The sequence below is a fragment of the Seriola dumerili genome, unplaced genomic scaffold (assembly GCF_002260705.1).
Source record: "Seriola dumerili isolate Sdu_G_001 unplaced genomic scaffold, Sdu_1.0 BDQW01000169.1, whole genome shotgun sequence".
NCBI lineage: Eukaryota > Metazoa > Chordata > Actinopteri > Carangiformes > Carangidae > Seriola > Seriola dumerili.
This window is the reverse complement of record NW_019174424.1, coordinates 5,437,644-5,552,608: the sequence shown is the minus strand read 5'-3', so window position 1 is coordinate 5,552,608 and position 114,965 is coordinate 5,437,644. Positions and strand designations below refer to the sequence as shown.

The 114,965-nt window shown below is 41.5% G+C and overlaps 13 protein-coding genes across 20 annotated transcripts; 5 read left to right on the top strand and 8 right to left on the bottom strand.

The window, feature by feature from the left end:
• Nucleotides 1–305: 305 nt before the first annotated feature.
• Nucleotides 306–9,878, bottom strand: atp13a1 (ATPase 13A1). 2 transcript variants are annotated; one of them, XM_022752555.1, is made up of 25 exons: nucleotides 9,296–9,878; nucleotides 8,340–8,429; nucleotides 7,611–7,877; nucleotides 7,353–7,508; nucleotides 7,135–7,204; nucleotides 6,937–7,043; nucleotides 6,161–6,290; nucleotides 5,965–6,020; nucleotides 5,691–5,817; nucleotides 5,416–5,553; nucleotides 5,191–5,311; nucleotides 4,888–5,045; nucleotides 4,393–4,568; nucleotides 4,190–4,300; nucleotides 3,964–4,089; nucleotides 3,769–3,877; nucleotides 3,393–3,586; nucleotides 2,718–2,814; nucleotides 2,443–2,627; nucleotides 2,034–2,148; nucleotides 1,732–1,928; nucleotides 1,476–1,618; nucleotides 1,231–1,342; nucleotides 1,000–1,143; nucleotides 306–899 (listed from the first exon to the last, which is right to left on the bottom strand). In XM_022752555.1, exons 1-25 carry the CDS (start codon nucleotides 9,647–9,649, stop codon nucleotides 789–791), a joined length of 3,594 nt encoding a protein of 1,197 aa, XP_022608276.1. In that variant the 5' UTR covers nucleotides 9,650–9,878; the 3' UTR covers nucleotides 306–788. The 2 variants fall into 2 exon arrangements, with proteins under 2 accessions (XP_022608276.1, XP_022608277.1); XM_022752556.1 differs by having other exon boundaries at nucleotides 7,611–7,874.
• Nucleotides 9,879–10,114: 236 nt separating this feature from the next.
• chchd5 (coiled-coil-helix-coiled-coil-helix domain containing 5) lies at nucleotides 10,115–11,462 on the top strand. Its single transcript, XM_022752557.1, has 4 exons — nucleotides 10,115–10,221; nucleotides 10,441–10,581; nucleotides 10,680–10,831; nucleotides 11,118–11,462. Coding segments are annotated over exons 1-4 (324 nt in total). The 5' UTR covers nucleotides 10,115–10,219; the 3' UTR covers nucleotides 11,147–11,462.
• Nucleotides 11,463–11,904: 442 nt separating this feature from the next.
• On the bottom strand, nucleotides 11,905–29,551 carry LOC111227014 (LIM homeobox transcription factor 1-alpha-like). The gene is made up of 9 exons (XM_022752361.1): nucleotides 29,349–29,551; nucleotides 27,080–27,168; nucleotides 26,066–26,255; nucleotides 15,711–15,943; nucleotides 14,825–14,988; nucleotides 14,574–14,651; nucleotides 14,358–14,478; nucleotides 14,099–14,254; nucleotides 11,905–13,565 (listed from the first exon to the last, which is right to left on the bottom strand). Exons 1-9 carry the CDS (start codon nucleotides 29,390–29,392, stop codon nucleotides 13,408–13,410), a joined length of 1,233 nt encoding a protein of 410 aa, XP_022608082.1. The 5' UTR covers nucleotides 29,393–29,551; the 3' UTR covers nucleotides 11,905–13,407.
• Nucleotides 29,552–29,933: 382 nt separating this feature from the next.
• gmip (GEM interacting protein) lies at nucleotides 29,934–43,632 on the bottom strand. Of its 3 annotated transcripts, none has more exons than XM_022752358.1 (21): nucleotides 43,414–43,632; nucleotides 41,829–41,919; nucleotides 41,137–41,233; nucleotides 40,874–40,940; nucleotides 38,460–38,585; nucleotides 37,252–37,316; nucleotides 37,017–37,124; nucleotides 36,781–36,861; nucleotides 36,361–36,522; nucleotides 36,055–36,192; nucleotides 35,266–35,456; nucleotides 35,029–35,120; nucleotides 34,871–34,933; nucleotides 34,660–34,740; nucleotides 34,440–34,579; nucleotides 34,128–34,304; nucleotides 33,897–34,034; nucleotides 33,567–33,766; nucleotides 33,110–33,434; nucleotides 32,476–32,578; nucleotides 29,934–31,521 (listed from the first exon to the last, which is right to left on the bottom strand). In XM_022752358.1, exons 1-21 carry the CDS (start codon nucleotides 43,454–43,456, stop codon nucleotides 30,875–30,877), a joined length of 3,135 nt encoding a protein of 1,044 aa, XP_022608079.1. In that variant the 5' UTR covers nucleotides 43,457–43,632; the 3' UTR covers nucleotides 29,934–30,874. The 3 variants fall into 3 exon arrangements, with proteins under 3 accessions (XP_022608079.1, XP_022608080.1, XP_022608081.1); XM_022752360.1 differs by lacking the exon at nucleotides 29,934–31,521 and adding an exon at nucleotides 31,531–32,235; XM_022752359.1 differs by lacking the exon at nucleotides 43,414–43,632 and having other exon boundaries at nucleotides 38,460–38,580; nucleotides 41,137–41,228; nucleotides 41,829–41,887.
• A 1,031-nt stretch (nucleotides 43,633–44,663) lies between these two features.
• On the bottom strand, nucleotides 44,664–51,730 carry LOC111227055 (procollagen galactosyltransferase 1-like). 2 transcript variants are annotated; one of them, XM_022752434.1, is made up of 13 exons: nucleotides 51,344–51,730; nucleotides 49,017–49,127; nucleotides 48,803–48,920; nucleotides 48,056–48,190; nucleotides 47,725–47,929; nucleotides 47,480–47,599; nucleotides 47,226–47,302; nucleotides 46,989–47,095; nucleotides 46,740–46,872; nucleotides 46,530–46,657; nucleotides 46,228–46,434; nucleotides 45,820–46,122; nucleotides 44,664–44,993 (listed from the first exon to the last, which is right to left on the bottom strand). In XM_022752434.1, the coding sequence occupies exons 1-12, from the start codon at nucleotides 51,571–51,573 to the stop codon at nucleotides 45,855–45,857; spliced, it is 1,839 nt and encodes a 612-aa protein (XP_022608155.1). In that variant the 5' UTR covers nucleotides 51,574–51,730; the 3' UTR covers nucleotides 44,664–44,993; nucleotides 45,820–45,854. The 2 variants fall into 2 exon arrangements, with proteins under 2 accessions (XP_022608155.1, XP_022608154.1); XM_022752433.1 differs by having other exon boundaries at nucleotides 44,666–46,122.
• Nucleotides 51,731–51,858: 128 nt separating this feature from the next.
• On the bottom strand, nucleotides 51,859–54,978 carry pgls (6-phosphogluconolactonase). 2 transcript variants are annotated; one of them, XM_022752444.1, is made up of 6 exons: nucleotides 54,892–54,978; nucleotides 54,225–54,515; nucleotides 54,027–54,134; nucleotides 53,482–53,583; nucleotides 53,076–53,216; nucleotides 51,859–52,750 (listed from the first exon to the last, which is right to left on the bottom strand). In XM_022752444.1, the coding sequence occupies exons 2-6, from the start codon at nucleotides 54,486–54,488 to the stop codon at nucleotides 52,604–52,606; spliced, it is 762 nt and encodes a 253-aa protein (XP_022608165.1). In that variant the 5' UTR covers nucleotides 54,489–54,515; nucleotides 54,892–54,978; the 3' UTR covers nucleotides 51,859–52,603. The 2 variants fall into 2 exon arrangements, with proteins under 2 accessions (XP_022608165.1, XP_022608166.1); XM_022752445.1 differs by having other exon boundaries at nucleotides 54,225–54,499; nucleotides 54,892–54,938.
• A 271-nt stretch (nucleotides 54,979–55,249) lies between these two features.
• Nucleotides 55,250–58,687, top strand: LOC111227063 (zinc finger protein 180-like). The gene is made up of 4 exons (XM_022752441.1): nucleotides 55,250–55,708; nucleotides 55,825–55,903; nucleotides 55,998–56,100; nucleotides 57,803–58,687. The coding sequence occupies exons 1-4, from the start codon at nucleotides 55,410–55,412 to the stop codon at nucleotides 58,492–58,494; spliced, it is 1,173 nt and encodes a 390-aa protein (XP_022608162.1). The 5' UTR covers nucleotides 55,250–55,409; the 3' UTR covers nucleotides 58,495–58,687.
• Nucleotides 58,688–59,507: 820 nt separating this feature from the next.
• LOC111227064 (zinc finger protein 182-like) lies at nucleotides 59,508–63,199 on the top strand. 2 transcript variants are annotated; one of them, XM_022752443.1, is made up of 4 exons: nucleotides 59,508–59,828; nucleotides 60,444–60,580; nucleotides 60,710–60,815; nucleotides 60,903–63,199. In XM_022752443.1, exons 1-4 carry the CDS (start codon nucleotides 59,567–59,569, stop codon nucleotides 61,514–61,516), a joined length of 1,119 nt encoding a protein of 372 aa, XP_022608164.1. In that variant the 5' UTR covers nucleotides 59,508–59,566; the 3' UTR covers nucleotides 61,517–63,199. The 2 variants fall into 2 exon arrangements, with proteins under 2 accessions (XP_022608164.1, XP_022608163.1); XM_022752442.1 differs by having other exon boundaries at nucleotides 60,900–63,199.
• A 2,763-nt stretch (nucleotides 63,200–65,962) lies between these two features.
• On the top strand, nucleotides 65,963–69,357 carry vac14 (Vac14, PIKFYVE complex component). Its single transcript, XM_022752689.1, has one exon. The coding sequence runs from the start codon at nucleotides 66,098–66,100 to the stop codon at nucleotides 68,468–68,470; it is 2,373 nt and encodes a 790-aa protein (XP_022608410.1). The 5' UTR covers nucleotides 65,963–66,097; the 3' UTR covers nucleotides 68,471–69,357.
• A 3,187-nt stretch (nucleotides 69,358–72,544) lies between these two features.
• On the top strand, nucleotides 72,545–75,306 carry LOC111227253 (zinc-binding protein A33-like). The gene is made up of 6 exons (XM_022752687.1): nucleotides 72,545–72,946; nucleotides 73,900–73,995; nucleotides 74,084–74,314; nucleotides 74,427–74,449; nucleotides 74,554–74,672; nucleotides 74,764–75,306. The coding sequence occupies exons 1-6, from the start codon at nucleotides 72,545–72,547 to the stop codon at nucleotides 75,300–75,302; spliced, it is 1,410 nt and encodes a 469-aa protein (XP_022608408.1). The 3' UTR covers nucleotides 75,303–75,306.
• A 174-nt stretch (nucleotides 75,307–75,480) lies between these two features.
• slc27a1 (solute carrier family 27 member 1) lies at nucleotides 75,481–81,445 on the bottom strand. Of its 2 annotated transcripts, XM_022752721.1 has the most exons (14): nucleotides 81,313–81,445; nucleotides 81,056–81,191; nucleotides 80,577–80,744; nucleotides 80,096–80,490; nucleotides 79,255–79,422; nucleotides 78,553–78,622; nucleotides 78,368–78,459; nucleotides 78,169–78,278; nucleotides 77,842–78,051; nucleotides 77,634–77,760; nucleotides 77,387–77,524; nucleotides 76,925–77,089; nucleotides 76,659–76,805; nucleotides 75,481–76,537 (listed from the first exon to the last, which is right to left on the bottom strand). In XM_022752721.1, the coding sequence occupies exons 3-14, from the start codon at nucleotides 80,741–80,743 to the stop codon at nucleotides 76,380–76,382; spliced, it is 1,947 nt and encodes a 648-aa protein (XP_022608442.1). In that variant the 5' UTR covers nucleotide 80,744; nucleotides 81,056–81,191; nucleotides 81,313–81,445; the 3' UTR covers nucleotides 75,481–76,379. The 2 variants fall into 2 exon arrangements, with proteins under 2 accessions (XP_022608442.1, XP_022608441.1); XM_022752720.1 differs by having other exon boundaries at nucleotides 81,056–81,445.
• Nucleotides 81,446–81,844: 399 nt separating this feature from the next.
• LOC111227287 (prostaglandin E2 receptor EP1 subtype-like) lies at nucleotides 81,845–83,045 on the bottom strand. Its single transcript, XM_022752715.1, has 2 exons — nucleotides 82,230–83,045; nucleotides 81,845–82,087 (listed from the first exon to the last, which is right to left on the bottom strand). Exons 1-2 carry the CDS (start codon nucleotides 83,043–83,045, stop codon nucleotides 81,845–81,847), a joined length of 1,059 nt encoding a protein of 352 aa, XP_022608436.1.
• A 3,077-nt stretch (nucleotides 83,046–86,122) lies between these two features.
• Nucleotides 86,123–94,594, bottom strand: LOC111227251 (CD97 antigen-like). The gene is made up of 19 exons (XM_022752685.1): nucleotides 94,285–94,594; nucleotides 92,428–92,508; nucleotides 91,987–92,151; nucleotides 91,738–91,890; nucleotides 91,454–91,594; nucleotides 90,941–91,075; nucleotides 90,745–90,788; nucleotides 90,535–90,639; nucleotides 90,089–90,242; nucleotides 89,735–89,857; nucleotides 89,443–89,633; nucleotides 89,199–89,360; nucleotides 88,845–89,039; nucleotides 88,364–88,581; nucleotides 88,197–88,257; nucleotides 88,009–88,100; nucleotides 87,612–87,780; nucleotides 87,432–87,527; nucleotides 86,123–87,100 (listed from the first exon to the last, which is right to left on the bottom strand). The coding sequence occupies exons 1-19, from the start codon at nucleotides 94,313–94,315 to the stop codon at nucleotides 87,059–87,061; spliced, it is 2,358 nt and encodes a 785-aa protein (XP_022608406.1). The 5' UTR covers nucleotides 94,316–94,594; the 3' UTR covers nucleotides 86,123–87,058.
• Between the last annotated feature and the right edge of the window lie 20,371 nt (nucleotides 94,595–114,965).

Below are 114,965 nucleotides of genomic sequence, written 5' to 3'. Positions count from 1 at the left end.
AAGACCAGTTGGTGAATAAACAAAGTTCACAAGCTTCCAGTCTTTTCTTCGATCATCTGATGCTTAGTGAGACATCATTTTTTGTTCTGGCCAACATCATGTGTCCTGTGAGATAAAAGGTTTCATTGGATGAATGTCTTTCTTTGTACAGTTACAGTGTATTGTTATACTCTCATCACTCCTTACTTACCTATTTCTGGGACCAGAAAAGTTCATGACCAGCTGAACATACTTATCTTTTCCATGCGCAGACACATCAGTACTTGTACTTGACAAAACACTTGACAGACTTCATAATTTGTATCTGTAAGTCTTTATAAGTCCGTTAGAGATGTTTTTCACTTTTTACAAAATCAAGGAGAGGAATCAAAAAAACTCAAAAACACTTTTGCAATTCTCTTAGAGAATGCCCCTTTTGTGTGCCTGTATGTTTCACACTGGCTGGCACACAGTCTCGCACTCCACTCAATACTGCTGTCTTCATGGCCTTTTGTAGCAGCGGCGAGGGACAGATGAAGAGAGAGAGAAAAGGTAGAAAGAAATTAAGAGTCATGAAGGAAATAGAAAGAGAATTGTAACAGAGCTGATGAAAATACAGAAACACGGATGGTTAAGGAGGATCAGAGCAGGACGAAGGAAGGGATACACAGAGTGTACAGTACTGCTTGCCATGTCTGTCTCAGCTGTTTTGTGTATGTCACAACAGCTTTAATTGTCTCCCTCATCCAAATTCTTCTCTCCCTTTACAGTTTGGTTGGTAAGGGCAGCGGTCACTGTTGGCACTGAGTTCAAGAAGGCAGCCTGAGAGTTCCTTTGCCCAGCAGGAACTGCAGGACACGGTCCACCAGCAGAGCAGCAACAAAGTCCACCACCAGAACCTGGGCAATGATCAATTTGAACTGCAAGGAAGTAAAAAGGAAGCAGGTTACCTCATGGGGTATGTCATTATTACAAGTCTATTAAGTCAAAGCAGTACATGGTAAAATAATGTCAGCTCACCTCAGTTGGAATATCTACAAGAGCAAACTGTTCATTGAATTCTGGTGAGGAACCAGTAAGAAGTCCCACAATCGCTAAACCTGACAGAGCGATACTCCAGAGTAGTGGTCGATTCTCGCTGAGTGACTCCATGAAGGGGTGACCCTATCACACACAATAAGAAATGCTGTGAAATTATTATACTATACTGAATGAGAGATAACAAATAGTAATGGCATTAAGAATAAGTACCTTGTAGTTAATGGCAAAGGTGGCCATCTGCATGGCCATGGACATTATGTACACGGTGCTGTTAATTAAACTGGGTTCAAACTCTTTATAAAGATCTACAAACTGATCCACTCTGCAAGAGAGAAAGGACAAGTGCATTTTTATTATAGTGTGTTAATGTAATGTTAAATGTAAATATTTAACGTGTAAAGCAGAATTTGCATTTTCTCTCTCATTCTCTCTCTTTCTGTCTCACTGTGATTTACCTGGGCGGACTTCTGCTTTGTGCCTCTCTGTAAAGGTACACCAGACTACAGAAGTGAACAGCAAACTGCAGCAGCACAGTCAACACCGTATAAAGATTGAAGATGTTTGGTAAGGGCCGCTCTCGAGACAACGTTTTCAGTGGCTATGTTAACAGGAGAGAAAAGAAGATTCTTAATTTTTTTGCTATCAAAACCAGTAGACATTTATCATGTTAGAAGACAAGCAGAGGCTGTATTTTCCTACATAAATTCTCACCTTTGATCTAGAGATGAAGAGGAAGCATCCCGCCAACAGCAGGCCCTGCAGGGTCGCCTGGAAATCACTGAACTTGACCCCCTCGAGGTAGAGTACAGACTGGCTGTAGGCCAGTACCAGGGCATTGAGAGCGAGGATTTTAAACATTTGGAGCGTTGTCACTAGAGTGCAACGGCCTTGCTTTATTACATGGCAGACTGTGGACAAAGACAAAGTGACACGTTTCAGAAATTTTCATGTTTGAATCTTTGCCCACTATGTCAAGAGCTGAAAGTTAAAGAAAAAAAAAACACATTACTCACTGCACTGTATGGAGGAGAGCTTGGAGGTGAAAGGGGCTGCAATGGAGGCATCACCCAACTTCACTACTTGTACCTGATCCTCTTCAAGTTCCCGTAAGACTTGACTGATTCTCTCCTGTTACAGAAGAAACCCTCACGTTTAGACCAGTGCATTTAAACTCTATTAGTCAATAAAAAGCACATTTATTCTCTGTTTTGAGCTATAAATACATGGGTTTTGTCAATGTTGGTACAGTAAGGGGGGGGGGCTAAAATGGGAATACAGGTTAGCATGTTCCATTCAGTGGACCTATGAACATAGATGATTTTTAGTTGGCATACGGAGGAAAAAAAGAGAGGACAAAATTCAAGTTATTGGTAAACTATTCCCTCAGGAATCAGGGAGGAGGTACTTCCTGAAGATACACACCTTTTGTGCTGCAAGCTGCTCTTCTCTATGGGCCATCACCCTCTGCCTGGCTGCCCTGGAGCTCAGTTTGCCTCCTGAACTGACAGGTGGTAAAGGTCTTGGTTCTGCCGTGGAGGCCTCCTTCTCTCTCCCCCGTTTCTTTTTTTCGGGCATGCGCTCAGGGGCATTGGCTAACAGGGCAACACCTGAGGAAAAACAAAACAATCGTCACTGCTTACTGTTGGGGTCATGCATTGGCACAAAAGCTGTAAGCCTCGGTGGTTGATAAATCTTACCTATGTGGGCATGTTTGAGAGCTCCAACATCATTTGTACCATCACCACACATCAGTGTTACGTAACCCAGACCCTTTAGACTGGTGATCACAAATTCCTGAAAAACAACAGACAACCATCTTAATAGATGATCACTTCTAAAACCAAAACATCCTTTCAGCTCGCCCTCAGAGACATTGTTACATAGAGTACCACCAATCCGTCACACTCAAAAAACTGATTCCCTAGATTTCCCAAAAAGCCTCTCAACAACCCCCAGAGAAATATACCTGTCAGACAAAGTGAGCAGTGTCCCCTTGTTAAAATACATGGCTTTTTGCTGCACTGTCTTGTAGACTACTGAGACTACTCTCTGTCTAAACTCTGCTTTGTCTATGATGGATCTCACTGAATTATTGGTGAGCAAAAGCCTTTGCTCTTTGACAAAAACCACAATATCTGGTTATTGATGTTTGAGACAGACAGTAAAAAATGTCCAATAACTTCAGCTTCAACATGATGTCTATGTTCAGGGTTAGGGGTTGTATATGTTCAGCCAGTTATCAATGGCTGGCATTTTCTTTAAGAGTATAAAATATACAGTGAGGTCCAAAAGGCTGAGACCACTTTCTCATTCAAGTGAATGGGAACTACTACTAGTCTGAAGACACATACAGCTGCTGCTTCAGGACCTACCTTCTGTTTTGGACTGACACGGGCAAACACTTGAATGTGAGGTAAGAGGGTGTGGAGTAGCCGAGGGTCACAGCTCAGTCTAGCCAGCCCCTCCCCTGTTACACACAAGTCAAACTGATGCACGAATGAAGAAACAGAGGGAGGGGGCAATGGTACATGCACAGTGCCATCGATGGATTCCCACTGCCATTCACCTGTAAAGGAAAATAGCAATCAGATATATAATTCTGCACTTTGTCTGTGTCCTCGGTCAGAAAAACCTACTGCAAACAGATTACTACAAGAATCTTTGTGTCCCTTAGCTACAACTTTTATTTCTGTTATCTACTGGCTTACTTGAGTACATGTAATTCTGTAAAGTGGTGACTTGTCTTACTCTGATCGGGGAAAGGTTGCAATATAAGTGTGTGTTCTTTCTGGATGAAGTGAAGCTCTCTTGCTACGTGGCATGCCGTCAGAGGGTTGTCGCCTGTGATCATCACCACCTTGAAGCAGAGGCACAGGAATCATCCTTCTTAAAACCATTCTGTTTGAGTATGAGTGCATACTTGTGTGTAGTCAAGTTATTTACATGATGAGATGCTTCCTGGATTTCTCTGATGACAGCCTTGCTGTCACTCTTGAGGGGGCAGGACACAACCATGAACCCAGCAAAATGCAGGTCACACTCCAGAGCATCGCGGCTCATCTCCCGGACCTATTTGACACAAAAATATCCAGCTCAGTTTGAAACTAAATCTATTTTTGACAGGCAAGACTACTCACACAAGATAGTTTTGAGTAAACTTAATAAGAACCTGCTGATGACTGAGGTGTCCAATCTCTTTATAACCCAAGGCCAGCACTCTTGCCCCTTCACGAGACATTTCCCTGTGGACTTCATCATAACTCGCCGGACATTCTGCAAACTACAAACAGAGCCACATTAGAACACCAGTAGGTACTCTTGATTAGGCTAGAAAATAGCAGAGTATATATTAAAGATGGTGTCTGTATGTACCATTCCTCTGAGTGTCTCTGGAGCTCCTTTCACAGTTGAGATGTAGCAGAGTTCAGTGGAGCCCATTTTCTCATAGGAGGCCAGGACCGACATCCTCTTCAGAGCGCTGGCAAAGTGGAAACGCTGGTGAATCTTAAGTCCCTGGGTTTTGATGCCTCGTGGGAACACCTTTTCATCTGGTCAAAGAGACGAGAATTAACAAGGCAAGGAGACACATTTAAGCATTGTGCCATTAAGAGCAAACTTACCCAAATGCATTAAGATCTCCACTTTAAAAAGTGAAGCCTCTAACACATCATTTACTATGCAACATATACAGTAAATGCAAATGCTTCCCTGCGTTCGAAGAACAGCATCATTGTAAGATGAACAGGGTAAATTAGACCAAAAAGAACACAACGGGTGGGGTGCAAGTTTGTAATGCAAATCAGAAACACAAATTTGAGAGGGCCACTGCCCTGCACTGTGCATTCAGTGGAAGTCATATTCCTGTACCTTTAGTGAGAGTCCAGTCAGCAGCGGTTAGCATGGCCTTCTCCAATGGATCTCCGACCAGCTGTCCATCATCCAGAGTGACCAGTGAGTGACAGGTGGCTACCACTCGATGTGTCTCAACTGGGATCTCAGATACAGGCATCACCTCCTTTCCTTCTCTGTCATAAACACACATATCACTCAATACACTCTGCAAATGTTGAAATGTTGTTCACTTAAACCATAGTATAATATGCTTTGTGTTTATGCTTTACAAATTATGATATTCAAAGTAAAACACTGAGAATGGTGGGCAGAGTTTACCTAAGGCCTGCTACTCCTCGTACAACCAGACTGTCACTCGTCAGTGTTCCCGTTTTGTCAAAACAGCAAACCTCCACTTTCCCTGCGAATGGTATCCTGAAGGGCTCTGTACAGAATACATCTAGGCAGGAGGAGAAAAAGAAGACACGAATGAACCACTGCTGTCACAAGCTGCTTTGCCCAGGTCTCTTGATATATGCAGGACAGGAGCACAAACAAACTTACAAAGTTTAGCCAGGGCGATAAGAGACGTGTTAACTGCCAGAGAAAGCTCTATGGGGAGTTCTGGTGGAACCACCGAGGTGAGGATTAGCGTGCACTCCAGAAACAGCTTGTAGCGGTTCCTACTGACATCCTTGGTCCCTGAGGGCATAATACAAAGCACAGTATTTAGATATTACTTATGCCCTCATCTCCCGCTATTAGCTATCACTTTGCCAGGGATAATGTCTGTGTTAAATGAGAATTACATCATAATGAGTTGATTCTGTGCACCTCACCTTCTACCCACACATAAACAGCCGCAGCAATGGCAAACACAAGAAGGAAGAGAATGAAGATGAAAGTCTCCAGGTTGTTTGCCGTCACTCTCTTCACACCAAAGAGGATGGTCCGTAATAGTTTACCCTGGAGGAAGGTTTGTACATGCAATCAGTACGCTTTCAGATCTGACTCAACATGTCTTCCACTCATATGTTGTCAAAACTGGAATCAAAATGCATGGCAAGAAAAAGGGGAGTGTAGTAATATAGTCATACTATGCAACTTCCTCACCTGAGAGGTGTAGAATCCTGTTCTCAATACATAGGCCACACAGCCATTGTCTACAGCTGCACAAAAAGGAAAAGGTTTGAGAACTTGTACCTTGTTTTGATGATAAAGAGCGATAAATTGACTATTGAATACACTGTTTCAACAGCCAGTATTTGTTATTCGTAAAAGATAAAGGAAGGGAGGAGCTGGCACTTACGTTTAAGTCCAGCACTAGCCTTTAAAGGTGGGCTATGTTGGACCACTTTTGTCCCACCAGAGATGATGTGGAGTCGAGAGTCTGTCTGAACGTCCAGGACTCGCTCTGGGTCCAAGTCCTCTACTGGCTCCTGCAAACCCCATGATGTCAGCAGTTATTACATCACCGCACAATAATCTCATGCCATTTAGAATAATTGAGGCTTACACTCCAAAGTCCATACCCTCAGTTCTGTATAGTCAGCGTTTGACCACCAGTGCCTTGGGTGGGGATTGAATTAAAAAAATGAAAAAAAAAAAAAAATACAGCAATATTTCATTTATGTTATTTAACTAATCTATGTGCATTTGTTTCATGTCAGCTCAGTGTGAGAGTCTCTAGTGCGTTTTGCTGTCTTTTACGGTCACATTTCTTTCCTCTTCTCTGTTTCTGTTTCACTATGTGTGTCTTAGCCCCTCCCCTTACACAAGGTGAAACAGAGCACAGGAGAGCAGAGACAAGTTAACAACTTGTTATGATGAATGCAATACAAGCTTTCCAGCAAGTGTTATAAATCCTTTAAAAAACCAAAGCTGGACAGATGTGAACCCCAAAAATCTGAAAGTCAGTCCAAAATATCAGCAATGTGGAGACAGCAGTGAGGATGCAAGTAGCTCTGCAGCCAATGGCAGGGAAGCTAGTCCCAGACACACCACTAGCAGCACATACACCCCAAAGCAGTCAACCTAAGGGAAACACTGATAGTGTTACCATGTATATATCAGTTTGCTTCTAACCTTCATCTGGGGCACAGACTCTCCAGTCAACATGGCCTCATCCACAATGCAACGACCCCTGAGTAGCAGCACGTCACATGGTACCAAGTTGTCCTGTGGTGAACGTCCTGTGCAGGACACAGTGCACATATAAAACACAAACTAACAGCATGAATCTGATGTTTGTGGTGAAAATAAAAATGTTGACAGGACACTTACCTATTGAGACGATGTCACCAGGGACAAGCTCATCACTTGAAATAGGTCTCCACTTCCTGTTGCGATACACCTAGAAGAAAATACATCAAATAAAAGTAGGATGTTCTGTTTTAAAGACATTGAAACTAGTTTTAACTATAAACACACATTTTTGTGACACAAGACAAAATGTAAATTTAACATGAAATATAATAAATTTAAAATTTCATTAAGCCTACCTGGATCATGTAGGGCTTGTTTCCCATGCGGCGGATCTCAGACATATTCCTCATTTGCTGCTGGACCAGTGATGCCTCGAATGCCACTAGCATGAACAGTGTGAAAACGCTGTAGTACCAGTACTCGTCCAGACACCACAGCCCCACACAGAACACCTGGTGGATGTCAGAGGATAGATAACATCACGTGGATAAAGACACCCTAACCCTACAAAATGTACAATAAAATTATAAAGAAATATTTAAACATACACATACCTGGAAAACAAAAAAGGGAGCTGTGGCCCTCTCTTTGAAGAGCTCCAGGAAATCTGGCACCACCATCTCAGCACGATTGGTGCCGTAGCGCTTTTCCGCAGCTCTGAGTTCAGTTTCCTCCTGGTAGCCACGCCAGGACTGAAAGTAGCCCATTGGGTGGCTGATGGGAAATGCTATTGGAAGGAAATATTTCTTCTCCTTGTGGTCAAAGACGTAACGAATCTTTTGAAACTCAAAAGATAGGGTCCCCTCCCCATTCTCATCCTGCTGGTCAGAACAACAAAAAGACATTTTGAATTACAGCATTCAGTCAAGAAAGGCACATTAATATTTTCTTAGGCTGGAAAAAAAATATCTGAAAATCAGTTCATACCCTTTATGCTTTAGGGAAATCACATTGTAACACTTTAATTAATCTAACCTAACCACTTCTACTTAAGCTTTAATGGTATCTGAGAGAGGAGTGCATCAAGATAATGATATTCTCTTTAGAAATGTCCAATCACAAATGACAATAGAAAATAATAACAGTTTAATTGTTTGCTTACTTTGAAGCCATGCCAAACCAATCACTAGACGGGAGTGACACAGTCAATATTGATTTCAAACAACTTGTAAGATCAAGAGATGTGTCAGAACCTAAGCTCGGTAGAAAGAGAATGTGAGTTCCGACACATGTTCCCAATTAAGACAACTTGGAGAATCCTGAGTGGAAATGTGTTAACTGACCTGGTCCCTCTGCAGTGCCACGAGCTCAGCAGAGCCGTTGTTGGGGGTGGGTATGACCTTTGCCAGCGTAGCCTTGTTTGGGTCTGGTTCCTGTGAATACAAATGAACAGGTGACAATTCACACACTGTGGCAGGGCACTGTTATTTTTGGTATAGGTGTGTGCCTCTCCAGCTTTGTCCCTCTCAAATGAGACATGCCCTGACAAATAGGTACTTGATCAATAAGATGTTCAGGCACAAACATTTTTTTAACCATCATCTATCTATATAACAATATTGTAGCAACATTTTTAATATTGTGTCATGACAACAAAATCTTTTTTAAATGGGCAGTGCAACACCAACACTGCTAGTAAGGTTTCTATGAAGTACTCTGAATGCTGTACAGCTTTCCATTACCATGCACAAACTGCAGCTAGACACTGAACAGGTGATTTTCCATACCCAAACAGATAACTTTATATATTAATCAAAAATTGGTCTTTACATTTGCACAATACATTTTTTGTTTCTATATCAACATTCTCTTGCTTGAAGGAAGTATAATGTCAAAGAAAGTCACACAGGTTTTTCAGCCTGCTTGGTAGAAACAACAGATAACAATCTTCCATTGTCTATGAAAGTGTAATGTAAAAATATAAGTGTAAAATAATCAAAGTTATCATGTCAACAGTTCCCAAAGAAAATGAATGAAGATAGAAAAAATGTGGCAGTGGTGACTGAAAGTGCCCTTTAAACAGAGAAATGTCATTGCTGATTCAAATTTGTGGTAAACATATCATCCACGGTTCAAGCCCAGCACCTGCCCTGCTGTAATACCTTTGAGCAGGTCACTGATTCCGCGCCTGCTCCTGAGCTCATGCTGTCCCTGACTTTTGACCTCTATGTAAGCGTAGGGAAAATAGTGGATTCCCTATAAATATCTCAGTATTATTGTTGTCATTAATGACGTTTACCTTGGAACAAGTGAGCCAGCAATGCGCGTGCACGGACCAATAACCAGAGAGTGCTGTGAGGACGTGCGCGATCCCGATAGCTGCCAGCGCTAGGAGGCCTGCCTCCGGATACTCGGAAGCACCGTATACTCCTAACCACACGTACAGCCATCCCGGGTAGAGAACAGCCAGAAACGGGAGAACGGTGCCGTGCAGCAGCCGGGGCCTTCGCCTGTACAGCGTCACCGAGCTCACCAGTTCGTCGCCGGTGCCGCTGTCATGCTGGTTGTGGTTCACAGAGGGGGCCATTTGCAGCTCACCCGGTTCTCGGATCCCGTCCACAGCCATACTCCCCGCTTTCTTGGCGTCGTTCATTGTACCTTTCTCACTCCTCTGGCCCCCTCTATCATCCACCACCACCCCGTCGTGCCGTAACCGGTAAAAAATACAATTGTACACACGGAGCGGTGCTCAGTTCAGCCTTGAGAGCCCGTTTACTGAATCGCTCGTTCTCTTGCCGTGGCTTCCGCATACGTAAACACGCAAAGACACGTAATGGTTGAACCGCAAAAATCAAACATTATTATTTTCCACGCAGTTAAATTGTGTTGTTTAGGTTAAATATCTTGCAACACGTGAATAAAAATATCTTTTTGACAAAATATCGAGTATATTTGTCGTTAAATGCTTCAATTATACGATTTAGTAGCTATCCCTTTAATAAATTTGTCGTCATTATAGGGGAGTAACCATGCGCTGAGATTGACACAAATCCGAACCAATAGCATTAAAGAACCGTTTCACAATCTTGTATTTGATCCAACCAAATAGTAATGGGTATGCGCGGTGCAGTCGCCGCACAGACATGGCACCGCATGCCGAAATACTGCTGCTGTAACCTTGATTGATCAGCCTCTTCGACTGAGACAAACCTTAAAGAGCAACATGTAAGAATCTTTAATATGGCTTACATCATTAATACATTTACCATATCCCACAGTCTAGATAGAGAAGTAGATACAGAGTGTGAATAAAGACATTTGTGACTGTGAATCGGGCTGCAGACTTCACATAACTACTTTATTGTTTATGCTTATTATAGAAAGTTTACCAGGTTAATGGCTCCATCATTACTTACTGAATTACACTCATTTGTCACCTTTCAGGCAGGCTGCTATGGATATCACGGCAAAGTATTGCCATAAAGAAATGGAAGAATATGGGTCATGTGTGGCCTCCAACCCATCAACATGGCAGCAAAAGTGTCATGAACTGAAGATGAAGGTTGCTCAGTGCACATCATCACAGTAAGGCAAAATAGTTGTGTACCCATTCCCGCCCATGTGGCCTCCTTACACCAACATGATCAAAACTTTGTATCTAACCCCTACATTTTCTTTGATAGCCCAGTGATCCAGAAGATCAGACAAGACTGTTCCAAGGAGTTTGTGGAGTTTGAGCGCTGCCTGAGAGAAAACCAGGACAAACCTACCTCCTGCTCACCACATGTGGCCCGCTTTCTGGGCTGTGCAGAGACAGTGGACCTCAGTGGAGTGGGTAAGTCCTTGCTGGAATTGGCCATGCACAACTCCAATGTCACATATGGACAGTTGTGAATTCTCACTTCTCTCTTCAAGAGGCAGGGGTGTATTTTAATGACATTGCATGGTTTGTGCATGCAGGAATATTTCAAATGTGTATTGTTTTCTTGGACATCTTGAGCAGTTGGCTCCAAAATCACACATTTTTGGTTATCATATCAGCAGTATGTGACTGATACACCATGTTTTGGTGGTATTACTTTAATAGTTCACATACCAATAAAGTCAATTTCTTTTTTCAGCTACAAATCCAGTACCTCAGCCATCGTAGCAGTCAGACACCTTCCATCACCTTCAGATTGCACCTGTCCCCACAGCAACGCAGATGTGCTAGTTTCTCGTGTCCCAGCCATGGTACTGTATGTACAGTGACTGCTAGGACATCTTTTTTCCTTTGTGACATAATGTGTGTATCCCGTCAATCCCCTACAATAAGATGTAGGGGATTGCTACAGCACTGTGAGTTAGATGGGTGGTGAGTCCTTTTACTTTTCTTGTAAATGTTATATACTTACCTATAAGTGAGGATGCTTGGTTTGTATGGGTTTTTGCTGAACCATTTCATTAAAATTGATATCAGACTTGTATTACTCATCCGGTGTGATCATCCTCTGTTGTTTTCTGATGCTTGTGTCTGTCCTTCCCACCGTCTCCTTCTCCAGGTCTGAGTCAGAGTCAAATATTAAACTGGAATGTATCACTCCCACACAAACCCTTCTGACTACTCAATGACTGAGAAATAGGGAGTCTGGGAAGAAAAGAGAGGGAGGAGGCTGTCGACCTCTAATCAGTGGGACTACTGAGAGAGACAGAGGGAGGATGTTGAGTTAGGAGCCCTGTGACCACTAAGCAGAACAGACCTTTTCTGGGTCAATTATTAAAGCGCTGAAGGGGGTAGTGGAGGGAGAAAGCATTCATTCTTTTCAAGTATAATATTGGTTCATACTAGAGGAGCAAGTAATCAGTCTATCTTCATTCGTTGTATTTAGGACAAAAAAGGCAAGCGCACTCCAAAGATGAAACCGCAGATTGTATTGAAGATACGGCAACATTACATTCAAAGCACATCACCTGGCAGTCACTGAACAAAAAAAGTGAGATAGGATCTCGCCTAATACCGCACAAATAAGTTACATTCACAAAAATATCACTGTAAAAATACCATGAGTCAGTGATCAGTGTCAAACATAATGTCATGAAAGAATGTCACAAGTTGTAGCCGATCACAGGCACCTAAATGAAACGGGTATCACCCTAATCCTATTTTATTCTGCACCACATTGTGAGTCGACTCCTGATGATTTCAGGAAAAACTTGCTATCCAACTTCAGTTTGCAGGCTTTTTCTTTAGACCTACTTTGTGACACATAGATATCATGCTACAGTTTAAATATTTGCTGATTATCACAGAAGAATGTACAAAATATCTACCTAACAACATCTAATTTGAGATGTTTGAGAAAGAAATAATTACAGAAAGTGACTACAACAAGTAACTGTAACACAGTCATACTCACATTTACATTTGGAGTACATCATCATGTACCCAGTGTCCTAAGTTTTGGGCATTATAGATCTATTGGTTGTCTTTTACTGCACTGCTTTGTAGTGATTACATGATAAAAGAAAAAGGAAAGCCAAAGCAATAATAACTTACACAACCCTGTTTCCGCATAAGGCTCTTCGAATGACCCTGTTGTCTAAATGCTAAAAACAATGTAATTTTTTTGGTCCATATTATACCTGTCATGCATTATCAAAAACTAAATGTAGTTTGAAATGATAATTTTACATTGAAAGTTTCTTCCTCTTTACAATCTACGTTCTTGAAATCAGTGGGCAACTTAAACTGTAATCCTATTCAGCACAATATCCTGAGTTATGGCTCAGGTTACATAAACATACACACTAACCTGAGAGCAAAATTGTACTCCAATCCATATACAATATTGTATACGCTGCAGTCTTTCACGCACAATAATTAATCACTAGTCCCTCCAAAAAAAAAGAAAAAAGTTATGTAATATACTAATTTAATTTAGACCCTCAGCTGCTCATAAGACCTGCAAAGACTCCTACATACATGTAACTTGATTGATGAATTCACTTTCAACAACCAATTTTCATCTGTAATTCATGATATACATATTAATATGTTTGATAAGTGTCTTGTTAGTCAGTTTTTTGTTGGAAAGTGCCATGAAATGTGTTTCGTTGAGCTTCACATAAATACAACAAGGGAAATTGAGGTCCTTTAACATATTTTGGACATTTACAGTGTCTGTATTTCCAGCATATGATTCTTATCTAGGAAAAATGGTGGGAACATTATTCTCATCTGCTGCAAAGTGATATTATGACTATGCCTGACTTGTAATGATCTCGGCCTGTGATAAAAGCTCAGAAGTGTGTTTGGGTGTAGGCTGTTTCATGGAGAGTGGTCCCACAGGCATGTTGATGGACAGACTCCATTAGCTGCATCTCTGAGGTGAAAGGTGGATCAGGAGGGGAAAGGGTGAGAGTTTATAAGGGTCAGGAGGTGAAGTAGGAGTTCTGCATGGAGTAGAGACGGTCGATGGGGTTTCCCACTCGCCCTGCCAGGAGACCGCCGTCCCCTGTTGCTAAGAGGCAGTCACCAAGGTGACCGAGGCTTCCATCGCTGTCCAGGTCGTGGAACACTGTCTCTGAGTCTGCAGTGAAAAACAGTGAGAGTGTGCACAACTGAAGTGGAATTGTCTCTCAAAAGTATCAGAGACAGTACAGAAAAATACGAAAAGAACATGGAATTTTTTTTTTACTCAAAACTCTATTTAAGCCAGTAAAGTCAGTCCTCAGAGTTTTATCTCAGCCTTTTCCTAACATCTGTTCTTTCTAAAGTTCGAAACCAGCAGAAAATGTCTTTCAAACATCCTCCTATCAGCCAATGCAACATAACTCAAGTGCTCCAGTTTTCCCTCGCTATTTCTTACTGCATATTTTCTAAGGAAATAATGAAGAAAATATTGAGCAGTGCAATTAATTGACTATAGTGTGCAAGGCACCTTTAAATTCACTAGTTTGGAAGAAGATTGACATTTACTGTAACTACAGACACTAACTTGCTGAATGGCCCCAAAACTTTGAATTGTTTCAACAATTACGAGGCTGGGGGAGATAATGACAAAATGTTGATTTTGAGGGAATGGGTTCTTTTGAAACTTGCAGCTTTCCCCTCCTGTCTTACCATATGAGTGGAGCTGCTCGTTGTTCAGCTGGGGAGGTGTAAGCCCATGTCGAAACGGCTCTCCACCGTAGATGTTGGGGTCAAGGGCAAGTAGTTGCTGACGTGGCAGAGAGGGATATCCCAGCATCCCATCCATGCCATGAGTACTGGATCCATCTGTGAGAAGATGGAAATCCCTTTAGTCATGCTATTTAATATGTTTTTTGTTGTTTTTACCCCCCATTTCTTCTATTCTTCTTTTTGCTTCATTAAGTATTACCCTCACTGTCGTCATTGCTCTGGCGGCCCCCTCTGCTTTGTCCTCTCCTGGTCCCCCCCAGCTGCTCTTGTTCCTGCTGCTGCTGCTGCTGTTGCTGCTGTCGACGAGCTATTTTTTTCATCTGAGGCACAAAATCACATGCCGTTGTTGTGAATTTTCTATGTGTGTTTATGTATGACATAGAACGTGTCTTCAGGAAATAATGTAAAGTCTCACCTTGGCTCTCTGGTTTTGAAACCACACCTGCACAACTCGTACTGTCAGTCCAGTCTCAGCAGCCAGTGTCTCTCTCACCTGCAGGGGAGATTTTCCACCGTTTTTACGTTTTTAAAATACAAACTTTACTGTGTCTAAACACAGCTTGAGAATAACTACTAAACAGACTTATAAAGACACACAAGAACAATGAGGTAAGAGTGTATTTTTTGGCACACAGTTCCACTGATAACACAAGCTGGTCCACCCACCTTGCGGCAAGGCTTCGCGGACACTTCGAAGGAGGCCTTGAAAGCACGGCGCTGCTGTGTGGTCAAGATGGTGCGTGGTCGCTTTGAACGCTTGTGCTCCTTGCCTTCATCACCACCTTTCCCCCCACCAGAGCCGCCTCCACCGTCCTCATCCTCACTTTTCACTGAGGAAGGTAAGCAGAAACAAAACCTTTTTTTTTTAATCCTTCATTAGATTTAAAAGCAGGGAAATCTGGTAAACAGATGAGAAAGTGTTTAACACTGTAGTGTCTGTGAGCTGTGGTCTCTAGTTCAGTAGGTAGGGAACAACTGAGAAAGTGAAATCCTGTTTGTTGCCAATTTTTTCCAGTGCACTGAGGGTTTAGCTCTATATACTGTAGCCTTGTAAAAACCAGTGGCCACCTTTCAAATTATCTTCAGTGACCAGAACACACTTCACCGACACAAACAGAAGTAACATTGTGAAAATTGAATTAAAAAGGAAAACTTCTTTGAATGTCATACAGTTTTTATAATTTAACAATTATGATGTGCTATTGTGTCAAGCAGTTGTTTTGTACATCACTGACTCTGTATGCCATTGGTTACTGAGTCAGTAACCAACTCAGTGCCTGAGGTCCAGTTCAGTGTATATATACTGTATATCCTACCAACTGTACAAGGGAGCAGCAAGAGACGTAACCTCTTAAAACCTTAATTGCACTTCAGGGGCTGCTCGCTGGTTTACCATGGAGGAATGTGTTTGAGTTCTGCTGAAAAATATGTTGCATGCATGTATGAATATGAAAAAAAGGGAATTTCCCTAAGATGTAAGCCAGGCAGCTTTTGAATTATATTCTATATGGTACAGAGAAAGAAGCATTGTAGCCTAACAATCCTACTTTACCTGATTCTGTTGGTGTGGGACTGATAGCAGCCAACATTTCCCTCTCCTTCTCATAGTCCATGCGGCAGAGCAGCTGGCCTTCTTTCAGCACAAACTCATCACCTCTCTGCAGCCGGCGTTCACACTCACAGCAGCTGAAGCAGCCCAGGTGGTACACCTGGCCTAGCACGCGCATGATCAACTCTGAACGTCCAATCACCTGCAGGCAGGCGCTGCACTTTCTTACAAACAGCCTGGGGGCACACAGAGTGATGTTATATGTGAAGGCTATCTATATAAACTGTAAGGCATTATGGGAGTCAGGGAGCGCAGAAATGGAAAGGTAATTAAAGATGGAGGCACAGACAAGGAGCTCCGAGTCAGATACTGGAGATTAACATAGTCTCTTAATTAAAGGTCGTATAAACATTACCCAATTCACAGAGCAACAAGGTGAACATCTGCTGAGAGGAATTACAGTAGTCGGCATTTTTACATTGTATTTTCTCTTCTCTCTCAAGACAGCAGGTGGCAGTAGTTAGCTGATGATGAGAGAGCTGCCTGTTGAAAGTCTTTCCCATTTAATTCCTTAAATGTTGAGATCTGCTTGGTGAACCTCAGTCTGTCCATATACCACCCACAATCTTAGAGCACTGATTTAACATTATGAATAAAGCTTAAAACAGAGTCTTTGTTAGGTCCATTGCTTTTCCCCATGACCACTTTCCTTCTTTTGTCACTCCATCTCTCCTCCTGTGATATATTATAACCCCTCAATTTCTCTCCTGCTTCACCATCTCTTCACCCTATTTCCATTCACAGGGCCTAAGTCTCTGCCATTAAATTCCTCTCAAATCCCTGCTCTCGCACTTGGTTTCCTCCCCCTCCCTCCCTAGTATTTTCTGCCAGCATTCCCAGTTCTCCCTCATGCCCTCCCAGCCTGCCTCCCCAGTTCACTGAAACTAATAAAGACAGGATTAATTAGATTGTTGTTTAAACAGTGCGATGGCCAGACAGACGCTGTAAACTCATAACCAGGGATTGGGGATAGCATGGGGTTAATCTCTCTCCTCTCACTTATGCACACTAAAACACATATACACACACAAACATGGACGCTCGCACACACATATGAGCACACGCGCAGGCATGCACACAGACATTTGCACACACCCATTCACAGTTTTAGTACACCTAGTCTGACACCGGCAAATTACCCAGATGCACCGTACCATCACCCATCATCATGCTGGTGGTGCAACACACCTGCAATGAGAAAAAAGTATACATACGCTGGAACACAAGAATATCATTTCAACAGGAAGAGTTACCAGGTGGCCAGAGCGTAGGTGTGAAAAGGAGAGAGATGAGTGGATGCCGAACCAGCACAAGAACAAAACACAAACCTGAATAAGAAAGAAGGGAGGATGAGAGGGGAGGGAACAGGGGGAGGAAGGGACAAGGGCAGAAGTGTTGAAGCTCCCTGACTGAGTGATAGGAAGGTGTTGCTGCCCAAATCTGGAGTGTAAAGAAGGAGCCAGGTCTGCACATTAGTGCTCCTAATCTGTGATTCTGTCCCAAACGCAGCTGCTACGGCTAATCTTTCTCAATCCATCTGCCAAACGCTCCCCAAATTCCCCAAATGACAGTGTCACTAACTTAACATCAATGCAAATACAAGTATCCCTATAAGCAGCAATACACAGATCTGTTGTGACGGGACCTTGTGTGTGACTAAATGTCACTCAACCCATTTTCTTATAGAAACATTACACTGAATCTTAGAAAAATGTTTCTGCTGTAAAATATCTACAAGAAGCTACATGTTAATCATAATATCTGGCACCTAACACATGTTCCAACAAAGGAGAATGATCACCACCCTGCTCCGTGCAGCCTCACTCTCCATCCAAACACAGACTTCAACAACTTAAATGCCTCCTTTCACTGTGAACAAAATACAACAGAACAGAATTGTCACAGGATTGCTTGACATAAGACTGATGATATTGCTGGTTAAGTCCCACACTCCCTAATCGGGGTGTACACAGCACGGTAGGAATTTACTCAACATGGCAAATGAAGGCAACTTGGGGCAACTGCCACAGAGGGGGGTCTGTAAGTAGATCAGTCTAATCCCTCTAATAGAAGTATCATTCACACTGGCCCTGACCAGGGTGTAGCTTCCAATAAATCACTATGGACATGATGGTTAAAGAGCAGTCACACGAATTAAGTGAATTTAGCTTCCACACCAAATTTATACAATTTTGTCAAACATGCCCGCTATCTCAGTTTTGCATTCTTGTAACTTTCCCAGTGTATCTGAATACATAATTATTGCTTAATTTCACAACATTTTGCACTATTTTTTATTGGAACATCTATGTGGAGATTTTTTAAAATAGAAGAATAGAACATTGTTTTGAATATCCCCAGCAGACACGTTTTTGCTCGCATCGGGAATCAGCGGGGGAAAAAGGGCCCACAAAGAAAGTATATCTGGCATTACCACTCTGAAAAAACGGAATTTCAATTTGAATTTACACAGCTGAGGTATAGTAAAGACCAGCTGTGTACAAGTCTATCTGAAAAGATATTTTGAAGAGGATTTTGCTTTGGATTTATAGGGATATCCTTTAATTAAGTGATGTAATATTCATGATATACTGTATACAGGATTACAAAGGATATAGATGTAAGTGCAGACAGAAGACTGAATAGAACAGTCAACTTTGAGAGCTTGTGATGTACAGAACTTCAAGAACCTTGGCTGCAGGCAACTTCATGTTCAGTGCCGTGGATTTCGGAGGGGTTAGGGGGCATGACTAATTACAAGCACACTGATTATGAGATCAAATGTGGAGAGGCAGAAAAAGGTGACGTGTTCTAAGTATTGGGTGGCTATAATCAGCTTTTTCTTGCTTGCTTTATTGTAGATCCTAGGCATACAAACAGAATAACAGAATCTTCTTCATCTCCCTAAGCTGTGTCATGTGGCATTGTTTTGCCTGTGAGCTCTGACAAGCATGACATTGTCTGGACCGCAACACAATCATTCCATAAATATGTATTTGTCTCAGAGCGATTACAGTTGTTGTGCTTGCTTTCATAATTGATGAATATTTATACAGGTACGGGTTTGCTCAGACTAATTCCAGGTTTGGAACAGTTGTATGTGAGATGGCTTAAAAAAAACCCAACCTGGACAGATGTCAGTTTCACCCTGGAACTGTGGCTCATCAAAGATCATCATAACCTGTAGTTTAAGAAGCCTGACTCTTAACATGTAATATGCAGAGATATTCATGTACTAGCTTGTGATTCCCACATACATTATATGTTCAGAATGATTGTATTGTCTGTCACATAAATGCACATTCACTGAAAATGAAGGTACATTCAAGGATTCATGTGATAGATGCAAAAAGAACAAATGATATGCAACAATCTAACTTTTAAGTTGTATTCTGTTTAGTATCCATTTCTTAGGTGTGTGTGTGTATGTCTGTGTGTGTGTGTGTCTGTGTGGATGTGTGTGTGCGCACTTTCAGCGGATATTGCTCTGTGAAGCAAAATGGCTCAGAGCCAGGGTTCAGTAATCACATCATCTCCTTTTATTAAATCTCCCTGCACTGCTTCTGTGTTATTAAAATCTCCCAGCATTCCCCACAATACTCGCTACCCCTGCCACCACTCACTCACACTCACACATACACACACACACACACACACACTGAAACACACATGTATATAAATATATATAGTCACACATGCACACACACATAAGTATATATAGAGTCACAGGCGCACATAAACACAAATATGCACAGTTTGTGTAAACACAGATAAGGTGCCTGGGTACAAACATCAATAAAACACTGACAGATGCTGTCATTTGTGCACCGTATTCATCCATGCATCAACAGAGTAACATCATAAACAGTCCTCTTGCTCAATGAATGTCCTCCAAAATTTGCAAAAGCTATATAATAGTTGCTGTCTAATGACCACGAGGGCCTGCAGTGTATGGAATACATCTTTAGAGGCATTTCTGCACAAACACTCTGCCAGTCTCACAGTTATACAGTTACATGTCATGACTCTCACTGTAAAACCGCTCACACTAGTAATAAGACCAGCTCTACATGAGAGCAGCACTGAAGCCTGTAATATTCAAGTCCTAATGTAATGTACCTGTGTAAAGTAACAACTAAAAACCTGCATGACGTGCATGGCCTGCATGATATGTGTCTTTGGGTGTGTGTGATCTACACCTGATGCTACCAAGAATGAATGCTATGTGTGAGGCTATAGATGTGTGTTTGTGTGCGTGAGTGGGTGTGTGTGCATGTGTGTGTGTGTGTGTGTGTGTGTGTATGTGTGTGTGTGTGTTAGTTTAGATAACACAGTTAATCCCCAGGCCACCAGAACGCAATATCCTGTCTGCCCGTTTCTCATTTCCTGTCTGTCTCTGGCGGAGCGGGAAGCAGTGGGGAGGGGGTGGCGGGGGACAGCGGGACCCGTTGCCCCAGAAACAGGAGATACAGCCGGTCGATTTGAGAAAAGTCTACGCCGATCTCCCCATCTCTCCCTCTCTCTGGTGCGACCCCCTATTCTCTCTCTCTTTTTTCCTCTCCCTCTCTGCTTTTATTATCTCAGATTTAATAAAGCTGAGGCGAGCAGCTTGTTCTGCCATGAAACATTTATTAGCTGTCTGTTATAAAATTGTTGTGGGGGAGGAAAGATGATGGGGTCTCATCTCACATTATGCAAAAACAGTGGCAATATCACCCACCCCCCCAGCCCCCCAACCCGCCCCACGCACATACACCCAGACAAAAATCTGCCCATCCCTGCCGCTGTTCCCTTCCTAAAACACCTTGACTTTACCTTCTTTATCCCATTTCGAACCGTTTCTCCATCACTGAGATTTCACCTGATGTTCTTTCATTTAAACTGTTCTTCAACAGCACACCATCAGAGCACAACAACTCCTACAGTCCCACTTTCCTTTCCTCTGGCACACCTCCAACCATCATCTGTTGAGCTGCAGGTTTTGCTAATGTAAGACTCCTGGGTAGGGGAGGAGTGTTTGAAGGTTTCAGAACCACATGTATGTATTATGTGTAGCCTCTCGCTGGGATTTATACATACTGTACAGTTCTGAGCTGTCAGTATAGCCATGAGTCACGCAAAGCCACACTGAAACACAAACTTTCCTTTCACTTGCAGACCCATTATATAGGCAGGGGTGATCACTTATTAAGATAGTTTTGTTCCTTTAGCCCAGCTTTTGAGGTATCAGTTTCTGAGTCTTTTGCCGCCAGCCCATTACAACCGTGATTTTGTTTCTTAAAAGACACATTGCTGTTGATTGTTTTAAATGTAATGTCATTTTCAAATGTAAAGTTTCATTCCTGTGAGCACCACAAAACCTGAGCAAATAAAATCAAAACTATCTGCAAAGTCACAGACCACTAAAAATAAGCTATTGGTTTTTTGTTTGGTTGAACATATCATTTAAAATTGTAATAGTGTGGGTTCTTTATTTATTTGAAGTAATTCATTACAGTGGATGAGATTTATGAGTAAGAGTTAAGGTGCTAGCTGATCGGAGTAAGGGTTTATCATCTCTCTGACATATCATTGCATAATTCTCTCTAATGGTATTTCCCTGCAGCCCAGTGTCAGACCTGTCATCACAGGACAGCCCCAGAATACTGGCTAATTAGCACTGTACCCAATCAGCCACCCCACCTCCTCCCATTCCCATCCTGAGACACAAAGAGGCGCCGAGGGGGGGAGGCGATTAAGAGAAAACAAGGGATAAACGGGGAGATAAACTGTTTGGTGTCATCACTGCTATCAATCTCAACGAGAAGGAAATGAGGTTTGGAATGGAGAAATATTATTACAAAGCAGACAGTGATGAACGAGGCAACGGATAGAGAGACGGAGAGAGATGGTAGGTGGTGTGGGGGTATAGAAGGGGGAAGAGGGGTAGAAGGTGGAGTTTTTATTCTTAGTCTCGGTGTTTTAAAGCAACAAGATGCAGAAGTTCACCCACATAAATGCACTGTAACCTAAGAGGATACTCTGTCAGACAGTTAGTGTTAGACTCACATATAGCTACCCGATCAGCAGAGGGGGATTCCATAGCTGTGGTGGTGGGGTCTCCCTCTCTCTGTCTGCAGTGAAAGGGTTAGTAAGCCTAGATGTCGTCTCAGTGCCCTCCACCCCACAGAGTGAGGTATTAAACCCAAGGTTTAGTGAATATCCACCCTGGTGACCTGTTTTTCAGAGGGTTGAATCTGCCTTTATGGGGTTTACAAGGGAGCTCGCAGGCTCCGCGCAGCCAGGCTACCCTCCATTCTGTCTGGGCTCAGCACTGTTGACCAGGGAACACTGGCCTTATACTCCTCAGTTTGGCAAGGAACCATAATGTCGAGCCAGTGTGTGCAAGACAATGACTGTGTAAAAAGCATAGGATGCTGAGGGTGCATGTGATTTGTGCATATCCATCTGCTAGTCGGCTTTTATTGTCTTAATTAAAATCAGAGTAATGTCATCTTCCTGTAACTTTTATTCAAAATAAATGTGTTTTTAATTTGGAGCAAATGCAGTTAGAAAAAAATGCTTTGCTTTGCTTTGCTTTTGATTGTTTTTCAAACAAAAATCCCAAATTTCTACCACATCTCATATCTTAAGAAAAAAAATCCTACTACTCAGACTTCAGCTTTCTGATGTAATAAATATTTTCCATCCAGATTTCTATTATTGTGCTCATCTTTCCGGTAAAAAGTAATGCATAAAAACATCCTGATGGGAATTAAGAGTGTGGAGGGAAGTCTCAAAATTATTCTGAACATCTGGTCCATAACAGGATGGAGTAGCAGAGAATTTTTTGAGGTTTCAAAACAAAAATAAATCCACAAGAAAAATCCACAAGATGCACTTGAGTTTATTGTGTCTTAATCCCCTCATTTCCATAACAGATTGAGACCATGGGAAATTGAAGGCATACCTCCTGTTTTTTACACTGATTATGAGTGGCAGTAGGGTTAACACTTATTTATTACGCAAAGCTTCAGGGACTGAACTTGAATGTGACTCAGAACTGAACCTACATTGTATTAAGTTCTACATAGTGGTTGAATATTTACGGTTATGTGCTTAAAAAGTGGAAGAATGTTATGTTGAAATCTTACATTGATCAGTTCAGAATACTTTTTGAAGGAAAGTATCCATAGAAAATATTAAACATGCAAATGCTGAATAAACTTTTGCCTCGAAGGCAGTTTAGTCCAGATGAATCAGGGTGGGGGATGGGTCCCATTTCAAATTAGATTTATTTTCTCATTTGAATTCAGAAACATACGTGCATTTATTTTTTCACCTCATCAGAACAGATTAATTATTTAAAAAATCACCGCTATCTGCCCCAAAACACTATTTGCAGTAATATATATTTCACCTTTTTCTTTGAACACTAACTAGCCAACAGAAAGCAAGCACGCGTGAGCAGATGAGCAGGGTAACAGCACTGTACATTGCGGCTCACTGTTTATGCTGAGAAAGATTCAGGGAGGAGAAGTCTCCCTGTCTGTGTGTGCTGGGTGATGTAATTCAAAGCAAAGGATGAATTAAAAAATATTTGGACAAGCCAAAGATACTCCATGAAGGAGACATGGAAAATTGCCCAGTATGAGCTGAAAAGCCTGCAAGATGCTGTCTCACCACATATCTATTTCGTCCACACAATCTTCATCAGTAATTCAATTAATTTAATGCCTGACATGCTAAGAAAGCTCATATTACTGTGTACAGACATCAGGCAGTCGATCTGCCTCTGCCTCTGTGAACCAGCTGGAACTAGAATGGAACAAAGCTTCAAGTAGATGGTTGTTATAAGAAAATAAGCGTCTCCTCAAAATTGTAAAAATTACCCTAAAATTCTTAAGCACGTTCCAAATTCTTGGCCTCACAATGCACACACCTGCTGTAGATGGGAGGGAGGAGTGTGTAGTGTAAGGCGCTGATGGACAGACTGCAAGGGAAAACAAGGAGACATTGTTGCTGATCCACTGAAGGTCACAGGCAGAACTGTGTGCCAAGTCTGGCACCGATTCACACAACAGGGCAACTATCCATATGCAATGTATAGGCGACTAAATCAACACCATAGTGAATGAGGCGCTGACTATTAATTTGGATCTGCAATTACAGTCATTACATGAAGAGAGCAAATACGCTTTTTCATCCCATCACTGAAAATGAACCCAGTGCTTCATTTATGATAAGCTATTGCCTCCACGTTTCCCACTCATTTTTCCAGATAAACGTCACACCCGTTCTTCTCTCTCGCTCTCTCTCTCTCTCTCTCTCTCTCTCTCTCTCTCTCTCTCTCTCGCACTCTCTCGTCCAGATGTCAGGTACAGTGGGAGAGTCTGTGCTGCTGGATGCCGTCTGACACTTTTCAAAACAATGATAACAAGCTGCAGGCTCGTCCTTCAGTCGTCTACCCCTGGAGCTCCCACCACAGGCACACCCTTTGACCACAGCACACACACACACACACACACACACACACACACACACACACACACATGCACACAGACACAGACACACACACACACATGCACACACTATGGCCTCAAAAATGACCATAGAGTAGTCTCATCTAATGAAAAACATTTTCCATTTCACAATACAACCATGTGTTATTGTTTTACATTGCATTGTTAGTATCTGTGTGGTGCATTACTATAAAACATGGAATTGCAGGATTAAGTGCTGTTAATTCAAATGGCACTGTGATCGTTAACATTGATTGGAAATGGTCCTTTAAATTGAAATCCATAATTTCAGTTTTGAGCAGACACTTACTTGCCTATGAACTGACTCTAAATCCCGAACAGCCAACTATAGATTTTTGTCATCAAAAAATTATTACAATTTTTTAGCAGGGTTGTTCCCCTTAACAACTGTCAAAGTCAGCTGTGTTATATGGAACCAGGAACATCCAATTAATAATTTGAAACCTTAATAGTCCCTTAAATCCCCTTAAGCGGCTTCACAGATGTATGAAACACTCTTACACATGCCTGACAACACTATAGGCTTTTCCGAATCAGTGTTACTGAACTTCTTTCATATGTTTTTTTTTGTCAGTAAATAGAATTTAAATGTAAAATTCTACATTTTCCAATAATTGTAGACACGCCTTTCATACTTCAGCCTGACATATTGAAACTCAGGGATCCTGACAACAATTCAAAATAAAACTAAATGTAGATTTGAACAAAGCTTTCATACACACATCGTTTGTAATGACAGACTTGTGGGGTCAAACATGAATTTTTTAATATGAATTTCTTTTGATAGATGTAGCATGGTGAGTATTATTGTGAGTATAATTTTAGTGGTTTTCTTTGATTTTTTTTTTCTCCCCAGATTTATGCTTTTGTTCGTAAGTGAACAAGTTCATAAGTATATTCAGCAGTTTATTACACAGACAGTGCGGCAGACTCTCAATCACTGTCAAAATGTTTGTCAATCCTCTAACTCTAATATAACCCTCGTTATTTCTTTAATTAATTTTTTTCCTTTCACAAAGGTTTACTTGACTAATAAAAGAAAATTTGGTTTTAAGTACAGGCCTAATAAGGGGCTTCATTAGCACACACTGACCACATTAGCATGCAACCTTGTGAATAGTGATCATATCAATATCAATTTCAAATTGCTGTCACTAAAACTTGCAGCTATTGTAACATCATGTGTGACTTTAGCTTCCTCTTGGCTTTCAAACAAGGAGGCTGAGTGACATCACTTCAACTTGTTTCCGATTGGACACAATTGTGGCTTTACAACAGTAACCATTCTCCTCAGTGCTTTCATGAATACTTGTCAGTTTTTGGAAATGTGTGCCACATATTTGAGATACCGGTAGTTTGCTTGAGTATTTCTGTAACTGTGATATTTCAGTTGTTACTTGTTTCTTTGCAAGTTAAGATTTTACTTGCAACATGAGAGAAAGACAGAAAATTGGAACTTGAGGAAAAAATTAATCTCCAAAATAATCAACTATGAAAAACAGCCTTGTTTCAGCTTAATGAAGAGGACATGCATTTTTTGATAACTTTAAAACTTTCTCAACCTGTAGATGAGCATGATGTCTTGTAACTGATGTGAGGCCCGAGCAATTCTGCCTTTATTTCGGCCTAATGTGTGTAAGTGAAGGATTTGAGTAGCTTCTTCCACCGCTGCACCACACTCAAATGTGAACCTTACTTCAGTGTGTGTGTGTGTGTGTGTGTGTGTGTGTGTGTGTGTGTGTGTGTGTGTGTGTGTGTGTGTGTGTTTTCTCTTACTTTTCATAGTCGTGCTTGCAGTACAGCAGGCGGTCCCTGCAGTAACAGGTCCCGGTGAGCGCGCTCAAACACACGGCGCACTTTACGCAGGTCTCGTGCCAGGAGCGCTCGTTCACGCGCAGCAGGAAGCGGTCGGCGATGGGAGACTCGCAGCCTGCGCACACCTCTCCCCCTCCCCTGTACTCTGGACCTAGAAGGAGAAAAGGGAGACAGAGGCAAAGCCGAAGCCACTATATTTAAAATACTGGGGTCATGAGGTCAAAGTCTCCAAAACACCACTACGTATTAAAATGATGACTCGTTTCAAATTTACCTCCATGACCATCTGAGAAACGTATAGGCTACTGCTTCACTGACAGGCTATATGTTTTCACTGTGTCACACAGATTTGTGTGAGTATTGTACATCATTTGGCGCAGAAAAACAGCTGTCCTCTCCAAATTGGAGGAAAAGTGAAAGCATCACTGATAACGCTAAAGCCATCCACATCTACTTATTTTTTTGATCTCAAGATTTTATAGATCCCTACAATACTTCTATTGACTTAAAAAAATCCTTAATTATATATTGATATTATCTTTATTATTGTTCATTATCATATCATTGGACTTGAAACATTGTTCTATACTACCATAGATATACATAGCCTATATAATATATATATATATATATATATATTATATATATATATACATGCATACATACATGTGTGTTGTCTGTGTGTGTTGTGTGTGTGTGTGTTTTCATGGAACTGAAAGTCAACACAGCAGTTTTGACATTTTTTAATGGTGTCAATCTAATAATCCCATAACTGTCTTGCGCAGAGTGAATTCATATGAATAATCAGTAATGTTTTTTTAATCATTCTTGATTAATATGAGGATATTTTATGCTGAAATAGTTCACATAATATTCCTATGGGGATTCATATTCTGTCATGGTGATAAACTTGACTGTTTCATGTGAGTTTATTTCGTCTGGGCCTGATGCAACAAATTGTCAGATAACACTCACCAAAAGGTGTTGAGGATGCAGGCTGCTGCAGACAGGACTGCTGGCTCTCCTCTGTTTTCATCCCTTCTCTCCTTCCCTCAGTGTGATCGCTACACAAAGACAAAAAATGCATAATTTCTCTCTAAAATATCAGATGAACCACTGCAGTAGATAAATCCTTTATATTAAAGTAATAAAGACAAAACATGGAAGATGCACGAACATTAACGTCACTTGGAAAATTTTAACAGTAGTTTTGGGCGACATTTTAAGTTACCATCATTTGTATCCATAGTTTGAATGAACCGAACTGAAGTCGTGCGCGCGCGCACACACACGCACGCACGCACACACACACACACACACACACACACACACACACGCACACACACACACACACACACACACACACACACACACGCTATAACACACAATTTGGATTTAATAGGCTACAAGTTATTTAAGGCAGAAGTATCAAAAATAAAAATTAGCAAATATTAAAAAAACAGGGCATATATCTCTAAAAATCAAAAAATAAAGGGAAAAATACATGTGAGCACCAAAGATTAATCCATTATGTAGGCTTAATTTTTGGTTAATATCAAGTTCCGTTCAGGGCCCTAAATCTAGTCAGCTGATATTTCAAACGTGAATATCAGCCTTTAAATATCACTCGACATATTTAGTAAAGGATAGATAAACACAGTTATTAAAAGACAGTGTAAAATTATGAAAATGCCAACATTTACGGAGGCCTATTGTCTTATAAACAATAATTTATTTTTTCAGTTTTAAAAATAAGAGTATAAATTCAAACACTTTTATGTAGCCTATGAATATTATGAAGCTTTACTATTTTAAAGCTTTCTCCAAAATGCATTCAATAATTTAATTATATTAATTCCAGTTATTCTAAAGCGTGATGTGATGGGAAAAGCATGCAAAGAGGCTGACGGCATTTTATAACCTACAAAAGTCTTTTTAAAAATCGACAAATCCAGAGAAAAATCAGTTTGCTGAGGAAAAATTGATGAAAAATGTCTTTAATTCTCCTACAGTCACTGTAACTATGTAGATTTTTGTAGTGGCTGTATGGTGTTTTTAAGGTCAGCTATTAATATCACAATATTTATAGTTTATATTCAAAATTAATAATACATTTTATTTGGAATTTTTTTAGAATTGTTTTGATGCACCTATTTGTAGCCTAAAGAATCCCTCTGATTTTTAGGCTACAATCACATTTGGAGAGGCCTGCAGGGTGAGCTTGTAAAATCCAGCAAATATAAAATGGGCTATTGAATTTTGGGTGATTGCTGCATTGCCACAGAAAAAATGAAGGAATCAAATAAAACTAATGAATTATGTTAATTCAACTAATCTGATTTGGCATTTTCCCTAATTGCGGGTTGAATACATTACTGACATATTCGTGTGATACACCGACAATTACATGTTGAGACTAACAGCCTGATACTCTGACAATGATTACCGGAATAAAAATGCACAGAAAGATTTAATTAATTTTCCTGTGGGTCCTGGAGCTACAATGAACGGAAAAGTGAATGGGAGACTTTTGGACTCCACTGGAGGTTATATTGTTATATTATGTATAAGGATCAATAGGATCAATACAATCAAAGCTACTGTAAAGACTGACATTCAAAGAAACAGTATGAAGCCTCTCTCGGTTTGAAGGTGATGACAAACCTTCCTGTTCTCGGGGACTAATATTAAAACAATACATATATATATATAGAGAGATTTTTTTAATGAGAGTTTAATTTAAAAGCTGTTAAAAGCCAGAATTCCCTTCGTGCCATCAATAGTAAACCACATGACAAAGTTGAGTTGTTATAGGTTACATCATGCCCGTTTTGGTCCAACAATTGCATGAGATTACTGTACACATAAAACAATTGTAAACTAACATGGCAATGAAATATTATTCACCATGCGCATCAAAGTGCTTCATTCTGAACCACCAACTTGTAAAGTCTAATAAAACTGGTTCTCTTCTGCCTTATCTTGGGCTATTTCTTTGGATTACCGGACCAAAATGAAAGATCATGTAACTTATCAGACAGCAAGGTCACTGTGACTTCATTTTTTCTTTTTTCTTTTTTTTACCTGAGCATGTTTAAAAACACGACAAATAACGATAGACTAAGTGTAAAAAAAAAAGACTGCTGCGGAAACAAGAGACACACATCAACAAGGAGCACGATTATATGGAAATCACAAGTCCGCTTTCACACTGACAACATGTTCTTGAGTTTCGGAGTCCTACCTTGAGGTGAAACACACTCCTCCTGAAATCTCGGTTGGCAACATCAAAACGTGGGCAAAGTTACGGGCCAGTAAATGAACAGACGCGTTTTACAGATGGTTCACCTGTACCTCACAGTCCGGCGCGCATGTTGCCTACGGTAAAAATCCAAATACCATGATGACCCAAACTATTGTCTATTGTCTCTCCTATTTTCTCCGCCAGCCGTGTGTGCGCCCCGACTTGTTTTGTGCGTAAAAAAAAAAAGGCGCAGAGGGAGGAGATGGACAGACAGGGAGGGAGGGAGAGAGAAGGTGCGGAAGATGATGAGGGAAGATGAGCGATGATGCAGCCTATTGATAACTCAGATGGGGATGATCTTTTGCATTTGTGTTCAAGGTTAGATGGAGACTTTAAAGGGCGGTTTTTTTTTTTTTTTTTTTTTCCCAATGGGGAGATGAATCGGCTTCTTCACGGAAAAGAATCTATCATGGCTCTAATATTCTGTTATGTGTTTAAAATGCCTAATGTTGGTGAAATATTATCAAATGAACAAAGGCAAATGAAGATGACAGCAGTCACAGGCAAACAATTCCAGACATCAAAAAATGTTCACTCACTTTATACCATCATTATAGGGAAACAGGTCCGGGCATGAGAGGGCTGATGTAGGAAGGCGGATATGATAGGAAAAGTGACATCTCAAAACACCGTGCTTGTAATTAGAAATAAATGGTTTATTGCCTTTCCACTATTGTGTCTGGTATGTTCTCCCCTCACACTGGGAGAATACCGCCCCCTTGTGTCAAAACAGGAAAGGTGCATGAAACAAAAAAAAATAATCATTCTGTTCATTCTCTGTTATCTGTTGAGATAAATTAACAATGACACAAACTAGATCATATCTTTGTGTATGTACTACAAAGTTGTTGTTTCTCTTATCTGGAGCCTATAAAACATTAAAAAGTGCAAACAGAAAACAAACTCTGGCTTGAATTTGTTTTTTGCAGATTTTCAGTCTTGTTTGTTTGGGACAAAATGTAGAAGAGCTTGATACACACGTGCTAGTTTGCATCTTTTAAGCTATAGTCTCAAACCACCTGCTTGTTACATTCAAATGCACTAGAAATATGAAAAAGTGATAAATACATGAACCTCTTCCGTCCTCGTGGGTATTAGTCACCTGGATGTTCAACAGATCAAAATCTTAAAGAGGATTAGTGGTAAATAAGGTTGTGGCATCCTGGTAAGCAGCAGACCTAACCTTTTCAACTGGGTTTCCTTAAAGAGAGATTCAAATCTGAGTTTAAAACATTTTCGGTAACTGAACCGCCATCTAGGTAACTCTTTGAAGACAGTTAAATTTTATGTTAAAGGCGAGATATTTGTGCGTAAAATATGGGAGTATTTTATTCTTGATAACTGCATGAATGTTGATAGTGGTTGCAGTCATTGCACACAATAATAGTGCACACAATAAAAGTGATATAAAGGATCTCCAGTGTGCGTGTGAATGCATTCCAGTGAACCCGATGAGGATTTCTTTCTCAGACAAAGAGCTGCTCGTCTTTCCCCGAGTGGCTGCGTCTCAGTTTCAGACCGGACAGGATCTTCTGGGCTGGTGCGGTCAGGTTGTGGTCAATAGGAAGTGTCCTCGGTGAGTGACACAGAGCCTGACTCTGTCCAGCACACTGTCTGTTATTGGACATATTTCTGTTCAAATCAGCTTGACACCCAGCTGCCTCCCCCTGAGAGTACTCTTGTGTTGTACTGGATGATGTCACAGTTGCAGGTGATGTAAATGTTGTGTCCAGTCCCAGCATGTACTGCGCAACATCGCGGGGGCTTAGCGGCGCATCCACTTTACTCTCTGCGGCAACGGTGGAGTGGTGGGGCTGGTGGGGCTGGTGGGTGTTCTTACAGCGGACATCTAAGTCTTGGGAAAGTCTCTGTGTCCCAGGCTCTGGAGAGGAGCTGCGGCTGCTGTCGGCACTCCCTGGACGGCTCCTCACCGGGGCTGCAGGCTGTCTGGCTGCACGACCTGGGTTGGGGAGTCGGGTTCCTGGGTTATGATGCCGGTGATACTTCACAGGCTGTCTGGTGAAGCGATAGCGTGGTTGAGTCCCCAGATCAGAGTCTGGTCCTCCCACCGGCTCACCATGATGACCAGTCGATACCCCTCTTATAGCCAGGACTGGGGCAGAAGAGGGACAACAAGGGGGTAATTCATAAAAGAAGTAGAAACACTACTGATTTCAATAAACTTTGCTTTCCCTGCAAATAGTTTTCAGGCCGTTTAAGCAAACACAGAACCTAAACTTAACTATACCAAACAATACCTTGATTGAAAACTTACATTTAACCATTCACACAGAGTTCTTCTGGGAGAGGCAGACTACACTGATTTCAACATTATTAACAGAGGTTTAAAACTAAATCTATTATTCTCCATTTGAAGACGTGAGCATGTGTTTAGTTGTGATTAGAAGCCTTGAAGTTGCATGCTGCTGTAGCCACAAAGAAGAGAACAGCTCAGAACTACAGCAAGATTAAAGCAAGCGAAGAAGAGATGAAACCATAGACCTGTCTGTTGTTGAAATTGAAGACTCAAAAGTAACAGCACGATTTCTGACAACAGTGAAATTAACATATAGTCAACATGTTAGTGAAAAGCAATCAAAATCAAGTGCCTTTAAAACAATCCCTAACAGAAGCTAAACCACCTGACTCACACGGTTTCACAGATGAGTGTAACTAGAAGGCATCAGCGAAAGAAGTGGAAGGAAGTCTTGTTTCTAAAAATAACTAGAGGAAACAAAAAGTAAAGCGAGAGAAGAAATAGGAACTCCAACACACCATTGAGCACTCTGCACCCACAGTATCTGGTGCTCAGGAAGATAACTGTAAACTAGAACAAACCACCAGCCTGTGAGAAATACAGTAAACAACTTAGGAGGTGTATGAGTAAAATTCATTAAAACTCTTCCTCAAGGTTCAGGCCAAAACAACAAACTATAACTCATTATACCATCAACTAAAAATTCTAACAAAAATACCTAAGACATCAACACCAAGGATTAAATTCTGTAATTATTTTGTTCATCTATTCTAGTCAGGAGTTACTGTTCTATCACTACATCCCGCCTACCTGCTCTCTCATTGGCTTCAAGGCTCAGCTGGTCCACTGCCTCATTGGATGAAGACTTGTCAGATATATAACCCTCGCTTGAATCTCTCTTGATTGTTCGACTCTGTTGGAACGACACAGATTGAGTGGTGGATTTCTGCAAGTATTTACAGACCACAGCTAAACCTAAAATAGTGTGCGATAGTGATTCTTATGGGAAAAGGCCATGAACAACTACATGGGATGAGTCTGGCCATTTTATATCACTTACCTTCTTTTAACCACTCCCGAGGGACAGGTCATTTTATCTTTGCGTCTCTCTGTCTTCTGGCATAGCCAGTGTAAATATATTTTTTTAAATTTATAATCAATAGTAGTGAAATGCCAACATAGTAAAGCTTGAAAGGCCATGCAGGCCAGAGTCCATGCACGCAGAGCAGTGGAAATGCAGCAGCTGTCCAGTGTGTTAATCCTGACAGAATAAACCTGAGGTTAAGATGCCAGGTGCTAAGGCTCTTAAAACAACAGGTAAATTAATCAGGAAAACTAGCTCAAGCGTAAACTCTCTCTGCTACTGATCTTTTTTAAACACAAGTAGCAGTCAAATGAAGGATACTACACAAAGTCCGAAACACTTTTTCACTGCAGCACTTACTTCAAGTGAGCGAGGCCGCTCTCTGGAGGAGTTTTCCTGCTCCGGACCGGTGTAAGCGTCCCTATCTAAGGGACAGGAAGCTCTGGGAGGGGTGTCTGGAAGAGGCGCAGTGGGGACTGGGGGAGGGGGCGTACTGGGTCTCCGCTGAAGGCCAAAAACTGTGTCATGGTGTGTGATGAGGAACTCAACAAGCAAAGCCTGGTAAGTGGACTCCAGCAGGGCAATCATTGACATGTCCGTGGACACAAGAGGGCGCAACAGTGTTGGCCCGAACACAATACCCAAATTGCTAGGGGACATCTTGTTCTCGTAGTTTTCTGAAACTCTGTGAAGACAGAGAGCGGACAAATTCAAGGAAAGCTCATGGAAAGTTTGATATTTAAGGAAAGCATGCTCAGTAAATGTAACCTAATCTCTATGGGTAAATGAGAGGTTTATAACCAAGCTGCATGCTCACTTTTGCAGGTGAGATATCACATGCTGCAAAGTGCTGTAGCAATACAAAGGAAGTTTCTGTAGTAGCTTTTGGAGGCTGTGAATGATGTCCATTATCTCCTTAGTGTCTGGTGTCAGCTCCCTTTCGCCCAGCAGCTGAATGGTCTTTCCCACAGCCATGAGGTCGTTGTACAGGTCAAAGGTTAGTAAGGGCTCTGGCAGCTGGAAGAGAAAGCGGTGAGATTTTGCGGTGAGATCAGGGAGAAATCATCAGATCTATAGTCTAACATGAACACCTTATATAATCAACCTGTTTAATTCAGTGAAGTTAATGTGGCAGTGACTCCTGTACCTCCTTGAAGAAGTGCTTAAGGATGGAGGTGATGTCATGCGGTGAGAGGTCAGAGAGGTCCACCTGTTCCTTTTGCATCTCAAAGGCCAGACAGAGCTTCTGGATGCGAGGCTTGGACCCACTTACACGATACACCCCCTCAGAGGAAAACAAAAGCAGAAAACACTTATTAAACACAGCTAACACTTGACACCACCTACATTTTGATCACTGTGGTATGGTAAACAATACCTGGACCGAGAGAGCGCGACTCTCAATTTCAGATGTGCAGCGCAGCACCACAAAGGGCACCTCGTCTGGCCTGTCACGCTGTAGCACTGAGAGGTGAACTCCAAACACAGTTCCCTTCCTGTGCTCACACTCTAGCTGACACACCTCCATGCACTTCCTGTGCAAAGCCACCCCGCACTGATGGCACCGTGAAGGAGAAGGAAAGATTACATTAACAAGCTCACCCAAAACGTTCCAGTGTACATGTTACCCCCCCCCCACACACACACACACACACACACACAAAACCAACAAAAACATTTGGCCTCATACCTCCTCACATTCGACCCCACTGACAACAATGTAGTTGTCGCACTGCTTGCATTTGGCCATCTTGCTCTTCATCTTCCTGAGTCGGTGTGTCATTGCAGCTCGTGAAAATGTGCGCACTTTGATCGGCTGACAATCATTGTCTGTAGTTTGAGGAAGAGGATTGAATCATGCAGTACTCTCAGTACTCTGTTTATAGAGGCATAAAAGGCGAGTAACTGACCTGTTTCCAACACATCCCGTTCATCCAGGTCGTCAGATGACACTGTCAAAGTGGATGCGGTTTTCCTTCTGTTAATGTTAGCTTCAATTTTGCATCATTTCCGTGGAGAGGAGACACAGCAGAGGGGAAATCAATCATGTTTATCTTTGCAAGGGTTTCATTTGCATGTGAAAGAAAAGTTATGGACACAGATGAAGGGTTGTGCTATTACCAGGGCTGGACAGAGATTCCAAACTGCCTCCGATATTCTCACTATCACTGTAACCCATTTTCCCTGAAGTAGACCAAAACACAGGAAAACACAAATTAAGTTTAGGTGGAAATTTGTCTGTTAATACAGTCATATACACAATCATGAGGAGTCCTTACGGCCATCGCTGAGTCTTCTGTAAGGGCTTTCATCTGCCATAGGTGAAAAGTCTTGCATAGAGCTGAAAGTATTGCTGGGTTTTCGTTTGTTCCTTTCAAATAAAAAGGATGATACAATATTTTTAATGAATAAAATATTAGTAAAAGTACAAACTTTTTTTTCCTGCTTTTCCCCAATTTTGAATTGACTGAAATAAAACTCTTAACAAATAATAACAAGTGAATAGTTTATCGTACCCTTTGCCCTGAGGAACATACTCCTGAAAGTTGAAGACTTGGAGAGGTTGCTCGAGGCGACGCTTGCTGCGGATGTAGTGCAGGTAGGGCTCGCCGGGTTCTAGGGACCTGCATGTTACCTCCAGGTTGTAGTAGCTGAGGGGAACAGGCTCTGTCTGCTGCCGCTGGTAGTAAAACATGTTGACTGTGGCCTGATGCGGGAGAAGAGACATAATGTGGAGAACAAAGCAGTGATGGTGACTGTTTTTAAAGTGGTAAAACTCTGTCGTCAAGTGCTTGTTCTTTGTGGGAACTGCTGGGTAATATTCTACTCTGGAAAGTGCCTTGAGATAATGTATATTATGATTTGGCGCTATGCAAATAAAATTGAATTGAATTGAATTAAAACATGGCAGATGTGTTGAAATTTTACAAAAGTAAATAATTTATTTTATTACATTATATAAGCAAAGCTGCAAACCATAAAGCACTGCTTAGGTAGATTATTATATTCAAGCAAAGACATGCATTTATTTGTGAAGAAGTGAGGATGAAGACATCTTCCAATCACATTTAAGCATTAATGTGTCATTCTATATACTGGTGGTGTAGGCACTGTAACTTCTCTTCTGAAACAGAGAGTGGTTGACTACACCTTAATTGATGTTGTTATAACTGTTTGTATAGAGCCCCAAGTCACTGGGATTGTGATATTAACTAGATTAAATGAATGGCTGCTGCACTGAACAACCTTTTCAGAAGGATGCTGGCAGGAAGACAAACGTTTATTTTCCTGGATTTCATACCAACCTCCTTGAGCACAGTGTCTCCCTGACAGATGAGCTTGCGGGTGTGGGAAATAATTCTCTCTTTGACCTTCACTAAATCGTCTTGGTGGATCTTGGCATCATCTGCACAGTGTTTATACAGCAGCTCTGCCTCCAACACCTGGAGGAGACAGAGGGAAACCAGAGAGCTGCTATACAAACCCCATATATGTATCATTTTTCTTAAATTGGATTGTGAATCATCATAAACACACTATAACCAAACCTATAATATACCATATTTTGTCTGTATTAAACTGTAGTAGAACCGTATTAAGGAGACATTCACCTTACTCTTGGCTTCATCTTTAGACTTCCTCCTCTTATCCAGTGTTTTCATTCCAGCTGTGTCGTCCACAGCTTTAGCAGAGACAGCTTTAGCCTTTTCTAGCTCATCACAGCGTTGGAAATACTGGTGCCTAGCCTTTTTAAAAGCGCTCACTGCTTCTTGCTGAACACACACAGAAGTAAAAAAAAACAAAACAAAAAACAGATTTGTTTAATTTTACAGTGTGCGCCATGTAGAGTCTAACATGAATTTTATATAGGTATAAACAAAATCATAACAGGCAGAGGCTGATGTTTTGCTTTAGATACTTGTTCAGACATCCAGTCAGTCGGAATGTCTTAAAATTGAGAGAATTAGTTTTGACAGTTGCAATAAACTGAGCTCAACTTGAGTCACAAACAAGATTGTGAATTCACTCACCATCCTCCTTTGTTCTCTTGCCCATTGCTCCTTAAACTCTCTGCGCCACTTGTCAATCTCATTCTTCTTGGCGGCCAAGGCCTTTGGGACAGAGATACCGGATTAAAGACAAAGTCAGAGCAACACACCTGCCCCTAAATAACAGAGAAGATTTTTATCAACCTCAAACTTTTTGTATATGTGTGTGTGTGTGTGTGTGTGTGTGTGTGTGTGTGTGTGTGTGAAGATGTCTGTACTTGGTAACAGCGGCTTTGAAGCAGTTCAGAAGTCTTTCTAGAGGTCACACTGTTCTTGATGTCTTGTTCTAGTGCCATCGTGTAGATGTACTGTAGAGGCATCATGTCCTACACAGGCAAGAACAACTTTAGACAGCTTTTCAACAGTAAATATAGCCGAGAGAGATCAAATGATACAGACATCTTTAACATGACAACATCGTCGTTGGTACACATCCAATAAACAAAGCTGTACCTGCTGTGCCACGTTGGCTCTTGCTCCTTCAGCCGTCTTTATCACATTTTTTGCAAATTCTTGTTCTGTCAACAAAAAGTCCTTGTTGAGTTTTTCTTCAGCTTAGGTTATTCACACGATACTGCGCATCAAGACAAGACCAGCACAACTGGATTGTGGACTGACTGAAACCACAATATTGATTATTGTTATCAGTGTATAGCCTTAATATGATGCTTGAAGCTTCATTTCTGACCAACTTGGTGATATCCACTACCCTCTATAACCTGACATTTACTGAAAAGCTCATCAAACCCCCTGGACGTCAGTCAGGACTCCAGCGTGGCTCTGGTCTGTGGTCTGTGGTCTGTTTGACCTTGTTGGAGGAACTGATATGCTTCAAAACAGCTTTGGCCTGAATTTTATGTCTGCTGTTGGTATTAGCAAGAACTACAACAGGAGAAGAACTCAGACACATTTATTTTCAGTGTTTATGTCTGAAACTGGGAAATGGTCTGTGGATCGTTTGGCTGTGCTTCAGCATTACAGATCCTACCCTGATTCTAGCACTACTCGTGGTTCTTGATCCCACTTCCCTTTTTATTAATAGACACTGTACTGTTGCTATTAGGGATCCCACATTGTTGCTCTACTATGTGTAATCCGCAGTAGTTAGGGGCTGAGCTCCACCTAGCATTGCTCATCTTTTGCTATTGCCAAACACTACTCCTTACACAGCTGAGCTGGGGACTCTCTCCTATATTTTGATTACTGGCAACAGACTTGCATGCTTGGCATCCCAGTCTGGACACTGGGCACCTGTCCAGGCTGATACCAGGGTAATCACTGTCTATAAACTCCAAAGGCACCCCATCTCCTTTATTACCCCCTCTAGCCAGCTAATCTGCTCTCTAATCCTTTCTGTGCGTGTGTGCAGTGCGTAGCTCACTGGGGTAACTGCACCACCCTCAGATATCCTCACTGAGAGAAATAATATAGACAGGCCATGTTATGGCAACATGGTACTCATAGCCCAAAAATATGAATGTTGGTACTTTTAACTGCATATTGGATAAAATGATTTTCAAGCACCTCATTTATTTCTGTTTTTGTGTGCAGGTCATATTTAATGCATTGACATGAACTTGATAGAGACACCACAGACATGCTGTGACAATAATTGACATACTATGCCTCTATTTCCTTTACTCAGCTGGATATCCACTTACCCAAGCTGATTCTTTTCTCCATCCAGGCAAGTAGGTCTTTGGCATAGCGGCACCACAACTTGGCGTACTGCAGTGCCGTTTCCACCCCATCCTCACAGCGACAGAGGGCCAGGTCTGCTTCCTGGGCTGAGAGGGAGTACATCAGCATCACTGCAGGCTCCATACACTTGGAGCCGTACCCAGGGATCTCACAGTGTCGACTGGGCTACACCCCACAGCTTGTCTCTCCTGGAGGACTCAAACAGCCCTCAGCCTCAAAAGAAATATCTATCTACCATACAGTGACCAGCATGAGCTCCCAGACTTTATCAGACACGATAAACATAATCAAAAGTCATTTGAAAAAAAAAAAAAAAAGGTTTACATAAACCCAAAACAGGAAATAATGACTGCATATGGCAAGTCATAGCTGCTCCTCAGAATAAAGGTCCTGTGGTTTCCAGTAGGTTTCAGTACCATGTACCCATCTCTTGCATGCAAGAACAACACAGTTGGTGGTTGGCAAAAATCTCTTTTTGTCAGTCTCCCAGTCGTCACAGTGGGGATGTGATCTGAGAGAGGAGGGTTTCGACCAAAGACAAACAGCTTTGGCTAAATAACTTCCCTCCTGGCCCCTGTTCCTCTCTCTGCCCGGCCCCTCCCTTTCACACCTGTTCACTTCTAGTCAACTGCAAAGAGACAAGCCGTGCTGTGTGAGCAGAGTTACAAACATCGCTCACTGCCAGTGTGCAGTATCATCGACCACCATGTCACAGCTGTGGTCTGGCAGAGAGGGTGTTGATATGACAACCACTCTGGTTCTTCCTCTGTGACTCACACCAATAGAGGGCGGATGATGTTTGAGTGACAATCACATGGTCTCTCAAAAAGCACTCCACACCACTTTCTCTATTCCTCTTTATCGTTGTGTCCCACTTCCAGCACAACTTTTGCAAATAAATGCTGTGGTTAAGATCTATTAGAACAGATCCTAACTTTCTCCTCTAGCCAAAAGTTAGGACACAGATGCACTTCAAGAACTTTCACTTCTTCCTAGCTCGCCAAAGTGCAGTTCCAAGTATTCAGTTAAGTTTTAACTGAGCAAGCACGCATTGCCAGAAAAAGTGCAATGGCTTCTCTCACAAGTTCCTCCCTCAGACATGCAGATGTTATTTTCGGGCTGTTCACTTTACATAGATGCCAAATCCAGTTAGAGCGGTATAAAAAAAATCCAAACAGGATGATATTTTCCTCTCTGTCTTCAAGCAAAATTCACAAGAAAGAACAGGCAATTCCAAGGATTTATGGCAAGATCGTGTGCCAAGGTCAACAGCGCTTAGTCTTTCCTCTCTATGTTTTGATTTAGGGAGAGCTCTGAGCACTTTCAGCAGTCAGCCCTCAAGCAGAATCTGTGCTGCCTCGTGGCTATGGCTTCTAGCACTTGGGTTGGGGATTATCCTAGTCAGGTCCAGATTGCGGAGTGACAGGCTTTAGAGGAGCATCGAATGAGGTTTACCTCCTGGTGTGTGACCGAGCGGGAGGGGTGGGGGGGGGGGATCTCTGCAAGGTGGGAGTGGGGTGGTGGGGGAGTGGGGGGGGGTGGGGGGGGGGGTGAGGGAAGTCCCAATCAATGGAACACATGACACAGATTGCCAAAGAGCATGCCCTGGTAATGTGTCATTTTCAGTTGGTTAAATAACAGGAAATGTACAAATACAAGAAAAAAACACTTGTCTTTTTGCAGAGTGATATCAGGAATTACATTAAATGGCATACAGCTTCAGTGACTACTGTTCACCAGGTGCACATTGGACTTGAACATAAAAGACCATAAAAAGACCCATTTACAGTCTGAAATGAGAAACGTTTCTGTGCTTTTATTTCCACTGTCGTCCTCAAATCTGTGTCTGTAATTCCTAATCTCGTACTGTGTGCTGTGACCTGTTGTTTGAGCTGCACTGATATTAAAGTACAATGAGTAAGTCTAGTCTTTTTCTCGATCTCCCCTATATTTACTGCCTTAGCTTGTGTAATTAGGGCACCCCCCCTCTGTCTTCCCCTTGTGTCTAAGGTAAAAAACTGAGAGCAGCTGTCTCCCGCTTTAATCCTCTCCCTTTATCCTAATCTTGTTACAGCAGAGCAATTACAACTCACGGCTAATTATAAGAAAACAAGTTGAGATAGAGGAGATACTGTATTAAATGTCACAGATTGACACCAGCTCCTGAACATCATCAGTAAGGATCCGCTGGGATGTTACATGTCAGTAACAGCATGGTCTATGTTAACGTAAGCAGGTGATTAAACCAGTGGCTTTAACCACTACAACAAGTCAACAAGGAACTCAACTCAACTGGACCTATACCGACACACACAGGAGAGCCTACACACACCTATACACATACATATACCTTTCTCATACACACAAATCATACCTGATGAGTTTCCATCTGCTTCATTATTGACTTCAGAGCGTACTTGTGAACAAAACGCATCTTCACTCTGTTGGAAAAAAACAAAACAAAACAGATTCTAACTCTATAAAAGAATCACTAATCCTCACAAAATGCATCAAGAATTTACAGTTTGTCGTATCAGTAAAGTCAGCAACACATGAGATAAACTGACATCATCAACAACATAAGCAACAGTAAAAGAATTTCTTGCACTGATTTTAAAAACTAGGTATATCCCTTACAGACACGTTGTGTTGGTCTACGAGTTCTCTACTGTCTGGAGTGATGGATTCTGAGATGGGCTGCGAGTCGATGTCTGCCAGCAGATCCTCCCCTGCACTGAGCACAGGAAGAAAGCATTGGGAGAGGAACATGCACAGTTAAATAGCGAAACGTCTCGGGGGCTTGTCGAGGAGTGTACTATATACAAACACTCACATTTACGTGCAGCTGTGTTTCCATGTGCTTGCCTGCCACACAGATGTAGGTAACACCCTAACTGCACGTGTTGTTGGGCTGATCAGTATCACATAGAAAGTCCTTAAGTACATTTTCCAGTACATTTATTTATACTGGTTTGCCAGTTTATTTTTACTGCACCTCTACATTACAATATCTACACATTATGTTTGGGCAGGTATCGTCCCACAAAAGGAGCAGTTTCCGGTGACACAACATCGCTGCATAGGTTACATAAGAACTTGCTCCATTGAAATAATCTGTATTGAGAGATCATGCATAGATAGTTAAGATCAGATGATGGGTTATGGCTTTGTTTCATCTTGTATGGTTTCCTATGATGAGAAAATCTTACAGCATCTTTGAGTGACACCTTACTAACCACTGTGTTTTTCCCTCACTGTATTCAAAATGTACAAGCCGAGTGATGCAGGAGACAAGACAAACAACTAACATGTAAGTGAATAATACTTACGAAGAGATTAAAGATAAATCAAGATTATCAAAATCTCTGAAGATCTCACTATATCGCTTGGTTTCAGATTTAGGATGCACCTTCTTCACATCTAAAAGGAGAAATGGAAAAGCTAAGATAAATAAAATAATAAGATTGTCACTGTAGATTTGAGGTCATGAAAGAGACAGACATGCTGACACCAAATGTATAAAATTTAAGGCCAAACCAGAGTCTTTAAAGATGTTGTGGAGAATCAAAGAGGAGGATATACGAACAGATTGCAGATCATGTTACACAATCCCCAAATAAGGTTTCTCTTTATTTTATAAAGCCGCACAACAAAGAAAAATATGAAGGTTGGAATGGTGAATAACCCATTCAGCTCTGACCTGATTTCTACTGGTCACATGTTGAGATGATGAGATTATTGAAGTTTACAGTATTTTACCACTGCACTATTTCTCAACTAAACAAAACAAAATCAGCATCTAAATACTTAATGTACAACATAATAAAACTTGAAGAGAGAAACATGAAACTTCAGTTCATCCCCTGGAGTCAGCATTTCCTTTACATTTCTGCATACTTCTTTGACTGAATGTGAACTAAAATATAATGAGGAACAATGTGGTTCATTTTGATGGCAAAACCTCTACCTACTCTACTCAAACTATTTAACTGGTTTTTTTGTTGTTGTTTTTTGGCTTGGGGCATACCAAAATGTTAAAACCTGATGATTTACAACATATGCCAAAAATGAGAAAAAGCAATCTGTCTTTCACAGAGATGGCTCCATTTTGGTCAACCACATCCTGCTTGCAATTCGTGTCACGTCCCACAATGAACATAAAGTCCTTGTTTTTTGCACCAGCAGTGTTACAGTGCAACAATAAGAAGTGAGAGGGAAGTAAGATGTTTGAGCACAACTACAAAACCAAGTAGTCATACTCCACTTAATCAGAGACAAACCCTTGACTGTCTTAGTTTGTTGTATAACGGCAGTATTTTCAATGACCGCAAACAAATTTGACAGTCATGAATTCAAATGACGTTGTGGCTAGTTCCCAAATAGCAACTTACGAGCATAATGCAAACAATTTGTAGTTCAATGAGAGGTTGTACCAACTGTTGCACCAATCTCTGTGAAATCTTAAATTAATATTCTAGGATTAGATAGATTAAAGAAATCCACATCCTGTTAAATAAAACTACAAATAAGAAAAGAGTTCAGGAAGTTCACCAGTCCTCATTTGACTATGAGGGTGCACACAGCACCATGAACCTCCTTACAGACACATTGACAAAGAATATGCAGGCACATTGTGCATGCACCCACACGCAATACCCGTGGTATAATGAAACTACAGTGATGTCAGCAAATTTCCAATCGGCACACATCAAGAGACTATTCATCCATTTAAAAATAATCTTAACAAATGAGGAAATGTACATCTCAATGGCAGGGTTTGAAAGTGTTTTGAAAAAACACCAAACAACATTGTTTCAGTACATAAAAGCATGATGGGCAACAGATTCTGTAAAAGACGTGAGACAAAACACTTCCCCAAAAATTACCTCAAAATGTCACATTCTTTGTGCTCACCTGTAGCTTGAGAGGAACCCTGGCTTGGCACTTGATCTTCCATTTCTGCACTAAGCAAGACTCTACCAACACCACTCGCACATCATCTGCCCTTGAGGTCACACTGCACTACACAATAAGAAACAGTGCCGTTGAGGTGGCAGGAAATCTGCACTGCAGTGTGTATATGCACTGACACACTTATGGTAAATTACTAGCATGCAGCTCTGAGCTTGCTGCCGTTTGTGCTCTCAAAATGATCTTCCTCTGTTAGAGTGGAGGTTAGCCAACATTTTCACCACCACGGGAAGAGGAAGTGTATCTCTCTGTCACTGTAGGCCCCACCTACACTATCTATCACACCACAGTCAGAAGGTAAGGAAGGTTAAGATTGAAGTGTTTTAGTAGAAAAAAAAACAAAAAAAAAGGTTTGTGATCTCAGCAGCTTGTTGTGGGTAGCGTCAGAGTGCAAGTGGTTTGCACGGTTTGTATTTTGACAGATTGCAGATATTGGCAGATGCTGATCTAATAGCTGATACTAAACATCAGAATACATCATTTGGTAAATTCTTTGCACTTATCATCCCGCTTACATTATATTTGCAGTGAGTACTTGGTTAGAAGTGACTTCAAAAGGAATTACTGAGGTGTGAAATGAAGCCCACCACCCCTTTCGGCTCCATTTGAACATTCCAATAACCTTTTGATTATGTCTAATGGCCCCATCAGACATAATTAAAAGAGTCCTGGACCCCACTTAAGGTACACCTCAGTGTTCAGTCTTACAGCATAGCTGTCTAGGTCCGGAACACATTGGCGTACATAATACAAAATGTCCTCCAATTGGTTTTATTTAACAGCTGGGCTTGATTAATCAGATAAATAAAAACTGAGAACAAAGTAAGTGGTACATGCTTGACAGTGGTTAGGTTACCCAGTGTGTCACAGTAACAATAATCAATTATGTGTAAATGTAATAAATGGGTCACCACTGTGTGTCACAGTGCAGGTGTAAATGAGGTCTCAAATACAGTTAGTGTAACAGAGACATCCAACTCAAAATACACTAAACAAACTAAAGTTCTGCCACAATACCACACAGACATTTGTTTTAAAGCATCACATTTTGTTAAGTGAAGGGGTTCCTCATGCTTTTTGTTTGTTCACACTATTTTGTTACTGGCTACAGCACACAGCCAGTTTAAGTAGCACAACCTTCAGAGAAAATGTTCACACAACCATAGTAATATGCATCCTATAACAGTAATAACATTCAACTTTTTTTTTTTTTAAAAATAAAACATTTTATTTTTTGTTGGCACAATGCACTACTAACATTTCTGTGCAAAATCAGTGGCTGAACATCTCCCAACAGTACCTTACAGAAATCAGCTTCTTTGGAGATCTAGTGTGGCCATGTAATGCAGAAACCATGACAGAATAAATATGTAAAAGCAAGACGATGCAAACTTTACATGTTCTCTTTTGTAGGGTTTTTTTCATCAAGTGTTTACAAAAAATACTATAACTCAGACTTAACTGTCGAAGATTGCGAGGTGTAGAAACTGACGTGTGCTTGGATGTGGTTGGGTGGGTTCTTTCTGAGGGAACATAAAGGGCATATTTAACCGTGTCCCTCCCAAACCATCAAGTTTGAGGTGAGTGCAGGGGTTTGTCCCGCTTATAACCATGTCAACAGCTGGTTGGCGACAATAGTCTGGGAACAACTCAGTCAAAAGTGGCGACAAGGGCCACAGCAAAAACGACATTCAGGCATTCACAGCAGTTCCTTGAATCTAAAGCTTCCGTGTGCTTGTGTTTCTGTTGTGTTATTAAGATATGCTGCAAGCATTTAAAGTGTTGGCTAATGTTTATTAAAAACACAGCAATATGAAATTTGTAAAGAGAAAATACTAAAGATGAAAATAAAAGACATGCAGATATTTCTCCTCTTGGACTTTTGACAGCAGAGACCAATGGATTTAGAATGATACTGGTTGACTGAATACATGAATGCTTCCAATAAATCATGATTTTTCTCAGTGACACACAGTTTGGCTAATGCCTAATTAATCTGTAGCATTCACAGTGTAATGTCAAATTAGGACAAATTTAATTGCCCAGTGACTGAAATGTAACAGTCCAATTGCATTATTTGCTAATATATAGGTTCATTTCTGTATGACAGACAGAAGCTGGGTACTGCAAATGCCATTCCAAATGGCAAGTCTAGTGCCTTTATAAAGTAAAAACTACAAACGGACAACCTGATGGAAAACATGACCTGATCCCTTTTGAACTTCTTACATCTGGATAAATTAAATCTTTCTACAAACTCTGATGTCACATCCCTGCTGTGATGCAAAATCCAAAGTACCAAAGATGAAACATGATTTAAAAAAAACTAAGGTGGCTTGCTCTATGCACCTCTGAATTTTTCCAAGGCTCTCATGCAGTTCTTCTCATAGCTCGTCCCGTGCCGTACTGTCCAAAGGAGACTGGAGCACATCTGAGTTCTGGGCCTCAGTGCTGATCTCAGCCTGCTCCCGGGTTTTTCCTGAGCGCGCTCTGTCCCAGTCTGTACGGACCTTGTCATTGTCCCACACTGTGGAGGTCTCAGTGTCGCTGATGTAGCCTTCGTCGCCTGTGTAGTGTGTTGGATACACTAGAAGAGGCTCTGCAGAAAATGCATTCAGGTCCCTGGTTTCAAACTGATCCATATAATCAGACCTGTGGAGGACACGGTAATGTCAAGCAAAACATAACAGAGCAAATCCTCAGCAGAAGTGTAAATCATGTGTGTGTGCTTGCACAAGGTAGGGAACAAATACTTACACAGGGTGTTTATTGTACATGATAGGAAGAAACTCATCCACTGGTAAAATCCTCTTTAGTGGTTCTGCTTTCAAAAGCTTCTCAGCACCTTGTAATGATATCATATAACCTAATGTCCAATATGAATAGTCTGCTTCCACTAAGTTGTGTATATTAGGCACTGCTTTCTCCGGGTGATCCACTTGCATTCTCTTCCGACCGATATAACTATAAGAAAGAATTAAAAAGGACGAATGAGAGGCAATAGTAATTGTATGGGAATCGGGGTTAAATTAAAGACTGTGAAGGAAGTACAAACTCACATGAGATCCCAGTCCAGTCCTTCATCCTCCACCTCACTCATCAAGTTCATCAAGCGACGTTTGAAGAAGACCTCGAAGCGCAGGTCGTCTTCGATCACCAGAGAGGTGTGCAAGCGTCGCTCAACGATCTAAGGTCAGACACGGTTTTATCATCACACCGCCCATCTGTCTGGGTCATAAATGTCCAAATGCTTGGCTTCTGAGACTCACCTCTTTCCAGATTTTATGGTGGGAAAGGAAACATCCCAGCTCTCCTTTTGTCAGTGGGCGACCATGATAGGGGTCACTGTATCCAGGGAGCATATGGATGCCCATAGCATTAATTTCACTGATATTCATCGCTCTGAAAGAATAGAGAGAAAAACAAATGCCACAAAATGGGAAATGAGAGAGTGCAGACAAGAGTGATTACCATGTGCTTAATAAGTGTAAAGTATTCGTTAAACAGAGTGAACTTACTTTCCATCTACGGCTGGAATGACCTTACAAGCAATCTCCTGCTCGTACAATGCCCTCAGCATACGTTCTCGGCGGTCAGTCCGCCTCTGCAGGTTTATCATGAACACCTGCACATGGAGCAACAGCAGAAGCAGTCAATGCGATTACAGATTTCGAACAGCAGGGGGAAGCATTCAGCACAGAAGTGGATAGAAAGCCATTTTTGCAGGGTCCATCTTCACGTCACTCTTTACTCACCTCATCAAAGCCCAGTTTGTCAGGGTGTTTTCTAGGAACACGTATGTATTTGGAAGGCATCACTGGGGAATTTCGCACTACACAGTGAGAGGGAAGATGGATGCAGAAATGGTATAAATGATACACAGAAATCTAAGCTGAAAGTTATCATTAGATGAAGCAGCAGAGAGTAGAATATAGATTTAAAGCCAGTAAAAAAAAAAAGGCAGCTGAATCAGAAGTAAAGCCCCTCAGACTGAATGTAAGCTACTCACCATTGACCTCCAGCAGGGAGTGCAAGAAGCTGTCAACTTCATCTTTCAAAGTATTATGGGATCGAAGGGGCACAGGGAAGTTACCGTAGGTCTCTTTGTTACATACAAACATTTGCACATCTGTAAAGAGGAGTAGATGAAAATGTTTTCTCAATCTGAAGTTCAGCCTTTTAGGTTAAAATGTTGAAGACAAATGTGTAACATTTGTCTTTAACAAATGATTGAAGCACTGAATGGTATAATACCTGCCATCCGAGCAGAGAAGGCAAACACAATGATATCATCAAAAGCCCAGCTGTAGTCTGGGTGTGGCGGGTGAAAGGCCAGCTGCCTGGATGCCTCTTTCCTGAGGTCTATCAGGAAGGTGGAGTGGACCATGGGTACGGCAAAACAGCCCTTACGCACCTGCTTTCTTATGGGTATGTAGGCAGGGGTGCGCTTATAGTAACCCTGAAGAAGCCGAGTTGATTAACAGTTGAGTTCAGAGAGGATTTGAGAGCACTCATTAAAAGCAACTAAGCCCTTTGAAAATACCTGACATTAACAATCATGTACACCCTATCATCACCAAAGTACCTGCGAGGTCATTCCACACCAGAAGTTGGAATAGGCTGCACGGGAATCAAGCATGGGAGCGATAATGGTCTTATTCTCTTTCATGAGCTTCCAGAGCACATCAGGATTGGTGAGGAGGTTATCACAGTCCGCCAACTACACAAAGAAAAGAAGGTAAATTGTTAATGGTGTGTGTGTGTGTGTGTTTGTGTGTGTGTGTGTGGGGCATACTACTCAGACACCTTCAGAAGAAATGTTGAACAGGTCATGAAGGTTGAATTGGGAACTAAAATTGAGATTAAAAAAACAAAAAGATGAAAAAGGGAGAAGGCTGTGAGAGTTTCCAAAACAATTTTGTTGCACAAAATTATTGCAATTCTGGATGTACTTTGCTCCAAAATTATACCCCACTGAAGCTAGGCAAAGTGGGCTTGGCAGGGGAATACAAATAGAAATGGAAACAGAGCTGCATTTTAAAGTATGGTTCATGTTGAGTCAAGCTTTGTGTCAGTGTATGGATCCAGCTTGAACCCGGCCAGATGAACCTTAACCACAAGAGACAGAAAAATGTATGCGGGTAAATTTTCAACACTATCCCTGGTGCTTAAATTACAATTGAGATGGTTCCTTGGACTTAACTCTGTACTTATCCTTCTGCTGCTATTGAACAATAAAGATAGTCTGGGTAGCAGCATGAGCTCAGTTCTTAAAATAGAAAAGTTTTTACTGTGCTTTTTGTGCCTGTAAAGAGCAGTTTTGTTGACCTACCATAAAGTAATCCGCCCACATCTCACGAGCTGCCTCCAGTGCTACTTGCCGAAGCTTCATAACATGCTCATAACGGAGGTCTGTCCACTGCTTCGGACCATCTTCATCCGCGTAACGTCTGCAAGAGACAATTACATACTTGATATGACGGATTTTACTGGTTCTGCATGTCAACCTTTTCGGCAACACAAACTTCCACCAGAAAGTTACCAACCTGGGTTCCTCTTTTGGCCTCCATTCCACATAATGGTAAAGGCTCTGCACCTGGACGAGCCAGTTACGCAAAATGGCTGTGGTGTTGTCCTCGTTGTGATCAGTTGCTACCCTGTCAATATACAACAAATGTAAATGATTAGAATGAGGTGCATTCGATGTCAGAGGGACTGAACATAATGGACAACCAAGGCCAAGAAAAGTAAAACTGTGACAATGACTGAATGTAGCACTAGTGCTACACTGAGACAAAGAGTTGAAAGACGATACCAAGACTCAAATGACAATAGTCTGTGTTCACATTATGTACGCTCATTGTCCGCATCTGTGGGAACTGACACAAGTGATAATGATACCAACATAACAACAGAAAAGACTGTACATCTGGTCGATATCATTTTAGTGTAGGTTATCACATTTTAAGGAATGTTACATTAAGGAAATAAGACCGGAAAGAGAATTACAGAAGTAAAACCTTTGTCTGCAGTAGATTAGAAGAAAAGGAAATAATTCAAACTGGGTGAAGCCATGTGTGAGGCACATGAACCTGAGTCAGACACCTTGTATGTGTGATCTCATTCTGCAGACGACTGAAATCAAACCCCACAACACAACATCCAAAGTGTTTCTTTCTTTAGCCATGTGGTGTACTGTATTTGAACCATGCGGACGACAGCCAGGATGGATTCTCGCGAAAGATTTCGCATGGATCTGAGAGAACACAGTAGCTCCATGCTAAACAATTTCTCCCCTCACTCCTGCTGTCCATCTGTCTTAAATCCTCAAATTGTGAATTACGCTGATTCTTCCACCTCATTTTCAGCTCAAATAAATGTTTGTTAAAAGCACAGTTTTGAACCAAGGACTACTGATGCTCTAAACATACATCTACATTTGGTGTTCCACTTAAATCTGGTCTCTCGTTGCTCTGGTGAAGCAGAAATGAAGGACTAATTGCAGACACCAAAGCTTTAAATGACAGCCTGGCTAACTCTGATTGTGAGGCTTTGGCAAGCAGTTGCGAAAGGCTTCAGCAAAAAGCAACTAACAGCATGTAGTGTTTACAACATCACATAGCTCTTTGCATTTTCCAGATGTAGCTTAGAAAGTGTTTACAGAACTGTCAAAACACAACTGCGCTTACGCAAAACTTAGTTACACAAGCACTTCTGTCCACCAAATAGAAAAAGGATAAATTTAACAATTTCACTCGCATAAAGTCCCTTAATAGAGCTAAACTTGTTCACCAAGTTAATGAGTGAAAAGCACACCTCTTTGAGCCCTCCAGGTAGTCATGGAAACTGCTCAGAGCTCTGAGGGTTTAAGCACAGGTGGGCTGTTGGAGCATGTTGTTTAGTTATTATGTGAGGAACACCTCCCTTTCACTTCCCTCAGCATTTGCGTAAGCCAGGTAGACAGATGTTTACACTGTCTAAAACACCAATTTGCACAACCACTTGATAATTGCCCTAGAAAGTTAAGTTTGTCACAAATGACAGGCAGTGTTGCAATCGTGTTAGGTCTGGGAAATTGCCAATAGGACCCACAATACTGCATAAAACAACTAGGTTTTAGGCTCCATAATCACTTAGCATGTAAAGCAACTATTCAAAGTTGCCCTGCTCTATAGTGAAAGCTACACAGGCAAATTGACCTGTGTTGTGTTTTTGTGAATTATATAAATCTCTCACGTGGGACTGAGATTTATCATATATAAACCTAGCTGGTAGTCAGGAAGTGATATGAGCTGGGGGAGAAGATCTGGAGTGGCCTAAACATATGTGTGTGTGTCTATTCATGGACAGTGCAGAGAGAACAATATCTCACTTTGTTAGGGTTTATGTGTTAAACCATAGAGCTCCCCTCGTGGCCAAATGAGTCCCGTCCCCTCCCCTCCACGTATACAGATCAATGCATGGCCACTCTGATGAGGAGCAGTGACCAGATGTGTTCACCTCTGTCCAGAAGACTGTGGCTACCTAAGGCTGCCGTCGTCTGAACACTGCGTTGATTCTTCCTTGTGAATGTGCTTGTTGAGATTTGTGGTACTTTTTTTTTCACTCGGGATGTGCCCTGCGCAGTACAACTTTTCTGCATTGTTACGATTATTAATCCGTCATTCTTTGCGGGTCCACCCGCATTTTTTACGCCTCTCCACAACTCTGCCGTGCAAACAGCAATACACTTTTATGCTACACTTATTCAAGTTATTTCTAGTAGGAAAACTTAGGCAAAAACACGAAAACGTTGAGACCTTGACGTTAAGTTAACTTCTTAGCTGCTTCCTAGCTTGCGAGAGAAGAGCAACATTTCCTTGCAGAAACTTACCACAGAGCCATACGGTCCTTGGGATAGTTGAGGCGCTCAATGTTGCCTAGGAAATAGGGCAAAGAGTGCTCCGAGTTTCTGCAGATCAGGGCGACGAGGATCCGGGGAGCGAGAAGCGGAGACTCGGGGCTCCAGCGCTCCTCCGCAAAATATCCCCGGGCAGGGCTGCAGCAGGACAGGAGCAGGAGGAGTAGCGCGGCGGGGAGGCAGGCGAAGTTTGCACCGGACATTGCGGTAATAAATTAAGGAGTATTTAAAAACGCACAAACAAATCTAGGTGTTTAACGGTTATGGCTCCTGATGAGACACTATTGAAAAGTCGCCTCTTTACTTTTCGCGGTCATGACAGATAAGCAGAATCTGTGCAGCAGCTCCTGATGTGACAACACTGCGAAGTTGCATTTTAAAGGGGTGGGGTGTGCCGTGGTCTTAAAGGGGATGGACTACGGAACAGGAATGCACAATAAAAACAAAAGGCAAATGTTTAATTAGCATTTTATCATTTTTTATTGCTAATGAAAATACGTTTTATGGATGGTTGTTAGATGCGCCCAAGTTCCAAATGACTGCAGATTTTCAGTCTTAAGGGTGAGACGTTATAGTTTACAAGGGGTGTGAACGCAACTCAGAGCTGAGGAGCAGAACAAACAGCTTTGCAGTAGCCTATATTGATTTAGTATGATTCAGATGGACTGTCAAAGTAAATGTGTTATGAAGATCAAGTTTCCCAAAAATTCACAGCCAAGAAAATGGACCAATCCAGACATGTTCTAAGACGTTGAGAAATACTCTGCTAATAATGCTTTTATCTGATATGGTTTTTCCACAGAAAAAAAAGCATCAGACATCGGACAACCTTAATTCTCAGTTTATGTGCACTGCAAGTTTCTACATTACTCTTGTGTATGTTGCACAACTGAACCACAACTGACTTTTAATGTCAAATATTAATTATTCAGGACAGTGAAGGTCATCCATCTGAATTAACACAGGCAAAACATATTGTGTAGGGGGACTTCAAACCATACCTGAATAAATCTAAACCTCTGACACACACACACACTAAGGTGCACGCACACAGACACAATCCAACTTCTAATGAGTGCTAATTCTTACGCTGGAAATTACAACGAATGTCTCCATAGCCTATGTCACTATATCTCCTGTGTAAACCAATTACACTTTCATATGAAAATAGGAATGTTCTGCGCTACTTTCTAGTCTCTTCATTCATGTTTTCACACCAGTGTTGAAAAAGCTCTACAGTTTGGCCCCTGAGCCTAGCCTCTCTACCTGGATAGTTAGGGAGGCAGCTGCGGGGTCATCAACAAGCCAGAACAGCTCGCCATTGGTCGGGACAACACGGGCTGCTGGAAACGCTGGACCCTCTCTACCCTCCAGCACCTCCTGCAAGAAAATGGTCACTGTGTTACAATACAACAGCAAAGTTAACTCAGTAGTATGAACCATATTCACATTCATCTTTATTTTTTCTTGTTAGGTTTTCTACTGGTCCCACTGCATTTGATAGTTAACTATCAAATCCAGTACCTGAACCTGCAGAAGTGGTTCAGTTATTTTGATTTTGCATTATTCTATTTTATCTGTCTCATATTTACTGGCTTTTGTGCCTGGATCTAGTCTAAGCTGATTTATTGAGTCATGGAAATATCAGGTTTTTAAGATTGAGAATTTGAGTTGTGTATGTTCAAGAAAAGTCTCTAAATGTTACCTTCAAAACGGGTGCTTTGCTTCCTCCTGTTGATACAAAAGCCACACAGCGTGCAGAGTTCACCACCGGAAAAGTCATAGTTACACGCTGTGGTGGTGGTTTGGGAGAGTCACTGATGGGGGCCACAATCTTCTTGGTTTCCTGAATATGGAGTACACCCAAACCCAATCATCATGTGTGATGCATACAGTTGCCAAAAATTGCAATTGTGAGAATCATAATCCACGACTAGTCAAATATATGATGTAACACAAGCCTGACTGCCTCACAGACATGCTACAAGAGATGACTTTAAAGACCACAAGGTTCAAGTCATGCCTAAATAAAAACCTATTAATGATTATACAGTCAGAAATATCAAATTCTCTCTGTATACCTGCCAGATTCACTAAAGTACAGCTCTCACCTCCAGGAGAGGGTGGTCTGGGAAGAGGGAACAGGTGTGTCCATCAGGCCCCATCCCCAGCAGTAATAAGTCAAACACAGGGAAGTCATCATCTGGGAAGGCCTGTGTGTTTAAAAGTAGTAAAACAATACTGTAAAAATTCTGCTGGAAAATATTAAAGCATGAAATGCTTGTGTGGGAATGTGGGAAATTTGAGACAGAACTGAGCATGGAAAAGTAAACATGCAGTACTGCGCAAAAGTGAAACTTTGTTTCCATCATGCAATACACATCAGGGAGGCATCTAATTGGTCGCAAATACATTCTGGATTCATGACAGCAGCCCCAAACATACAGCCAGAGTCATAAAGAACTATCTTGAGCAATAAGAGGAAAAAGGAGCCCCGATCTCAACCTCATCAAGTCAGTGATTGTGACTACATGAAGAGACACAACTGTGGTAACTTTACCAAGAGGCTTGGAACAGCCTATCTGCCAAGTGCTTTGAAAAACTGTGCGAGTGTTCCTATAAGAAATGCTACTCTATATGTAAGAGATGTGTGTACCTCCTTCAGTTTGCGGGTGTAATGCTCAGCACACTCGCTGACTGGCAGAGAGGGATCAATGGTTAGGATCCCACTTTCAGGGATGTTGACCTTGGAAAACAACTGATTCTGGAGAAGAAGCAATGGAGTTATATTTCACTCTGATGTGACAGAACAAATGTAACCGCAATGCATGCAAACAGACTACTGATCAATTACCTTATACAGCCCGTAGGTGCTCTCTGGATCATCAAAGGAAACCAATCGCTCGTCACAGAAACCAACCATCCACTTGCTGCAGTCCAGCTGTGGCAGGGCGAGCAGCTCTTTGCTGAGCATGGACACGAGGCTTCCTCCAGAGAGCCCCAGGGTGAACCTGCCACGAGAGGCGATGGCCTTCTCGGCCCGAGATGTCACCAGATGGGCCAGCACCGGTCCGACCTCCGCTGAGGAGGGGAAGACCACGACTCTTCTGCCAGCCATGAGAGCACTGTCTGAATAAAAGAGTTACTGAGGTGAAGGAGAGAGAGAGAGAGAGAGAGGACAAAACTGATTTTGAGCAATATAAGGAAGTCAATTACCAAACAGTTTTGCAAGTCATCATGATGTGTCTGTAAATATTCCTCATCAAATACTCTAATACATCAAATAAAATGCTTGTGTAGGTACAAAACCTTTCTTTTAAACTATTTAGACTAAAGTTAACTTATTGTAGCTGGGGCTATGCAAACAGAGGACTGGAGATTAAGCTACGAACCACAACAGGATATTGCATTAACCACAGTCAGAAATATAAGGAAGAGAAGCTCATTTCTAGACATCTTAAACAAACCTGAAGTTTGAACACAAAACTCTACAGTTTTCCGGAAAAAATAGGGTTTCTTACTTTGTGCGAATCTCAGGTGCAGCTGGTCATGAGGAGGATTTTCAGTCGGCAAATGTAATTCAACGCACTACTTCCTGAAAGGAGTTTTCACCCGCCAATCACGTTCTGTGTTTAAACCGCACTGCCTTCTGGTCAGTTGAGTCTAAGTATCTACGAGGACATAAAAAGTTAGTTTATCGACTAACAAGTTTTTTTTTGTTGTTTTTTTTTTAAATGGCAAATTATAAAACCTCAGAATATTTAAAGCGGTGTTGCCGCTGTCAAGTCAATGGAGAAGCTGGGACAATATTACAGGTCGATTTTGTAGTTTTATGAATGGTTGCTATCTTCCTCCCACCCGGCAGATGGAAACAGTGTATCCATATCAACCACTTGAGTTCTGTGGTAGGGACACTCACGCGTTCCTTGTGGGCACTCGTGCATTACATTGTAACTACATTTTTACAGTGAACATTAAGACCTCCCGAGAGAAGCATCTTGTCTGTGCGCATCTCGTGTGTCACAGAAACCTTCAAACCATGTCAACAGTATTTTCTTTTCAGACGCAACTCGTCTCCATCATGGACGCATTATCCAAAACAGCCGTAATGGAAATAAGCAAACTGGTGGAGATCGAGTCGAAGATGCTGAAAATAGAGATAACTCGAGGGCGGAACGAAATCGCCTCGCTCACAGAGAAACTGCAGCTGATGGAGAAATTGCTTTATATCGCACAGGGGGGCAGACAGGACGCCGCGGCAGCAGCATGCTCAGTGGTAAGGGACGGCTCAGCAAACAGAATATTGGAGCCTGACAGGACAAGACCTGCCATAAAGAGGTAGGCTTGTTGATTCCTGTGTGTTGCCTGTAGATATAGTGTGTCTGTCTCCATCATAACCTTTGCTGTCAGCTCCACCCTGCTTGACGTATTAATCTAAGTTTATTGCATCCTAGTGAGAGCCCATGGGAAAGCATAAGTTCCTCCACTGAGATGAGCAGTTTGCATCAAGGCGAAGAGCAAACTGCGGCTGAAGTAAGTCTGCACTGACCATACAGTGTTACGGTGTTATTGTGAACCGTATCCTTCATGTGTAACAGGCAAAATTCATACAATGTTTTCTCATCAGCTTCCAAACCCACCGAAAGAGCAGCCTGATCTAATTGTTGTAAAGGAAGAGCCGTCAGAGGTGGACACCGGAGACAATGAACAAGATAGGACAAGTGAAAACAGTGAGTATTAAATTCAAGATTGGTTGCACAACAATGTGTAAAATGTACAGTGGGGCAAAAAAGTGTTTAGTCAGCCACCAATTGTGCAAGTTCTCCCACTTAAAAAGATGAGAGAGGCCTGTAATTTTCATCATTGGTACACTTCAACTATGAGAGACAGAATGGGGGGAAAGAATCCAGGAAATCACATTGTAGGATTTTTAATGAATTAATTGGTAAATTCCTCGGTAAAATAAGTATTTGGTCACCTACAAACAAGCAAGATTTCTGTCTCTCACAGACCTGTAACTTCTTCTTTAAGAGGCTCCTCTGTCCTCCACTCGTTACCTGTATTAATGGCACCTGTTTGAACTCGTTATCAGTATAAAAGACACCTGACACAACCTCAAACAGTCACACTCCAAACTCCACTATGGCCAAGACCAAAGAGCTGTCAAAGGACACCAGAAACAAAATTGTAGACCTGCACCAGGCTGGGAAGACTGAATCTGCAAAAGGTAAGCAGCTTGGTGTGAAGAAATCAACTGTGGGAGCAATTATTAGAAAATGGAAGACATACAAGACCACTGATAATCTCCCTCGATCTGGGGCTCCACGCAAGATCTCACCCCGTGGGGTCAAAATGATCACAAGAACGGTGAGCAAAAATCCCAGAACCACACGGGGGGACCTAGTGAATGACCTTCAGAGAGCTGGGACCAAAGTAACAAAGGCTACCATCAGTTACACACTACGCCGCCAGGGACTCAAATCCTGCAGTGCCAGACGTGTCCCCCTGCTTAAGCCAGTACATGTCCAGGCCCATCTGAAGTTTGCTAGAGAGCATTTGGATGATCCAGAAGAGGACTGGGAGGCTTGCAAAAGGGTCAGATGAAACAAAAATAGAACTTTTTGGTAAAAACTCAACTTGTCGTGTTTGGAGGAGACAGAATGCTGAGTTGCATCCAAAGAACACCATACCTACTGTAAAGCATGGGGGTGGAAACATCATGCTTTGGGGCTGTTTTTCTGCAAAGCGACCAGGACGACTGATCCGTGAAAAGGAAAGAATGAATGGGGCCATGTATCGTGAGATTTTGAGTGAAAACCTCCTTCCATCAGTAAGGGCATTGAAGATGAAACGTGGCTGGGTCTTTCAGCATGACAATGATCCCAAACACACCGCCCGGTGGGCTTCGTAAGAAGCATTTCAAGGTCCTGCAGTGGCCTAGCCAGTCTCCAGATCTCAACCCCATAGAAAATCTTTGGAGGGAGTTGAAAGTTCGTGTTGCCCAGCGACAGCCCCAAAACATCACTGCTCTAGAGGAGATCTGCATGGAGGAATGGGCCAAAATTCCAGCAACAGTGTGTGAAAACCTTGTGAAGACTTACAGAAAACGTTTGTCCTCTGTCATTGCCAACAAAGGGTATATAACAAAGTATTGAGATGAACTTTTGTTATTGACCAAATACTTATTTTCCACCATAATTTGCAAATAAATTCTTTAAAAATCAGACAATGGGATTTTTCTGGATTTTTTTTTTTTTTTTTTTTTTTTTTTAAAATAAGAAATAATGGTCTTAAATAGTCAAAATTCCAGCAACACTAATAGTGTAAAGAGCAACTTTAATTTGATACCAGTGCATTCAGGTTGTGGCCTTCTTCAAGTTGATTAGGGTCAATCATATTCAAAATTTTAACATGCTCCCTTGCTGTCAACAGGAAGAGAAGCCGTCACAGAAACTCAAAAGAGTCCAGATGTGATGCAGCATCCCAAATCCATCCCAGAACATCAGCAGCCCATGTTCACTGATAGCTTTGTGACCTTGAGTGCCCAGTCGTCTCTCCCTGGAGCAGGGAGGACCAGGGAAACACAGTGGAATCCACAGCTTGCACCTGTGCACACAAATCTAGAGGCTGGGAAAAGCATTGTGCAAAATATTGCCTCCCAAAGCTTAAGTGTGCTCAGAAACATGAAGATTCACAACATGAGGAACTCAGCTGCAAAGAGGTTTGGGTGCTTGCAGTGCGGCAAGAGCTTCAGATGCTTTAGTCAGCTTGAAATACACCAGAGGAGTCACACAGGAGAGAAACCCTTCAGGTGCACGCTGTGTGGAAAGAGATATGCTCAAAAGGGGCATCTGTATACACACCAGCGCACACACACTGGGGAGAAGCCGTATCGCTGTCCTATTTGTGGAAAGGGCTTTATTCAGAAATGTACTCTTGATATGCATCAGCGTACACACACCGGAGAAAAGCCTTTTGTTTGTATCAAATGTGGCAAGGGTTTTACAAAGAACTGTAATCTGAAAAAACACCTTGCAGTACATTTAGATCCCAGTTTGAACATGTATGGTAGTGAATCTGGTGCACCAACGTTTAGTGCAACATTAATTAATGGCACCACTTAAAACAGTCCACCAAATGTACTTCTCCACTTGTTTGATTTAAATGAGTAAATAATAATCAATAAAGTTATCTTTGCTCCAGATTTTTGAGTAACAGACAATAGTGCATCACCTTCTTTGATGTGATAAAAATGTGTCAGTACATGTTTTCTTCTGCTTTCCTTTCATGTATCATTTTCAACTAATCCCCTCTCAAACTGACCAAAACCTGATATTGTGCTACAGTATACAAATACACACTGAGGTTACAGGAAGAAAACACTTTTCTGAACTGACTCGGAAGACTGAATGAATCAATAAATCACTCCTGTTGTGTGTCAGTACTAAGAACTGACAGGTGTTTCTATTATTTTGTCTATCCCCTTCATATCAATGAGGGTGGGCTAAATAACATAAACACTTCTGTATAATGCAATGCTTTACTTGGGTATTTCCATTTTCTGCTATTTTATACTTCTACTAAACTACTGTTCAGAAGCAAGTACTGTACTTTTTATTCCACTACATTGTATGACTTTAGTTACTTTGCAGATTCAGATTAACAATACAAAATATAATCAGCAAATAAATTAGGCTTTATAATATAAATTATTATAAATGTATTGTTACAGGTTAAGATACAACTTTATTGATCCCTTTATTTATTGAATTCACAAACTAGCAATGTATTAGGCTACATTATTCAAATTAACTCCACTTTTATCATGTATCATGTACACACTCTAATCCATCAATTTAAACTCGTGATAAAATATCTATGATTCAGAAACTGGCCTTTCTGCATAATGAGTACGTACTCATTAACTACATTAAACATACGTTTAAAAACTACATTAAACGTGCGTTTAATTTTATAAGGCAAACTGTCAAAAACTAAGATGCGAAAACGGGGTGTCAGTTTTTGTACTGTGCTGCCTTCAGGTACTCCTCGTAAACGTCGGAACACGAGCAAACAGCTTTCCCACAATCCCCTGCGGCACAGCTATAGCGCATATTTGATCAAGGCACAACGTCAACAACGTTGCTACGCTGGGAATTTTGCCAAAATTTCGTAATATTCAGCCTCCCCGTCGAGATGATGTGCGACACCACAAACCGGAGTTTTCGGACGCAGTTAGCGGCTATCCTGGAAAAACTGACGAAGGCGGCTTTGGTTGAAATAGGCAACCTAGCTGATGAGTGCTCCTCCGTCCTTCACACCGAGATGTCCCTGCACAAGACGGAGAATGAGGCGTTGAAGAAGAGGTGTTACTCACTGGAGGTCCAGCTGAGAGCGGCGAGGGAGGCACAGACCTATCCGGCACATGTCAACAGTGTCAGCCGGCGGCACCCTGCAGGTCAGGATGGTCAGACAGGTCGACAGACAGACGTTACTAGGCTGCCTCAGCGGTGGGGGTTTTACCCAGCAAAACCACAGTTTATATTTGTCAGGCTAGCCCTTTGGTGGAGACTACATTCAGTTGTTCTATTCTAATACAACGGTCTTGCAAGATATCCTATCTTCAGGAAGGTTATAATGTTCAGTTTTTACTTAGATCATTTTAGAGAGGCATTGCTTTAGCTGTGTGGCAGTTTTGGGGAATGTCGTTTGTGGTGCTGTTTAGCTGTGTTGCAATATACAAAGGTGTTGCTGTTATTCAGCCCACCCTTATTGATATACACGAAGTAAAAGAAACACCTGTGTAATGCAATACAATTTAAGACTCCAAAATTACCATGAAGTTGAATCAACACCCCACTAAAACAGCTTCAACACAAGCTGAACATTATAACCGTCATGAAGGTAGGACTTATTATACAGCTGCTATATTAGGATGCATTAGTTTTAGCTGGGTGTTCCTAATAAACTTCCAATTCAGTGCACAACCAAATCAAATCAGTTAAGTGAAGATCTGCATTGTCAGCCCTTCACATTCAATCTTTATGAATAACATATCCGCTTCGTCTTCCAGAACAGCAGCAGCCTGCTCCAGCCATCGATGGAGTTTTTGGAAAGGACTGGTGTATGGACTTTTGGAGAGAAGAGAAACTCCCCTGTCACAGAAAAGAGACAATGGAGCCTCCTGCTATGACAAGCATGGGAGCACAGGTCAGTGAATCCTTTAGCCACTGGTAAGTTTTTTGGGTTTTTTTTTTCAATGCAATGATTTTTTTTAGTAAGCTGAGATGACCAAATGACTTTATTTTAAAAGCTGTTTGTCAACTGTCGTTTTTTTAGGCAATAGATTTGATGGAGAGAGAACCTGATCTCATCTTTGTCAAGGAGGAGACATATGATGATCATCCCATTGGCCAGCAGATGGGTTTCACAGATAACAGAAAAAGTAAGTTTGGATTAAAAAAAAAACTAAACAAATCATTGTAATCCTGAAAGTTTCTGTGTCTTAACTGCATTTATTCTCATTTAGCAGTTGTTGGAATTTTTGAGGAGGACAGCATGCTTCATAGATCTGTTGATGAGCTGCAGCTTCACTCAGGGGAATTAAACAACTTCCCCATGACGGTTGACAGTCAAGCACAACAACGCACACAACCGACAATTATGGACAAGTTAATAGATGATGCAACAATGAGCACTCTGGTTGACAACACAAATCCTCCTTCAGCCGCCATCGAATACTCTGACTACACGAACGATATCCAGACGGACTTAACCAAAAAAGTCACCATGCAGCCAAAACCTCTGAAGCTAACAAAACAGTTTGAGTGCTTATTCTGTGGGAAAGTATTCAACTATTTGAGCAGTTTAAAAGTCCACATCAGGCGACACTCCGGCGAGAAGCCGTTCAGCTGCTCAGTTTGCGGGAAGCGGTTTGCTCAGAAAACGTACCTGAAACTGCACCAGCGCGTGCACTCGGGGGAGAAGCCGTACAGCTGCCCAGACTGTGCCAAAAGTTTTTCCCAGAAAAGCTCTCTGAACATACATCTTCGGACACACACGGGTGAAAAGCCTTATAGCTGTGTGGATTGTGGGAAATGTTATGCATACAAGTACGGTTTAAATCACCACCAGTGTTTCACTTGACTAGACAAACAGCCACATGGAGCCACAAGAAGTGCTTTCAGTAATACTCAGAGTAGCTCAACATGTGCCAATATGTCCAAGTACCTCTTCTAAATTAAAGAAAAGCAAATTTTATAGCCCATATAATTATCAGTGCTGCTGTGAAATGTTTTCGTGAGTTTTTAGTTTTATTGACATAAGAGATGCTGCAGCCAAATGAAGGTATAGAGAATATCTGTCCCTTTCTAGTGTACCATTTGATTGAGTGGGATTAGAGCCGTTGCGAGTAGACCGGCTGATGTCGATATTTAGAGAGCAAGAGGCTGATGGCCTAATACGTAATGTTGATATTATGTTGTTTTTATTTTTTTGCCTCTGATAAAATACAACAGTTTAAATCATAATAAGAAATTGACAAAATTGCTGAATTTAAATGAACATTTATTTAACTCTCATGTATTATTCACTTGATCACAGACAAATATTTGAAAATATAAAATGTGCATTGTCTGTTTGCATAAGTAGATCTGCACTCTGCACTCTACTCATTATTTTCAATTAAAAAAAAATGTCCACAGGTAATCAAAAAACTTAACTGTAAAAAAAAAAAAAACCTTTGACCTAAATGACCTAAATGGCCTTGTGAGTGCAGCACTGGCTTGTGCTGTTGATCACAAAATGCCAGATATCTGCCAGATTAATGGGTCTATCCCTAGCCGTTGCCAAACTGTAGGATTCCCTCTTTTTGCCTTTAAAGTCAGTCACATTATGCTTAATAAGGAAATTGTCATAGATTAAATGAGACACATTTTCTGATCCAAGCTATGACAAAAAATACCTCCCATTTTATTCATGCATGATGTCATATGGCTGGTGCAACATGTTACACATACCTCAGTGTCATATATATCAGGCCACAAAAGGCCTGTGTCAAACGATGTTGAAATTATTTTGGACAAGTGCTCCATTGTTTGCACACCTGTAGCATAAACCTTCAAAACTACCTCTTCACAACAAAGCAGAAGAACAATCCTCAGTTTTCTTCATTACCCATGTCTCACTTATGCTTTGTATTTACCGTATGCCATGTCTAATTTTTTGGCATTTAACTGTGCAGAAAGTGGATCTTTGAAAAACATGACTGTTTAAAAGAAATGTTGATGCGTGTCGGTCACATAATCAAATGATTTACAGAGATTGTTCAGGTCTAAATGGTGTCACTGTTTGAAAATGTATTTGTATGGTTGCGTTATTATTGTAGAAAGACGAGTTGTGTTGTCATTGTGCAGTCAAGTGGGACTGTCAGTTGTTTTTTTCTAAATATTAACCATTTCTTTTTGAGAAATCATGTTTTATTCTGTTCTTTCCTTCGACAAATCCTCATCAGAACTGTCATCACCTAGACAGAGCAATTAGTGGTAGTAAGGACTTGTTTTACCTGTAATATTACGATTTCCTTGAACACACCACACTGACCTCACTAAATGAATTCTCCAAGCCCAAGAAAGAAATCTTGGGCTGTTGATTTTTTTTTTTTTTTTCCACTCACACCTGCATGACCCTTACAAGGCCCTGTCAGATGTGCTTTGTTCAGATTGTCAGAGTTGAATATTATACTCAAGGCAATTTCAATTTAGATTAGACGAAAAAATATATACTTTAAAAAGAAGAGTTATATCAATAAAAGATGTAATCACAAAGTGAACATCCATGACTGTTTTTTTTATTGTAAAGACAAACAACAACTAAGACACTGAACTGGTAAATGCTTGAATAAAAACACAACTGACAAAAAAACAGAACATTTTGCTCCACACTCCTGATTTTCTAAGCGCTACTACAGACCGCAAGTCATTACAAACATGACATCAACTACCCTTACATCATCGTGAGCATTACTACATGACGCATTCAGATAAGTAAAGCTACTGATCTTGCACCACAATCGCTCACTGACAGGTTTCAGCCATTAGGTTTTTAAGATGTCTTCTAGCTGTGGGTTTTTCTCCCTCACGATTTCTGTGAGCCATTAAATGATGGTTGAGGTTGACCTTTTGCGTGAAGGTCTTTCCACATTTAACACAGCGGAACGGTCTCTCTCCGGTATGGATGCGTAGGTGACATTTCAGATTGCCTTTCTGGGTGAACCCTTTGCCACACAAGCTGCACCTGTAGGGTTTCTCTCCTGTGTGGACCACGTAGTGAATCCTCAGAGCCGATGGGTTTGCAAAGGTCTTCCCGCACAGCTCACAGGACTTACTGACTCTCTGAGAAGGAACTGGAGCCACGCAGGTGTGAGAGTTTAACTTGTTCTTATGAGGGAAATGCTGCTTACAAATGTTACAGAAGTTGGACTTGTGTGACCTCATGTGGTGTGTTAGAGTGCCCTTGTGGTAAAATGTCCTGCTACATATTTGGCATGGGAATTTCTCTTTGTTTAGATCTCTGGCAGTTTCTACATTAAGCACAATTAAGTTATCATGTGAATCTTTATCCAGAGCACTGCTGGTTTCACTGTTGTCTGTGGGTAATGTTTGCTGTTTGTTGGGGCTGGGCCCAACCGCAGCATTCGTAGCTGGCTCCTGCCGACTTTCTTGAACAAACTGCACATCATCATCATCATCATCAACATCATCAACATCATCATCATCATCCTCCTCCTCCTCCTCCTCCTCCTCATCCTCTTCGATTGGAATGATGTGAGTGCTGAAGGCCTCCTCTGCCTCTGTGTGATTGATGGATACCAGCTGCACAGATGGTTCTTCAATAGCATCTGCAGACACAGCCTGTTCTCTTTCCTGATCGAATGACAGGCTGCAAGTGCTGCCATCAGCCGAGTAACCGACTGACAGCTGTTCTGGTTCTTTGGCTGCACTTTCTTCATGTTCTGTCGAATACAAATACACATACAAACACTGAAAAAATCATCTAAAGCTGCTAAATCTGCAGTGTGTACTCCCTAAATGCCAATGCTCCGTCACTCTCTTACCTTCTGTACTGAGTGTTTCCTGCTGGCAGCTGCTGGCACCGTCCTCCACATAATCCTCTTCTTTGATCTCAGTCACAGTAATTTGCTCAGACTGCGTTGCCACAGACTGCAAAATAGAAAAAGTCCAAACGTGACATTTCCTGTGACAGGAGCTGAAATGATAAGCCAATTAATGAATTAATTAATTGTTCAAGTCAATAATCAAGGAAAATTGTAAAAAAACCCTCAGGTCCCAGCTCCTCAAATGTGGTAATTTACTGGCTTTCTCTTTATTATTGTTTTGTAAATTAAATATCTTATATTAGGTAGTTTGGACTGGTTGAAAAAAAAACTATTAATCAATTTCAAAATGTCCTGTTTTGCTCTGAGAGATTTTAATGAGCATTTTTCACAGTTATTTCATGTTTTTACTATGTAGAACAAATTGTTTTATAATAACTTCACCTTTATGATTCATATTGTTAGATGCTGCACATGATGTGACATACATGTTCTGGTTTTAGCAGGCAAATTTTTACCATTAATCTAAATATCAAGCCTCAGACGTTCTGGTATATCAGGGCATCTGTACACTTGCTTTCCCAATTACTGTTGCTTTATTGCGCATAAGCAGTTTTCCATGAGAGGATTAGGAAGATGGATATTATTGATGTATTATAAGTTTTGTGGACTACTCAAACCTGCACATTGTCTGTTCTACTACATGTTGGACGCCTGCAAACATAACTGCTCAAAGCTCATAAAGACCGCCTCTGTATAACTTCCTCTCACCTTATCAACGGACTGAGGTGAGTCTGTGATTCTCTCCAGACTATATGGGTCTCTGTCTTTCCACAGATTCATACACCAGTCTTTTCCAAAGATCCCCTCTATGGTGGGGGACCCAGACACTGAGAAGTCAAACAGGGGAAAACACACCAGTAAAATACACGAGCAATGCTGGTGGCGTCTGATGAAAATCTGCTGAGCTAATGTTACTGTGAAGAAAGGTACCATGAGGATCCCCGTCTCTGACGCAGACAGTTTGTATACCCACGGTGCGATAACTTTTACACAACTTGGGGGCGTCGCTTCTCACAATGGTCAGCTCGCACTCCAGGCTGTTAATTTTTTCTGCCAGGGCTGAATTGGCTAACAAAAGCCGAGACAACTCGAGCCGCAGCTCAGCCGAGTCATCATCCACCAGTTTGCAGACCTGACTCAGGGCAGACCTGGCCATCGTCTCCAGGATGGAGGAGAGCTGTGAGTGAAAAGAGAGGCGGCTCGCCATCGCTGCTGGCTGCAACGACCCTCTTCACCAGCTAAATGAAAACGTAGGATTCAAATTTAAGACACTAAATTTCTAGTTAAAATAAAAATCAAAACATGCATTAGCCGAATACGTTGCCAATGAAGCTAATTTGAGGTTACGGTCCTCTCAAAGCGGGACCCAAATAAACGTAGCAACCGTGACGTATTTCCGGCGGATGCAACCGGTCAGCTGCGTTGTATTATAAGACTTCCTGGTTCGCTAATGAAACGGTTGTTTTCTCTATTAAGTGATCATAAATGCATACTGCTTCCTCGCGCATCAACATCGATTTCAGTGGAAAGGATCCGTTACACCCGCGAACATGAACACGGAGAAGGACTTCTCGCCTCTGACGCCCAACATTGTCAGGGCTCTGAATGACAAACTGTACGAGAAGAGGAAAGTCGCAGCTTTGGAAATTGAGAAACTGGTGCGAGAGTTTGTGGCTCAGAACAACTCCACTCAAATCAGGCATGTAATCCAGATTCTGGCCTCGGAGTTTGCCCTCTCCCAACACCCCCACAGCCGTAAGGGGGGTCTCATTGGACTGGCAGCCTGTTCGATCGCCCTCGGAAAGGACTCAGGTCTGTATCTGAAGGAACTTATTGAGCCTGTTCTCACGTGTTTCAATGACTCAGACAGCCGTTTGCGCTACTATGCCTGTGAGGCCCTTTATAATATAGTCAAAGTGGCAAGAGGAGCTGTGCTGCCCCACTTCAACCTGCTCTTTGATGGTCTCAGCAAGCTTGCAGCCGACCCGGATCCCAATGTGAAAAGTGGATCTGAACTCCTGGACAGACTGCTGAAAGACATAGTGACAGAGAGCAACAAGTTTGACTTAGTGGCGTTTGTCCCCCTGCTGAGAGAGAGGATCTACTCCAATAATCAGTATGCCAGGCAGTTCATCATTTCTTGGATCCACGTTCTGGAGTCTGTGCCAGACATCAACCTGTTGGACTACCTCCCTGAAATCCTGGATGGGCTCTTTCAGATCTTGGGGGACAACAGCAAGGAGATCCGTAAGACGTGTGAGGTGGTGCTGGGAGAGTTTCTCAAGGAAATTAAAAAGACTCCCTCCAGCGTGAAATTTGCTGAGATGGCCAACATTCTGGTCATCCACTGCCAGGTCGCAGATGAGACCAAACTCACAAACGACCTGATCCAGCTGACGGCTATGACCTGGATGAGAGAGTTTATCCAGCTTGCGGGCAGAGTCATGCTCCCCTATTCCTCTGGTATCCTAACTGCAGTGCTGCCTTGCCTTTCCTATGACGACAGAAAGAAAAACACTAAAGAAGCAGCCAGCGCCTGTAATCACAGTCTGATGAAGCTGGTGACTCCTGAGGATGATGAGGAGGAGGAGGAGCAGAAAAGTGGAAGCACAGGGTCGCCGTCCAGGGAAGACGGCCAGCCCAAGACGGAGGCAGACAGCAATGATATGCTGAATGCATCACAAGAATCTGTTGGTTTCAGTAATATCAGCTTCTTTACTCCAGCGAGTGCTGACAGGCCTCAGGTAACTCTGGACCTGGACGGTATTGTTCAGGTGTTGGGCCGCCACCTCCATGACTCCTCCACTGGCATGATGACCCGCATAGCTGTGCTGAAATGGCTCTACCACCTCTACATCAAGACACCACGCAAAATGTTCCGCCACACAGACAGCTTGTTTCCCATGCTGCTGAAAACACTGTCTGATGAGTCCGATGAGGTGATACTGAAAGATCTGGAGGTGTTAGCTGAGATAGCATCATCTCCTGCCGGCCAAACAGACCAAGCTGGCTCCTGCGAAAGCACCGACGGCAAACCGGAGCTCAAGGTCCCAGAGGGTGCCAAGCCGGGACAGCAGCATAGCACAGGCTCCAAAGCACTGGACTCATCCCCCTCCACTCCCAGTATGAACTCCTATTTTTACAAGTTCATGATCAACCTGCTGAAACGTTTGAGTCTGGAGAGGAAGCTTCTGGAAAACAGAGGGGCTTTCATCATCAGGCAGTTGTGTTTGTTGCTCCACGCAGAGAACATCTTCCACTCCATGGCTGACATCTTGCTGAAGGAGGAGGACCTCAAATTTGCCTCCACTATGGTTCAGACGCTCAACACCATCCTGCTCACTTCCGCCGAGCTCTTCCAGTTACGCAACCAGCTGAAAGACCTGCGCACTCAGGAGAGCTGTGCTTTGTTTTGCTGCCTGTATCGTTCCTGGTGCCACAACCCTGTGGCCACCGTGTCACTCTGTTTCCTCACACAGAACTACAAACACGCCTATGATCTCATCCAGAAGTTTGGAGATCTAGAAGTGACAGTAGACTTCCTGATGGAGGTAGACAAACTGGTACAGCTCATAGAAAGCCCCATTTTCACCTACCTGCGTCTGCAGCTCCTGGATGTGGAGAACAACCCTTATCTGATTAAGGCACTGTACGGCCTGCTGATGCTGCTGCCACAGAGCCAGGCCTTCCAGCTGCTCTCCCACCGCTTGCGGTGTGTCCCCAACCCAGAGCTCATGAGGACTGTGGATGAGTCCAAGTATATGGACTCTAAACAGCAAGTGGCCTCCAAACGCGCCTCTCACACTCAGATGGATTACAATGAGCTGCTCCAGCATTTCGACCGCGTCCAGAGCAAACATCTGGAGGTCCGACACCAGCGCTCTGGACGTGCCTCTGACCACCCTGACAGGAAGCTGATGTGAAGTCATTGTGCCATAGTGACCTCCGGCCACTGAGAAGAAAGAGGAAAAGAGTGAAGGAAAATATGTAATTGATACACTTATATATAGTTATACTGGAAAAGATTATTAAGATGCTATTGAAGCCAAAAAGTATTAAGTGAATATGATTAAGAATTGTTTTATCAGAGAAACACTGGGTATAAATGATCAGGAAACAACTCTTATGTTTGTACATTTCTTTGTTAAAAATGAGAGAGATGTTATGTAACATAAGAAACAAAACTGGAAACAGATTTAATAAATTTCAGACTGTACTGTACTGTAGATCTGGAGAATGTACATAAAACATCTTACATTATGAATAGCGGTGGTGATAATATGGCCATAAAGTTTCATTCATGCCCTGTCAGCAGCTGAGATGTTTTGCAGCTAAATGAAATGTCCACAGTATTTCAAGTGAGTCTGATATGCATCTCAGTGTTAAATAGTGCACTTCTGTCCTTTAATCTGGCGTATCCTTCTGAGCAGCATGATTAGAGCATGCGCTCAGGGTTGCCTTAATCTCATGTCAGCCAGAAAAGAATTCTCACGTGTAGAGTATTGACCCAGATCAACTGAGATTTTAAACTTTTGAAGCTGTGGGTGTCTGAACTCTGGCGTAATAATTCTGGGTAGGCCTGTATACTTACACCTCTTGCCATTTCTTTGTTACTGCAGCTGATGAGAAACTTTAACTTTAACACACCTCTAAGCTTTTAATTCAATTTCTTTCTTATGTATTGTTCAGCTAATATGTTTTTTTTTCTCTTTGTTTGTACAGTGTCTGTTTGTCTTGCATTCTTAAAAAGATTCGCACTTTTGTCATTCCTATGTGAAAATCAATAAAGTGGACCACGTGATTGAAAACACTTTTTTTCCCCGTATTTATATATTACACAAAACCTATGTAATTAGAAATACTGGTTAAGTGTATGAGGAGAGGAGAGAAGAAAGCAGCAGACACATTCATGCTACTACTAATGACCTTTTTCTTGTCTGTGTTACATCTTGCGCAACCAGCAGCCTTTTGAAAACAGTCTAGTCAATATTTTGCTCTCAATTTATTATAGTAATTAGGCTCATTGTACACCAAGCTCGAAATGTAGACTATTCTATCAATTTCACTTCTAATTTTCTAAATATATTCATTTAACTTATTTAATTTTGGTTTCTGCTGTGATTAGGATTATGTTATACAGACTAGACTCTATTGAAGCATATTAAAAATTGCATTTAGTGTTGGTCTTTTTTTAATAAATAGTAAAATTTAATCTTGGTTTAAATGCTTTTTTGTCCTTAATACTGAATCACTGCAGTAAATACTTAATTATTAATACTATTAACTGTACTGACAATTACATAAATATATACAAATCAAAAGCAACTGTTACTGTTTTTACGCCATTGGGAGACAAAGAAATTGAAGTTAAAGGACTGAAAACTTGTCTTTATATGCAAGGACATAGAACCAGAAAAAGAAATATAAGTTTTAGACATATAAATGAAATAATATTATAAGACTACACACCTTGATATGAATGAATGTTGTAGAGCTCATTGCTCCAAATGACACCGATCTACCGCAGTTAATGTCAATGTTGATTTAATGTGCATGTTGATTTAATGTGAAACTAGAGGCGCTGGGTCTGTCACCCTCTCTCAGTTGCTGCAGGACTTTAGCAGCTGATCACCCATGGTACATACTGTACATGCATGAGGAATATAGGTCTTACTGCCAGGTAGAGACCCATCAGTGCTGCGTTGAATTTCACAGATGGAGGTTGACATCTCATGTCAGAGTGTGGACGATTCCTGCTGCGCGGTGTGTGAGGAAATCTTCCTGGTTCCAGAGGTCCTCTGCTGCATCGGCTGTGGTCGAAGCTTCTGTAACTCTTGTTTGGAGCAGTTCTGGATACAACATGATACTAAAGAGTGTCCTCTCTGCTTTAAAAAGAGCCCTGGACTTCCACATAAATCATGTGAGGCACATGGAGAGAGACTGTTTCTCCTCTGTGTAGCTGATCTGGATCCTGTCTGCTCTATGTGCCACAGATCAGGGCTGCATATGAATCACAAAGTGTATCCCATAAGGGAGGCATTCAAGGATTGTAAGGTAAGATTAATTAAAATAGCTTAAACGGTTTAATGTATTTTTTTTTTTGTTTAAAAGTGGGTCTTAATCATGTATATGTAGATCAAGGGTGTAGGATATACTTTAATATGAAGAATTATTGAATGTTAAACCCAGAAAACAGCCAACAGTCATAGAAAACATCAGTTTCACAAGGACTCCCTGCTCCTCCCTGTGGGCTCAGTAATCTATGCGCTGTAGACATTTGACTGTCAGCTCCTCATTATCTCTGTGTTTGCCTGTGTATCTCAATGAAATGCTTGCATGCACACAGGCACGTGTGTTAAAACATAAATCCACACAGCAAAGCAATCCATCTGTCTTTTCCCAATTAATTTCACCTCATCCATTTAGAAACAATTTTCAGTTAATCTGCCATTCAACACATGATTTATATGAAGATTTCACAGCTTAAAAGTGCCATTAAATTTTGTTTCATTCATTCTTTTATCTCAGAACTTTAAATGACTTTATGGAAAATGAGGAATTAAAGAAAGCACAAAAAACTGCCTTTGAATTGAGGCAGGGTGGGATGGGATATCTCTCTCTCTCTCTCTCTCTCTCTCAGTGTGTGTGTGTGTGTGTGTGTCACTGTTGTTAAGTGCTTTTGGCTGTTACCATCAACTGCTCTGAACTGCTGCCCTGACACTGGCACGGATGCAAATCATAATCACTTATTTGGTTAGGGATTGCTTAGGAGTGATTTCCACTTGCTAAATTATACAGAATGTGTTCAACGAATGACTGAATTACTCTTACTGGCCTCTTCGCCTAAAAAGGAATTCTGTGATGTTTACATAGTCATGCTGCACTGTGATATGTTCGAGGAAATCCTAATGGACTGTAGACACAAAAATACATCACATCTGGCTTTATTACTCTCTTAAAACTTTTAAATTGCAGCATAATCATTTCTAAAGTAACTATAAACTAATTTATACAGCATATTGTGATTACCCTCCTATCTGCATGATTTAAAGCTGGCTGTGAATCCCAACAGAGCATGTGTGAGATTGAAGAGCACACATAAAGTGTATTATACACTAGAGTTAAAGCTGCACAGGCCTACATAGTGTTTTCTTGTGGTAGGATCATATTCCCCAGGCTTTTATATCACTATCTATGCTCTTGGCCTATTTTTGGTGCAACATTGATTCTAGTAATCTAACTCCCACAATATAGTACTGGATTGCAATACAAATAAGGTTATCTAACTGTTAAATACTTTTGAAATTAACAAATGAATCATCAAGATGCTACTGTTTGCTCTTGAAGACAGTCAGTGGTGTGCTGGGTGAGTAATGTGAGCTGTGTTCCGTGTTTTTATACCAGAAGGGGGTTTGACTCAGGTATTTTAAAAATAACCTTGTGTCAGTTCTTAAAAATCTGTTGCCCAAAGCTAAACTTGACCGTGAAAAAAAATGTTCCAGTGGTCAGCAGGAGGATATTTCTTTACTCACATAACTTCAGTCCAAATCGGTTACTTCTGTCTATTTATATCTCCAACCCGGACTTATTTTGAACATTGTTTCTCTGTAAACCCATCATTACACTTTGATGGATTGTTTCAACGCTCTTCTCAAATAACTCAGAGGTGATCATCGTATAACTCCAATCAAAAGGCCGTCTTGAGTGCAAATATTCCACTGTCACCCTACTCACTCTCACCTACTGTCATGCTTGTGTTGTGCTGAGATGTACAGATACAGTCTCTTAAATGGAAAGCCGATTTGCTTTATTCTGAGGTGTGGTGTTTATTTGAGAACCCGCAATGTGCATGCTCAACGCAGCACAGCATAACATTGGATATGCCTTCGGGAGCTAAGGGTATTAACACTTATTTCTGAGGTTAAGATGAGATAGCCTTACGGAGACATGGGAGGGGCCTTGGATCCCGCCTTGTCATCGAAGCCCCGTGAAGAAGAATGGCAACCAGACGTGTTCATCTTGAAGATGACCTTTCCTGTCCAATTTGTGGACATATTCTGAGCAAGCCAGTGGTGCTCACTTGCAAACATAGATTTTGTAAAGCCTGTCTAAAAGACAGCTGGGAGACACAAGGCAGTGGGGATTCACACTTCTGTCCTCTGTGTTGGCGCCGGTCATCCATGGATCAAATAGTGGTGAGCAGCGTGCTGGAGAGAGCCTGTGAATCCTTCAAGGAAAGCAGAGGCAGGAATGACCCGGAGGCATGTCAAGAACATGGAGAAAAGCTCACAATGTTCTGTTTGGAGGACCTGGAACCCATCTGTGGTGTGTGTGGGAAGGCAGCTGCACACATTGGACACAGGCTCTATCCCATCGGGGAAGGTGCTCATGACTGTAAGGTAGGCATATTAAAGTCACGGTGTTGGTCACCTCATATATTTCACATAGGTGGCACCTTTTCATTGTGTAAGCTGCATATCTTCAATATCAGCTACTTGCGAAACCTTGCATCACCAAAAACTCTTCCGTCCGTTTCCCTCCTGATGATTACCTCTGGAATGAATGATGAAGAAATATTTATTGAATGTGTCTGTCACACTGCTGAATTTGAAGCATGTCTTCAAAGACTACTACCTAAGGTCAATAATAGTGTGGGGTCAGCCTTCACGGTTAAAATGGGAAGATGATTGACAATCATAACTGATTAGCTTGACTGATCAATTTGCAAATTAATAAATGAAATCTCAGTGGCTCTCTATCATTGCATGGATAGAAGATGTGCCAGATTGTAGCTGCACATAATTTTAATTTAAAGCTTGCCACCATTTAGAAAACACATTCTTTTATTGTGTTTTTACATTGATTTTGATTTACTTACTACCTTTGTGCTTCCCTAAACCTGATATGCTGACATGTGCGAAGGTGTTGGGCAGAGTTCATTAACATTCTAATAATAGATTTATATTTTTGGTTTCCCGTTGCTGTTGGGGGTCTCGAGAGGACTGAAACTCGACTCCCACAAGGTTTCTGTGATGCTACATTCATTCTACTCTTGCCCTCCTCGGCCTTCTCTTGGGACCGGGGAAGCCTTGAATATCTCAAATCAGTTTACTGATTGCCATATTGTGCCCCTACCTGGACTCTAAGCTGCATGAGAGCTGTTACTAGGGCATTCTCCATAGATTTGTCCCTTTAATTTGATGCTGCTGCATTGTACAGCTTTACATTTACAGGGAATGCTGCCATGGAAGAGTATGTGGCAGCTGAAAGCCAAGCATTGTGCCGACAGCTTGGCCACCTGCCAGAGTGACCTTGTTTTTTAAGTGTCGGTGCCCTGTCATTGACTTTGTAGGAGGAACTGAAGAACGCACTGCTGCCTTTGAAAGAGAAATTGCAATTGTACAAGAAGGCCAAAATGGTCTGTGAGGAAATGACAGAACATGTTAAGGTACAGTCACTCCCATCAGTACCAAATGTTACTTTTGAGAGCCTAGGTGTGGAGACGGTGATTATCCATCAGTCATTTGTCTTTCCAGAACCAAGTTGAACATACTGAAACACAAATCAAAGAAGAGTTTAAAGCCCTTCACCATTTCCTGAAAGAGCAGGAGGCTGCCAGGCTTTCCACTTTAAAGGCTGAAGAGGAACAGAAGAATCTGATGATTAACCAGACGATTGAGGACATGGACAGTGAAATGACATCTCTCTCCAACACCATCAGATTAGTAGAACAGGAGATGAAATCTAATGATGTCCCATTTCTTAAGGTAGATATGCTGTTGCTATAGACAATTTCTACAACAAACCTTACCAAGATATTGTTTTACATGCATATGCACATCACTTGGTGAAGGTTGTTCTTTTCATTTTTGTTTCCAGAATTACAAGGAAACAATAAAGAGGTAAGGGTTACTGCCACACCTAGCATCCAGTCAAACTTATTTTTAGAATAATTGAGCTTTACAGACACAATTCTCAACATCTAACCAGTAAAGTATCTCCTCAGAACCTGGCGTACTTCCCTTGATCCAGAGATGATTTCTGGTGCTCTGATTGATGTGGCCAAGCACTTGGGCTCTCTGAAATATAAAGTGTGGGAGAAGATGAAGAGAATAGTTAGATATAGTGAGTTCCTCAAACAATATTTAGTCATGTGCTATTGTTCAGTTCTTTTCCTGCCATATTAGTAACTTCTACTTTTCTTTCCTCTCTTGAGATCCTGTGATTCTGGATCCCAACACAGCAGCGAGCTGCTTCATCCTCTCAGAGGATCTTACGGTGGTGCAGACCTCTTCCCAGAATTTCAAGCTGCCGGACAACCCAGAACGCTTTGACATCAGTGCCGAGATGCTGGCTGCTGAGGGCTACACCTCTGGACGCCACAGCTGGGATGTGGAGGTGAAAGACAACACCTACTGGGTGGTGGGAATAGCCAGCGAGTCCATCAACAGGAAAGGAAAGCATGTGCTGACACCAGCAGAGGGGTTCTGGACTATTAGGTTTCGCAACGGAGAGCACAAGGCCTGCACGGCACCATGGGAGCCCCTGAATATGACCAAGACGCCGGAAGTGATAAGAGTGGTTTTAGACATGGACCGAGGCAAGGTCACCTTTTATGACCCTGGAGAGAGAACACCTCTCTACACCTTCATGGATGTCATCACACCCAGAGCCTTTCCCTACTTTTGCACTGCCTGCAAAGAGCATCCAATGAAAATCCTGCCAGCAAGGATATCATTGTCAACAGACCATTAATTCACATTTGACTCAAATTACCATCGTCTAAAAATCCAATGAAAGACAGCAAGGGCAGCTTAAGCTTGTAAAGATTTGACATTTTCAAGTAACAGCACTTCATTGCCTTGAAAGTTGAAAATGCACCTCTAAATTTTTTTTTTATTTTTAAATGAATGACTGACGCAAACACAGACATGTTTTAAAATATTTAATTTGAGTTACAACAAAACAAATGTAGTCTGGAAGATTTGAAACTGTAAATAGCTTTACAATCTTTAACACCCATATATTACTACACTGATAAGATTTATTACATAAAATGACTGTGACTATGTGTGCCTCAACTTTGAATGGCACACAATCACTATTGTGATTTTGAGCTCCTTTCCACGAAGAGCATAAAAAAAATGAAACACAGATGTGAAGTTTCGCATAAGGCACATACAGCATGTGTATTTGCAAACCCGTGCCAGTGTTGTTCAGAGGTTCAAATATGACATGTGAGATTAGTTTTCCAATGCTGTAAGACTCTATGGTTAGTGTTTGATTTAGTAGCCACGTGTGCAGCATGTTCAAGTCTGGCCTTTCAGTCTCATCCAAACACATGGCAGCAACTCCATAGCTTCACACTCAAGTATTGCTTAATCCTACACAGAATTAATCTTGCAGCATATTTCATATATGGGTAAAATACCCAGTAACGATATTTGACTTGATATTACCCGTGCTGTCCTAACTGCAATATTTTAACATGCTCCTATTTCGGATGGGTCGTGGGAGATGCCCTCTTTATGTTCGGTGATGCGCAAAGGCTTTTTGAGGTGTTCATTTAATAATTAAAAAGAGGTTATTAAAGGGAATAAATGCCCTCACACTATGTCCTGGTGTGTTACTCATACAGTGTTAAAACATCATCTGCAACAGTACTCTGTCTATGTAAGTAGTCCTCTCAACTCTGTTCCCTGAACGTTTAAAATCTGGGCAGGTGGTGCACCGAGACTGACTGATCCCAAAACCAGCACATGCGTTTTATCCTCTCTCTCTATAGCACCTGTTCCACCGAGGCACCGTGACTGCCTTGCTATGGTCTCCATGTCATAGAGACATTCTTCCCTCCGCTATAGCATTGTATAGCTCCTCATCTACGGCCTCATAACGTGCGGCTCTAGTGTTCAAAAAGTAGATCTGGTCGGCTGTGAGACGTGGGTCGTATCCCTCCCTCTGCAGCCTGGTTTTCTGGATTTTAAATGTACCTATGCAGGAATGTGTAGATAAAAAAAAAAAAAAAAGATTATATTTACTGACTTGAAATCATCAGTGATGGTTCACATTTTTATGAACTTTTATGAACTGAGGAATATTAGGACAGTTTACCTGTGGTGTCTACGTGTGGGGAGATTCGCAGAAACACAGGGCGAGCATATGGCGGAAGCGCTTGCTGGACTTTCTGCAAGAAATCATTGCAGTCAAAAGTCCCTGTAGTGTCTGCAATAGCAGCCATGCCTGCCTTACCTTCCACACCTGGTATGAGACACGGAGAGAAACGCTTGTCAAATCATGAGTACTGTCAGAAGCAATATGCCTTAAAAGGGAAACAACAGTTATGCTCCCAACATGATGCTAAAAGCACTAAGTATCACCTGGCACTGCCACGCCATACACTGCCACATCAGTCTGACCCAGGAGACTGCTGAGTATGCCCTCCACCTCGGTGGTGGACACATTTTCTCCTCGCCAGCGGAACGTGTCTCCACCGCGGTCTCGGAAGTACATGTAGCCCAGGTCATCCATCACCAGCACATCACCTAGAGTAGACAGATGGAAAAAAAAAAAAAAAAAAAAAAACCTCCATGTCTAGTCTAGTATGGCTAAATAATCATAAACCATTACCTCTAACTAGCACTGACAAAGGAACACTGCCTTTAATTCTCAGGGTTTCAACTTTCAAGTTTAAGGAGCTATAAATATCTTCATTTTGAACTTTTGTGTGATTCATTTTTTAAAATGCTTAAAGCAAACTCTGTTGACTGTTAAGATGCAATGTTATTGAAATGTAACTGGAGCATAAACACGCATCTGAAGGAATATAAAGGATTAGCCACCTGATAAATATGCAGAATCATTTTTCTTAAAGACATTGTGAGCTATCTTCTTCCTTGTTGCATCCTGATTAGCGTAGCCATCGAATCGCCGTAACGGGTCCTGCTGGTTGATACGACCTACCAGAAGCCCTGGCTCCCCTGCAATGACATGGATGAATCTAATAAGAGTGCTTTCAGACGATCAAAACAGTTAACAATCCCATACTACAGTAAGCAAAGTCATTGTAGTGGTATATGTATTAGTTACCGGGGCGGCAAGGTACACAGAGGCCCCGGCTGTCGCGAATGAGCTCCATGCTGTCCTCGTCGACCCTCACCAAACGGATGGGGTACACATTGGGGAGAATGCGACTGTTGAATCCACAGGCTCCCACCTGGCAGAACAGAATGAGTTAAACTGTTATCCGATGCACATTTTATCAGTGGAGACACAAGTAACACCGTGGATTGCTGACCTTGCCATCCATGTTGGCAATACTGCAGTTGCACTCAGTGGCTCCATAGAACTCGCCAATCTGCCCCACCCCAAAACGTTCTGTGAAGGCCTCCCACACACTGGGGCGTAACCCATTTCCCACCGCCAGCCGAACTTTGTGGCCCTTTTCGGACGGCCGCACAGGCTGAGACAGGAGGTAGCGGCAGATTTCCCCGATATACTGCACCACCTACGAAGGGAAAGCAGTCTTTTATTTGCGGCAATACTAGTTCAACATGAATGTTTTATAGTTATTGATCTCATAAAATACGGCGCCTCTCAATATTTTCCAAGCATAAGCTCTTACACTGCAGTTGTACTTAATACAATCTTCCCAGAAACGGCTGGCAGAGAATTTCTTCTTCACTACTACAGTGAGGCCGTGAATCAGACACTGCCCAACTCCCATGATATTCCCTGGCAAGAAGAGAAAGCTCACACCTCAGTTATGCAAACCTAAAGGGGAAAACTGTATTGAACCAGAGCTGGAATGTACTGTCACACACCCGCTGAGTGATAGAGAGGCAGGCAGTCATAGATGATGTCATCAGGGCGCATGCGAAAAGCAAAATACCCAAAAGCAGCGATTCTGTAGTAACTGTCATGGAAACAGGAGAGATTCACAGACATTTACCATTACAACTCTGGAGGGTGATGCTTTTTGTGTGAGTGATTGTTCAAGAAAACGTACCGACTGTGAACCACAATGGCAGCCTTGGGAAGTCCTGTGGTGCCAGAGGTGTAAATATAAAACAGGCGGTCTGCAGAAGACAATGCAACAGAGTATTACATTTGCACACTGTAAATAAGTGTCTTCACAGCATTTCATTCACTGCTAGAATGCCATTAGTGCCTCGTTTTCATTCAGCCTTTTGTTGTCCTGGGGAAAACAGCCTTCTAGTTTGTTATGAAGGGTATATCTCAGACTCACACCTTTAATGCTGACTTGTAGGTCCATTAATCTAAGACAGATTGACTATTGTTTGGGGATATGGTTTGTTATTAAGACAGTAATATCTACTCCAGACAGCTTTTGCTGCTCTAGAGAAAAATGTCAATATCTGTCTTGAATTCAAAATGACTCATATCTCTTGAAGTTCTGCAAAACAAAGTATTCACCTCATCAAGCTTGAGTTAAATAATTACTGGGAAGCAATTTCAGTTGAGAAACTAGAAAGCAACGCAAGAAAAATGAATCGCTCTGAGGCATATCCTTTGAGAATTCAGAATAGAGCAAAAATAAATAAATAAATAAATAATAGAGGTTATCAACCAATCACAGTGTAAGGAAAAGAGTCTGAAGAGGGTTATGTAAAAGGAAACTACTCATTAACATACAGATTAAGTCTCAAATAGAGCCAAAGTTGAGTTCAGTGGGGGAAAAGGATCTCACCGTTCATGCCTTTGGGGGGAACACAAGGTGAAGGGGGATGTCTCGATGCAGTGGCTAAAATTGGGTCAAGAGGCTGAGCACCCAGAGAGGCCAGTTGTTCTGCACTGAGGTCTCCTGTACAAAACCGTACCATGGACTGGGTGATGGAGGAACTGACCTCCAACATGGCTGACAGAGGGAGAACAGAAAAGAGAACATCAGTCAGGTCAGTGCAAACGTTGTAGTTTGCATAAGGACATTCTGTAAATACATATCTAATGTTGTGAGTGAAATTAAATATGAGCTGTAACAATGGTACCTCGTTAAATGATCCTTTTTGTATGAGGTCAAACTAATTAGAGTTTTATTTCATCTCTGTAGCCATACCAGAGCACCTTTAAAACTGTTAAATACAAATGCTACACTTTAATAGATACAGTGACCAGAGACCACGAAGACACAGACAAACAAAGTGAAGCAACTGTTAACTGACTTCACAAAAAAGAAACAGAAGGCGTTTTACTGGCGATATGGCCACAAACAGCATGTTCTGACCACATGACATGTCGGAGACAAAGTAATTATCACAGTTTATGTTCCATACACAGACTGAAGATTAACAGTGTGACACCACATGAAGAAATGTTGACCGCCTCACATGATGTAAGAGACAAAACATTTGATTTGTTGCTGAAGTCAATCAATATTTCACTTCGGCTTGCAATAGCGATGCAGCCGTCTGGCTTTTTAATTAATGTAATGAATAAGTGGTGGGATGAACCCTGCCACTGATATAGAATTTATACAAAAAACCTAAATACTAATTTCCTGATCAGCTTTTCCTGCCGTTACACAGTCTTACCATCAGCAAGCTCAGCTCCGAATACAACAGCCCGTGACCCTGACACCCCGATACAGTGCAGGAGGGAATCATGGCGGAGGTTGAAGTTGATGAGTGCAGCTTCCACCCCAACCTTGGCCAAGCCCAGCCATAGTGCCACCTGTAACGGCCTGCTTTCCATGAAGAGGGCCACCACATCCCCAGAAACCCATCCCTGACCTCTTGCCCAATGGGCCACTGCGTTGGACAGCTCGTCCAGCTGCCTGAAGGTCCATGTTTCCCCTGTTGCTTCATAGATAAGTGCTGGTTTGTTTGGATGAAGTTTTACTGTCTGAGCGAAGATGGAAGGAATGTTGCTCCCATTGCGCATGTAACGCCACAAAGCCAGCTTCACTCTCAACAGCACATACAGGCCACTGGTGAGGAGGATGAGGAGAAAAGAGGTAAGTGAGGATGAAGAGCCACAAGCATCACAGCTTTATTTGGACATTATTCAACTTACTTGAGGTCTCTCTTGGCAGTGCGCGCTGCAATGTAGAAGTATTTCCAGCTTCTTGTGCCCAGATATACCCCAAGGCCTGCTGCCAGACTCCAGGACCAGGACACCCCGAAGAGATGCAAAAGTCCCATAGACCCCAGAGAGGCTGAGACACTAGCTGCATTGTGCATTCTTGTCATGGAGACAAAGAAGAAAGACAGGTTTTTTAGGAAGGAGTGGACGTCAGTTGAAGCCTACAGGGCTTTCTCTCATTAGGTTAAATAACTACAGGTTTGTACACACAAATACATACAAGAAATATTTATTAGGTAACCCACGGCTAACAACTCTATAAAAACCCTGAGCAGGGATTAAGTTATTACCAGAGTTATCCCATATCAATCAGTTCACATTTAAGCAGTGCACATAAACAGACGCCATTGCAGGTTACACGGATTAGCACCGCTAACTTGCTCTATAGTCATGTATTGCATACAACTTACCTACGAATCAATAGACTTAAGCGATATCACCTTTCACCCGCTAACCCCGCCGGCCAGCACAACTTGTCACTCTGTTACTTTCGCGGAAACTATCGAGTATCGAAATCGTCCCCCGGAAGCGTCGTGGGTATTTACGCTGTAACGATTTTAGTTTTGAAGAGTTACAACAGTTTTACAGTTCGCTGCTAATCGCTAATTGTTGTGAAGTAGTGAACAGTTTTACGTTCACACTATATTCGGAAATATATCAAACGTACATGAGCGAGTCCTATAGGCTGGCATCTGAAGGGGGGGAGAGTTCATAATTTGTGCTCGACAGGCAGGAATGGTCGAAATCTGACAGAGAGCAGGGAAGTGCAGTGTGGACCAGGCTATTTTCTGTACTCCATATTGAACAGAGTCCCTGCCAAAGAAGCACCGCCCATCCCGGGAGTGAGCCTCCACCAGCAGCTCAGCCATTTGTTCAAGCCGGCGCTTGTCAAGCTTTTCTCCATTTTTACTGGACAATATTAACCCCGCCCAATTGCCCAGCCACCCGATTCGCAGGTGGCTGCAATTGATAGTAGCACCGGCACAGACTACTAAATCAATGTTGGGAAATGTTGTGAAAGTCCGTATCCATCTGTTATTCACACTGCTGGTTTGTGTATTCTTTGCTTACTGAACATGAGCCTCAGTAAACCCTGTTGAAAATAACACAGCAAACTTTGACATGCTTACATTTGTCACATAACATTAAAGAAATCATTTATTGCAGTCCGTAAGAGAAAAAGTCCAAGAGCAACATGGTTATTGCAGACTGAAGGTCTGCCCGCGTGTGCCTGCATATGAGCCATCAGCTGTTACTCTGGGTCTGTGGGTGTAGAAAGCACAGCAAGCTCTGGAAACCACTGCTCTCCTCAGTAAGATGTAAACCCAGGGGTCCAAGATCTGATTCCAGGAGGCCATACGTAAGCACAGAAGAGTGAACCCATCTGGTACGTCAGTTGACTCTCTGGGGCTTCGGTTCAACTGCATCACAAGAATGTTGATCTAAAAGCAGAAAACACAGAATCGCTCACGATGATGAGGTGTAGCTATTACTGTATGATCTACAATATTCCTGAATACCTGAATATTAACTGTCAGAATGGCTCTAGAAACATATTCTGTGATCTAAAAGAGTAGCACTCACAAGAAAGGGACTCCAGCACACACAGGAAACCACAGTGATCGCTACCAGTTGCGCCATCATCTCCACATCCAACGACCAAAACACGGAGGAGGTTGACGCGGAAGATGGACAACAGGTGCAGCGAGCTGTTAATTTTGCATTGACATTGTGGGGATTTATTCTGGCCTTCAGCAGTACCACACCACTCAGGATGTTGCACAGCAGGGAAAGAGTGAGTGCAGTGAGGCCCAGACCTGAGAAGGCCAGAGCCAGACTGGTGTTAGCTGTAGACTGTGTATCATGGATCGGTAAGAAACACCATGTACCGGGAAATTGGGCAGAATAAGTCCCCACAGCAAATAAGGGTAGAACTGCCAGCATCAATGCAAGAGAGGCTAGAAATAATACAACTCGTCGCGCATGAGTCACTGTAACAACAGTAGCATGGAAAAAGGGCTTGGTGATGGCCACACAGCGCTCCATTGCCATCGCACAACCCAACAGCAAAGGGCATAAGCCAAAAAACACCATACACGCCCCAAAGATTTGACAGAATGTGGGTTGCTTCTCTGCCTGTTTATACAAATACAGGACAAAGGCCCCTGGGATCACATGACTTCCGAAGTCAGCCATTAGCAAAGCCACTGTTAATAGCAGAAATGGGGCTTTGGACTGGCGGCGGAAGCGGACACGGGACTTGACCAGGATGCCCAGAGCGGTGATGTTGGAGACGGCACCAAATGTCATAGTGAAGCAGGACATCCCCAAGCCTGAAGAGCTGATGGGTGGCCAGGTGCTGCTGTTCAGCGAGGTACTTGGCTGTTCAGAGGAATTCATCTTCATGCTCTGGTGGAGGATGGATGGTGTAGAAGAGGTAGAAAATTAAGTCATAAGTGTAGACGGTGTCCTCAACCTTAGAAGAGAAGAGAGAACAGAGAATTACAGACAAAGTTAAAATACTTCTGTTAAAAAGCCAATAATGTTTTTATGTCATCCTGTTCTGCTAGCTAAAAGGTGTCTCAAGTAAATCATAGACAGCGGGACAGAGTAGTCTTGAATGCAAAATCGTGTATCAGTATGATACATGTATCACTGGGCAGCTCAGACACTGATTACAGCAAGTGGTCTGCCAATGACACTTGGGATTTAGACCTTAATTAGAAAACCATCAGTTTCTCAGGCAGTAATGAAGAGGAGTGGATTAAACCCTGCTTTTGTCTCTGCCAATCATGCAAGTGCATGCACACTGAAGTGCTAGCTGGGAATAAATCAATAGATGCATGCTCACAAATGCAAACTTTCAAAAATACTACTGTTCGTGGAAAATAGTGAGTTTACTGCAATGTGTCTCATTTGGAGGAGGGTCCCTGTAAGGTCCCAGGCACGTGGGTAAATCCACAATATACTGTGTAGGCAGGGTGGATGCCCTGAGGAGAGGATTGTCAGACTTTTAACAGAACTTTAACTTGTTTCGATTTTGCTGCTTCTATTTGATCAGTTCGCACAATAGGCTGTCAGACCACACACTGTGTATGTCTGTTTCACAACAATCTTTCTTTTCAACACATTTCTTTCCACCCTTCACTTGTCATAAACCTGCCATGCTCATGTACAGCATCTTTTACCCTCTTTGAAAACAGTCATGTCTTCGTTTTGCAACTTGATATTTGATAATGTTGAACCATAAGCAGAATGGTGTACCAACAGGTTAATGGATTTTCACTATCCAGAAGGATTTCAATCTTTGCCTTGTCACAAGGGCACAGAAATAATGTACACACATTTTCTTTGGTATGTGGATGGGAGTCGTAGAAGAGGCCTCTGATGGCAAAGGTTCCAGGAGCTGACATGTCTTTATATAAGAAGACAAAAAGGAGATCAGACCTGTAGCTAAATTTGATATGGTTCTTTTCCATCTTCTGGAAAGACATTTTTTTGAGTCTCTCTTTGTGGTCGATACCGCTCTACTCTGTTGAGGCCGCTGACCTCCTAAGGTTAAAAAAAATAATAATTTGGAGCTTGAGTAAAAATGACTAAAATCCACTGCTCCTCCTTGTGCCTGCACCAATAACTCACAACTGCTCAAGTGGTTAATTTATTTTATCAACTTCTTCACTAGTGACTGTAACTCCAGAAAAAGAAACAGATTCCTTGGAGACTGAGAGTAAATTACAGAGGAATTGCCAAACAAAAATGGGATATTCAGAATTAGGAGGAAGTCATCAGTAACAGAAAAAGTTATCTTGGAAACCATGATATCATCTACCATGGAAACTGTTTTCTTATATATCAAGGCTGCGACACAAAATCTCTTATTTGATTTGTCTTTTGCTGAACACAGGGTTCTTTAATGTTAAATAGCTCTCTCCCCTTCATTATCCATGTCTTAAAGTCTTCAGTATAGTCACAATGTCAGAATCTTTATTTAACTCATCACATTTCTCATTCATAATAAAAGTGGATTAAATACATGAACTTAATGAAGAATCCCAGCTTTCTTAGAGATCCATCTCTTTAGCCATGCACTAGTCTTTCTTACATATTAAATAGCTTCTTATATTTTAAGTATTTTGAGTATTTTATCTATGAAGTGAATTACTATTACCATTAACTGGTTATGAATAATAAATGAAACTTACCTCCGGATGACTCCAGATGAACTCTAGAATAATTTGTTTTGGCTCAGAATAAATAACTGTCTCACTTGTCTGCAGAGCTGTGTGATTCGCCTCATTCATTCATCACTTTTGTCCAAAATCACTTACTCTCACCCTCCTTCCTTTCTTTTCCCATGCCTCTCTGACAGTTTCTCTTTCTCCTGGGTTAGGGTTTTCTCTCTCTCTCTCTCTCTCTCTCTCTCTCTCTCTCTCTCCAGAGGCTTGGCAGCGATTTTATCTCCACATGCTAGACCTGCATTTTCCTTCCTCCTTCCCCTCTCTGGTTGCCTTCCTCCTTTCTATCCATCTCCTCTGCTGATGCTTTGAACCTTAAGTGATCTCAGGTTATTGCTTTCATTTTGTAATATTGATCCGGTGTTAGATGGAACAGCCGTATCCAAAGTCAGTTGTCGCCAATGTGTTTTAATTCTTTATGATAATTCCCTCCAAACACACAGATAACAGGGGGCATGATGCACAGAGACAGACATCAGAGGAGTTTGGAAGTGCATGATGATTATTAGATGCCTGAAGGGTTTCTGCTACACTTGTTGGATCTTGTTTGCAAGAATAAAATACTTGGATCCCATGCTGAACATCATCCAGATGGATACATTAGAATATATTAAATATAAAAACCAGGAGCCAGAAACCAAAAGATGCATCAACATTAATGCTACCAAAGTTTATTAATGTTTATACATTTACTGTATAAATGTTTTATACAGTAAGACATGTTTTCAGGGCTACTTAAGGTTTGTTTGGTTGTTAAAATTCAAGTACCGATTAGTTTTTGAAGCCATCGTTCCTGTGATCTGACATAAACAGGAAGGAAGAGGAGAAACACTTCCATTTCCTCAGTATGTACAACTCTTTCTATCTTTCATGTGAACTGGCCAGATAAGTGCTCCAGCAGTGAGCAAAGAGCTTTGAAACGGCGAGGGAGATGTGAAGGTGGAAAGAAAGGAAGGAAATATTGCATTCATTACTTTTTTGTTGATGTCTTGTTGTTGCTATTCTTGAGCAAAAGGTCCCTTACATAATGAACTTTAAAGAAAAATGATTTGTCTCTCAGCTGTTCAAAAGTAACTTTATTTTAAATAAAATAATTCCAGCTTCCAAGAGAGGCATGAGAAATATTAAAATGCACACGCAAACACACACACACACACACACGCACACACATGCACGCACACATGCACACACACACACACGCACACACGCACGCACACACACACACACACACACACACACACACACACACACACACACACACACACACACACACAGACACCATTATTAATTCACACTGTGAAAGACAGAAAATGTTAATAAGTATAATAAGTCAATAAGCATCAATCAGAAATTCCAAACGTGCGATAAACAATAATAACAAAAGGGAAAATTCAAGTTTTGAAACCTATTTTAGCATAGTAAATAAAAAAATCTTTTCAAATATCTAGATACATTAAAGATGTTACAGTATGCTGAATGGAGCAGGAATGCAGTCAAATATTAAAATATATTGAATTACCCAGCAATATATACACAAACATATATTTAAAATCCATCTCTTTATCACTATTGTCCTCCTTTTTCCTTTTTTTTGCTCATGGTAACAATTTAAATACTGTGGATAAAAAGAAAGTGCTTGTCTCTTAAAAATATCACTCAGATTGTCTTTGTTGGTTGAATTAAGTACCTGGATGACACCACTAAGTTATATTAGATTTACCTGATAAAACAGGTCTTTTTTCATATCATCTGTCATTTTGATATTTTGGTCCAATATCAATAAAAAAAAAAAATTCACATGTGAAAAATCGAAACATTTGGAGATTTCTTTTTCTGAAATGAGTGACATTGTTTACCATTTGACAAATACTCATGGGTCATGTTAACAGCTTTGCTTACATATGACAAAATAATCTGTATTATGGTAAAACTCACTGACAAATGTCATTTTCTCATTTTGAAGGAAATCATTAATTCGTATTAAATTAACAACCAACAGTTCCTTTTCTACAGCATAAAAATACAAAGACCAGCTTGTGATAATGCTGTTTACAACATTTTGCAGTAAAGCAAAAGGGTGCATTGGCCACAAATGGGAGTGCAGCAGTTGGCTGTGTATGTGAGACAGCAGTCTTCAGGAAACGAGTTATGCTTTGCTCCAAAGTCACTGTAGGCTCCTCAGATGTGAGACTCTCCGGTGTCCTGGCTGCTCTTGGTTGCCTGAGGATGACAGAGGGTGGGGGGTGGGGGGGGGTGGGGGGTCAGATGAGTCACAACAGACACTGAGAGCACACTTTCATTACCAGACAAGGCTTGGCTCCTATAATACCTTGTCATTTTCAAACCCTGGACAAGAATTGTGTGTTTGCATTTGGAAGCTGTCCAAAACTGAACAACCAATGAATTAACCTCATTAAGTCTCTTCATCAATCTCATTACAAATGTTACAAACGTTAAACTATGCTGACATTTAATTCCACACATTCCTATGTTGCAATTATTGGCTCATAATCAGACTCATAATCAGAGAAATTTATACATAACAGCTTACATGAGTTTTGCCGGAGTGGGAGTAGCCGAACTCTGAGTAGGTCTTCCTCCGAGGTGCACAGAATTTCGACAGGATGTTTCCATATTCTTCCCTCACCTTAAACCAGAATACGAATTAGAATACGAGTTTTGACACCAGGAAAAGTTCTTGTTCTTTATTTTGACGAGAGGCATCACCGACCTGCTTAGAAAACAGGCAGTGCATGATGAAGAGCATAACCCCCTGAAGGCTGCCTAGGATGGTGAACAGGTAAGACATGGCTATGGTGCCCTCCTCAAACTGGAAACATCCAAAGATCCACATGGTGCCCAGCACACAGAGCTGAGCCACTGCAGTTACAGTGAATGCCCTGCAGGAGGCAACAAAGGTACATATGGGCCAAATCTGAGGCACATCCGTACTCATACACAGGAGAGAGCTTTTTCTTTCTCTTTAGTGGGGGAGTCAGTGATACAGAAAATGTGCATTTCTGCATAGGAAATACTTGACTCACACAGAAACAGCATGTCCATACATACATAAACAATATACGTGTGCCTGATTGTAGCCGGTAGCTTGTGGGTAACTGCTGACTTACCTTATTTTCTGCAACTTATCCAGGTCAGGATTTAAACTTGAGAACTTCTGTGCCAACTTCCAGACAGTGATGAGAAAGAAGAAGATGTTCACCTGAAAGGTAAAGGAAGGTTTTTTTTTGTGTTAAAAAGGCACCGGAGTCAATTTTAGGAATATTACTGTATTCAACTCAGTGATTTTCTTACTTACAATGATGATGAAACAGACAGGGCCAAAGAAACTCCAAATGGAATCCAGGTTTAACCAACAACTGCAATGCATATTGAGAGTTTACTTAGCAGACTATGTCAACATAAACTGCGATTCAATCTTGAATTAAAAATAAAACAAGATCAGCATCAGGACAAGAAACCTACTATCTCTCAGTGCCATATCCTTTAGCGTTAACTGAGGCAGAGATAGCGACAATTACAGCTGGGACTCCATAGCCACCTGCCATCATGTGTAGGGTTTTGAAGTTGGTGTTAAAGACCAGGACTACCATCCTGAAAAGTTGGATGCCCTCCAGACACATCCAGCAAAATGCTGCCAGGAAGAAGAAATGCAGCAGCCCTGCAACCACTGCACAGCCAACCTAACGCAGGAGGGAGAGAGATGAGGATGACAGCAGTGGAGAAAAAAAAAAAGGACAAAGGATGCTGCAGAATGGGGAGAAAGAAATAGGGAGAAACTACTTTCTGAATTGCTGTTTATGAATCTTCAGCACGCACATAAATCATTCAGTATTTTTGTTGTTACTCTGCATCTATTCCTGTGAAAGTGTCGAAAACTTTTCCTGCACTCGCCTGGACAGTGCAGGAATGAATTTTTGACTACACAAGCTGTTAGAGTATTTACCCGGTTCTCTGTACGGGAGATGCCTGCAAGGAAGATAAGCATGGCAATGAAGAGGCTGATGCAGAGGTGCAGGTGGATGGTGGTTCTTGTGCTTTTGATGGAGCGGATGAAAGAAAACGTCAGGATGCAGATGAAGAGGCAGATGAGTGAAAGGGACAGACCCACCCAGCTGATCAGCTGCAACTCAAACTTGTTCTATTGGGACAGAGAGAGAGAGAGAGAGAGAGAGAGAGAGAGAGACAGAAGGGTTACCTTATTGTACACAGAAATAGACTGAAGTTTCATCTGTAGACTCTCAACTGTGAGAGTCATGATATGCTATGTATTATCATGAATGCGACTGAGAGTTTTTACCTGTATGTCATAGAGTGCCATGAGCACGGCAAAGCTGCTCAGATGGGTGCAGGAACACACAGTGTATTCAGGGTTGGACTCCAATACTCTGCAGCCACGAGTGGACCATGTCCCTCCTTTCTCTGAGGAATCCCAGAACACACAGGTGTGGCTTTCATTTGACTGTAAAAGAAAGGAATAGACCAATTTAAATGGAAATAAGATGTAATATTTGTCTTGTCATTATATAGTCTTTCCTCTTTACCTCATGCAGATGGTAGAAAGTCATGTTGATGGGCTCTTTGAGGTGACTTGTGTTTCTGTTACTGACGGTGACAGTCACCACTTTGGAGTTGATCTGAAAGCTTTCGTTCTTCTTTGGTTTCATCCCACCAAAGAAGCCTTTTGCAGAGTCTTCCAGGTTTGCATAGGTCAGCAAGGACACCATCGTAAAGCCTGTCCCAGTCATAGCAGGATAACACTCGATTAAGTCAACATTCATTACATTCAGATCTTTCCGTTCATGAGGAATTTAGAAAATTAGGAAGGATCATTACCAGGGTTAGAGGAGGGGTCTCCTGCAGCTGTCTCCAGCTGGATGTCCATCTTAGCTCGCTGAGATGAAACAGTCACAGCCCCCTTGGGTAAGTCAGCTCCCTTATGGACCAGCAGCTCCAACTCTGGACCCAGATACAAAGATCAGCTATTTATGAACATGCATTGCATGTCTTCAGCAAAGATTTCAGCAAAAGAGAAATCTACCAAAAAAAGATTACATCTGAAGAAGAGTAAACCTCTTGAGAGACCAAATTGTTTTTGTAAATGAATTGTACATGTTTTTTAGAATGGGGGGGGGGGCAAATTAAAAGAAAAAACAACAACAACTGCTTCATTATATATTTCAATTTAACCTGTGTGAGTGGAGGATATCTTTTTTCCTGGGATCTCTGTGAAGGGTCCTATCATCCTCACAGCGTTCTCCACTATGTCCAGAAAGGTGGAGACTTTCCTGTTATCATTGAAAGGTCTGCCGGACAAGAGCTCGTCAATCATAGACAACAGTCTCTGCAGCCACAGGAGAGGAGGGACAGCGTGGGAGAAACATAAGCATGTGCAGGGAGAAACAGGAGACAGAGTCAGACCGAGTCAGACTTTCAGGCTGCATACCACCTCAGGTCAACATAAACAGTCTACAAGGTTGTGCACGGACATCTGAACGCCATGTGACAGAGCTTGAAGGGAGCAGAACTTCCTGTTTATGTGCTGGTTATGAGGCTCTGGGAGATTTTGCCTAATATAAATGTATAAATGTATAATTGTTGTTATAATTGTAATCATAATAATACCGCAGACATACCTTTAGTAGGTCCTCTCCATAAAGCTCTGCTGGACTTTCACTCTCTGTAAGTTGCAGACAGCTCTCCTTCAACTGCGCCATGAGATCACGTGCAACTGGAAATTTCTTGGAGGGCGATTTGGGGAAAATGTGACATAAGTATGAGACAACAGACGTTTTAAATATATGTTTGAATATTTGTTGATAAAACATTTTCTGGTGTGGAGTTACCTCTGTCAGACCGCTCATATCTTTGAATACATCACACTCTAATGCTGAGGAAACAAGTTTGATTCATTAAATGAGCTTGCTGATGACCATAGGATTCATATCATGAGGATACCTATACTCATGTTTATATATTTACTGAACAAACTCTGGTGCAGCAATAGATGTTTGAAAAAGTTGGGTGCTGCTGTGTTCTTACCAGTGCAGCGAGACTCATTTCTGCCATAGTTAGTGAAGCCTGCGTGGCATACACAGTAATGGCCGCTGGCTCCACGGTGGCAGGTTCCATTTCCACAGATTGTCTTATCAATCACACAAATATCTGAAATGGAAACTAATCATGGAGAGGAAAATGGTTGCACTGTGTGTTTCAGTCAGTACTGATGGAACAATAAATATCCTGGTCCACTCAAACGTTCATATCCAAAATGGTCCGTGATAGTATTTTTTACAGATAATATATCAAATGAAAAACACAAAGCAGGCCAGATAGAGGTAAAACAGAGGACTCACTAAACCGACCTGCATTTATTACCAGACAAGTTTTAAATAAGTATTAACGATCAACTAACAGACCTAAAATCAATTTTTAATTTTTAATCTTGGTTCAATTATGCTCCACTTTTGCTTAGTTATTCATTAAATATATATTATTATATTATTATAACAACATAAGACTCATTTCATATCATGTCACAGCCCTTATCTTCACCTTGTTCCTGATTCCCAGAGAAGTTAGATTTGCCAGATTTCAGTTGAAAGCCAGATATGTTGACACAGTGATAACTGCCTGGTGTGTTGACGCATGATGCATTCTGAACGCACACATTTTCATGCAGACATTCATCAACATCTATATGAAGAGGAAGAAGACATTTAAGAACAGCTGAGAGCGGAAACCGTTATCAGTGTTTTCTCCCCATAACCACATAGAGAGACACACTAATCACATATTGTATCCCTGCAGCACAACACTCACACTGATAAGCATCTCACCTCCACATGTGACATTGTCACCATGACGAAAACTTTCCACTCCAGTACTGGAGATGAATCCAGCCTTACAAATGCAGGAGTAATATGGATTTGTGTTAGAACAGGCAGCATTAGGTCCACAGAGGTTTTCTTCTTCCAAACACTCGTTGATATCTTAAAGCAAAACATGAATGACAGAGTTTTCATATCTAAATAAGGACTGCAAATATGAATCAGAGAATCTGCCATTCAATATTAAAGATGACTTACCTTTACATTGTGCAGGTGAATCAGCTGTAAACGTCACATTCATTGTTGATCTGAAGCCATCAGCACATTGGCAGTAGTAGCTGCCATTCGTGTTGAAACATTTTGCATCCTCTCCACACCGCCCATGATCAGGATAGTCTTCAACAACTTTACATTCATCATAATCTTAAGGAAACAGGGATATGAAAAGGATGGATGTCCCATAACTAAGTGCTTGAATGAAATATATATTTTAGATTGATCTAAACCTAAATATTGCAGCAGTCTCTTTTTAAAGCAGAAAGTTTTTTTTTTCAATTTTTATACGTGATCTTGCACAGAAATCATTCAGCAAACCATGTTATAGCCTATATTTCTAATTTCTGAATGCAAAGATGAGCAACCTGTGACAAATGCCATAAAATGGCAGGCTATGTGTGAAGATAAATTTGTTTTTCATACCGACGCATCTTTTGTTCTCACGACTGTATCCTTCTTCACAGGATGGTTTTGACCGCACCATGATGAGAAAGAAGCACAGAGCTGAAAAAGTAAGCAGGCAACAGTCAGCTCATCACCTTCTGAACATTATTGCAACATCTACTACACGAGTACCCATTTAATCGACACTAACTCTATGACTGTGTAGCTGCAGGGGCATTAGGATCCGTTTGACCACATCATTTGACCACACAGAGTTTAAAAAATACTCTGCAGAAAAGGTAAATGCCCTCATTCTCTTGTCTCATTTCCTGAGATTGTTCCAACAGCATCTGCACCATTCAAAAATCAAAACCAACAACGTAAGGGTGCCTGGAGAACTCTGCTTCCTATGAGTGAGGGAGCATCAGTCGGCATTGTGCAAACACAAAATAGCCTGAGTGCAAAGTCATTCCTCAGTGGTTGCCAGAATGACACCAGATGTTTGAATATATGTGAAAACAGGAAGAAAGTGCAGTTACATAATCTTTTATATCATTCATCTATATATTGAATTAAGTACAGTTACTGAAGAAAGTTGGTTTTATTTGTTTATATTTAGAGATGTTTGCTGCTCAGGCATCAGCTGTCAAATTGTTTTTTTTAACATTTTCACTATTTGTTTTACCTTTAGTTTTTTTCCTTGTAAAAATGGTCACCTTGACACTGTTGATATGAGAGCTAAATGGAATGTACAGCATGTTTCTGGTGATTTTCGTAACTGATCATATAATAACTAACATAAGGAGAACATAAAGAGTAACTTATGGAGGAACTCATTGACATAATGTAGAACTAATGTATTTAAGGGTTGTCAGATAATTTGTTTTGCTCTCTGCACAGCTGAACTCATGATGTGTGGTCAGGCGTGCTGAGTCGTTGCACCTGTTCAAATCACTACTCAAAACACACTTGTATAAAGCAGCTTTTAATTCTTGATTTAAATTTTAACATTGGTCCTTACTTTTGGTTTTATTTTCTTTTGTTGCTCTATTGATCTCATTGTTTTAACACACGTACTTATGCACTACACATTGCCTCTCTTCTCTGTGTCTTTTATTGTTTTGTTTTTATGTTTTTACAGCACTTTGTAACTTTGTTTTGAAAAATGCTATATAATTAAAGTTATTATTATTATTATTATTATTATTATTATTATTATTATTACTATGTAAACTGATTTATTTAAATCCAGGAAAACAAACAAACAAAAAACAAACAAACAAACAAACAAACCACAAAACGGCTTGTGATTCTGACATTCTAAAATATTTCAGTGAATTGCAGTGTTGTTATTTTGTACCATGGCAACACATAGTGTTTCCTCCTCTGAAGACAGATGTGTGTAACTATGGTAACTATTGGGAGACAACTGTGTGAGGTCAGAGTGTATAAATATCACTTTAAAAGCAGAAGAACAGAGGTTTTCTGTGAAAAAGTGCCTGGAAAGAAAAACGCTGCTGTGCTCGGTATTACACTTTCTCATGCTAACACCCAGACTTCAAGCTTAGATAAGTTGCTGGCAGATTTTATCTCAGTGGTGATACAACAAAGTGATAAAACATGGAATTTAGAAATAGATGTTATTATATAAAATCGACTTGACTTAACTATTAGTAGTCGTTAATCTATTTTTTTTTTTTTAATATATATAGTGTCCTTAATAGCTACTATACTTTGTCTGAAATTTCATCTTAAAATAAATACAGAAACATAAATTGACATAAGCTTGTAGGCTACTGCGGCCAGTTGGTTTCCTTTCTACGAGTACAGAACATTTTTAAGCTTTCTCACAACAGATGATTTTCCATTTGCAAATGGTTGACAGATGTGACTCACCCAGTATCAGGATGTTCCACCTGCCTGCCATGGTGGAGAGGGAAAGACAGTCCAGATCAGTGTAAGGAAAGTTAAAACGACCAAAAGATAAACGTGGGGACTCTCCACAGTCAAATGGTCCAGCTCTTCTCTTCTCTTCTCTTCTCCTCTCTTCTCAACTTTTTCCAGAGTTGCCTCAGCTGTCTGTGTGACTCGTGGAAAAAGTGGATACACTAGATGCTGATACCAGCAAATAAAATATATAAAAAAGAAGGAATCAGTAGTCTCTTATCTCATGCAAAGAGCTCTCCTTTCTCTCTCTGTCTCTGTCTGTGTCTCCCTCTCCCCTTTGAATCTTCATCTGCTCTCACTGCTGAGTTGACATACTGTGATGACAAGAGGGGAGGGGTTTCCCTCTCTCTCTGAATTACACCCACAGAGGTTATTGCAGTAGCACAGTAGAGTGCAGTAGAATGTTTTTTGGAGGAGAGTGCATTCAGCAACTATTTTTCAGGAATTTCTCTTATTAAGTCAATCCTTACATAACAGTATATGAGATTTATGTCTCTCTCTATCTTTGCTTATTTTGCTGTATCTTTCCACTGTGTTGGACTCGGTGGTAAGGTGACAGAGAGAGGGTCAAGAGGAGTTTAGCCTGTGAGAATGGTCATTGTTTTACAGAGTCCTGTTGGCTGGTGTACCCTCCCATAGATGGAGTGTTAGCACACAGCCTGCTAACTATGGCGATGACATATATATGGCTTCTGCCTCTGACTGCATCAACCTGAGACAATGTAACAATGGTAACAATTTTGAGCTTCATTTGAAAAGAATGAACAAAGAACAGTGAAGTATATATATATTTATATATATATTTCCCCATTCCCTGAAGGCAGACCTACTGTACTTCTATTCAATAAAAGCTTTGCAATAAAAGATTGATGCTTGAGGAACAACAACAAAAAAACACAGACTTTATCATAAGTTTTAGAAAGTGCCTGTCAATTGAATGCGGTGTGTCTAACTGAGTGACACTGTTGTATAAAGGAACATGATGTTCCTATGTTATTTATACATTTTTGATGCATCATGCATCACAAGGTGAAACCCCTGTCACTTATGCAGTCCTGTGGGTGATGTACTGAGCATTCAAAATGTACGGAAATGTGACACATTGTAGGCGTCTAGAAGATCAGGCTAATGGAACAAAATAAACTTTTCAGCAACCTTTCTTTTTTCCAGCACCAGTCTCAATGCACACTGACAAGCAGGGTGGTTGTTGCGTTATTTCACACTTCTAAACAATGAGGAGGGCTTTGGGCTTTGAGGACGGCGTGGGGACATGGAGGTGACAGATCACAGGCCTTCAGGGACTGGCAGTGCACAGCTGTGCCACAGAGCATGCTCACAGGGGACCCTGAAATGTACTGACGTTAGCATGACCTGTGGAAAAAAAAAAACCCTGTCTGTAAATAGGCTTGGAGATTAATCTATTTTTAAAACAAATGACTAAGTCATCTGGTATACACTCCATCCAAATTAGGGATAAATTTAACAGTAGTAGATATTATGTATTATTACATATATATATATAGGAATTATATTATATATTATATTATGGAATAAAGTCTGGTCTGAGATATTACTATAAGACACGAAGAGCTTACATTAGATCTATTTTTCCAACCATAAAACAACATTTACTGACCATGTGGATACATGTGAGTATCTGTGACAGTTTTAATAAAGTAATGTAGCTTTCATTCCTTCACCTTGGTCTCTGTGTAGCTGTATTGTGGCTGTTGGGTTGAGTAGATATTAGAGGATGAGTCGAAAACAAAAATAGAGTACAGACTGATTTAAAAAGCAGAGTGTGAAGATGGGAAACAACAGAAAGCAACAGAAATGACACCAAGCGCCATTTTTTAAAGACAATATAAATTTTCTGCACAAAGAACAAATAGTGGAATTTGAACTGACACACCTCAAACAGGGACCTTTTCACTGTAGCACACAGACTTAAAGTGCCACAGATAAAATACATGGTACTGTGCTCTTTTCACAATGAATCAATATCAAATGATTAATTGTAAGTATGCAAGTCTTATATAAAGACAGCAAAATGCAGTTTATTTGCGGTATTATTAGAAGTGACTGAAAAGGAATGACAAATATTAAAGAAATGTACTCTACTCTGTGGCCTATTTTAACTGAGCAGCAATGGATGCCACTGGCCCAGACATAGATTCCACATTAAAATCATGGTCAGACTCTGTGAATAATGAATCTTTTGGGGGGGGAGTATTGTGGTCACTCCCCGGGTCAATGCTGCTCTGAACTTGGTGAATCATTGCATGATGAATGATGAGGTCAGAGCCCACATCCCAGAGATCTTCTCTGTACATACTCTGAACTCAAATAATGAATGTGTTCCACAGTTGTGTCCTTCTACAGTTTAATCCTGGCTTCTTTTTCAAAAAGTGAATAGTCAATATGATCATGGCAAACATCCAGGGCTTATCCTGTTATCTCATGACCTTCTTCCTGCCCATACCAAAATAATGTGCAAATAGAGTTTTGGAGGTTTTGTGTTGGTTGTGCTTTTGTTTTGGTTTAGTTTCTTTCTGAATTCTCAAACAATGAGGAGGGCCCACAATGAGGCCCAGCTGTCTCTACAACTTCCTGACAAACTCTGAACAAAAAGGTCAGAGTGGAGACTGAGCACTCTCGTCTAACCACTGTTTCTGTCTTACATCGATGACTGAGACTTAGTCAAGAAAGCTGCAGTCTTAAGTGCATTAACAAATATTTCCACAGCTATCACACTGTAATAGTTACAGCTGCTGCAGTGCAGAATAATGTTAATAATAGATAAAGTCCTTCCTTATGCAATTTTACTTGGCCAGTAAAAGTGATAATGGCTATAATATTTTATAATTACTTCCTCTTGCACCAGCAGTTTAGGTCTACCAAACTTGAAACATTTTTGAAAAGCCAGTGAAAATATTTTGGGATCAACTCGATGGCACACACTGGAAAATGCTGCTCTACCACACCATGTGTGAAACATTCACTCGACAGGAGGTTCATGGTTAAGCCTGTGGTTTTAGTTCAGGAACCACATATGGGTGTTGGTGGAGCTGTTAGATCCTGTCTGCCCACTGTGCAGTTCTCGTTAGAGGCAGAGAGAAAGAGATAGCCAAAACAGTAAAATAAAGACAGAATGTCAAACTACCTTTCGTCTTTCCTATTTGTCCCTGTGTGACTTTCCTTCTGTTGGAAGCTGTATAATATGTAAAACAATAAAAAAATGTTTCATGTCAAATTTCCATTTCCCTTTTTTGCCTTCTACTTCCTTTCTTTTACAAAGGCCCCTGCCCAGTAAGAATAAAAAAATAAAGATTGTTATACTTGCCTAAAATAAAATAATGTTCTGTGACAGCTACAGACAGATGTTTCACAAGAGAAGAGAAGCAGAGCAGTACATTTCACTCCAGCTGAATTTAAGCTTGTTAAGATTACTTTAATCTTAACGGACATCCTCCTGCGGGTTAATGGTATATTGTTGTTCAAAACATTAAATCTTGTTCATAGTAACTCATAAGATTGCATACTAAAATGAGAACTCTGTGAGATTGTGCTAAAAACTTTTTCTCACATTGCTGTAGATCAACACTGATTAATAGCAAAGTGTTATCAGTTGATTTTAAAGTTTGATTCACAGTTTATCTTAAAACATTTAGAATGTTTTTCATGTGAACGGATGTTGAGTGTCGTCAAAGTGACAACAATAACCCCGAATGTGTTTCTGAATGCGGTGCAGAGCACCCTGCTCCCCTGTACTGAACGCTGCAACAATAGGTGCAAAATGATATTTCCTCTTTATGACTGTGAGAAAAAGTCATGACACATATATTATTATTGCGCTCATGCAGTCCCCAGTGCCTCACACCTTGGAGATAAACTGTATTGACTTCACAGTGGAGGAAGTGCTGACAAACTTGGTACAGAGTGTTACAGCTTGAATTATGCTGACAGCGTTTAAAAATGTTAAGACTTATACATGTATTTACTTTCTATAATTCTTTAGTGCAACACATCACAGTCAGTGCTATGTGTAGTTGTTATTTTATGGTGTTGTTGTTCTTGACATTGCTGTGACACCTACAACATTAAATTAGGGTAAATGCAGGGAGAATTCCTCTTTTTATGTGAAGACTGGTTTGAAAAAGCTCTTTTTGTGTAAGTGTAACAACTCACCCAGAAGCTTATTGACTGGCATCTGTAGCTTCTAATTTCAGCACAGTGGTTAGAGACCCATTCTGACATTTTATGACCATATACAATACATGTATCATTAAAGACTTACAGAGATAGATTATTAAAAGATTAGCTGTCAGTTGAGAGTAATTCCCAACTCTGCTCCTGTGTTATATGGCCACTTCTCTGTGCCTTCAAAGAAAGAACAGATTCATCGCAATTTCGTTCTCAAACAAAATGGAGTGTTGCTGTTCACTGTGAAGTTTTTGTCATAGTGAAATAGCATTATCTAGTGGAGATTAGTGGGTATAACACCTTCACTCAACAAGATCCTCTTGAAAATTAAACAGCAAGCATTGGAGACATCAGATATCCAGTGGATTTCATGATCTCATTTGTTGAATTTTAATCTCTAGTATACAATTCCCCTCTGCACCATCTTAGTTTTTTTAATTACCACAATCTATGGCTGTGGATGGAATAGCGCATCTATTGCATCTGGGGCAATTTTCATGTTTGTTTACTTACTAGAAAAAATGTGTAAAAATTCTTCTTGCTGGTGCAGATTAGGACAGGTAGTCTCCAAGTTGAGACGGTAATAGGTCTTAGGTAATTTTCAGAGTTGAGAATTATTCTTATCAGGTGCAATATGGAACAACAATTTACCTCCTGTTATTGGGTTGGAAATTAAGGCAGATCCACAAACTCAGCAAACTCAGCAAGTTTGAAGAAAACTCTTTAACATGCTGACTTAAGCATTTTGAACACGATGCTGGTTTACATGTACAGTACCAAAGCTAGAGGGCCGCTCCAGGGCAAATGATCAAACCATGTTTTATGTTAACAGAGAAATACTTTTGCATTGCAACACCCTCTCTAACCTCCCAGGTCCAAACCTGAATCTTTTAGGCAGGGTTAGTTTTAATCATATTGGACTGGATTCTTAGATAGTATGCACTTAATTTTTCATACAGCATATAGGACATTTCCTATCATAATTTTAACTCTTACCTTTTGTTGTAAGCCTCTGTTGAGTATCACTGTAGTACCCATGTGGCCATTTCCCTGTGTGAGTCTTACTACACTTAATATTAAGAATTTTATTCAATCAGTCACATGTTAATCAATTTAATTATTTTATTATTGACATGTCCTTGTTTATTGTGACGTCTGCATCATAGGTACAATTTTTTAACAGATGTAACATTAACCATATACATTTAGTCATAACAACATTACCGATAGGAAATGGGTGGAACATTGATAACTGATAACCATAATAATCACAGGCTGTACAAACATCTGTGTCATTCCAGCACTTCCTTTTCCATTGTGTATATTTCTCTTTCTATGTTGAGATTCATTAATGAGTTCTGGACTGTGAACAACCACTGATGCAGTTGTTAGCTACACTTTAATATAAATCTGATACAAACAACTTGAATCATCGACCAGTCACTTAAAAAAAACCTGTGCAACCTCTTTCTTTCCTGACTTGTTGATGTAGACTGCATCCAGGTGCAATCTGGGGATTTTGTATTGCTGCTTAATTTGACTTGTCCTTCCTGTCCCTTTACTTTATTTAAGTTACTTAAGGAATTACATGTACCCTCGTAAAATTTGTACTTTTTGGAGTTTTTTTGTATGTATGTATGTATGTATATATGTATTTATCTATGTACTTTTACCTGAGTGTTTTTATTTCAAGTATTGAAGTTCACTACATTAGTAACATTCTTTACAGGGTGAAAACAAGAGTCACATGAACAAGTCATAATAAACCGTGTTAAGATGGAACAAATATGTGCCAGAGCTGCAGCTCCAGCGGTGTGAAAACTGCTGGTGTGTCTGCGGTCACATGAGGGCAGAGCTTCATGTCTGGCGGAGAGACGTAGTCAGTAGAACCAATTAAAATGTCTCATGTTCTACATGGTTACTTTCACTGGCGGAGTCTCAAGGGGTGCGGGCCAGGAAGTTTGTGAACAGTAGGAAAAAAAAAGCATCATTATGGGTTGAGGCTAACATTGTTGTACTTTGGCAGGTAAAAATAAACAATGGCATCTGCTGCTTTAGGCCTCATGCGCCACCGGGCGATCAGACTACAGGTGACCCAAATTAAACACACCCAAGACTGTTGCGTTATCGAAAGGTGCGTGCTGTGTTTACCTAACATGCACCTAGCTAGTCATGTCTTACGATGCTAAACCTGAGCCCGACTTTACCCAAAACCTAACCAGTTATGTTGGCCTACTGCAGAACCTCAGAGTCTAATGTCTGCCACATGTTCATGGTGGAACTTCACTTGGGGACGTTTTACGTGCTTCTCGACCTCTCTGCTGGTTTTGACAATCCCTGTCACTGTTGTGACGAGCGGAACAGAGACTACGTGGACTCCTTACACCGAAAGAGCACAGATGTTGAACATAGAACAGACTGGTGAGGACTTCACGGTGGACAAGCCTCGCAGAACTTGTAGACAGGTGAGTACTACAACAACAAACACACCGAATGTTGTAACTCTTTCCTCAGAGGAGAACGTCAGCAGCCGCGTTGTTTGCGTGCCAGGACGCACCAGCTAGTCAACGTGGTGTGTAGTCCTTAACATTGTGCAGGTTTTCTTTGTATGTTGGTGGGTTGGAGCTGATGTTGAGTTTACACTGTCCCTCTGCTGTTTGCTGCTGATTCTGTAAGAAGGTTATTCATTCTTTTTGATTGTTACACTGCGGGATGTGGTTGCATATTTATAATTGATTATCAATTGTAGGCAGAGGTTGCAAAGTGCTTGGTGGTGGAGCTGGGACCTAGGAGCTATATTCTCACAGGCCCTGCAAGTATATGTTGATATTTTTGTAGCCTAAATGTATTCTTAAATGTAATAGGTCTGTCATATAATATTATCATCATAATATAGCATTTTGTAAATACCCCCCCCCCAAAAAAAAAACAAAAAAAAAAAACAAACACACACACACACTCACTCTACTTAGAGTAATTAGAGTAGAGGTAGAGGACTTTATCTTTAGCCAACTTAATTGCAAGTTCACACAAACCTGCCAACATCTGAAAATACCAGTCTTTTTTTTGACTTGAACTCATGTGAGTCAAGAATCAACATTAAAGACTGTCATTTTCATAGAGAGCTGATGCACAGTGGCAGATGCCCTTTTTAATTCCCCTTAAAGAGATTGAACTGGACTCGTCTAATTCTAATTTGCTCCAAGGGTCACAGCCACCCTCTAAGAGATCTGAATGTGGATGAATTTTGAATCGTTCTCCAATGCTATCTATTCTGAATAATCACTTAAGTCGGACCACGAATCGAATGATGCAGATGTTATCCTGCCCCTGCGCTGTCATTATCAGGACAGCGATGGAGAGGCTGTCCTTTGTCACTCACAAAAAAACGCCAGGTCTCCTGGATCATTTGCAAGTGGAGTGTACACAGCAGAAAAGAGTAATAAACTGAAATATGCATCTATAGTCACACCTATGAGGGTCTGTTCTTCTCTCCAGGTCTGCTGCACAGGTCTCTGAGGTTACACTCTGTCTCCTGAGGTGCTCATGGCTCTAAGAGAAAAGTGTGGAAAGTTCATTCCTAGTTTCATCCACATGGATTACTTCTCCTTGCCTCAGGCTCTGGCCAAACACCTCTTCTACTTGGAGGGGAATGATGATATGTATAGGAGCTAGATAGCCAGCCTTACCCCAGTATATTCTCCTCTAAAGAATGAAGGATATAGCTACATCAGACAACACAACACCATAGCAAAGAGCAGACTTGTACAGATTTGTACTAGTGATACTGCAAAGGTGAAATTTAGCATAATAAGTAACTGGAACAATACATCTTAATGTTATAGTAAAAACATATTAGGCCTGAATAACCGGCAGTCATTTTGATTTTGTTGACGAATCACAAAATTAATTGCATAAAAATCAATTTATTATTTAAAAGCTTCATCATTTCAATTCTCTCAAATCTTTTATCACAGTGAAAAGCACAATATTTAATCTTGACCAGAAATGATCTAAACAAATGTTCTGTTTTTCCTCACAGTCTGTTGATGTATGCTCTTTATACAAAGTCTATGAACATCAGTAAGTCTCAATGCACTTGAGAATTGCACATTTTAGAAACGAGTGCACTAGTTTGGATTGTGTATCATGTTTGGATATATTAGTAGTCATGATAATGGGTGGATTCAGACATTATAACACTCCTTTGAAAGCTGCCACATCCTACTGCTGCACCCAAATGTATGTGGAAGGCATAATTTATTGTATTGCAATACATTTGTGAAAATATTTCCTAGAATACTGTTTACTAACCTTTTTGAGGCTATTAGCCAGATTAACTTGGGGAAATTTATGTTTCATGAGGTCCTTTTGATGCACAGTGGTTGAAGGATGGTAGTTTAATGCTTTTAATGGTTAATAATGAGGATATTTATGATGTTACTGAGCCAACTTTATACTGTAACCACTCTGTGTTAGCAGAGGAGTGGTTCTCAGTAGAGGGCAGAGCCTTTTAAAGAAATTATTATTCGGAGTTGCAATATTCTGTGCAAAGTATGGAGTAAATTACCACAGATTAATTACCTTAATGTGATTATTATATTATTATGGTCATATTACTGGGGATCTTAGCAAATAAGTACTGTATTCAAAGCCAGACTGAACCACTAACAGCTCAGCAGTTGCACACTACAGAGCGCTGATGTCTTAGGCTAATGTGGATTTAAGCATTCACTACTGTCAGCAATAAGCCTGAGATAGCCCATTTGTCTTAAAGTGAGCCCCTTCAGACCCATTCAACATCACTAAGTTAATAATCATAGACTGATGTACTTCATATTGCATGAAACGCATTTGAACTTGATTATGCCATCATTTGAGTTCAAGCGTTTATAGTATAAATGTAAATGTGTTTTCACTTTTTGAAGAGCATGAATAAACAAAAAGCTGCAGGGGCTGCTCAGGGGATAAATGATCAAACCCTTACACACGATAACATTAGGATAATTGCATTGCACTATCCTCAGCAGTGTTCATAACGTCATACCATTAGTTGTGTCCAAGCATGCATGTGCAAAGGGAATAACACAGAGTTGTACCCATAGGTCTTTTTAGGAGCCATGAGTGCAAAAGTGTTAAGATCCACCAGAGTGCTTAGGCTAAAATTTTCTGCTTACACTACAAAAATTGAAGTACACTGGAAATACATTTAAGTAGGAAAGTCGCAGAGAAAATAGTGCTGAAAGGTGGAATCATATAGAACTCAATGCCAAAGACTTATGACCAGCTTTATATGAGTATTTGTTTATTTTAATTATTGCAAACTAACAAAGAAACAACAAGCTTTAAGGTTGTGTATAGATTTTTTTTTTCTTTTCTTATACCTGGCTCACTGACAAAATGTGCAGTAAAGGAGTGGCAATTAGTGTGAGCAAACACTATAGTACTAACAGTAGATATTCTAGTTGCACTCCCAAATCCCAGACCTCAGTTTGGAAGTGGTGTGCAGTGTGGTAGTGTAAGCATTTTAAAATTCTTTTGAACTCACATCTGACACATGAAGATTTTTCATGTTCTTTTGCTTTATACATTTGTCTCCATTGTCCCAAACGCTATGCAAGCACTACATGTATAAGCATTTGTTTGTGTGGGATTAATACAGAATAATTCATTTGGACGTCAACACTTGTCAGAGGTATTGCTTTAGGAGTTGCCTCAAGAACAACAACAGCACAGTTCTAAGCCTCATCAGTGTGTTTTATCTGTCTACAGTCTTCAGTCTTGTCTACAGTGCAGTGCTGAGTTAGTCATGTGATAACAGCCGACATGTTTGGCAACTCTAAAATAATTCAAAGGCTTTAAATTCTCCAAGTCATAGATCCGGTTCGTCTCCCAGCTGGGAAGAAAGTTAAAAGAGCTTCAGGGGTTTTATCAGTCCTGTTGGAAATCAGGCTGTGCTTTCCAGTTTAGCTTAAATCAGGGCTGAGTTTGCAGAGAGCTCCTGCTGTAAATGACAAACTGTAGATAAAGCAGAAGTTGGACAAGTGGCCATATACAGTAGGGGAGGGTGTGAGACTTGTTGTGCTTGTGCTCAGCCAGCAGGATGCACTGCAGCCCCATCACGCGCCAGCTTTAATGTCAGGAAAACTATCAAGCTGAAAAGCACCATTTCAGCGAGTCTGAGATGAATATTTATGTATGTGGGAAAATGAATACCATTTTTCAAATAAATGAATATCTACGCTCAAATTGGAGGTTGGAGAAATGGCTGAGATTATCTTGTTGCTTAATTCTTAATTGAAGCCTGCTTCTAATTAGCTTGGCTATTATCATCCAACTTAGGAACAATTCCAGATTTCTAAAACTTTTCAACATGGTGAGAATAGAATTTGGCCCCTAGAAATAAATTTAAAGCTACTGCATTATGAAGAATTCTAATCTGTGTCCTCTTGTCACAGCTTCACCCACTGTGACCTCTTTTTAATTCTCATCCTGCTCAACATTAATTTAGCTAAGAGCAAAATCTCTGAATTAATGTCCCTTCATTCCTTTTTCTTACCGTGTCGCCCTCATTACATGCTGTGTAAGTGCAGGATGTCGTACCTCTCGCAAGGCAAATGGAAGTTCACTGTGCTCTATGTGCAGCAAATTTTCTCCACTTTCATTTTTAACACTGTGCTGGCTGAGACAAATTACACAGCATTTGCTATACAGGATGGAGTTGTGCATTGAGCACTGTGACCCTGAATGGACTCCCCGTGGTTTTCATAAGAGTATAATTCCTCTGCTGGTGTCCGCACTGCAGGCTGGTGGCAGCTCTGATTGTGGCTATACTGTGCGGCTGCCAGTGTGAATGAATTGTTCCCAAGTGATGTCCTGCACAAAGAGCTTACCTGGGAACAAAGCACGACAGATTTCGTTGCGCCGCGAATATTGCCAGGAATTCTGCCTCTGGACCACAAGCACTGGTACACCTGCAAGGTGTTCTCTGGCACGTCTGACGTCCACATGCGGCAGGAGCGGCGCTGCTGCTGATTGATAATTTCTGACCCGTGGGTGATCAACACTCACCCTCCCACCCTTCAGCCCTCTGCATACAGTATATTCTAAACACCTGTCAGCCAGCAGCTCCCACTCTGTCGCCTCCTTCTCCCCCACTCCCACTTTTTCCACCTCCCTTTGAATTATTGAGCTCTTTCTTTCAAAGCGACCAGTTCCTCTCATCAGCCATCAAGCTTGCTTCACCGCTCCTTCACCCGTGGCTGCAGCCGCCCCCATGTTGCCTCATGACATTGAGGAAATCACTCACATGTCCCTCACTTACTTCTCACTCACGCCACCACTTGCTACCTCTCAATCTTTTTTCAAGCTCCCGCCCTCCTAACCCCTTCTATAAATCTCTCCCTCTTGCCTTCACAATCCCTCTACCTCTTTTTCTGCAATGTTCCTCTCTCGATTTCCTTCAAACCCCCCCCCCCCAATCCCCCCAATCCCCCCACCTTCTCCCCACCTTCTCTCTCCTTCCCTTGCTCTGTTTTTCTGTAATGTCACGGCCCACTGCTGAGTGTCACTGAGTTGATGGAGGGAAAAAATGGAGGACTGAGGCAAGGGAGGGGCTTGACAGGAATGTGTGTGCGTGTGCGGACGTGTTGGTTTAAGAGACGGGGAGAGTGAGAGACAGACAGCGAGGCAGAGCGACAGACATTATGCCTGCGGGTGCGTCTTGTGTAAAATGCTCCATCCTGGTGAAAACACTTGGCAGTTTGTGCGCCACCGCTCGCAAATAAAGCCATCCAGCCTGGTGCTTGTGACTCCTCTAATGGTGTTCCATTACAGCTTCCCAAAGGACCCGTTTCTGTACATACACACAGCCTGTCGTCTGTTTCCGCCGTCTTATTATGCAATCTTGTGCAACCTGGAACCAAATGTGTTGTCTGACACTAACGTATACACTCGGAAAAAATGTAGCATACTGATTAAACTGTCTATAATACTGCATCTTATGTTTACCTTGCAGACGACTGCCAAATCACCACCTCTGTCTGTCTGGCTGTGGAAGAGGAGCACAGCGCTCTTTTGTAGAAAGAACGGGACCAATGTCGCTTTTATTCTCTGCTCTGTTGTTGTAGGTTCATTTTGTGCCATTGAAAGCACTGAAGCGAACCTTAAAGATCTATTTTAAAAGCTATGGTAGCAGCGCATGTGATCCAAAACCTAATCAGGGAGACATTTCAGCTTGCAGCAATTGCAACATTATGAGAGTCGATAAGACCTTACTGTTTAATACAATGATTTTCACGTGTCATCTCTCTTTATCGCTCAGGTCAGTCAATAGAATTGATTCAATCAGCAGCACAGCACAAAACACAAACTGAAAAAAAAGAAAAGAAATCACCCATTCAGTGGCAAACACAATTCACGCTGACAGTAGTAAACACCTAACAGCCCCAGAATGCACAAACACACACACATACATACTCCCACAATTACTAAACAGGGATTTGGGGATTGGGGGGGGGTTTGAAGGTGTTTATGTGCATAGGACTGGACTGTGAATTCGGGTGTGAATTGTGTTTGAGGAAAAGACAGATGTGTGCTCAGTAACCAAGACAGTAAATTCAGCGGGAAGTGCTTTTGGAAAGCCCCCCCACAGCTATTCAAACAGATTAACGGCAACAAACAGCCGAACACCCAGGCAACAAAGCATCATAAAACACTGTCAGTGGATGGTTGCCAACTGACCAATGGCAACAGTTAATTTATGTTTTATAGGATGTATGCAGTGTATGGGAGGTTAGGAGGTTTGCAAGTGAAGAAGACTAGTACTTTGTGTGTGTGTGTGTGTGTGTGTGTGTGTGTGTGTGTGTGTGTGTGTGTTTCTGTGTGTGGGATTAGGGTTGAGAGAGGTCTCTGGCATGAGTGGGTGGTAAAATGCCCCAACTCCTGTGATACGTGATGATCTGACGAGGAAGTGGGAAGTGGCTGATCCGGTCCATGTTATTAGTCGAGCTCTGTTAGACCATGTAATAGCCTCACAGCGCAACAGGGAGTCGCTGTTCCAAGAGCCGACTCTGCCCAGTATGACATCCTGATATGGAAGATATTCGTAACTGTGCTACAGCAAAACTCGCTGGATGGCTGTGTACAGGTGTGTATGTGTGTCAGTGTGTGTGTGTGTGTGTATGTGTGTCAGTGTGTGTGTGTGTGTGTGTGTGTGTGTGTGTGTGTGTGTGTGTGTGTGTGTGTGTGTGTGTGTGTGTGTGTGTGTGTGTGTGTGTGTGTGTGTATGGGGCTAGCTCCTCAGAGTGTTTGCATAAGTGCTGATTCTGCTCTTCCAAACCCTTCAACTCTGCATTTTTTTTCACAGACTTTCCCCTCTCTACTGTGCCCTCATCTCCTCTCCTCTCTTCATCGCCACACAGCTTGCCTCCTCGCCCTTTGCCTCAATTCGTCACACATACCTTTTCATTACCCCCTCCGCCCCGTCCAACCCTGCCAAAAAACAGAAAAAAAAAAAAAAAGCCGCCCACAACCTCCTCCCCTCACAAAGAGTTGCAAACAACATAAGGTAGTGGGCATCAAGCAATAATCCTACTCTGGAAAAGTGAGACCTTGACATTTATGAGACAGCTATGAACCTTGGTGATGGTGAAAGGAATCAGTATATGCTGTGTGGATGGAGTAGTCTGAGAGTGGAAGGAGGAGATAAGAGAGAAGGGGACATCATATAAGAGCCAAGTGGAAGGCAATTACTCAGGATGAGAAAAAAGAAGAAGCACATTAAGAGGGGATACAGATTATCCTGACAAAGGGAAAAAAATAAGTCATACAGCTCTGGTCTACATGTTCAAGTGCAACTTGAAGAAAAAATGGCTCTGTATTAGTGAGAAAAGTAAAAAAAAGAAAAAAAGAAACAGGTTGTGTTTGAGTCATTCTGAATCTTCTGACCTGGAGCTCAGGAGAATGTCAATCTTTGTTCTCTGGAGAGCGCCTCACCCGTTTCTTCTACTTCAGGTAACAAGATGTTGCCAGGTAGCAGAGAAGCATTATTACATTTTAAGATTACACTTGGAAATATCTATCTGCAGATCTTAAAAGGGAACTGTGTGTACTTTAATCATAGACACTTAAAACTTGCAACTCAGATGATTTTTAAAAAAAAAAAACTCTTTTTCACTTGAGAGCCCAGCCCAGAGAGAATTTTGGACCAGGTCTATTGTATGTACACAAAACACACACACACACACACACACACACACACACACACACACACACACACACACACACACACACACTCACTCACTCACTCACTCACTCACTCACTCACTCACTCACTCACTCACTCACTCCACAGTGTGTGCATGCTCATGCAACCATACAGCATATTTAGCTAAGTAATAAAGCAGCATTGTTTAAAGAGAGAAAATACAGCAAATGAATCAATATACAGCCCCCATGCCAGGGCATTTTATGTGGCATCTGTTTTCGATTCCTTTGCTCGGCACAAAGAGCTGGCCGTGTGCCGCGGCACAGTGGCCAATCTCTCTCAGCCAGGGTTGAGGTATGCAATCTGCATTGGGCCTCATCTCATCCGGGCTCCCAGCACCCCGGCTGAACATGCCTTTGTCTTTTCACAGGAGTTTGGATGTATATCTGTCAGAACGGGTGCACAAACAAAGTGAAAAAGCAACTGTTGAGCTTTACAGAACTAATATATTTTTGTGTAATATATTTTACAGTGAGTGGTTCATTATGGTATCATTTCTCCTGTCCTCTTTTGCCAACATTACACTTTCTCTGTTGTTCTGATCCACAGCCCTTCTTCTCTTCTGTTTCTCTGCTTGCTTGCATCTCTCCCTCCCTTTTTTCCTGAGATTATTTCTCTCCCATCTCTCTTGTCTCTCTCTCGCTCTCTCTTTTCCTCATCCTTAGCTATTGTAGTACCACTGGGATCTCATTAAGCCACTAACTTCAAATAAATAAAACAAACTGCAGAGACAAATGAGGGATCTATATATTATATAAAAAAACAGGTTTGTAATGAGTTTTCCTTTTCCCTGTTCTGACACCTCTCTCCCCTCTCTTCCCTCTTTTCCCCGTCTTTGTCTGCCTCTGTCAATTCAATTAATTTCAAAAAAGGCTTTATTGGCATGACTGAGGCATTTTGATGGTGCCAAAGCTTTACAAAAAAGAGGAAAAAAAACATGCTGCATTATATCTGCCTCTCCATGTCTTCCTCGCTTCCCAGCCTTAGCATCTCCCTGCCAGCATGCAATCACTGCATCCAGCAGAAAACGCAAACAATCTCAGTCCTCCTTGCCCATCTTCCTCAGCCCCTCCTCTGTTTGTCCATCTGTAAAAGCCTTGAAACAGAGGTATTCCATTTGTCTTTCCCATCGTGGATGAAAAGACGGCAATATGGATGGATTTGAGGCTGTGGTTTCCTCTCCACCCTCTTTCCCCTTGTTTCCCACCTTGGCCTCTCTTCTTTTTCTCTCTCTGTCTGTCCAGTGTGTGTGTTTGTCTGTGCACAGTATCAGGTCTGAGTATTTTACCGTCTTCTGCGGGCATCATTCCCAGCTCATCATCTGTAGCTGGATTCTTTGTCCTGGGGGCGATGAGAGAGCTGAAGCCGATCCAGTCGTTCCTCTCAAACTCATGCAGACGCTGGAATGGGAAGGCTTGACCTGCTGTGGCAAAGAGAGTTGGCTTTGTTACACACAGATGAACTGGGAATGAACTGGGCCAGGGAGGAGGCGTGGGTCGGGGAAACGAGATGAGCATCCTGAGAAAATATCTTATTATTTGAATCGATCAGCCTCAGAGGATGAGTACCACCAAAGATCTGCCAGTGAAGTGACTAGTGCCTGATGCTCCAAGGACTTCCAGTGAGATCAAGAAGCTGCTGATGGAGAGAGAGAGAGAGAGAGAGAGAGAGAGAGAGAGAGAGAGAGAGAGAGAGAGAGAGAGAGAGAGAGAGGGAAGAGTTAGAGAGAGAGAGAGCAGAGAGAGAGAGAGAGAGGACGAGAGAGAGAGAGAGAGAGAGAGAGAGAGAGAGACGAGAGAGAGAGGGAGAGCATCGGGGGAAGGCAAAAGAGAAAAATAGAAGGATAAAGAAAATCTTGATTTTGTCTGAGAGAGTTTGATTTTTTCCTCTGGGTTGGCCATGTGCCGCACAGCCTGTTATTAGTTTAGAAACAAAAAAAAAGTGGAATGTGGGAGAGTTTGTGTGCTGTGTGTGTGTGTGTGTGTGTGTGTGTGTGTGTGTTGTGTTGCTTGGCTGCACTGTTTGCATGTGTTTTAGTTCTGTTGTGTGAGAGTTTTGTTGCCTGAATGGCATCACGTGTGTATGAGTGTGTGTGTGTGTGTGTGTGCGTGTGCACACAGAGGCCTGGCTATTGGACTGGTGTATGGGCCCGCGTGCTTTGCAGCCTTCTGGCTGGTGTGGAAGATGTTGGGATTATGAGGGAGATAGAGCGGTGAATTACACAATGTCTTTCGCTCTAATGATCCCAACTGTTTGTTTCATCTTATCACCCGCTCTGCACTGGATTCCACGAGTGCCGCTGATTATGAGATACACATGGATACCGCCCATACAACCCCCCACCACCAACGTCTCTGACCACCCCGCCACGCCAGTCAGAAAGGCGCGTGACCGCAGGCAGAGTGGGGCAAACAGACCCTCAGGGAAAGAGAGACGATGGACAGTGTACTGAAAGAAAAGTTCATAGACGGAGAGTGACTCACACGGCTGACCTCTCGAGTCCACAGGGGCATTAGCCAGAAGTGCTCATTGTTCACTGAGACAATACACTGACCCCCCGGAGAGCCCTCGTCTGCAGCGCAATGTACCCGCACAACCGCAGCATATTAAGAGGCGAAGTGGTGGAAGCAGGATAAAGGTGTCAGTACTGACTTCCTGGTTGTGGGAGGGAAGATGTTGGAGAGCGTTAGGGGTTGACTTAGTTTGTGTGTGTGTGTGCTGTGTAGGTGGGGTGCGGTGGGGGTGCACACATTCTCTGTAAAAGGAAAGGTTGTAGTTTGTTTCGGCGGGTGTGGTGGCCTATGAAATAAAGGAGAGCATCAGATGTCGGATGTGTGTTGTTTTTAATTAAAGGTAAGGATGCGCAGCATTTGTGTGCTTAAGTGTGTTTGCCTAAGTTATGGACTGTGTGCCGTGAGAGGGATACAGGTATATGTGTGTATCAGTGTGTGTGTGTGTGCACTTTTCTCCATGCCTGCATGCCACTCTGATCTCCCCATTACAAGGTCGATTAAGCCACTAATCCCCCAAAATACACGCGTCCAACAGCACGACACTGGAAAAAAATTTCTCTCCTAGAGAAAAAAAAAAAAAAAATGGCTGAATCTTCCCTTCCCTGTTGCTCGGAGCTTAAGGCCACACACCAGTGCAACCGTGCTTACAGAGCATGAGCACGGAAATGTGTTTTACTCCATAACCACACAGAGGCATTACCATGCACCCTAACCCTGGAAAAGCAGCTACTTTTACACTTTATTCTCAAGAAAAAAAAAATTAATACACAGCGGCAGTGGACAAACAGCAGGACAGAATACTATACACTGGGTGTCATTCATGTTAACTGATTGCAGGGGTAACTGATTTTCCGGGTGGTTTTCATACCGGCTGGCTGTCACACATGAAAAAAGAGTAAAAAAAAAAGATAAAAATCTCCTTATTCTTTTTCTTCAACATAAGGTTAATGCATGCGGCGTGGCCCTTTCATATCATTCTTTCCATGACTGCGCGTTACTGAAAACCAGTAATTACCATGGCTCTTTACTTATGTAATCCCTGTTGTCCTGCCCTGCTCTCTGGATGGGCTGTGGAGGAATCCTGCATAACCTTTAATTAGAGTGCTGAGGTTCCTGTGTCAGGCGAAGTGACAGAGCAGAGGACAAGGGCCCTCATAGCCGTCGTGATTTCCATCACATCCACTCCCTAATTATAGCCTGCTTCACCAGGAGCTTATCGCCTCAGCTCTCAAGTCCAGGGTGGCCCAACACTCACCCCCGACTTCCATTCTTCCCTGTCCGTCTCTGTCACTGAGGTTGGCTTGACATGCGCTGCACCCTAAAAGCTACAGACTGTGTTGGATTCTTTAGAAGAATAGCTATCTGAAACGTAAATGGGGTTCTTATATCATCATTTTTGGTTGTTGCGGGATAAGTTGGGTGACATCACATTTGTTTGCGAACCTGCGCAATTTTGGTCTGTTATGATGGATGGTGCAGAGATCAATAAAATGATAACGTGAGCATATTAATTGCCATGTTGTGTATGAAGATTGTACAGTATAATTAATTTCACAAGGATGGATATTTACTTTGAAACGGATATAAATAGTGATACTATTGATCGTAAAGTATTCCTGTCAGGCATTCTGCTCCTGTGTGTTCACTCTTTGTTCTATAGGTTTTCCTGTGTGTTTTACTATATGAGGTCACGATTACCTGTTTTAAGGTTTTTCACAGGTTTGTAAAAGAATTGCAACAACAGTGGAGGATGTTAAGAAGGGGTTTTTAGAGAAAGAATACTATTAGCAAGTTAAATTGATCGTTGAACTTAAAATTTAGGGATTTGCTGGAATTTTCTATTCCAACGAACAGGGCTCACAGTAATCACTCATTGGAAAGTTTGTGTTCTTGTTACTGGATAACAAATGATCTCAAACCTAACCTGCAAAACTTGACAGAAGTATATCATTGCAGTGTGTGACGTGTTCCCTTCCGAGTGATGATGGGCAGAGTAGTTCAATCAAAAAAAAAACTGAACCTCTTAATCTATGTGCTTGGACAGATATACGCTGTAGCATGTTGGGCCTGTATTCCTCCATGTCCACCACTTCCTGTACATACATACATACAGTGCAATCAGAAATTTATTCAGACCCCTTGAGTTTTTTCACACTGTGGGCTGTTTTTTCAGCGCGCAGGGACAGGGAGACTGGACAGGGTGGAGGGAAAGCTGAATGGGGGAAAGTACAGAGGTATCCTTGATGAAACAAGGCCTCAACGACCATGATCCTAAGCACACAGCAAAGACAATGCAGGAGTGGCTCAGCCAGAGCCCTGACTTGAACCCAATTGAACATCACTGGAGAACCTACTGTGCTTCTGACAGTAGCCCCATCCAACCTGACAGAGCTGGAGAACATCTTGCAGAGACGACTGGCAGAATATCCCCAGATCCAGGTGTGCAAAGCTTGTTGTGTCCATACCCAAAAGACTTGAGGCTGTTGAATTCGCTGCCTACAAGGTGCCTCAACATACTGAGCAAGCGGGTCTGAATACTTAATGCCAGTGTGATATTTCAGTTTTTACTTTTAATTAAATTTGCAGAAAATTCTAAAATTCTGTTTTTGGCTTTGTCAGTATGAAGCACTAAGAGTAGATTGATGAGGGAGGAAAAATGAAACGATTTTAGCATAAGGCTGCAACGTAACAAATGTGAAATAATGAAGAGCTCTGAACACTTTCTGAATATACTGCCTCACAACAAAAAGTTCACAAAATCCCTGTGCTTGCAGTAGTAGCACACATTACAGTGTCTGTTGAGTGGTCCTGTGGTGTCTGCTGTAATACTCTGGTCCTGTGTGCAGCTGGGTGGTCTTTCTATCACCTGCGGGGTATAGATCTTTCCTGCTGCTCCCAAGGATCCAGTTAACATGGCTGACCCCTATCTCTGCAGGTTGCGTGCTCTTAGAGATCTCTGTCTGAGAGTCTGTCGCTGGTGACGTTTATTGCGCCAACAGGAGCTGCCCAGGAGAGCCACTGTCATGACCCCAGTCTAATTGTAATTGTAATGAATCAGAATTCCTGTTTCAGGCATCTAATTTGAGCATACTGTATCCACTGCTATAAACAACTTCTTCCACTTGAAATATATTTTGTAAACATATATTTTATAATAATAATAGATTAGATATTAGATCGTGATTGGCAAAGCACAGATTTGCCAGTTTTCTGATCATTAAAACTAACCATATGGATGGTAAATAAAGATATATTAGATCCTGGCCTTACTGGAGGGTAAAATTAGTATGAGAGCAATGCAAGCACAGACAGTTCATTTTTCCTGCCTTACTTATGGCCTCTATGAATGCGATTAAGCCATTGTTTAGGCAGACAGGTGATGTTTGGTAGCTGTACAGGCCACATTCATTAATATGGATATGCGTCCACCTTCTCTAAAAAATCTCTATCAACTGGGAAAGTGAGAAACTCCACCAGAAAGGTCTTTAGACCCATAAAAGAAGCATTAATAAGTGAAATTACTGGTAAATTATCCTACTCATCTGATCAAAATAACATCAGTATCCGTATTGTTGTAATTCCCCTTTAAGGCAAATACAATCTGATGTGATTTGCGCCATTTTTAAAATAAAAGGCTTGCCCTGACT

What these genes read in the sequence shown, in the direction of transcription:
- atp13a1 (XM_022752555.1), bottom strand. Translation starts at nt 9,649, where the DNA reads ATGAACGACGCCAAGAAAGCGGGGAGTATGGCTGTGGACGGGATCCGA. An exon ending in TGACTGGACTCTCACTAAAG is followed by an intron (nt 4,569 to 4,887) that starts GTACAGGAATAT and finishes CTCTTTGACCAG; the next exon opens with ATGAAAAGGTGTTCCCACGA. An exon ending in GTGTCAGTCCAAAACAGAAG is followed by an intron (nt 2,815 to 3,392) that starts GTAGGTCCTGAA and finishes GTTGTTTTTCAG; the next exon opens with GAATTTGTGATCACCAGTCT.
- chchd5 (XM_022752557.1), top strand. An exon ending in GCTCAGTGCACATCATCACA is followed by an intron (nt 10,582 to 10,679) that starts GTAAGGCAAAAT and finishes TTTCTTTGATAG; the next exon opens with CCCAGTGATCCAGAAGATCA. An exon ending in AGTGGACCTCAGTGGAGTGG is followed by an intron (nt 10,832 to 11,117) that starts GTAAGTCCTTGC and finishes TTCTTTTTTCAG; the next exon opens with CTACAAATCCAGTACCTCAG.
- LOC111227014 (XM_022752361.1), bottom strand. Translation starts at nt 29,392, where the DNA reads ATGTTGCCAACCGAGATTTCAGGAGGAGTGTGTTTCACCTCAAG. An exon ending in TTCAAAACCAGAGAGCCAAG is followed by an intron (nt 14,479 to 14,573) that starts GTGAGACTTTAC and finishes TTTGTGCCTCAG; the next exon opens with ATGAAAAAAATAGCTCGTCG. An exon ending in CGAGCAGCTCCACTCATATG is followed by an intron (nt 13,566 to 14,098) that starts GTAAGACAGGAG and finishes TTTTCACTGCAG; the next exon opens with ACTCAGAGACAGTGTTCCAC.
- gmip (XM_022752358.1), bottom strand. Translation starts at nt 43,456, where the DNA reads ATGGAAGATCAAGTGCCAAGCCAGGGTTCCTCTCAAGCTACAG. An exon ending in GGGTTCCTCTCAAGCTACAG is followed by an intron (nt 41,920 to 43,413) that starts GTGAGCACAAAG and finishes TTCTCCTTTTAG; the next exon opens with ATGTGAAGAAGGTGCATCCT. An exon ending in TTCAAAGCCGCTGTTACCAA is followed by an intron (nt 36,862 to 37,016) that starts GTACAGACATCT and finishes TCTGTCCCAAAG; the next exon opens with GCCTTGGCCGCCAAGAAGAA.
- LOC111227055 (XM_022752434.1), bottom strand. Translation starts at nt 51,573, where the DNA reads ATGTCCGGTGCAAACTTCGCCTGCCTCCCCGCCGCGCTACTCCTCCTG. An exon ending in AAGGACCGTATGGCTCTGTG is followed by an intron (nt 49,128 to 51,343) that starts GTAAGTTTCTGC and finishes GTATATTGACAG; the next exon opens with GGTAGCAACTGATCACAACG. An exon ending in ATTCCAGCCGTAGATGGAAA is followed by an intron (nt 46,873 to 46,988) that starts GTAAGTTCACTC and finishes CTATTCTTTCAG; the next exon opens with AGCGATGAATATCAGTGAAA.
- pgls (XM_022752444.1), bottom strand. Translation starts at nt 54,488, where the DNA reads ATGGCTGGCAGAAGAGTCGTGGTCTTCCCCTCCTCAGCGGAGGTCGGA. An exon ending in ACACCCGCAAACTGAAGGAG is followed by an intron (nt 53,584 to 54,026) that starts GTACACACATCT and finishes TTAAACACACAG; the next exon opens with GCCTTCCCAGATGATGACTT. An exon ending in CAGACCACCCTCTCCTGGAG is followed by an intron (nt 53,217 to 53,481) that starts GTGAGAGCTGTA and finishes CTCCATATTCAG; the next exon opens with GAAACCAAGAAGATTGTGGC.
- LOC111227063 (XM_022752441.1), top strand. Translation starts at nt 55,410, where the DNA reads ATGTCAACAGTATTTTCTTTTCAGACGCAACTCGTCTCCATCATGGAC. An exon ending in AAGAGCAAACTGCGGCTGAA is followed by an intron (nt 55,904 to 55,997) that starts GTAAGTCTGCAC and finishes TTTTCTCATCAG; the next exon opens with CTTCCAAACCCACCGAAAGA. An exon ending in AGATAGGACAAGTGAAAACA is followed by an intron (nt 56,101 to 57,802) that starts GTGAGTATTAAA and finishes TGCTGTCAACAG; the next exon opens with GAAGAGAAGCCGTCACAGAA.
- LOC111227064 (XM_022752442.1), top strand. Translation starts at nt 59,567, where the DNA reads ATGATGTGCGACACCACAAACCGGAGTTTTCGGACGCAGTTAGCGGCT. An exon ending in TGACAAGCATGGGAGCACAG is followed by an intron (nt 60,581 to 60,709) that starts GTCAGTGAATCC and finishes TCGTTTTTTTAG; the next exon opens with GCAATAGATTTGATGGAGAG. An exon ending in TTTCACAGATAACAGAAAAA is followed by an intron (nt 60,816 to 60,899) that starts GTAAGTTTGGAT and finishes ATTCTCATTTAG; the next exon opens with CAGTTGTTGGAATTTTTGAG.
- vac14 (XM_022752689.1), top strand. Translation starts at nt 66,098, where the DNA reads ATGAACACGGAGAAGGACTTCTCGCCTCTGACGCCCAACATTGTCAGG.
- LOC111227253 (XM_022752687.1), top strand. Translation starts at nt 72,545, where the DNA reads ATGGCAACCAGACGTGTTCATCTTGAAGATGACCTTTCCTGTCCAATT. An exon ending in AAGGTGCTCATGACTGTAAG is followed by an intron (nt 72,947 to 73,899) that starts GTAGGCATATTA and finishes TTGACTTTGTAG; the next exon opens with GAGGAACTGAAGAACGCACT. An exon ending in TACAAGGAAACAATAAAGAG is followed by an intron (nt 74,450 to 74,553) that starts GTAAGGGTTACT and finishes GTATCTCCTCAG; the next exon opens with AACCTGGCGTACTTCCCTTG.
- slc27a1 (XM_022752720.1), bottom strand. Translation starts at nt 80,743, where the DNA reads ATGCACAATGCAGCTAGTGTCTCAGCCTCTCTGGGGTCTATGGGACTT. An exon ending in GCCATTGTGGTTCACAGTCG is followed by an intron (nt 78,460 to 78,552) that starts GTACGTTTTCTT and finishes TTTCCATGACAG; the next exon opens with TTACTACAGAATCGCTGCTT. An exon ending in GCCTCTCTATCACTCAGCGG is followed by an intron (nt 78,279 to 78,367) that starts GTGTGTGACAGT and finishes TCTTCTTGCCAG; the next exon opens with GGAATATCATGGGAGTTGGG.
- LOC111227287 (XM_022752715.1), bottom strand. Translation starts at nt 83,045, where the DNA reads ATGAATTCCTCTGAACAGCCAAGTACCTCGCTGAACAGCAGCACCTGG. An exon ending in TGTGCTGGAGTCCCTTTCTT is followed by an intron (nt 82,088 to 82,229) that starts GTGAGTGCTACT and finishes TTCTGCTTTTAG; the next exon opens with ATCAACATTCTTGTGATGCA.
- LOC111227251 (XM_022752685.1), bottom strand. Translation starts at nt 94,315, where the DNA reads ATGGCAGGCAGGTGGAACATCCTGATACTGG. An exon ending in CTCTGGGAATCAGGAACAAG is followed by an intron (nt 91,076 to 91,453) that starts GTGAAGATAAGG and finishes CTCCATGATTAG; the next exon opens with TTTCCATTTCAGATATTTGT. An exon ending in ATATGAGCGGTCTGACAGAG is followed by an intron (nt 90,640 to 90,744) that starts GTAACTCCACAC and finishes TCGCCCTCCAAG; the next exon opens with AAATTTCCAGTTGCACGTGA.